At 42.3% G+C, this 134,088-nt stretch overlaps 3 protein-coding genes and 1 long non-coding RNA gene across 9 annotated transcripts; 1 reads left to right on the top strand and 3 right to left on the bottom strand.

Moving 5' to 3' along the window:
• Positions 1–20,495: 20,495 nt before the first annotated feature.
• Positions 20,496–58,900, bottom strand: LOC128446486 (protein diaphanous homolog 1). 2 transcript variants are annotated; one of them, XM_053429558.1, is made up of 18 exons: positions 58,105–58,900; positions 39,592–39,618; positions 38,271–38,435; positions 37,587–37,688; positions 36,892–37,022; positions 35,807–35,890; positions 35,648–35,711; positions 34,817–34,956; positions 34,393–34,498; positions 34,142–34,252; positions 33,779–33,897; positions 32,403–32,519; positions 29,975–30,090; positions 27,690–27,754; positions 25,631–25,810; positions 22,941–23,444; positions 20,696–20,810; positions 20,496–20,554 (listed from the first exon to the last, which is right to left on the bottom strand). In XM_053429558.1, exons 1-18 carry the CDS (start codon positions 58,201–58,203, stop codon positions 20,511–20,513), a joined length of 2,289 nt encoding a protein of 762 aa, XP_053285533.1. In that variant the 5' UTR covers positions 58,204–58,900; the 3' UTR covers positions 20,496–20,510. The 2 variants fall into 2 exon arrangements, with proteins under 2 accessions (XP_053285533.1, XP_053285534.1); XM_053429559.1 differs by lacking the exon at positions 39,592–39,618.
• Positions 54,489–57,182, top strand: LOC128446487 (uncharacterized). Its single transcript, XR_008339582.1, has 3 exons — positions 54,489–54,764; positions 56,908–56,994; positions 57,100–57,182. It is a non-coding gene; the product is annotated as an uncharacterized LOC128446487 (long non-coding RNA).
• A 3,956-nt stretch (positions 58,901–62,856) lies between the features above and the next one.
• On the bottom strand, positions 62,857–64,314 carry LOC128446485 (small integral membrane protein 32). Its single transcript, XM_053429557.1, has 2 exons — positions 63,620–64,314; positions 62,857–63,265 (listed from the first exon to the last, which is right to left on the bottom strand). Exon 2 carries the CDS (start codon positions 63,226–63,228, stop codon positions 62,890–62,892), a length of 339 nt encoding a protein of 112 aa, XP_053285532.1. The 5' UTR covers positions 63,229–63,265; positions 63,620–64,314; the 3' UTR covers positions 62,857–62,889.
• An 11,891-nt stretch (positions 64,315–76,205) lies between these two features.
• Positions 76,206–123,404, bottom strand: trpc7b (transient receptor potential cation channel, subfamily C, member 7b). 5 transcript variants are annotated; one of them, XM_053428921.1, is made up of 12 exons: positions 122,914–123,404; positions 117,697–118,459; positions 110,367–110,549; positions 106,862–107,026; positions 101,299–101,515; positions 99,164–99,397; positions 97,463–97,727; positions 84,467–84,662; positions 82,839–83,066; positions 80,921–81,001; positions 79,763–79,838; positions 76,206–79,494 (listed from the first exon to the last, which is right to left on the bottom strand). In XM_053428921.1, the coding sequence occupies exons 1-12, from the start codon at positions 123,402–123,404 to the stop codon at positions 79,355–79,357; spliced, it is 3,039 nt and encodes a 1,012-aa protein (XP_053284896.1). In that variant the 3' UTR covers positions 76,206–79,354. The 5 variants fall into 5 exon arrangements, with proteins under 5 accessions (XP_053284896.1, XP_053284895.1, XP_053284898.1 ...); XM_053428920.1 differs by having other exon boundaries at positions 82,845–83,066; XM_053428923.1 differs by lacking the exon at positions 122,914–123,404 and adding an exon at positions 81,190–81,209 and having other exon boundaries at positions 80,921–80,942; positions 82,845–83,066; positions 117,697–118,449.
• Positions 123,405–134,088: the final 10,684 nt, after the last annotated feature.

Here is a 134,088-nt window from a genome sequence, read left to right as displayed (position 1 = left end):
GTGAGTATCGGGGTACACACATTGCGACAATAGAGAGTGAGAGGGACCAAAACAGAGAGAAAGAGAGGATACAAGAGAACTCCAATCAGAAATGTGAACAGCAAAATAATAAGGCTGACTGACTGCAAATGTCAGCTGAGGGAGGGAGAGAGTTGGAGAAAGGCAGAGACTAAAAGAAAGAGAGGACGAAGGGCAGAGGGAGGAAAAGATGCAGGAGGACAAGTGGGGTTGGAGTGATGGAGACACTTCCCCATCACTGCTCCCTCCAGGAGAAAGGAATTAAATCTTTGCAGTGCTACGACGCAACACATTGCAAGGAAAGATATTCCCAATCTCCCATTGGAGGGAAACAGAAATATCAGGTCAAGCAGGTGAATCCTCATATGAGGGTCTGCACGCACGTGTGTGTGTGTGTGTGTGTGTGTGTGCTTGTACACCAACACAGTGCCAGACAATTGCTGCCCTTGAACCAACCTTGACCGCAGTTTCATTCTGGCTGAGATGTGCTTTAATTCCCAAATCAAAAGTTATCTTTTTCTCGAGCAGATGTAACTTCATCGTGACTTAATGGAAAGACAGAGGCCAAGCAGTGTCTCGTAGCTTTCCTATATAGCTGTCTAGTTATAATTCGTCAGTCTTATTCCCATAGAGACACAGAGCAGAAAACAGGAGGGAGCAGACGCGTATCGACATTAAATGGGGAGAGTAACCTTAAAATGAACCTATTTTTTCTTCAAACCGTCATAGACAGCCAAAACGTGGAGAGTAACGAAAATAACCTCAAATAAAAAATGTCCATTTCTAATATACAATTTAATAAATCTATGATTAAATTGAACTTTAGCCATCGTCTTTAAAATTTAAATACTCAACAGTGTCAAAAAGCCAAGCAGAAGTCAGTGGTGAATTCGATAATATATGCATCGTGTCAGGGTGAACATGAACAATGTGAATCTTAAAAGGAAATCAAACTTTAATGAGTTGAACAGTTCTTTCAAGTTAACCTAAGGTCAGTGGGTTGGAACCGAGGTTATTCAGAAGTATATATTACACATTCCCCTACAGTCAAATACTGCTCAACTTAAGGTTTTAGCCTAAGCAGTCTGCCTCCATCTATTGTTGTGATTCCTATAATGGAAAAATACCCATGCATTACCGGCTATCAATTCTTGCAGGAGAGCTGCACCTGTTAAATTCATTTATTACCCCTGCCCAGGAGGTTATGTTTTCATTGCAGTTTGTCTCTCTGTTGGCAGGATTATGCAAAAACTACTGAACCGATTTTACTGAAACTTAGTGGAGGGGTGGGGTATGGGCCAAGAAAGAACCCATTAACTTGTCGAGCAGATGCGATTAAGGGGGCAGATCCAGGATTTTGTTTTTGAACTTTCTTTAACATTATGCGACAGGGCATTAGTACTCAGAGTTGTTGTCAGCATGTTTATGCAAAAACGACTGAACAAAGTTCTATGAAACTCGGTGGAAGGATGGGACATGAGCCATAAAAGAACCCATTAAATTCTGGGCAGATCATCTTTAAGATTTTCTACAATTTCCCAGGTAATAATGCATGGATCTTAAGAAAAAAACAGGAATATTTAGGGGACTGACATTTGGTGCAGCATGATTGAATTTAAGGAGATCGTTGGGCCTTAGCGGAGGAATGCGCTCTGCGGAGTGCCATTCTAGGTATTAATGTGTCTGTACTCATGCTTCTTATTTCTTAGCTGGACACGTTCGAAATGACAAATGTCACATACAAATATCATCTTCTTCAGATTATTGACTCTATAATTCCATGAGGTAGCCAAAGGACAAAGTCAAAGGTTTGGCTGTTGCCTGGTTAGCATTTACCTGCAGAGTAAGATGGTGTTTGTATTATTTAGGCTGGCTCAGAGAAGATTTCTTGAAGGGACCTCACTCTGTGTTGTTTTGATATTTCAGCAGATTGTGCTCATTTTCATTTCAGACAAACAAACAGAGTGGTGAATCTTACTTTAATGAAATGAGGTGATTGCGTTAAACCTTTTCCACGCTTGTAGACAGCAGCGTTAAACATCAGGCAAGACTGAGTCAAGTGCAAAACAAGTGGCAGATAACTCCTGCAGTTAAGCATATCGATATTTTAAGCTTAACTGAGACATTAGCTGAGCAGTGTGGGAACATTTTGGTTATTGACAAATTATAGAACCTACTCCGACTAAAAATTAGGGGCTATGGATATGAGAAGCACCTAGATATCTTAATCCAAATATAATGACTGTAAAGTACTTGCTCACATTTGTATTAAAAGTGTATAGGTACTGTGAGTTTCAGCCAAGGATGGAAATCTTAACAATTACCTAAACTTCCCCTGGAATAATAGCATTCATTCAGCCCTAAGCTATATCTCTATACGAAGGTCAAAAAGAGATAGGGGTTATCAATTACTTAAAAAGCGGTCTCTGCATTTCATTTCCCATAAACCACGGTTTCACCATCGCACCTCAACCGTCTTCCTCAGTAAGGACATCTTCCCAATCACTTGTTCACCCACTCTTTCCCTCCCCTAGTCGCTTTCTCTCGCTTCACCCAGTGAGTAATGGCGGGAGCAAAGGATTGTGGCAGAGAGCTATAAAAGTGTAATTTGCTTCATTTTCCTCAGGAAACCAAATTCACTTTCTGTCCTGTGTTACAATCTGTTAACATTCAGATGGCCAGCTATTCAGACAGCGCATTACCCGCCTACACTCGCTACTAATGACCCTCACGCAGAGTGCACACACTCGGAAGCAAGGAGAGCAAGGACACACAAGCTATAAATGTATAAAGAGTGCAAAGTGTATACACATATTCTTGCAGACACACAAAGGCTCAGATTCTGGATGTAATGGATTGAGAAAAAGAAAAATACAGAGCAGGAGAAAGGAAAGAGAGAGACATTATGTAGAGAAACGGTGGATAGAATAACACTCTGTGGAAAGAAAGTTTCTCTCTGAATTAAATTAAATAACTTGTTCAATCTCACTTTTCGCTTCTTAAGAAAGAAAAGAGAGCTCTCTCTACTGGCCTACAAGCCTTTCTCTTTTTCTAATCCCTCTCCTCCTTTCCATTCCATCCAGTCTTTCTCCTGCTCTTTATAAATCTCCCAAACTCTTGTTCCCTTACTCTTTGTCACTTCTTTCATGCCCATCTCTCTCCTCGCCTAACTTGTTCACCAATTCTCTCTCACACTCTCATCACATCTTCCAGCCCTCACAGCAATCCATTCTCTCTTTCTCTATCCCTCTCCTCCATTTCCACCACTCCACTCTCAGGGTGCTAATAGTCTCCTCCTTTGTTCTTGGAGAACAGCGGGGAACAATGGCGGAGTGAGGCTTGTCGTTGTGGCAACAGGCATGAGACAAGAGAGAGGGAGGAAGACAAAGAAGAAAGGCAGAGAGAGAAAGAGCAAGCACAGAGGGGATGCTGGTTGTTAGCCGGGCGGCAGGGAAGCGAGCGCTGGCTAATTACACTCGTTTCTATGCACTCCGCAATTAAACCCTGATGCACGCACACACACACACACACACACCGCCCGCGCTCAGAATATCCATCGCCAGCCACACATACACACACTCGCTCAGCAACATCAGAGAGAAAGAGCGAGCAAGATAGAAGGTGGCAGAGAGGCAGAAAGGGGGAGGGCTGGGACAAAAAAAAAAAAAAAAAATGACAAGAAAAGACTGAGGCTATTTTAAATCAATGCCACTGTTCTCTCAAGTAGCAGAGTAAAAGTTCATTAAACTTCTAGCTCAAACACAATCAGCTTCATCAACTCCATTTAAAGACTGTATGTTGAAAATTCAAGTATTGGGTGGCTTGGTGACCTCATTACTTTCACATATTCTCCAACTTAATTAAAACTCTGACCGTATATACCAGCAAACCAATAGTTGCTGCATTGTCACCGGTTGGCATCATCACGCTTAATTCTTCTCCTCTGCTTATATCAGTTCCATCCCTCCCACTCTGCATATAACCATCAGTTCATCTCAATCCATCTAATCAGCTCATCTGGCCCCATCTCTCCACAGGATGATCTCACCCTCTCCAGAGATGAAGAGATTTAACTTCACACAAATTAACAAACTGGGAATATGGGAGCAAGCGAATCAGAGGTTGAGAAAAGAGTAAGAGAGACGACAACGGGGAGACTTGCATCCAGGTCACACCACCCTGTAGGGTAGAACTTATCCTCCATCTCATAAACACCTCTTCCCAGCTTCCTCCATCCCTCTACCAAAGCACCAACACTCTTTTCCATTAACGCACGACTCGCAGAAACATGTGTTACATGCTGTCTGCCTGTCTATTCTATTATTCATGTAGTTTAATGCTTACCCGAAGTGTGTGCATGTGTGCGGTGAGAGTGTTGCAAGTTCATGTTAAAGAGCAGGAACATGCCACTTCATGTCTGAGGGCCAGCTGATGTCGAGCTCTCAAGTCTTCATAGACGCTTAAGATTGTGCGCACATGCATACAAATATCCACACAAAAAGCAGCATGGGCAAGCGCACACACATACATGCAGGCTGCCAGTGAGGCACATGAGGAGTGAAAGGAGTCACATTAAACAGCCAAACTTGTCCTGTTTCGCTTTCATAGCCTCAGTCCATTTTCATAATGCATTAAAACCACCGCTGAGAAGAGAGGGAGACACGGAGGGATGAGGCGGGGGAAGAGAGGGAAGGAGGCACAGAGAGAGAAATGGAGGAGAGAAAAAAAAAGAAGGGAGAAGGGACAAGAAACATTCACAAAGTAATCCAAGGCTGCCGAATGCACGGGGATGCGAGGAAACAAGATAAGGATGAAGGGAGGGGAGGAGTAAGGAAAGAAAACCCATCTCAGAGTCAAGATATGGGAATAGAAAGTGTCTGATAGAGCCACAGTCAGATTAGGAAAGTGAATAAAGGAAGATGGGATGCACTGATAAAACAAGTAAGGGTGACAGCAATAGATGGGAAAGATGATTTAGTCACAAACTTTGACTGTGTTTATTATGAATGCATGAGGGTTTCTTTACGTGCGTATTTGTGTTAGTAGTCTTTGTTGTGTGTGTGTGTTTGTGTGGGTGTGAGTGTGTGTGGTTGTACAGTGGCAAGGGGCAGAAGGTTCTCTGTTTCAGCACCAGCAGGCTGATGAGAGTTTGGGGCCAAACAGCCTGAAGGCAGTGCTGGCCTTGTTACTCTCTCTTTTTCTCCCTCTCTGTCCCTCTCTCTTTCTCTCTGGATCACACAAACAGATACACATTCTCATATTTAAACCAGATAGAGCTACCACCAGTGCAACATGCCGAGCATTTTGAATACTAAACCTCAGATCACAACAATGTGGTGAACACACAAAAAAGAAATAGTATACAATAAAGTATTTAGCATAATAATCCACTTGTATTATGAGTAACAAGTAATCCACTTGTATTATCAGTAACAAGTGCTAATTAATCCATTTGGGTTAAATATATTTCAATATCATACGAGCAATTATTCTGCAGCACTCATTTCGACAAGTTTGTTGAAATGTTTTTTTTTTAAGCTAAGACACACCAAACTTACAACATCCTACAAGTTGGTGCAGCATTTCAGCTCAGTGACTTTGTTTACATGGAGAGCAATATTCCAAATTTAACCAGTTTAAGACAATAGTCTGAATAAGACAATGCAATGTGAAATACTTTTCGTTATGTAAACGTAATCAGTGTTGTGGTTTAAAAGATTAAACCCTTGGCCTATCTTATAAACCCACACAAGGCAGTTGCATGTAATCTGATCAGCACAAAATATTTGGGGCCAATGAATGAAAATGTGAGTTAACGTTTCGTCACAGAAATCTCACAAGCGTCAAAAAGCCCATGTATTTATTTTTGGAGAAAGTGGTGAAGGCAAAAGAAATGTGCGGTGAAATCCCCTTGACTCTCTGTTTGCTGAATGTGTAAATATGAAAATGTTTGAGGGCACATGAGCCATGAACATTTTACAAGCCTGACCGCTCACTGAGGTTTGGTGTTCCAAGACGGTTTTGAAAACTTTTTCTTTTTAATTCAGTACTTGCTGAGACTTGAAACTTGCTTGAGGTGTATAATCCATCATAGCTAACACTATGCCGGCCTACTTCCGGTTTTGACAAAGTTAAGTTGTTGTCATCAGTGACACTGCAGCAAAACTCGCAAGTGAGATGTGTTTATGACCTAGAGAGATGCTATCCAAGTCACATTAACGCAAATGATATTGACATTATGCTCATCCTATCGTCTGCCTCCGAGGGTTGATTTTCTGACAAAGCCTCCAATATGTCATAAAACATATTAGAAGTCAATTCTCAAACCATTTTTCCAACAACACTAATGAACAAAGGCTAAACCACTTTCTTTAAAAAGTAGATTTTCATTCCCTGAGCAGAAACATATGCCTAAAAGAAAGGAAAACCGACAGAGGGTGACCTATGAACAAATCTAATAAGCATCAACCAAATCTGAGAGACTCTAGCACAAGTGACTATCTGCTTTTTGACTGGGTAGGGAAGAGTTAAAGAGCTAGTCGAACAGCAGCTGAGGCATCCAAAAGCCTATCTCGTCCAAGTCAATGGCGTGAAGGCTATCTCACACACACCTGACAGAGACAGAGTGCTGCCAATAGTGCCAGAGGGAACAAGAAAGATGGAGGGTGGCAGACAGTGAGAACGGTAAAAAAAAAAAAGAAAAAAAAAAGGAAAGAGGGAGCGGAAGGCAGCTAAAGAAAGGAGACAAAGAAAGAGCATAAAACCAGAGACATGGAAATGAAGTTGGAAGGGTGACGGGGAACACTGTGGTGGAAGGATGACTGCTGCATGTGTTGATGTCAGCACTTGTTGTTTTGGAGAAACGGACAAAAAGAGAGGCAGCATTTTGTATTTGTGTGGTAAGTGTGCTCCAACTGAAGGAGGCACACCGCACACCGCACACTAAAACTTTAATCAGGCATTAATAAAAACAATATCATTAGAGTCTGCCTAAGGTAGAATCAACACACACCTCACCGCATCTTGCAAGCACACACACACACAAGATTACAGTTCACAAAACACTCACGCAGACATAAACAACCTCATTTTCCCTGTTTTTACTCGGTCTCCATTCCCCTCCTCTTCATCCTTCTGCTTTTTTTTATTGCCTTTCATCCGTCAGTCTATCTTTACAAAATCATTGTGCAAGGTAAGGCACAGAGTATGGGTGTACAAGTGCACACGCTTCTGAAAATGAGCAGCTAGATGGGTAGAGGAGTGAAAAAGCAGGAAGACCGAAAAGCCTCGTCTCAAGGACAAAGGTAACCCACTCAACACTTGTCTGAAAGCAGAGCCAGGCAATTGTAAGTAGTGCATTTCCCCAGCCACAGTCTTCACAACAGAAATAAAAGAAAAAAATATGAAAAATGGGAAGCCAGACACAAAATGGACATCCAGAGAGGCACACCTGAATGCCGCAGCCTTCTTTAAAGAGTAGCACGGCTGTAGAAATCTCTCACACACTCTTTCTGTCTTTGACAAAGCAGGACTGGAAGGATAAAAGCAGCGAATAAAAGCTGACACAGGACCTTAACAAGACAGGATAATGGTGCCACTGAAAGCAAGACAGGAGTTGCAGAAAACAAGGGCAAGGAGAAGACGGAAAAAAAGTAATTTTATGGATGTCCCTAGAATATACTAAGGGGAGGAAGATGAATGAAAAGAGAATGTGGGGGCGGGTGACGAGTGGAGGTGGGTAGGAAGCAACAAGGAGCTAAGTACGGCAGCCAGAGGAGGAGAGGGAGAGGGCAGATCGAGGAAACAGAATGAGAAAGTAATAAAGTCAGAAAATCATAAAAAATGACTTTACTTTTCTTTCTTAGTTTGGAATAATCCATGCCCTATATACACACTCTAACAAAGTGCGATATGTGTATGTGCACGCGTGTGAGCGGATCACGCACCGATAACATTACACTCCTTAATTCCTAATTAATCCTTCTAAACTGGATTATGGCGCAGAGCCTGACAAGTCCAGGATTTCCACCCCTCGCCCTGATGACTGTGTCTGTGTGTCTCTGTGTGTCTTCGTGTGCGTGTGTGTGTGTCTGTGTGTGCGTGTGTCACTTTGCTGTTTTTCAGCTCGAGGTCTCATAAGGCCGGCCTGTCCTTGGTTACATGATGTTGGGAAATGAAGCCGACAGTGTCTATGGTCCCCTATGACACAAACGCACGGGCGCTTGAACACACACACACTCAGTTAGATTCCCTCACACACAAACACACGCATACACTGTCGCTTGCATGCGTACACAACTGCACAAGGAGCCCCTAGACCACAGGTCTTGAAACACTTATGAATTATGGTGGTGAGTGGCAAGAACTCTTAGCATTACTTTACACATTTTAAGTGAAGACTCATGGGGGATATGTGCTTGCTCATGTAACAAACACAGGTCCCCCGACAGATACACTTGTCCTGGTTAAAAAGCTGCCACACAAACTGTCCCATGTGATGTATTCTTTATTACATTGCAGTTTGAAATAAAGCAGAGGGCTCAGCCGACACCAATAGGTAATGATTCATCGTATTTTCCATTGTATTGAGGAGATGAGCTGACAAGTGTATTCTGCTGCAAAATAGATCTGATATATAAAACACCAGAAAAATAATAATAATAAATCCACTGTTTCATTCCCAAGAGAATTTAGTGATGATGCCGAATGATGTATAAATGAAGGGTACCGGAACATGACATATATACACACACAACGTATGTGACATACTACATTCCAAACAATGTACTGATGTGCAGCATGTTAAGATGAACTACACAGAGTCGTACCATTCTGAACCTGGCAAGGGACTTTTAGGACACCGCCGTCACTCCTCTCTCTCCCCACACTCCCCCATGTTCTTCCCTTTCAACTGTCAACACTTCTGGTTTAAAAAAAAAAAATCAAACTACAGTGACATTCCACCGCTTGATGACGGAAAAGGCAGAAGGACAAGAAAACAGACACTGTGAAAATTGCTTTTCTCTCAAATAACCAAGAATAAAGTGATAACACGGGAGGAAACTTAAGGACTGCACAGCACAGAACATAATTTGGATTTTCTGACAAACTTATATCTGTTTCCCTCGAGCCTGAAACTCAACTTAAAAGTTTGGATTCATGGCAAGACATTTCATTTGATGGGAGAGATGAACAGAAACAGAAAATACACGTCTCAGGATTTTGCACTTTAATTGGCTGATGCTTATGTTTGACTCCAGAAAATCTAAAATAATAATCTTAACATCCTAGATTTGTGTTTTAAAATGTGGACAATCTGAGATAAATTTTTATTGTTTTGGGGAATGTAAGATGAGGAATAAGATAATACAAGATTTTGTCAGAGCAATAAACCTTGGCGCCCGAGTTTTTCTGATTCGGTTTTTAGGGAAAAGAACATTGCATAAGGAAGAAGATATTTCAACATGTTCGTTAGAAACAAAACATAAGACAGCATTGATATGCTCCTCCACTTGGAGCAGAATGCAAACCCAGCATGAGCATTTAGTTCATATTGACTGTTGAGTGGGTTGAAACACTGTGTGATATTGGGGATTTCTTTGTATCTGAGAAATGCTTTTATGTTCCATTTCTATCTGTTCAGTAAAAAAAAAAAAAGAAGGAGTTTCATAGCTGAATTAATTGTTCTCACATTCTAACGTTTACCAAAAGAGACCTAACATTTTTGCTCTAACATACAATAACCCATTTTAGGTGTGGTTGGATGCGTGGACGGATGGAGGGGGATTACAAAGGGGTAGATGGAGTAAGTTGGGGGGAATTAGCATGCTTTCTTGCATTCTACGCCTCAGTGGAGCACTACGGGGCTTGTTGATGCCTCTAAGTGCTATGCAGTATTAAGCAGACAATCTCTAAGGAGGCCCAGTGGCATAGTGTATGTGTGTGCGCGTGTGCATGCGGACTGACCACTAACTGTGTACAGTTAAGTACAAAGCCCTAAATAACCTGTTTGGGGAACAGAGAGAGGGAAGGGACTCGGCGAGATTCACTGGAGAGCCAAACGGTGTCAGAAGAACAAGGCATTAAATTGCTCTCCGTGATGTGTTCCACTCCTCAGAGAGAGACAGACAGGAGCAGAGCAGAATACGATTAAAAAGGCAGCAAAGGGTCTCAGTACCTCCTGTCTTTTCTGCCACACACTGTAGACCAACAGAGAAAAGGGCGGCGGGAACACACATGTTGATCACCTTTCCCTAAGAGTGGAAGTGGCGTCTCCCCTGCAGAGAACTCCACTGCAATCAACCAGCAACACATTAGACGTCACAGTGACCACCGTGATCAACTTCTCTGCCCGGCTCGCTCATTTCACCTTTCCTCACTCCCATGCTATCACATTCAACTTAACTCTCTCTCTCCTCATTTTACCTGCGCCTCAATCCCCATCACTCTCGTTGCTTCATGTCTCTTCACCTTTTGATCATTTGTCATCCCTTCATTCCCTCCCTCAGTGCTGCCTTCAATCGTACACAGATCACTCCCTGCCTCCATTCGTCCTTCTCCTAGCCTCATTCATTTTCTGCCTCTCTCCTTCACTCTGCCCTCAATAACACCATCCGTCTTCTCATCTACTGAACCAAGATTAGTCTCCATCCATCTGCGCCTTTGACAATAAGCTCCAGTGCTTTTTTTTTCTCCCTTTTCTTCAGTACATGCATTTTTCCAAAGTCACATTAACGACATCTAGAATAAACCTGAGGAGAATTCAACACATAAATGGGATCAATACATAGGTGAAATCCTTAATGCTGAACCATACCATTTGCATATGCTGAATACTGATCAGCGGGCTTCAGAATGCAGTGTGAACCTGCCGTCACTGAAGGTTTTTGTTTTTCCTGAAAAACAGTGCACTAGCCTTCATGTTTGTTTCCTTCAACTGGCTTCAATCGAGCAGCATAGTTGTTATCATCAATCCAGCGCCCCAGAAATGTGCACTTTGTGGCGGCAAGCTGTTATCTATCTTCGTCTATGCCCACCATCTCGTGAGAAGTTACTTCTTTAAAAAAGCTTAGCGCAAACCCACATTTTTCAGTCTGGAAAAAAGGGAAAGCGGCATGTTTGGAGTTGGACTGAGAAAGATTTACAGCCCTGAATATCCTTAAAACGCAAAAGCTAAACTGTTAAATGTAACTTTTTTATTAAAATGAAATTTGATAGAAAAGAAAATTATTAGTTAGTTAGTTATTAAACAAAACGGCACTTTAACGCAAAAAAGAAACCAACATAAATTTCCTGTTTCATTCTATTATTATGAGTATTTTTTTTCTTTAATGCTGTTATGGTCTATTGCTCCTGCAGTATTAAACCGCAATCTTCTTTGAGGCTAGAAACAAAGACAGCAGTGAGGGGGAGAAAAACTTCAGAGGAAAAAAAACATGAAACTTTGAAAGCACAAACTCCCCGGGTTCTTCAAAAACTTTCCAGAACAGACTTAAAAAGCCATTCTTGGAGAGATCTTTAGATATGTGATGTGGCGTGTCACCCTATTCACCCAAACAGACAGGAGTGGCTGCTGCATGCACAACAAGTCCTGAAAGGTTCGCTCTGCTCGCTGCACATCTACAGTGTAGCAGCTCCAGCAGACAATGCACTTCTGAGTACAATACACCAAAAACAAAAGGCAGAGACAGTATTTAAGCAAAACACCTGACTCGCATTAGTTATAGGTACGGTGGGGTTAGTGCACTGCAGCTTGTTATAGGTGTAATTCAATCTGAGGTGAAATGGTTCTAACATCAGGTCTATATTTCTACACTGATGATTCATATTTGTGTCCTAATGAAACTGCAACAGGAAGCTTTGGAGTCAGGCTGACGTGGTTTCTGCCTCTAAAAGTGGTCAAGGAAATGATTAAAGAATTCAGTAAGGTATTAGTCACTCCACAGGCTTTGTTCAAGCCAAGATGGAGTTTTTTCTGGGGAAGTTGGACTCCAATTTTCTGGCGCAGTCAAGCTCTTCGGCCGCTCGGAAATGGTACAACTCCAAAGCCCACTCACTCAGATCAATACATAAAGTAGTAACTCCATCCGCACAATGACAAATTACTCATCTCCTTTCTTTTCTCTTTCTTTCACTGTTAGTCCCTGACGCCCTGCAACCATCACCCTGCTTTGCCAGTCTCAGTTTCACCCTGCAGTTAATCTGCTGGGTGGAGTGATGTGCGCTTGGGGAACTGACAAGAGGGAGATGAAGGAGATGAAGGAAGAGGGGAATGAGAGGAGAGGGGAGGCGATGAGGAGATGGCCATGCATTATTGAGCATACAGAGTGGAGTTTTTAGGGGATAAATGTGAAAGCGTGTTTAGGGACAACCTTTTCCTTTCTGCCTCCCCCGCCTTCTCCCTTCCTTCATTCCTTGCCCTCCCTCCAACTTTCTTTCCCCAAGAGGACAGCCACATGTCTTATTCAGTGGGGAGGTTAAAAATTCAAAACTAGGAGGGAGGAGGTGGAGGGGAGAAGGAAAGAGAGTACCTGGAAATGGTCAAAATGAAGGAATGTCTTTAGGGAGTTTTCTCCAGTGCTAATCTGGAGAGCTCTGCGCTTTGATTAGACACGTGCGTGTGTGCGTGCGTGCGAGAGGTGGGTGTGCGGTGAGGGAAAATGAAGACGGGGGAGGTAGATGAATAGAAAGGGAAAGGAAACGGGCGCAGGAGAGGGAGTAGACACTTTCATGCAGCGCGGTGTAGTGTAGCACACAGCATGGTGAAAAATTAAGGTGCCTGCAGGGCGAAGCAGAGCCCACGTCTCACAGAACACGACACACGCAGATACTGAGTAATGGAGCCAGAGCTTCAGCATGCAAATACACACAAACAGGAACAAAGACTCAGGAGCAAACCAACTCTAATTGACCAGGTAGCATACACACACACAACAGAATTGTACTCACATAAACTATGCATACACATCTAAGTTTTTATGCCTACCCTACACATTCCTGACACACAAACACACTTTTTAGTACACACACAGTTACACGGTTACTGGTAGCAGATTAAGGTCAGAAAGTAGAGCATGGCCTGGTCCACCAAGCCCTGTAAATACCATCGGTGTCTGGTGTAAATGCCACTGGGTTATCCATATTACACACACAGCCTCACACACAGCTCGAGACCAGGGGCCTTGTTACACGAGCAGCAATAAAAGCCAGGCAGGTTCCAACACACTCACAAAGCCCCTCCACGCACACATACTGATATAAACAACATCAAGTGCACCTTGAGAAAGTTGGTGCAAGTGTGTACAAAGTTGGGCTGAAATTGATAGGTTTAATATGTGTGGTTGTGTGAGAACCCTGAAGACACGGTCTGAGCCATCAGCATAATGGGGGAGATAGTCTAATAGCACCCTAATAACTCACGAGCTAGCCAATACAGCATCCGTCGCAGCTTAAGGCTACTGTTAAAAGATGAGAATGAGATAGAAGCTTTTGACTTTAAAAGGCCAGTTTCAGATGCCTCCGTTGCAACCATCTATCTTTCCTTTTCTCATTTCCCAGCATGCTTTATCTTAACCTCTCCACCGTTCTTATGTCCTATTGCTGGTTCTATCCCTTGTTCATTGTCTCTTTTCATAAGAAGCCCTTTATCAGGGGGAGATAAGAGATGAGAGGTGAGGAAATCAGCGGAGGAGAGGAAGAGGAGAAGAAGGGAGGGGGATGGGAAGGTTAATGCTCCTATCTTGTCAACTCCGTCTTTGAAGTTGTTGCTCTTTACCGCTCCATTTTTTTATGTATGCTATCAGTGACATCAAAGTGGGCTAAGTCTCCTATGTGTGTCTATGCATCTGTGTGTCTCTTCCCTCGGGATAGGTAGCTAATATTGCAAAGAATAAACAGAGGGATTCGCTGCCTCAGGCATAACAGTCAATCTGCACTTTTAGCGGCATTACACTTCTCTCCTTATCTTTTTCTCCTAATTAACATGCTTTCTATGCAAATCATAGATATGGTCTCAGTAGAATAACCCTTCCTCCAGAACAGATCAATAATAAAACTAAAACTGAACCTATACCTTCAAGAACACTAACGCTTCAAAAATAGATCCTGCACATGGTAATACATTTGGGGGGGGGGGGGGGGGGGGGTAATGCTGATGTGACCAAGAGAAGCTAAACGGTAAGGAGGAGTGGGTGTAAGGAGTGTAGGTGTGCATAGATATATCCCTTCATCCCCTATCTCTCGTCATGTCTTTTCCCCTCATGGCCTGGGTGGTTAGAAAAAAAAAATCTCACAAACAATGGGAATACTTAGCATCTGTAACAAGCTTTTGAGCTTATCGGCCAATCCCTCAATTAAACACACACACACTCAAAGATTACAAATGTACTCACAGGCACACACGTACACACACACCCAGAGGTTCTCTCAGCCCCTGCTCAGCTGTCATATCACTGGGAACATTTTAATGGTAATGGTGTTGGGATGAGAGATTGGAAAGCAGGCTGGCTGGCTGACCGACTGGCTGGCTGGTTGGAAGAGGAGCCAATTGAGGCGAAGAAGGCCTATTCCGTTTAAAAACAGGATAATCTCCGGGAGAGAAAAGGCAGCAAGGAGATTAGGCACACACAGCGGTAATGCTCCAGCATGAGTACACAGCTCATTTGCATGTAAAACAGAGGAGAGAGAGATGTAACGAGGGCGGGATGGAGGAAGAGATGGATTGAAGAGAGTGAGACAAAAGCATCTGTGTGTGTGTGTGTGGTGCTCATATGTACTCACATAAGTGTATGCTTCTGTTTGTGCATGTGAGCTATTGCGGTTGGCAGTGAGAGCCCCACAGATGTGTTTGAACCTGATAAGGCCTGATGAATGAGCGTCGTTTTGCGGCTGTTCCTCAACCATAAAGAGACGGTGAATGAGGAAACCCTGGCTATTGCCGCACTGAGAATACCCACCGAGGCTTAGAGAGCGAGCAAAGCCAACCTAATGCACCGCTACTGTTAAGGGCTTAAGAAGGTATAGTTAGGATTTAAACTTAAGCAGTGGTACACATAAACACTTAAAATTGCACGTAAACACACAACCCCAAACACAACCTATAACCATCAAATCTGCCATTTACAGGTTACTGAAAAGCGTGTCTATATATGGGCCACAGGTGCTGTTCAGATTCACAGACACCACACACAGTACTACCACAGTCATCCAATCGTGGGGCCATTTGTTGGGGGCAAAAGGTGCGGAGAGAAAATGGGGAAGAGAGATGTTACTGCAGAAATGGCTGCATCCAGGAATGAAATGGAAAATGGAGAAAAGAAGGGAAGAATGGCGCAATATTTTTTCCAGCTCTTTCTGCGGCATTAGTGACCCTTGCATTAACCTGCTTCTCCCTCTGCAGCCGGAAAAACTGCATGATTTATTAACAAAGCTGGCCACTGTAGGCTACACAAGTACAAATATACACGCAGAGATGTACACACGCTCAAGGAGAACTCGACACATTATACACACGATTTTCAAAGCTAATACTAATTTATCACCACAGCGCGAGCATGCACAAACACTCTTATGGCTTGATAACATGTGCCCATTCCTCATTTAGCCATGTAAGTGCTTTATTAGTGCACATTTTAAACAGTCCCAGGAGATGCCAGCTCTGAGTCTACACATTCCATAAACAGTTATCTGAAACCCTCTAATTATACACAAACACACATTGGAAGCCGCAAATGTTTCTTGGCTGTGACCTAGAGGGAATGGAACTAACAGTAGGAAAATAAACATGCTCTAGATGCGAGTTGTGGAGTGATTATCACAATGGGGTAGGCGAGGAGAAGATGAAGGGGGAAGACAAGCTGAGGTAACTGAAGCTACATCCATACTCCTATGTTTGCTGTACTGATTGCTGTCCACGTGAGCGTTTTGGCTGTGAATCAGTTCAAATCCCTGTCCACCCCATCATGCCAGAAAACACATGTCACATGACCAACCATGTACACTGGGTAATACTGAACTACATTGGTAGCTGAGGCTGATGCTGTAAAGTGGTCAAGTTACAGGAGCCTGACGAAACCAGCGAAGGCTCCAACCAGAAGGAGAGGGACACAATCCGCATGCGGTTGTGTCTAACTCACTATTTCTGAACCTCTCTGTATGGGCCTGTACAGACTAAATGCAGCCCTGCAGTTGTCAAACTAAAATACGTCCAAACATCTGTTTTTGTGTTTCTAAAAATCTGCAGTAGTTTGGACGCAAGGCAAGAGCAGGACTGGGCTTGATTTAATTAATTTGCATAGAAATTCTCCTTTGAATGACAATGACCTTGAATCAGTGCACTGAAACGCAAAGTCAAGACAAACAAATGTTGTCAGCTCTGTAGAAGAGGTAATGTTAGTTTAACACAGCGCCATCATTCTCAGTGCCCCTTGGTCTTCCATTGGTAATATATTATATCTCATTGCTTTCACTGAGACAACTCGAGAGGCTCCAAGTACGTGCAGACACGCGCACACATACGCACGCACGCACACAGTAGTTAGATGAAAGTCTGCAGCACAAATACACAAACATCCACAACCACACTCACATAAATACCTACAGAGAAGGAAATTGATTTTTTTAGAACATAGGGAGATCATTATTATAATTGGTTTGTAAATGTGGCTGTGCTCACCCACCCACTCTCTGAAGAACATAAGCAGCAGACAGACAAACATGCATTTATTTGTAATTAATTTGCCTAGATTTTACAGGAATCACGTGTGTTACCAGAGGGTGATGATGCATGTGCAGGTGTGCTACAAAGCGAAGCCCTGTGGATGGTGTCACTAAATTCCTCCTCGGCATTTCGGGGGAAAAAAAGGGAAACAAGGTCATCTCACTACAACAGACCACAGACACACAGGAAAGGGGGGGGCTGAAACGGCTGGAGAATTGGGATATGAAAATTATCTTCCCATTATGAGGATTTATAATCATATATGCTCCTGGCACTTTTCTTTCTTTTCTTTCCCGAATCAAATTAATCACAGACGCTCCCCGTAGCCCAGTCTTTCCCTCTGCTCACTCTTGTTTTTTTCCACCTATACCTCCTCCTCTATCCAACTCTGGCTCTCCCTCTCATTCTTTTGCTTATTGGCCTATCTGAGGTTCCAACTTCAATAGGTACCCGCTAGTCTAAAAAGTGGGAAAAAAATAACATTGTGTGTATATTATATATACATACGTATTGGATGAAAAGGGGACAAATTCTAGCCTTGTCATTGCCGTCCTACACTTCCTAAACAACTGAGTAACTTTGAATAAAAAACATTTCTGTCCACCTATTTATATAACTATTATTATGACCAAAAGAAAGAAGAAAATATATCAAAAAGCAGAAAACAAACACACTGGAATTAAGAACCAGTGGCTTGAGAGAAAATGTGAGAATAAACTTGCCGCCTGAACTACTTTACACCAACACATACTTGCTCATGTCTCTACTCTGTCTGCAATTGCAAATAGTTATATCACGTCGCTGATCCTAAGCCCGTACATTCACAATGATGGGGGGAAAAAATAATAGCATGGTCTCTCCAGCACAAATAGTGCAGTGGAATTTGGTGTCACATTAACACATAAATTGCTGTGAAGGCGCTGGATGGAGCCTTAAATAGATTTTTTTGTAATCAAATCAAAACAGACATTCACAGATGTACAGCTTGGTATAATCTCAGACTGGGCATCATTTCAACCTCATTCAAAAACGTAGTTGTGTAATAAAAAGAAAAAAATATTATATCACATATTTTCGATTCAAAAGGCAGAGCTTTGGTAAAACTAAAACGCCCACCACCTAAAATGTACCTTCAACCTCAATATGCTTTATCAACATCACACGAATGGATACGCTGACTGGACCACAAGGAGAAAGCTAGCAGGCAGCCCCAACAGTTCCCAGAGGTGGTGCAACTACTGGAAACCTTGACAGAGAAAACCTAACTCAATTTATTGACTGGCATTAAAAAGGAATATTTCTAATTTGATATCAGAGTTTCGTATTTCAAGTGACTAAGATGTTCGGCAGCTCAGTGCAACTAACGGTGACATTGACTTCAATGGTTGTTTGCCAGGTAAGTCGAGGAGTTCCAGAGGAGGAAAGGTGAAAAGTCTTGAGGTAAAGAAGGCTCGACTGGAATAAATCAGCAAAGGTGGAGCTTTTCTCCAATAGTTGATGGTATTGCTTGGCCTGACCTCAGAACCACTGTTGAAAACACGACGCCAAGTAGGTTCAATGCCGAAACAGCTTAGTTGTATTAGTCATGAGGTGAGTGTGTGTATGTGTGCACCTGTACACATATTTGTGAGGACCATTTTGAGCATAGACCTTATGGAGGGAAAACATTTTGGCCGGTCCTCACTTTTTCCATGTCTTGTTTGAGAGTTAGAATTAGGCTAGGTAAGGCCCGAGGGGCACAGGCACACAGGGAGGACTTGGTCCCCGGTACCATTAAAGGAGCAAGGGTAAGGGTTAGGTATATAGTGATGGTTGAGGTTAAGGTGCACGAGAGCTAAAATTGTATAGCAGTATACATATTAAATTTGCTGAAGGATAGTAATATAGAATAATTATCGTGTAAATTAACATAAACCAAATGCTAATAACTGATTGTAAATGTCAGGGGACTCAGTGGATGTGGACTGTTAAATAGGATTTCACAAGCTCTGCTCTTGTTGGCGCAAAATCCATCGTAACATAAAAAATTATCACTTCAATTAATACAAGCGATAAATGTTAGGATTATAATCTCTTCCATTTGATTGGATTGTGGAGAAATTTTGCTAAGTAGCTGGAGAGTATAAGCAGCATAAAGGATAACTGGCCCGAGCTTGATAAACAGATACAGAGACTGAAAACGGAAATAACTACAGAGATAAAATGATTGAATATATGTGCAGTCTCTCAGTGTGTGTGTCAGAGTGTGTAATTGTGTCCATGAGAGCCATTTGCAGCCAGAGGGTGTGTCTCCCACCATCAGCTCTCTGCTCTTCCGCCGAGCCTCGGAGGTCAACACCCCTGACACTGCCCTGGGCTTGCCACCCCAACCCGAAAGTGTGTTTTCTGTGTGGGTGTGTGAGTGTGCGTGCAACCCCAGCAGCGCTGCTGGGCAGGCGATGCAGAGGAGGAGGAAGGGTCAGGGAGGGTCAGCGGAGACTCGGTGTGGTGTCGATCTGCTTTTGCTGGGTAACAAGGAATGGGAGGCGCAAGAGGACGAGTAGGATGAGAAAGAGTGAAGCCAGGCTCCCAGAGGTGAGGGATAAGGAGATGATAAGGAGGTCAGAAGGAATGGATTAGGCCTCGAGCAGTGTGTTTAAGCAAGAGAAGGAAGGACGGGGGGGCGAAGGGTCAATCTGCAGCTGGTAGCTTATTTGGATTATGTGTATGGGCTGCCACAGACACGCATGCATGTATACACACTATAGACACGGTGTGGCTCAAACCACACAAGTATTCACAAACACACCCGCAAAACTTAAATGCATCCACAACCGCTAAACCAAATCCCAATACTGCTTCAATGTTTTAGTCAGAACTACCAGATTTCCACACATTCAAAACACACACAGGAAATCAACCACACACACAGTGTAATAAACACTCTGCGAATCTCTCTCTCGCTTTCTCATTCAGTTCATCCACACGGGCAGACAAACAGACAGGTGTGGGGCTATGAAAAGGCCACGGTGTCTTTATAGTGAGCTCTCAGAAAAGGTTATTAGACATCAACTGCAACAGGCGGCTGTCTCGGCCAATAAAGGGAAAGCGTGGGTGAACAGGCCAAGGGGATGGGGGGTCAAATTAAGGAGTGACAAGCGGAAGTAAGGACTTGCCATACAGGTGAATGCAGATGGGGCAGCTGCCAACACTGACATTTAGGTGACATCTACAGCTAGCATCAGCCATGTGTGCCTGCGTAGGCTGTTTATGTATATGACACAAGCTGTGTGTGTATGCGCAGGGAGACTAAATCTGAAGGTCAGACGGTATTATATACACACCCACACGCACTGTCTGTCTGAGGGTTCCCGGTATCCTGGTTATGATATGAATATGGAGAAGTTAGAGCAGAAGGCTCAGTGACACCGGGACAAGGTGATAAGAGTGGACAGGTGTGCGTATGTGAGCGTATGCCCGTGTGTCAGCGCTTTGTGCCAGGACAGCAGGTGGCTAGTCAAAGGACATCGGTGACCTTCTCCTTATCCCTCTATCCATCTCTCCCTCCGTCCCCCAAGTCCCAATTTATCTCACCCGGATGGGAGCGCACTCTCGGCACAACAAGTCATGGGCACACTCGAGAAGATGAACACAAACACAGGTGTGGGTGGTTTATTCATGAACTCACGGGAGTGTCTGGTTTGACACGGCAATGCTGAATAATGTAAATATGCAGCGTGTCCTCCGAGCAGAGAGAGAGAAGGGTGAAATGGGCTGGAGAAGATGTGTGAAAAAACTAGCTAAATGGAAGCGTGTGTGTGATATTCTTACCTTTAGTGGCTGATGGAAGCAACGGCAGGAGGATTGAAATAGATGTGGAGTTTGGTTGAGATGGGGAGAGAAAGACGTTGCTTATTACTGTGAAACTAAACATGAACCAAAAAAGGTATAAAAAACAAAAACAAAAACACAAGCACTCACTTTTTGTCTGTGAGGAAAAGGTCAAGGTGAGTTTGGCAAAGAGCTCATTGCTTTCAAATTTATCCTCTTTCGCCTTGGTCCAGAAACTTTTCTCAGAGAGGTCTTCAGATCCGATCTGAGAGAGAAGACCAGTACACACAGAGAGAGGGGGAGAATGGAGAGGGTTAAAAAGGCAGATGTATTGTTTCTGCGAGGTAGCTGTATCATCAAAAGTGACACATTTTTCCAAAAAATGTTGAGCTGTGTTGCAAACAATGACATGAGCAGATGAAGAAGTTGAGAGAACAAAAGAAACAGGCTGGTATATGAGGCCAGCAGTGTGGTAGTAGAGGGAGGGGATGAGGATGGAAGGAGGGAAGGACGTATAAAAGAAAAAAAGCAGGAAACAAGAAGTCGTTTCCTCTAATCTTCTTCACAGTGTTTCTACCACAAAGCATATTGAGCGTCAGAGCTTCACACACAGAAATGCAAAGATATAGAGGGGTTTCCACTCCCTTTCCTACCCATCTCATTTCTTCCTTCACCCATTATCGGCTGCTCTCTCTGTAAACCTCTCCATGTCTTGGTGTTGCACTCGTTCTCTATTCTAGTCACAAGTCACAATTAACTTCATCTTTTTTCCCTTCTCCACTTTCTGAGTGTTCTCATCAGAGGGAAAAGACAAAGAGAGAAAGTGAAACCGAGAGAGCGAATGAGAAAGCAGTGGTAGTAAATTTACAGATATCAGGCCTTTCATTATGGACAAAGCCTCAGGGGTGGGGACGTGGGACGGAAAAGACAGAGAGCATGGAAAGGAAATGTGATATTGGGATGAGCTGAAAGAGCAAGAAAGAAAGAAAGAGACCAGGCCATAAAAAAAAAAGTTAATTTAAATTACAAAAGAACACTGTCCTTTCTAGCAGCAATTTAATTATCTTTCAGTGGTGCAGTTAAAAGAAGAAGGCTTATTAAAAAGCAATTTCTGTGACATCCTCGTCAAACACTCACCAGCAAGAGAGGGAGGGAGAGAGGGAGAGAGGGAGAGAGAGAGTAAATGCTGATGAAGTCTGCTGAAGCCATTAAACAGTAGCTTTAGGCTAAAGAAAGACAGAGGGCAGTTTTGATGTTTTAACCATCACAGATGAGAGGGAGGGGAAGAACATGAAGCACATTGTCATGAGATACACGTATGCGTGCAAGTCACTTTAGTTCACCATCTCACTGTTAAAGATCCATCTCACACAAAAGCCCACCCTGAGCTATTTCATATTGCATCTTCAAACTTTGCCACAAAAACTTTAAATTAGGCTTTAATTATTTACAATAAAATCCTTATCTGTTTCAATGCGAGAGTTCGCTCTGTGTGATAATGAGAAGCTGAAAAACACAATGATAAATCAGCTGAAAATGAGATTCATTTTCAACAATGGTGAGATTTTTGGCATTAAAACGGATTTCAGGGTTTCTGCACGTTTCAAAATGTTAAATTTATGACTTTTTTTTAGACATTTGTACAACCCTAGTTAATTAACTTTCAGACCTGTTGATAATGATAAATACAAAGGAATATCAGAGTCGCAGAATAATTTATTCTTCCCCAGATTAAGATAAGGTGTTTGTAGACTCTTGGTTTTATTTGTAGGTTTTTTTTACAACATGATAATATCTATATCAAACTATGCATGCCACCAAAAAGATTTCCCATAAAAAATAAACGTAATTTTCATGCACAACGGTAGAAGCCATAAATCATTGGTGACATAGGTAAGACCTACCTAAACAGCTTTGAGTGCATTATATTTTAATCCACTTAACCTACCCTATATATCAAATTATTTTTAAGGCCTAAAATTCATATTATTGAATTTTAGACTTTTTAAGAAACAGTTCCATGGAGGAAAAAAAAAATACTAACAACTTTTTGAAACTAACAATTTAGTAGCACTTTGTAGTTTTGCTTTATTTTGAAGAAATTGTACTTTCTTGATTTTTGTCTTCCTGGGTCTGTACCTTCGGGGTTGAATGCACTTATTGTAAGTCGCTTTGGATAAAAGCGTCAGCTAAATGAAATGTAATGTAATGTAATGTAATGTAATGGATAATTCAACAAAACATCTTGGAAGTACCCACTCAAAATGTAGAAGCTAGACACATTCCAAAGCGAAGGGTTAGTTATATCATATGACCAATGAATATATAGAAGTAATCATGAAAGACCAATACATTTTTTTACTTTTTGTTATTGGTGATCTATTCGAGCACTGACCTTGCTCCAGTTGGCTCTCTTCAGCTGAACCTCAGGCTTGTAATCCTTCTTCTGTTGGAGCCCAAAAGGCAGAGGAGGGGGAGCGGGCGCAACCCATCCTCCCATGCCAAATGGTGGTGGTGGAGGCATGCCTGGGCCCGGGGGTGGTGGAGGCATACCAGGAAACCCAGGTGGGGGCGGTGGTGGTGGTGGAGGTCCCATCCCAGGTGGGCCTGCCATGCCAGGAAGAGGCGGGGGTGGGGGAGGTCCTGACATGCCAGGCAAAGGAGGTGGTGGAGGAATATTGCCTTGACCAGGTAACGGAGGAGCCGGTGGGGGAACGGGTATGCATGCATGGCCTGGTAGAGGTGGAGGAGGGGGTGGAGGTGGAGGGGCCATACCGACATTCTGGCCAGGGAGAGGAGGGGCGGGCGGGGGAGGGGGCACACCAGGTGTTGGGACGGGAACAATCACTGTGACAACTTTAGTCTTGGCCTCTTCCAGATCCTTAGACAGCGTTTCAATCTGTGTGGAAGTAAGGACACAATTAATTATCATAAATAATGATTAACGTCAACTACTGCACTTATTACTGTATATGTTGAACATAACACAGTCATTTATCATACTAGCATGTCTTGACTGTTGGTTTCTGTTTATTTTTTGAATTGACATTAATTTTGTTTGGCAATTTCAGCCAGTGAACGGCCGTGCCAACAGAGTGATGAGGTTTGAGAGGGAAAAAAAGAACAAAGAGGTGGAAAAGAGGAAACAGTGAGAGGGATTAAAGCCTGGGCAGGACTGAGTTTGTGGAGAGAATGGAGAACAAGGCGTGGAGAGGAAAAAATAAAACATAGCAGGGGGGAATTAAGTCCACAGAGGAAGAAGAAGTTTTAAAGAGGAAGACAAATTTTTACATTAAAAGTGAGTGTGAAATAAAAAAAATATTTCAACATTGAAATACTGATTAAAGTATTTATATCAATTCTCGGGAAAACGGTCCCACTCAATTAAGTTAGTCAGCTAATATTTGGCTGTGAGAGAAGACGGAGAGTTGAGGAGGAATATTTGATATGTGATTTAAAGAGTATGTATAGAGAAGATGAAAATGTACCAATGTTCGCTGAAACGACTTTGCCCGTACTTTCTTCAATTTTACTCAGCAAACCTAAAGAAGTGACTTCACAGTGAAGTGTGCAGTGGTTTTCACTGAAGATGTTTCGATCACCAAACAGCACCTGATCACGAACACTGGTAAGTGCAGCGAGTTCTGTGGATGTATAGGGAGCTTTATTTGCTGTGTGTGTTCTTAGGTGTGTTAACGCGTTGGTGCGAGTGTATGCAGCCCAACAAACTGTGCTGCTTCCTCTAACTTTGAAAAAAGAAGACAGTAACAGGCATGAAGGGCCTCGGAGGCAGGCTTTCTTAGTGAGGCGGCAGATGAAGAGCTGGGCACAGCATCACACAGCCAAACAGTGAGGGATCTCTACATGTGAAGAAATCTTCGATGGGCAGTGCCTCAAACACACAGAGAGTGAGCCATCTTAGAATGAGAAGCTTGTTTGATGCCTGCCTCGTGATGCTGTTAATGCTTTGGACAACTGCATGTGCATATGTGTCCGTGTGTGTGTGTGTGTGTGTGTGTGTGTGTGTGTGTGTGTGTGTGTGTGTGTGTGTGTGTGTGTGTGTGTGTGTGAAAGTGTGCGAAGATGACTCTGCTGGCATTAGCCACTTTGGATGAAACTCATTTTGGAGCAGTGTAGTTCTCCTACTGACAGAAACAAATACACACATGTACACACAGAGACGGTTCTGGGTCACTTGGTCTGTTTGTGAGTTGGGGTGTCACTGTGAGGCAGAGTCCAGCTGGTGCGGCAGCAGGACACTGACAGCTAAACAATCCTCATCTTTGCCTCCCGACTGTATGTGCCCGCCCGCACACACACAAACACTTGTGTACTTCTATCTTAGTGAGGACACTCATCGGCATAATTTATTCCATAACCCTAAAACCAAGTATTAACCCTCAAACAGCCCATTGAAAAAGTAAGGAACGGTCAAAATGTCCTCACTTTCCAAAACTGTCCTTACTCTGTAGGGGCTAAAAATGGTTTTCACAAAGATAAAGTACAGCAACAAACACACACAGTATGTGTTGGCCTTAAAAACATTGTGTGTCCCTTCTCCATCCTCTCCCTTTCTTCTTCTTTCTTTCGACTCCCATTTCCCCACTTTCCATGTTTTTATTGAGTTTCTTAATCTCTGAAGGATTTGGCCTCTTCTCACAATATTTTTTTCCAGACTTTTTTCTTCTCTCCTTCTTTTCATGCCATGCTTGTATTTAAAGCCAGAAGCCTTCTGCATTTGTGTGGGTGTGTGCATAGATGTTGGACAGTTTTTGGTGTTGGTGTAACTGGTTTTGTCTCAGCATCTCATATGGTCACGCTGACTCTAATCTTTCAGAGGAGACCACTATCTACTTGAAGACTAGTAACCTTTTTATTTTGGGTGTATTACTTTCAGACTTGGGCAAAAAATTTGGCATGTCAAGATTGATTCACACATTGAGACATTCTATAAATAAGTTTTCCAATTAACCTTGACTTGAAAAAGCCAAAAATGTTAAACTCTATATGATTATGAGTTATTTGAATTAAAAAGGCATTAAGGCTCACACAGCCAGGTGGGTGGGTGTATGTGTTTGTTTGTACCTGCTGTTTCAGAGTGCCTAGCTCTTGTTGTAGTCCCTGATTCTCCTTCTCTCGCTCCTGCTTAGAAGAGGCCAGCTGTTCCTTCTCTTGGCTCAGGTCCCGCAGCTTCTGCTCGTAGTCGCCCTCCAGTTTTTTCAGCTCCACCTGCAACTCGTGGCGCGCCGTCAACTCTGTATCCAGCTAATGCACATGATACGAGTCATGGAGAGAGAAATAGACTTAGGTACAGTTCCTTAAAAAGTGCTGGGAACAGTTTCTGGTGAAAGTTCTGTGTGGAAGTCACTTCCAATTGGCATGATGTTGTAGGCAGAACACAATGTTGTTGTTTCTTTTTAGATTTCACGAATGTGCTAAAAAATAGATACTGTGCCACTTTGTTGAAAGTGGCATGTCTGGTATGTTTGTGTCCTGAATATTCAATTAATTGTGTGCAACTTTTGCTGATGCAGTTCCACCAGTGACAGCCACAGCCACATCCAACTGGTAAACAAATCTCTTCCCCTTCGTTATAAGAAACTCAGGATGGGCGACAGACAGAACTGAGTAAATAAAGCATCGTAAAGGAGTGTGGATAGAAAAAATATATATATAAATAAATGTTGTTTTGGAGTGGCTAGAAAATCTAAAATGATTTTAAGTATGAATTCAACACTGAAGAATAATAGCGTCATAAAATACAATAGCAATGTTTTAAAAAGACAATTCTCTGCTCGACATCAGCCATAATGTGAAAGAATAAAACTGACAAACACAATAAATTTGCCTACACATGATTTTCCTCAAACAAGCCTAGTTATAAAATAAAGGCTGAATAAAATGAGATACGCATGAATGTAGTGAAGCTGCAAATCAGAGGGGGCACTACCAAAATAATAAGGTTGAGCTAAGAAGTCGTTACAGGCTAAGTCGTTTCATAAACAAGTCATTTAAAGGACGATTGTGAAGTAAACCACATAACACAACGTAAATACATTAGAATCCTGAAGCTACCAGACCACTGGTTCTCTGGTGAGATATTGGAGCAAAATGTGTGTGCATGCACAAGCCTTCAGCCTCCCTTTTGAAGCTGCAGCAGTTTCCATATCTCAAAGACCTGTGGAAGCCATTTCCTGCAGTCTGGTGCTTTCAATTTCATTGTATAATTTACACTGCAAATTAGTGTCAATTATTGAGTTAGACTGCTTCAGTGCACTTGTATGAGCTCTCTTCTCACTTTCTTTTTTTAACGACTTCACATCCAAAGTGAAAAAAGGAGCAGGAGAAACATTTTCATCTCAGTGTTTCATTTTCTAACTTTCATTAAATGTTCGGGGGTTTTTTCCTTGACAAACACGCTAAGAGTATTCAAACGGATGGATACATGAACACACAGACACACATGGCTGTTTAATTTACAGACAGCAGATCCGTTACTCTCGCTGTCAGCGCCCTGACAGCCTCATCCTTAATTCCTGCCAAAGAGACTGCCTGCAATTACCCCATCATGCACAACTAGCACTATGGTGTGCGTGTGGTCAACAAAAATGAATCCAAGTGTGTTCATGCGATGTGTATTTGTGTGGATATGATCCTGTCTGAGTGTGCGTGTCTTCATGTGTGCCAGGATGAACGCTAGTTTTACCTCCCTCTAGGCAATTATCCTGTCACTCGGACAGAAACATCAGAGTAGCAGCATACCGCAATCAAGGCATTTACCCCCTTGTGTGAATGTGTGTGTGAATGTGTGTGCGTGTGTGTGTGTGTGTGTGAGTTTTGCGAGCCAGTAAAATGTGTCAGTTGGTTGGCTATCAGACATGTGTATGCTCATTCTCTCACCCCGTTTCTCCTTTTTTCTCATCCCATGTCAGCCAGACACTGGTTCCATAGAATTTCATTATGATCCTAGTCTGTCAGTGTGTATCAAGGGGAAATGTATGTTTTTTTCCCCTTTCGTGTCCATATGATTGTAATAGCTTGTGTGCTTCTGGATTGACACGTAAATAGGTCTGTGTGTATGTCATGCCGTTGTTGTGTGTGAGTGTCTATGTTATTATTTTCATTGTGAATAACTGTATTTCACCTTCTTCTCCAACTCACTGGCCTTGGCCTCACTCGTTTCCACCTTGGTCTGGTCCACCATGTTGTCTGCGTACAAAAGACAGGAGAAAGAAAAAGAGGAAAAAAAGGGATGTGGGTAAGATAAGGGTTTCAGACGCCGCAGCTGCGCACGTCTGGCTGTGAAGACATTGTACCCTTCGGTCTGGCACATGCTGTGTGCACACACACACACACATTCACAAACAGACACATACACACAGAGAAGGCATCCTATCTCTCTCTTCTTCCTTATCTCATGACTCAAAGTCAAGGACTGTGGGAGCCCTGTGGAGGCATCTCGTTACAATAGGATGCTATCTTGTGGATGCTTCTTCTTCACATCATTACCTTTAAAGACCTTTGTCTGAATATATGTATGTGGAGGAGATGAGGGAGCGAAATTCATCTGACACCACTTTTTTAAAGTCTCATATTCCCCCCCACGTTTTTCAGAAAGAAAAAACACGAACGACTCTATACAACAGTCTGCGAGTAATCCCATTATCAGAGAATCTGCCTGACAGAGGACAGGGTGATAAGGACACAGGATGACCAATGGGATGCTTTTCTAGAATAAATGTGGGGTCTACAGGTGGTTCAGAGCCAAAGGGCTTAGCGAGCATGTGCAGTAAAGGAGCTAATTAACATGAAGATGAATAGCACAAAGTCAGTGGATCAAAGACGGCTAATCATGCTGCCCAGGAGGGGGATCAAGCAGATAGATCTCAGAGACAGGAGAGCTGTGAAAAGCTAAAACCTGAAAATAAAGAAAGCGAATAAACTCATAGAAAAGTGAATCATACAGATAGTGAGATAAAGTGCGAGTCTTCAGCTGCAATTAAAATATGGCTAGTGGAAAAAAGGGAGTTGAAACTCTGCCAGGTTTTGTGCATCTAGATGAGTTTGTAAGCAAGCCAGAGCGAAAGAAGAACTCTATTTTGTGAAAGAGGAGGTTTTGCCGGATGAAAGCACCTCACAATAAAACGCCAACCCACATGCAATTTCAGAGCGTGCATTTTGTGTATGAGTAGATGGCACATGGTTATTGGACGCGTAATGGTGGGGGGGTGTTACTTCTGTCATGGTGGTTGGGCTAAATGGGACAAACTTCGAAGAGAGAGAGCACTAAGGGAGACAGAATGTGGGGAAAAACTGTGCTGAATTTCAGAGTTCAAAGAAAAACACTAAATAATGCATGCGGGGCAGAATTGGGCTGCTTTCCACCGATAATAACTCTGGCAGTCTTAAAGGAGGCCAGCCAGCCTGTGTGTGTGTGTGTGTGTGTCAGGACACATTTAGAAGCAGCGCAATTAGAGCCTCCTGCGGTGAGCAACGGAGACCTGCCATAAAGGAGTATTGAACTCCTGAGACGTGGCCTATACACCTCCAACTCTGCTCTGGTTTAGTTTTATAGTCAGCAGGTGTTTGCTAGTCAACATTTAGAGATGCCACTTATGTTCCCAAGATCTATGTGTTTTCACCGAGATATTTGATGAAAATAGGTGTTTGTATTCAACAGAGAGTGACAGGGGACGACATGGCACGCTGGTCGACATGACCTGATCAGTAAAGTAAAGTCTGCGTAACTAATGGTGTTTGAGGGCATTTTGTGTCTTCCACAAAGGAACTCAAACATAGGAGAGAGTCGCATATACACGCGCATGGGAAGCACAGCTGATTTATGTTATACAGATACAATCACCATCAGTCACTGAAAGTTACCATCTCACCAACGTAGCATTATATTTCTGTCCGGGATCAAACAATAGAAAAGGACAAAGAAATATTACCCAATGTATTGTGAAATCAGATTCTGGGATTTCTTAATCTTTTGTCCTTGTGATAGGATTTATTCTGTAAAACCTGTAGCAGAATTTAATCCACATGGAGGTGTGTTTCCTCTCTGGCACCACCCTGTGGTGAGTCTGGGTAACTGCACATGTATTATGACCAAATTTACTTAAATTAAATCACGCAGAGGCATGTTTATTGCAATTGACAGCAACACAGTAGTTGTGCCAGTGATTGGAGCGGGGTAATGAAATATGGCGTGAAAGCCACAGTACTGCTGGGTAATGTTTGATTTTTCAAGCCCATGTGTATTCTGTGTATACACACACACATATATATATATATACAAATACACATATATATATATATACACAAATACACACACTCCGACACACATACACACAGGTGATGGGCACATAGACAGAGGAAAGTAAAGATTTGATCACACATGTGTTTGTTCTGGTCACAACAACTCACCTATCAAGCCTTCAATGTTGAGGCTAAGGTTACGGCACTTAAAGTCAGGGTCAGCTCCATTCCTGTGAAGCACGATCTGAGCGATACACTCATCTATCAACTTGTAGTACTGAGGCCTGTGGGGAGGAGGGTGTGACAGAGGGATGGAGTGGGAGATGGAGAGAGAGACATGTGGAGGAAAGGAGGGAGGGAAATGGTAGAGAATGAGAACTTTTATGTGGTGTTTGGGGGAAAAAAAGCTAGTGTTACTAGTCACACAATAGCAAATATAGCATATGTAGGTATTTCACAATACCAGTATATTCTACACATTAACAAGAAACCGGGCTCATGTGTGAGTAGAGTATGGGACTGACTGAAAGAGCAAGTAGGTTCATTTGTTCAGATAAATGTGTGAACACTCATGCTCTGTCACTCCGTCTTTGTAACTGAGATTGGCTGTCTGTGCCAGCATGACAGTTTGAGTTTCTTGTCACAAAGATTGATTGTGTGCAACTGTGCTCGTGAGAGTGTGCTGGTGTGTGCCCAGCGCCCCGTCTGATCAAGCTGGCTTCACACAGACACTCAATTTTGGAGGTGTCTTATTCCCTGACCCCATTAGATGCAGCCAGAGTCACAAACTCAATACTTTATTTATTCTGTCTGCCCCCCCTCCCCTCCTCTTTTCCTCATCTCTCTTAGTCACCCTGTCTCTGTCTAACACTTATTCCAATCCTTCACTATGATTCCAGAGATTTATTGGTGGAGCAAGAGAGACATCTAGTGGCAGTGAGTCAAATTGAACTTTATTATTTGACTAAATCCTACATTTGACACTTGTGAAAAACAAATAAAATCCTGATTGATCAAATTTAGACAGTTAGATTTTTGAGAAATCCTAAACTACATATACAAAGTCCGATTTTTCTTCATCAATAAATCCTTTTATCGCAAACTGTGATAATCCATAGTCTGCACATGGCTCCAAGTTTGACCATTTAGATGATCGATTAGTTACTCCCTCTCAACTTGAGATTGAAATAGAAGAGAGCAAATATGAAAAAAGCCCCACGCAGCAGGTAGTCGATCATTCATTGTGACGCATATGCCAACTCTTCCATTCCGTGTCGGTACCTCCCTCATTCTCTCAGCATCTACCTAGCAATTTACCTCAACTCTCAATTTCTTTCTCATTATTGTCTCGCCCTCCGCCTCCCTTCTCTTTTCATCTCTGTAATTACCAAGCAGTATTTTCTGCCATTCTGCAGCTCTCCCTCCCACCCCTACTTCCTGTCTCTCTCGGCGGAGTCCATTACAGACAACCTCTATTGTGTTTCACTGGATCACCTGGATGGAAAAAGCAGGATTAGAGAAAGGGAAGGACTGAAGTGATAGAGGGGGGCGAGGGGGATACTTCAGCTGGGACCGGTTCTTTAGGCCAGCATACCTTTTCCATTCTCCCAATTTATTCCCCAAACAATGCTATAAATACACCCTTTTCCTGTCTGTGTGAAACCACCAAGACAACAGCGGACAACATTACTAACACAATCCAAATATGTGCACGTCTGCACATATTGTCATGCTGTTCGTCCCTTTTCTGTGATATTACATCAAGAAAACTATTAGTCGTTTCAATGTTATGTGTTAAAGTGGACCAACTGTGTGTAAATGTGCAAACATCATCTACTCTCATCTTGTCATTTAATAATTCTCTCTTCCTTTCCCTATATTTTTCCATAACTAAACCACCAAGGGCGGTAGAAGACACAGAGAGAGACATTAGCATTTCTCTGGTGATAAGAGGTGATTGTGCTCATTTCTATTAAAATGGAATTGGACTTCATTGCGTGTATTAATTTCACGGCTCAGAAACGGGGGTCTAGACAACAAACAGCAAATGAAGGGAAGGGGATAAGCGCAGGGAGAGGTGGATGAAGAGAGGCAACAAAAAAATGGAGAACATTTTTGCCTTCTTGCTTTTGTTATGGTTATTTGGGCTTTATTTCTACAACTGCACAACCACTATGCAGGAACAGCGTGGCTCTTTTGCATTGTGCCTTATGCAGTTGTCCTCTGTCCAGCTCTATAGTGGTTGTTATTTGTGTGATATGTGCGGTCTTCATACAGGCTGTGAAAAAAAGGATTTAGTATTTGTGGGTTTGTGAAGCTTTTCCAATAAAGCGTGAAGTAATAAGATGAACAAACACAGCCATTATTTTTTCATTTGGCTTAAGCATAAAAAATCTAACAATTATACTTGTTTATTCCGCAAAAAAGGAAAACTCCATCATAATAATGGGACAGCAATATATCCCAGATGATACAGTAGCTACCCTGTTGTCACGAAACAGAATTACATCAACTCAACTGTGTGAAGATCTGAATAATTGAGCAGAGTGAGTGTGAGAGAGTATCATCATGCGAGACTGTGTACTGTGCATGTCACCTGGCCAGATAGTCATTGCGGATCAACAGCAGATGTTGCATCACGGACAGGAAGTGGCTTTCCCCTTTGGAGTCCTTCACAGTGTTGACCAGGATCTCAAACACTTCCCTCACATCGGTGAAGCAAAACAAGTTAAGGTCCAATTATTAAACACACAATATCACTAACAGACACTTCACTGACAAAGCTGACTAGTCTTGCAACATTTTCCTGTATAAATTACTTATACTCATCACTGTCATTTGTACATTACAGGATATCAGAGACATGAAAATGGGAGTGATGTTGGACTTGTCATCTATTTGATAACCTCTTTCATTTGGTTTGTTTATGTTTTCAAAGTTAATTTAACCTGCGGTGTTACATTATCTCTTAGTTTTAATTATAGCCAGAGCCAGACAGACACAGGACTGCCTGAACACTGGGTTGTGAACGTCTGGGAGACATCTTGTGTTGGAAAATGTAACTGCACGTCAAAAGTAACAGAAAGCTTTTACTGACAACCTGTCAATCCTGGATGTCATTACAAATGAATGAGTTGAAACACTAAATGCTGTGTGATAAATATGAAAAAACATCCTTAGCATCCGTCTATTTAAATAAGACATCATCATTATTAACCTGGTTCTACTGTAATAAACTGTATAGCATGAGGCTATTGAGCCATTTTAGGTCCAGGTTTTCATAAAGTAGTCTATCAAAGTAGTATGCATGTGTTCACAATATATCAAAGTGTAGTAGCATCATCAAACCTATATACAATAGAAATCAATAATCAATACTTAGATAATTAGCTTACAATGTTGTTGTGTACATATCTGGACTGACACTTGTATGTATTTATAGTGAAAAGGACATTTAGAGATCAAACAGAGCAGTGCTGAATTTTAGTTGGGTGTTTTGCCGTCTTAACAGCGCTACAGTAGCTAATGTCTTTGAGATACTAATTGGCCAGGATGAATTTTGAATGTGAAACGTCTACAGAGGGCTACAGTGTCCCCAGGGCCTGCAAGCTTATGCTTATTAAGCATGCAAATATTACATTTTCTTCTGTCTGTGAAGAAAAGTGGTCAGGCTGATTATAGAGGGGAAGAAATTAGCAAACTTTTGTGTCTCATATTTATAGATTCTACCCACTATCTGTCTGAATCATGCATATTTGTTTTCAGTGTGAAAAACTAATTGGGTGGTGGTTATTCCTCTCACTTATCAAGCTTGCAATGTAATTTAAACAAAAAATGATGAGTCCGCAAAAATATCAAAATATGATGCACCCAAGTTATAGATTTTGTCAGGCTGATGCTTTTCACTTTCAAGAGTCAGAATGTAGACCTTGAATTTCTACAGAGGGACAATTTTTCCCAGTGGAAGGATATTCCATCTCGATGCGGATGTCATCAAGACGTGCTTTGAGGTCCTCAGAGTCATCCTCAGCCTGCTCATCAAACACCGTAAGTTGCACCCTCAGCTCTTCATTTTCTATCGTCCGCACCTCCTGCGGGGAGAGGGATGGGATGCGGGCAGAGGGATAAAAAGGCAAGAGGGAGAATAACAGGAAGAGTGTGACAATCAAACACCGAGCTTGGATAGTTCACAGAAAGTTTCTTATGGCGTACAAGTGTTGAGCCAGTCAGCAAGACACAGGCATCAGGAGTGGGGGAGGTATAAGAACAACGCTGTGCAAATGTGTGTTGTTGGAGAGTAACTTTGAGAGAAAGATCAAAGAGTGTTTTCTGTACCGTCAGCAGGTCTTTGAGTCCCAGTCTCTGCAGCTCCGAGCGAATATGGATCCTGAAGTCCAACTCCTCTCCTCGGCTGATCAAGGCATTTATTAGCTGCATGCAGCCACCCTGTCCAGCAAAATCATTAAGTCAGTTTTGCAAATCATGCTCACTGGTGAGACGATAACTGAAATAGAACAACTAGTGCTGCCACAACGGAGGATTTATAATGAATAAAGTAAGTGGGTGCATCTGTGTCTGGTATATACCTTAAGAGCAATGTTCTGAATGGTCATGCCGGCGATGAGAGGCTGAAACCTCTCAATGTCCCGTTTCTCAGCCTCTTCTGTAATGGCTTCCAAAACACGTTCATGGCTGTAAAGACAGTCATTTAAACAAAATGTAACTTCATGTAGCTACATTTAAAAAATACATTTGTAGAATATTTGTCATGGACATTTTTTTTTTTTTCCCATAATGATTTAATATGTAAAGCTCTTCATAGAACCTGACAGGTGGAAGAGAAAAGAAACTCAGTTACTAATACCAATTCTAAGTTGTTATCCAACAGTGCGGGTCAGGACTGTAAATTGAGCCAACCCTTCATATTTGATTTGTGTGGGGAGGGTTTGGGCATAATTTCTGAGGGCAACGTATTACATGGCATTGCATCAACCTGTCACTAATGCTTACATGTTCTCAGGATGTTCCAAAATGGAGATGGCAGAGAGCAGCTTGACAGCATCCACCATCATATGAGGCACCGCAGGGTTGATGGCTCTGACCAGCAGAGGAATTCCCTCCTCTGACTCCAGCATGGATTTCAAACCATGCTATGGAAGAGAGAAAGGGAAGGAGGAGGAGAGTAAGCACAATATCTGCAGGCAGGGTTTTCATGCTTCAAATTACAGTGTTTTTATCAGAAGAATGAGTCTCTGTTGGTCCGGATAAAATGTACTACAACAACAACAACTCGTAAATACATGACATGAATATATATTTACTGATATTACGTTGGTGTAATGATAAGCGCTAGCACTTTTAAAATGGTACATAAGGAGCACAGATTACATAACTATCTACAGTAAGCATTTTTACTTTAAGCTGTTAATGTGGACCATGATAAGCTGAAACCATGACAATCTGTTTTTAAATAAATTTATAAACTTATTCAAATCCAAAATATCATATATTGTTAATTTACAATTATCTGTCTAATATCCATTTATAAAAGAAAGACTGACTTCTGTCAATTCTGATTACAACCAAATTTGAAAGATAAATTATATTTTCATAATGTAATTGAAATACCTTCATAACGGTTACCTAAGGTTATTGCACTAAAGCTTTAAAGATTTTTTTTATTGCCTGGATCAGATGCATTGAGTGGACCTTCTCTCATTATATTAATGATGCCCTCTACTGGAGGAATTGTTACACTACAACAACGAGCTGATGGTTGTATTACAAGTTCTACTAAAGAAAGGATTACGTATTTTGACATATGTAAGGTAACAGTCTTACCTTGTTGTTCATATAGGCTTTCAGACATCGAATGATTTCATGTTGGCATTTCACTCCCATCATTCTAGTTGGAAGAAGAAAGCACAGACAGGTGGAAAGTTTATTACAAACAAACTGATGGAAAGTAATGTTGAGCCCTCTGTGGTGCAAGTGTCTTACGGGTACTCGTCTTTCTCTTCCTGTAGTTTTCTCAGCAGATTCAGCAGCAGGGCCAGACCCTCAGCTCCAAAGTTCTGCAACCAACTGGAGTTGAAAAGTCCACATGATTAGTACACGGTTTTTATATTCAGATTTCATGGCACACTTTTTCATTCTGTAATTTCCATTACCAACAAGAATATAACAATTGAATTTTGTTAAATTTATTTATTTTTTAAAATGCTTGTGTCTTCTGGATACACTATTTTATATACTTGTTAAAAGGTATAATACATGAAATGAATGGCTAAAATGTTCCCTGTGCTTCGAGGGTCTGTTCGGCCCAAATTACAAGTAGACTGTTTAACCTCGGTTTCCATTTTTCCTATTATGACTTACTTGTACTTCTTGACAAAACAAGAATTTGCTGATTGCGTAATCAAAATTAAAAACATGTCACTCTTCTCAAACCTGTTGGTCTTGCAAATCTGTCTTTAAATAATGATAGTTAATGTGGTATTTATATAAATGTAAAAAAAAGGAAAACAATGAATAATAAAAATTATGAACTCACTTAAATTAGTTCGAACAGTAATTGCATATTGCACTGCAAATAAAATGCTTTCGAAATTTGAGTCCCAGTGATTAATGGCAGGCCTTACCACTGGTCAACAAAGACTAATGTTAAAACTAAATAAATCTATTGAAATATATGTGAAAATATAAAACAGAAAATACACTCTAAAGCTGCCAGCATAAATCACATAATAGTGTGTTTGCATTAACATCACCTGTGTGGGTGCAACTCTCGACCTGATATGCAACACTGCATTGTTGTGTGTTAATGACAGTTTTTAGGAGGCTTCTTTAGGAGCAAGTGACGCCTTTATGAATGCATCTGAATCATCTTTATCACCTCTGTGTGTCTGAACACTGCGATGAAAGATGAGCAATTTTATGTCCTTCTCTAGCTCTCAGCTGACCTGTGATCTTGACTCTGACTTGGCTGCACCAGGAGATATTTTAAAGCACGCCTGCATTTATTAGGCTTAATGCAGCAGTTTGACATGAAGTGTGTGTATCTGTAGTAGACGTGTGTGTATTACCTGACAGGGTTGTTGCTGAGGGAGACTCGGAGAGATTCCAGGCAGCTCAGCAGTTGTGTGTCTCGGTAGTCTGACTTTAACTCCTGGATGTACACCCTGGCTGATTTAGAGCTCTCTCTCTGGTTTTGGCTCTGATGGACAAACACAAACAAACACACCAAGCACACAAACACTTAATCCCCTTTGTTGTCTTGCACTTATTTTATATTTGTTTTATTTTCGACAAGAAAGCACATCAGGAGGGCATAGAGGGCAACACTCAAGCATAATTTGAAAAGTTGATATTCTAATAGGAATATTTCACAGTTAAATGAACTGTGGGAGCAGCCACCTGTGCCTGCTCTTACGGGACCTTTGAGCTACTTGATTTCTGCATTGTTGATAATATTTTATCTGCTGCTTTTGAAAGTAAAATAAAATGGAAATACTCCAAACCTTGAAATGAACCATCAAGAAAGGGCCCTTCTGTGCACAGGTGCATGAATATTAATTCCTAGATAGTAGAATTTTACTGACTAAAAGAACAGATCGATATGTAACACTATGTATTTGTATTTAAAATAGGATTATATGAAGTGTTAAGGTCTAAATGCAATGTAACTGATTTTGGTCACAACAGAAAATAACATGCATTCAGCTTCCTGCAAAATTCCCTTCAGCACAATGTGTTGGCAAATTCTTATTTTGGTACTAACGGCTTTGGACGTGTGGAGGTACTGGGAGACCATCTCTCGCTTGATCATAATGTCTTTCGCTCTCAGAGGTTGCTGCTTCTCCCCATTCAGATTCATATCCACCTGGAGGAAGACAGGAGGAGGAAGAGAGGAAGAAAAGGAGTAGGATAAAAAGATAATCCACATACTGTGAGACAAGGATATGTTGATCAATGAAAAATCTGTAGACTGAATAAACAGCAAATATACGCATCATAAAAATGTAACCAATATCATATTGCTGTATTTGAAGAATAACATGTCAACTCAACATTCCTACATCGGACAATGAAAGTAGATTAAGCCAAAAACAGATGATAACAGATGCTCAGTTTTAAAGTTTGAGCAGAGGTGGTTTAGCTATACTTAGATAAAGCAGCATTACTAAAAAAAACTTTCAATATAATATTTCAAACCTAATACTTTGAATAAAGAGATTTTTCGTTGGTGCTGTAAAGCAGTCCTTCACATGTTTGTGTCAAAAAATGTTGAGAGTAAACACACAAAGAATTAATTCTGGTATATGGTTTTTCTACAGAAAAACCATCTCGTAAAGAAATCACACAATGTTGTCAAAATTCATTGACCAGTATCAGGATAAATCAATATGAAGGGTTATTATTAAGTGAGTTATTAAATATTTGTGACTTTTCCTGTCTTTCTCACCAACATCTTTTCAAAGAGCTCCAGGACATATTCATCAGAATGTTCGTGCATCATGGCAGCCTGAGGATTGATCTCATAGTTGGCGGCTGAAGAGTGACGCTGACCTGGCACATGGCCAGGCTTCTCCTTGTCGTTTTTTTTCCTCATGCTGGTGAAACGCTCCAACTGGATAAACAAACAACAAGACAGGTTAGAGGACAGAGGTCTGAGCAGAAGAACAACAACAAAAAAGAAACGACGTTTACATGGACAGCGATATTACAATATTAACGAGATTAAAACTGTAGCCTGAATAAGGCAGCCATGTAAACAGCATTTCATGATTACTGTAATCCGAATAAGGTAATTCATGGAATAAGCAATACTTGAATTAAGACATGTGAAGTATTCAGATCTATGTTACAAATGTTTGTTTTTTTTGCAGCATTTTGCAATACTAACATTGCTTGAAAAAGCCTATGTTCTAAAAGATTTCAACAGGAGCATGAATGGAATATTCTATTGGTAACATGTATCACACAAGCCCTATGCAATATTACTGTCCATATAAATGTAGTCACTGTAGGGACACACAAATGAGGGTGCAATCCCTGATCAAGTCGCAGTTTTAAAATGTGCCCACTGTTTTAATATCATTTTATCTTTTGTAATAATTGAGCAATAATAAAATACCAATGGGTTATTTCTGTTTCACTTCTATTTGTTTTGGGAAGTTACATGTTTAACAAAAGAAACCTTTAACCAATGTGAGACAAATATTAGGAATAACACAACAAAGGTTTCTGCCAACAAACCACCACACAAAGTCAACATGCATTTGAAACTGTGAGATATGTGACAGTTTTATCAAATGATGGGGAACTTCCTTCCCTTTGGATTGAATGACTTTGTGTGGTAATTTGCCAAAATTTGAGAGCAATGCGTTTATTATTTATTGCCAAAAAACGAACAACAAACAACATTGAAGAACATACATTTATGGGTGAAGGTGACCTTGGCACATACTGACATAATGGCCCTGTGCAACAACTGATTAAAAATTATTTGTCAATAAATAGGATCTTGGCAACTTGCTGTTGCCTGCACATAGAGGCGTCACTTGTCTATGTGCCAAGGATTTCATGCTGTCAGTGTGCATCTTGAAACCATGCACATCCAACGCGAGTACAGCACAGGACAAAACACAGATGATGGATTAGGTTTGAGACAGACGGTGACATGACATTAAATGGATATTGGTGAGATAATTTATCAGAGAACACGGTGACAGACTGACAGGTCAAGCACAGGGGGTGATGGTGGTAAGCCGTAACAAACCTACCTCGTCGGGAATCAGCCGTTTGAGTGTCTGTAGAGAAGAATATGACACGGAAGGGTTCGAAAAAAAGAAGAAGAAAAAAACGACAGGGAAAAGAAGTGAAGAGAAGGGAGACAGTTGGAGGGAGAGAAAAAAAGGGAAGAATCAATTAAACCGAAATTATTCATGACAGGTAATGGATCCAGGAAGATGTCAGAGTTCATGAGTGATTCACAGCAGGACAGAGAGAAAATTTGTGAGTAAATCACTGTTCTGCTAATCTTAACAGTTATTCAGGCACATTTCTACAGGATACATGCATCTACGTTAAACTGAAGACATTTGGGGTTAATAGGGACATTTGAAAGGCAGTAATCAATAGTTAGGTCCCAAAGTATCCTGACATTTTTTTAAGATGAACTAGCAGGCTATGACCACTAGATGTCACGCTACACCTAATAATGTTGCTGCAGGGAACTGAAGCACGAATGGCTATTACAACCTAGACCAGCATATGCCCTGCCATGATCCATGTCGGACACAGTACACCATAATATCTAACACACAAACATTTTGAGATACTACTAGAAGTACTACCACAAAGGGAAAACGTAGCATTAGAGCACGAAGGGAAAAATGGTGTTTCCATGAATCCAAGTAGGACGACCAACATTTAGTTCTCATCTGCAAATTTAGCTTATATTCAAATTCATGGGTAGTTTGTTTTTCATGTATTTTGATAGTGTTCAAGTGCTACTCTACATCAGCAACCTACAAGAGGAATTAGTTTGGACCTCACACCCTGCCCCTTGTTCTCACACCTGAGAAGAGACAACCTGAGAGGGGGTCTGAGCCACAGGGGTCTGAAGGTCAAAGGGTCACACGGTCAAATGTAGTCAATTAGACTGCGGTGAGAAGAGAGACGCTGCAGCCTCTCTGTGGTACAGCTTATAAAAACATATCGAATTGCACAACTTTAAAAATCAGATCCGAGGTAAAAGGAAAAACCAAGTGTATAAATCAACTATTGCCCTATTGTTCTTAAGAGAAGATGTACATATCGAAGACTAAAATAAAATCATACAGAATCACGTTAAAAAAAACAACATAGTAAGCTGCAGCTCAGGCGGGTTTATCATGTTATTAAGTTTGACAGTGACACTGTGACGACTGAGGTTGACACGACAGAATTATTGGACATTATTGCAGCATAGTATTCGTCTTCTGAATTGAAGTCATCTTGACAAAAACAACTAAAAAAGGCACTGATATGTAAATTAATCAAACTAAACGTCAACAGCATATAAAAATCAGTAGGCTTCTTTTCTTTACCTCATTTAGGATTCTGTGCTGGGCCTTCGATCTCATTTTAGCTGGCCTCCCATAAGGGAGGGTAACCACGGAATTGAATTGTCTCCATATAGACAATTACATTTTTGTTATAATTCAGGTTTCATATTGGAGCCACTACCTACTAGAGTTATGTGTATAATTTAAACGGATGACCTCACTAACAAAAAACCTATAGAAATGGGTAGGCCTTATTGTTGGAAGTATTTACTTTATAGAGTTTGCAACAACATTAGTTTAGTTACAGTGACTTCCTGTGTCCTTGTGTTCGCACACCCATAATAACGTAGGTCATCCCTTTACGACAACTGTCCCAGCTGGACAAGTTAATGGGACATTCTTCACTTGCAGGAGAACAAGGGGTAAAGAGAAGGGACAAAGAAAGAGGGAGACTGTAAGAAGACTCTGATTATGGGGAAAACATTCAAGATAGGGATCGTTCCGCTTACACAGCTGCTATTAAATAACAGACCCTGAATCCATGCAAACACACGCACACAACAGCCGCAGACACATGAAAACAAATGTAGTGGTGCTCTTCGGCCCACAGAACAAAAACTACGCAGCTGACTGGGGCACGGTGGCTTCTGGGTAATCAACTGAAGTGTTTGGAGTGTTTCAGGAGGAGACGGAGAACGTTCTTGAATTAAACAACCTGCACATTTCCGCCTTTTAAAACCACAAGTACAATCAAGAGTCTACGCAAACATAGATATTCTCAGCTGCAGTGTTTGAGTCAAGAAAGTCACTGAGGGCTTTTAAGTACAGTCCCTTTGTCTGAAGGGAACTATACAACACATCCACACCCAGAGATGCTTTGATAACAAGGCCTGTATTAAATGGACGAGCCAATGATGCAAGTATTAATTAGTTATTCAAATGGTCGTGAAATTGAGCCGAGTTTAATATATAATAAAGATAAGAATATAATTTAGCCAAAGCAGCGAATGCAACGTTGTGTATCAGATAACCGTTTTCTTCGTCTAATAAGCACAGCATCAAAGAACAGCTTCACTTACTTACGTTGTGTTTTAATTAATTTACAGGAATCATCTTATTGAAAGCACTGCATGAAACAACTGCATGTTATGATCATAATGATCCACTGGCAGCCACGGAGATATTGAATTATTCTACGATATTAGATATTTATGCTAATGTGAATTGAGAAATTGGAAGATAGAAATCTGAGCTACACTGATCCTCAACATAACAGTGAAGTAATCCTCTCAGCCTGTGGTGTGAAAGGCTCGACATCCACAAACGGAACAGAAGGACATAATCCGGCTGAGATTAAAGGAATGGACTGAATTTACTAACGTCTGTTTTTTTTTTTTTACAGAAGTGACCGGACCTTTTCTCAGTTTTGCCCAAACCAATCCAGCTCTGAAATGAATTGTCAATTGAGGTAACAGTTGACGAACAAAACAGTAAATCAGTGGAGAATCAGATCACTGCACAAAAACGCCAAATGTAAGCTGCAGTTGCAGTTTCTCAAATCTCTTGAATGGCTTCTAAATGGTAGCTGGACAATACAAGCAATTCCAAGACATGTTTTGGGGATCTGAGAAATTGTGATGGGTATCTTTCACACGTTTGCTACACTATATAGACCAAATTATTTATAATACTTTCATGAAAAGTGGGTCCCCTGAATGTTTACTCTGGACCCCACAGCAAACCCACAAACCTCCTTGACAATAATTCAGAGAGCTCTTCAAGCAAAGATTGCCAATTAAATTAGCTGATTCATCTGATCAGCTACAATGGAGTTGATTAAATGAAGAAGTGAATTTGACAGGTTCCCTTTTTAGATGAATGTTAAGACACAAACACTTCACCGAGGTATTGCAATGTCTACCCAGTGGCCACATCATAATATGGACACTAACCAAAGAAAAACAAGAGATGCCGAATTAAATTTACTGAAGACAAATTCAGGGATTAAAGATTTATTCAAGTCTGTTCCTTCAGGCTTGCTAGTGTGTTAAACTGTAGTGACCGAGTGAAGATTTTGCTGTCTAATGCTGTGAGACAACAATGTAAATGTACTAACTTGTTTGCTAACAATAGTCCCACCCCTACTTTGGGTTTGACTTTGTGTTCTCTTTTAATAGAGAAATATTTAACAAGACATTTGTTCAGATAATAAAAAGGAACTGGGTAACCACTTCGAGGTTGTATGCCTCCACCAACCAGTCAAGATTCAGGAAATATTGTCGTAATCACTCCATCTGGAGTTAGGATGTTGAATAAAGGCCATTGTGTTTTTGCAGATCATTGTGATGGCAGAGTGAAGTACTCCTTCGACATTTTGGAAATAAAATGTTATATTAGCCTGTGAATTTTTGAGTTATGACCAAAAACTATTTTTGCGAGGTTGCAGTCACCTTGACCTTTGATCACCAAAAAACAACCAAACAAGTCTGGTTTCGAGGCCAGAACATGTTTTGTGAGGTCACATTAACCATGACCTTTGACTTTTGAAAATAAACTGTTTAACATCAAGTCCAGATACACATTGAATGCTGGAAAATGTGTTTCATCCACCTCCAATGGGGACTGAAAAAGAATTCAATAGTATTGTTAAAATTGAAGAAAAAAATGACCATAGAAAATAAAGGTGCACGAGTTTCTGCAGGACCCCACATAACCGATTGCCTGATGGCCTGAGGCCAGGAAATATTTATGTGGGGGAAGTTGACTAACCAGTCACTGGGCCATCTAGGCAGTAACCATATACTTTTTCCTTCCCCTGTAGCTATTGTTGCTTTCTAGTTTTCAGTTCATAATGTGCCAATAGATATATTTTCAGCAAGACAACACATTTGTTTTTTAGGTGAACATAGTAAAGCAAACTTGCTTGTGCTGAGTTGCAGTGTGTGTTTGCCTATAGCACAGAGTTTTGTGATTGAGCTGTTGACTGCTCAATGACTGTACTAAGATAAAACTCTACTTTAGCCGACTGTCTACTGTTGAATGCAGTGGGTTTTTTTTTTTTGAGCAGGCCATTGTTTCCTGCACAGATTTCATAGTGTGAACTTTTATATTTTGTTATGCATTAATTCAACAGTAAAACTATGATCTACTGGCCAAGTGAGACAGTGGGTAAAAATGATCCATCGGACATTGCTCAACACACACTATAGTACAGTTACAATAAATAAATTATTAAAACCACAATTGCACAAAAATAAGTAAGATATCAAAAGATGATGCACTGAGTGTTGCTTTGCAAAGCTTTTTGCAGTGCAAATCCCCTGAAGTACCCCAAAGCAATGTCCCTTACTAAAAATCCACACAAATTCCCAGACACACATCCAGAACATTTAAGTGTTTCAAAGGGAACATAATTACACAGCCGTGATGGCAGCAGCAAAAATAAGGAGGATGGAGATTAGGCTGTGTCTGCCTCTCTCTGCCTCGAAGACCAGACAGCTGAAGAGAACTCAAATCAGCTGAAGCATTCGGCTCGTGACAGTGATATAATGAGCCGGTCACACACGGTTGCTGATGTTTCTCGGTGTGTGTGCGCGTACCTACACTTATCAGTGCATACATATTTAAGTAGCAGGCCGTGAGAGTGATGAGAGATACTATGTAAATCAGAGCTGCAATAAAAACTGTGTTTGGCCACTTTTACAGGCAAATGTGTGAAGCAACACAGTTTTGTCAGATGATCAGTGCAAATTGAGGCACACTGGGCTGTGTTATATGGAAAAAAAAATAATTTTCAGACAGATATTACAAATTTAGAAAACTGTGATGTCATTCGAATTTCACCTGTCCCTAGAGCTCACAGCATTACACTAATGGAACAAACACGACTACAAATGTATCCAGTGAATTTAACACATCAGCTATGATGCCAACTTCTTAAAATCTGCGAGGCACAAACAAGGATGATATAAACTGGATGATATCTTATATCATATCCTAACCTGCCATACTGTACTATACCTTCACAGGTTATTTCAAGTAATGGAAAGGAAACAAAACTACATTATCCATCTGAAAAGCGCAAGCACATACTTGTAGATTTCAGTCCCCAACAAGAGCTACGCATTATCCTCTGGGAGACATTTTTTCAATGTCAATAAAACATTCCTGCATCTGCATCAAAGTTGAATGGGTTCTTCCCTGAGCCACACCACATCCCTCCACCAAGCTAATGCACCCTGTTGTTTTTGTGTAATGCTGCCAACAAACAGACAAACACAGATCAAAACATGATGTCCTTGGCTGAGGTAATGACATATCTCTGTATTATTGCTGCAATCATACGTTCTGTATAGCTGCTTTTGGAAAACATTCCTGGATATTCATACTGTGTGAATAGGTCTGGGAGACAGACATGAACGTGTGGCAGTAAGGATTCAAAGTAGGCTGGAGATGGAGGGTAAAGGAAATGTGGGACAGTAAATGTTATTCCTGCCGAAAACATTTTGAACCAATGTGGGTGTAACATCTGGATATTACTGGTGAAAACCTGTGACCACTTTATACGAGGGTGGGGGAAAAGATGGTTGTTGAGATGCAGTGCATTAAGTGTGTGTGTGTGTGTGTGTGTCATCTAGTTAATAGTGCTTATGATGTTGCCCTGGCTACATACTTATGATATCATACTAGGAAGCAGCACTAAGGCAGGCACACCCAGACTCAGCTGAAGAGTTCCCTATACAGACAAAGCAGGATATTACACAGTCAAAAAAGCTGCGAGGCTAGAAGTGTAAAAAACCCTTTACTCCTTCCGCAATAACACTCAGCATTCGAGCATTATACAGAGAGAGCATTCGAGCATTATACAGTGGTCATTGTTTCAGAGTTACCCTGCCTGTTGATAGTCAGTTACACCTTCTAGGCAACATGTGACAAACACCAACACTGAAACAGGGAGGCAAAAACAACGAGTCATCAAAACAGCTGAGACCACATTTTCCCCGGTGCTGAGGTTAGAGGTCACACCTCCAAGCTGCACTGTTTAACGCTCCTGCACGCCTCACTGACCTACCGATCCAAGGTCCATTTGAGTGCACTGACTGTGTGAGATATTATGATTGTATGCCAGTCCAAGTGGGACATGTTTGCTGCATGACTGCTCCTCGTCCTTGAGCTACTGTTAATGGAGAGACAAAGCCCGATCACCCCCGCCCACCTCCACCTAAAACAAAGGAGCCCTCTGTTGCATCTCTCACTTTCAGTCTTCTGAAATTTATAGACTTCAGCTTATTCAACAGCTGACTGAAATGAGAAACATCAATTTGCATGATTCCACTGACTAATTATTTGATACTTTAAGTATTCTAATAATCAAAAGTTCCCAATACAATTTTGTTTGTCTCTGTCACGCTTCACACACAAACAGACAATAACCTTTTATTTCGTTTGTGAACCTGAATTCAGATCACTGGTGACTTTAACACCGGATTTTACCGGCACACAAACGGTTAACATAGACTGATTAGCAGGTCAGCGATCCTGGCCAATTAGGCGGAAAATCCTCCACTCACTGGTCACTGGCCGATCCATCAGTGAGAGTTGCTTTGTCTCTGTTCAGATTTATTACTTTGACCAATTGTTTTGTTAGGTTTATTGAAGACTTACGGTTGTAAAATTATATTTCACTCTCTGGTTAGTATTGGCACAGTGATATGATGTACTGTCGTGTTCAGTGTCAAGTTGTTTTGAAGCTGACATGAAGGGTGAAGCTGTACTGTTGTTCTCACTATACCCACAACCTCAAAGTATTTCAATTCACTGAGAGTAGTACCAGCACACTGCTGCTGACGCATGACCTGGTACACACTCACACGTCACTGTAAACCAAGACCAGCATAGAATTGAACTTAATACTTTAGTGATATTGTATTGCTATATTTGAGTCAGTATCTAACCAAAATCTGATATCAGTCTCTGATAAGTGCATCGCTAAGAATAAACAAATATCAGTACATCTCAATCAAATAAATAAGACAGTTGCTAGTTTAATTACACAATCCCCCGTCCCTACCAACATTTTTCCACCCTTGCTGACCCATCTATTGGCCTCCAAACTAAAAAATAGAATAGAATAGAATCTCCTTGTGCAATGTCTTGTTTAGAGAAAGTGGTACAAGTCTGTCCACCAATTAGTTGTCTGACCACATTGTCGGCAAATTACGTTCCTGTCATACAGCGCTCACTGTGAAAGACTACTTCACTAGATTCCACACATACTGTACCTCTCTATGTGTGTTTAAGATCAGTTCAAGATCCTTGTTTCCGAGCATGGACAAGAAGAACATTGGCTGTTAAAATAGTTTTTACTTTTATATATCTGTAAAATGGCCTGCATCTCTTAGTTACTAAACGGACAATGTCACAGCGACACATTCAAAACTTGAAAACCAACAAATCCTCATTGCATTTGTCCAGGAGGATGTGAGTTGAGATATTTTCTGAAAATTACCACTCATTCATTTTAATGAGATCAGTATATGCTAAAATTTAAGTTATCTGCTTTCCACCCAAAAATATGCACAAACACGTCGACAACATAAAGACAGTCACCAGTATCACACTTATGGACAGGACTTCTCCATCCCAGAGGGGCTTAAAAGAGCTGTCGCTTGTGCACGGTATTTTCATATTCATCCCAAATATGCTTATACTCAATTTAAACTTCAGCAAGATAAAATTGAGTTCTAATATTTGAAATTTATACCAGGTGGATTGTGTAAATTGGCATTTCAACGTAATTTTTGGACCAGTCTCATTACAATATCTAAATAGAACAACCAACAAGTTATTATATTCACAGTCACTCAGACATAAGTGGAATATTAGAAGAAAGTGGAAAAACTCTCAGTGTTGAAGTGAGCTAAACTCTAGGTCGGCCCAATTGCTATTTCCTGGAGCACATTTCTTTGCTGGGTGAGGGTGCGGCTTGATGATGTCATCATGTCATCATTTATTGTGATGTTTAACTGGAGATATTGTCATACGAAAAAAATGTACACCCTATGAAAAATCTTGTCCATGTTTCATACTGATGTTTTTTTTATGCACAATCCCTAGAAGTAATCCACCTGAAGATCACTTATTGTTCTGTATGCAGGAAAAAAAGGGACTTCTATCTCAAGTCCATTTTCATTTCATTTTCAAGATGGACAATCTTGAAAATGACCTCAAAAAAGTCAAGTTGAAGATATGTCAAAGGAAACAGAAATCTAGTAAATCTAGTATGGCTCAAAGATATTTTGCATAATATCCTAATAATCCTTGATTTGACTAATATGTAAGACCACTCACCCCTAAAATGAGTGCTTGAGGAAGGGCAAAAAAAACAAAAAGACAGCCAAACAAATACATGTGCACTGCATGCATGAACAAACAGAACAACAACAACTACAATTAAACGTCACACATCAACAACCACACAAAGGCTCATGTAGGAAACAATGAGGGGAGGGGAGAATTAAAAACAAGTCCAGGACTAAGCCTATAATTTGGAGAGGAGTCGCATTTTACGAATGGGTTTCAAAGCAACACACAGAGGTATTTAAAGGAGGTGCATCTGAGTCACCAACACTAATAGCACACAATTCAATTATACCCAAAGAAGCCAAGAGAACGAGGGGGCAGGGGGAGTCTATGTTCATATGTGCCAGGTAAAAAAAACAAAGTCGCACTAAAGTAATACAGTCAACAACAGCACCAGGCTAGCAGTCTGAAATGCAGATCCAAAATCATTTACTGAATAACTTCCCATTTCAAATTCACAAACCATAATCTATGGGCTATTTCCAGATTCAAAGGCAGTGATGATAGCAAGAAGCACTATTAAAGTAATGGGTTATTCATTCCCCTGAAATGTCACCACAGAATACAAAATGAAGAAGCCATCATGATTATTAGACTGGGTGCAGTGCAGGTATTCCTTAAGTATCATTATACGTGATGGAACTTTTACTTTCTTTCTTTAATGTAATTCCTGAATGGCTAATGTGCAACCGTCACCAACTGCTACCGCTGATGACTTCATCATTCTGAATCAGAGACAGAGGAAGGGTTTGTTCCTATGGGGGCTTTGAGACCTTATAGCTCATTCTTTACATATGACTCAAGGAAGATGAGGGAGTAAGGACCAATGAACAAGGAAGCTCCTGCTGGGTGTCACCGACTCGGTCCACTAGCCCCGATATGAACTCTCTCTTGGTAATTATCGGGAACATTGCAATTACATAGAAAAGCAATATCGGCACGCACATTAAGAAGAAATAAGAAGTTATATCGCATGCAATAACAGTGTTTCCCGTAGGTTTACAGCTTGGGGGGGGGGGGTAATAAAGAGCAAGCTATAGTCCTGTTTTATAGGAAAGGTAACCTTAAATGATTTATGTTGAGTCTGGCGATATATAAAAAAAAAGGGGGGGGGGGGGGCGGGTGGTGCCTAATATAATGGTAGGGGAAACACTGAATAATGTATACAAAGATAGTGAATGATATTGCATGATTCTGAGAGGACCTGTTAGTAACACCAGACCAGGAGGAGAAGGACGCCTGGTGTCTTTGCATTTTGAACCTTACATCATTGTTGACGATTGATCACTTATTATCACATGTTGTGATAAGATGTTACAACACTGCAACTATCGATACACAGATCATCTGCTTTGTCAAATATGTCAGAATATTATTATCGGACTCAAGTGAAAATATTCACTGGTCCTGCATATTAAAAGTGTGCAGTCGTGGCCATAGCTGCGAGAGAAATCACAATTTTATTTATTTGTCTATGAGTTGTTTTTTTGCAGGAAATGCTTGACCATTGTTTCACCTTTCCGGTTATTTTAAATCACACTTAACTCCACTACATTTTGATTATTGTGTTTGCCGTGGCCTCTGAAGAAATATATAAATATTAATATATAAAAAGGTCAGACAGAGTGGTGCTGATGTGTTTAGAATAAATCATGTGTTATTTGGATACTAAAACGTGTAAACCCACTACAGGACCCAAGACTTAAAGTATGAACCTGTAAATCAGCATAATGTCTCATTTCTAATAACAGACAGACACTACAACCCTCCAAGCACTCAAATGTGAGAGCGGCACGCAGGCCCGTGCTTTAACAGGCATCTTGAGACACACAGAGCAGTCTGAGATTAGCTGTAATCTGTCAGGGGGACACTAAGGACAGTCACAGAGGAGGAATGACACTGTAATCCCAACTAAGCACCCCCATTGACAACACAGATAACAGTCAAGAGTATTCATATCTGTGATGATCAGCCTACAGGTCTTTCAAGCTCTCTACTGCTTCGTGAAATGACAAGAGAGATCACTTGTGCATATGCACTGGGAAACTCCCCAAAACAATATGTGGTGATCATTCAGTCCTCAACATGCAAAAGGAGGAAAGACTGAGTGCAGAAATGTTATGATGCATGAAGTTGGGACTTCAATACATGACATAGTAACATAGTTTGGTGACCCAAAGCTTATTAAATCAACACAAGACCCTAACTCAACTTTCACAAAATACCTGCAAGTCAAAACATGAGTCTTTAAACTATATTTTGATATAATTTGAGTATAATCAAAGGCTAAATTAATTGAATATAATGATAAAATGATGAACTCAGCTGTTTACGAAAATTCTCAAAAACTTTGGAAATACTTTTCCAGCAGTTTCACAAAACAACAGAGAAAAGTCCTAATTGGATATGCTGCATTTCGAAAACAAAGTTCTTATTCTGTTGCACGCTTCACTGTTATAAAATCAAGCATTGTAATTACAATGTATCTACCAATGGCATGGAAACTTTTTGGCTAAGAAATAGGCAATTTACACAATATTTCTTCTATCAAAAATGCAAATAGTTTCCTAGCTTTAATTTCTCAAATGTAAAAATTGTTGCCTTTTGATGATAAGTTCACTTTTGACGGGCATATTTTAACTATTTCTTTTGGGCCACATCAGTCGAGGGGGCACAGGGCCCTGACTTTCTGTAGCTTTAACAAAAGAGAAGCCTCCACATTTTGCTTCATCTGCTGAGTTTTATAATGGTTTTCTCCATGAGTTTTCACAACCATTGCCACAGAGGTGATTGCAATTGAATTACTCAACATATCTTATTTGAAAACCTCAAAAGCTAAAAAAAATGATTCCCCGATAACTGAGGGTCATACAGTTTCTATCACTCTCTGGAGTATTTCCAACATGTCCATTGGGTTCTAATGATACAACTCTGCTGAGTTTTTTCATCATCCAGGCGTTGTAAGTCCTGAGAGAGGGCTGGGTGTATGTTCTTAAACATATAAACGTTCCCACTGGTACCGCCATGCACAATGGATGGAAGGGAGTGAATGAGAGAGATAAGGGTAAGCAATAATGCGGACGAAAACGGACGCATCCTGTGCTATTTTTGCACAACTTCCTGTCACAGCTCAACAGAATTAGAGAAATATTATTGCGTGGTAACACTAACATATCTGTTTGAGTGTGTGTGTGTATATGCACAGGCGAATGCACACACAGCTAGAAAGAGTAAGAAGGAAAAGTAAGATTTAACAGAAAGAAAGAAAGTGTGACCAACAGTCAGGAGGTCACAGTAGTTCGTACACACAATTCCTGATGCTTAACATTTTCTGAAGTTTCCCCTTCAGGAAAGACGAACACTGTTTAAAAGGGAAGCCATCTGTCCGACTCTTCAAATAATTCCAAAACAAGCACAGAGGTGACAGTTTGTTTGACTAAAGAACACAAGAGTGAACAGAGTAAGTGAAACACTGTATGGACTTTACACAGAGTGAGGGCTTTAAGAAATCTATAAGCAAGACAAATTGACTTTGGTAAATACTGCAATAACTCAGAGAAACATATGCTCAAAGGAATTTCTGAGTGAGGGGAAACAGAAGACGACTGACATGCAGAGGAAACACAGACTCCCAGCATTACACTTAACGACAGGCATGGCAGCATACACATCTAAGCAAACAGTCCAGGAGACGATGATTTCGAGCACGAACTGAGGGCATGACAGTTAACTCACATTTGTGTAGAGTTTGAAAACCTAGGCACATTGAAACCTGGCACTTCTATGCAATATGGACCTACATGACAGTATCTACAGCTGAAAGAGAGTTTAATAGCTTCTTTCTACATCACCACAGCCTAAATTTTGACTCGTAAAAATGTTATTACGGATGATGCCGAGTGGCTTAATGAAATGGGATCCCTTCTCCAGGCCGGAGAGTGTGAGTGTTGACAGTGGCCAATCAAAGGTGTGTAGATGCAAAAGAGATTGCTCGATTGCAAAGCACAGGGCTATAATGAGCGCTAGCCCGAGCCACCCTCCGCCAACTGCCCCCTTGTTAAGATGATTAATGCTCAGGGATTGACATCTACACACCTTTGATTGGCCACTGTCAACACTCACACTCTCCGGCCCATTTCATCAAGCCACTTGGCAACATCCGTAATAACATTTTTACGAGCCAACCTCATCATTTATATACAATTTGAAGCAAATAATTAGACAAATAGTGTAGTATTGTATTGAAATAAATGTAATCATTTTTCTTCTATGCGTTTCCAATCATTCACTACTTGCCTCAGTGCAGTGTCAAACCCAACAACTGTAGGACCTAACGTTCCTGCTGGCCCAGCAGGCTGAATATAACGCATCAGTTATCTTATGAAGTGACAGTAACATTGTGCCCGAGGCAGCAGCGAAAAAGAAATTAAAAGTGCTTTCGCCCTTCAGCGTGCAGAGTACAGTGTCACTGGGGATTTGGACGAGACGCAACAGCAACTCTGCCCTTTGTGAATTTATTCATGGTGGCACAAAATAGACAAGTTACATATTTTACTCGGCTGTATGGCTGCTCCTTTTGACAAGCTGTCAGGAGAGTAAATACCTACATAAAAATATTATAGTTACTAAAATTGACAATTATTGAATAATTTCCTGATGTCTTTTCCCCTGAATGGACTTTTTATCTTCTGAATGTCAAAATTCATAAAATTCCTATAAATTTATTCCGACATTCAGAAAGGCTATAATGAGACTCTTAAGCTGTCTGAGTACATCAAATAAAGTGGGTGTTGTGTAACAGCTTGGTAACCAAGAAATCCCCAGGTCATTTTGCTGCGGTGGAAGAACAATCTTGCTCATCTGCACTTCTTTTAAAACAACTGTCACATGCAGTGAGAATAAGTAAAGCAGAGCAAACCAAACACAGCCCTCGGCTGAGCCAACAGCTGCTCCTCTTTCGATCGGTAAAGTCCAGTAAGAGCATCTCAAACAGACGCCACTGTGCACTTTAATCAGCCAGCTCAAACATGGAGATTATTGCATCAAGTTTCATTATTACATCCAACTCCTGGTGCCTGAACAGGATATTAGTTAACTTGAGGGTGACTGACATCTTGCTGTGAGCTGAGGAGTCTTAAAAGTGCTGCCAAAAATCTACAGCCATATTTAAACGGAAATGTTTGAACAACTGGATCCATCCTGGACGAAAATCTCCAGAGACTTCAGGCAAGAGGTGGCCCAGCATGCAGAGGCCGATCGTAACATAAACCTCAGCCTTTACCACCAAAAACACTTGAATCTCATTTTGTTGATTTGATATCTGAGTCTTTTACATGTATGGCACCTCATTTTCATCCGGTTTTGAATTTATGCATCCAACATGTGTTAGAAACATCAACGCACTCACAGTGATTCCTCTGGATAATCTCCTGCTGCAGCTTATTACAAGGGGGCTGGCAGGAGAAACTGGAGATTGTCTGCAGCAACTGACTCAGACATGTGCGTTCTGACAGACAGACCGTCCATGGAATTTCAGAAAATCATCTGGTCAGTGCTGGTCTGAAACCATCTGTCATACTTGTCATGAAGTAAACAACATTAGGGGTCATTTTGACCCACAAAGGTAGAAATGCTCTGTGTGCTTTTCTCTACTATGCCATTCCACACCAGCTGTGTCACACAAGGAGTTTTGGCTTTGCTATTTTGTTCAAAACAACTCCTGCCTTCAAATCATTGACCTGGGGTGTGATCAACATGCTTCAAATTTTTAAACCATATAGTAGTGCTGCAGAGGTTTTCTGCCTTGTAGGATTCCACACCTATTTACCCGCTTACGGGTTTTTTAGAATCAACTCAGTAATTTAAGCTTTCCATGCCCATCACACCACCCGTAACTTGTTATTATCGCTGACTGCACCCCCACTCCCTGCCTTCTTTAATCACCTTATCTGCATTTCCCTTTTTTGACTTCTTTCCCACTTCTCTCTCTCCCCATACCTCCCTGTGTACCTGCTCAGTGCTCACTGGTGGCTCACTGGTGGCTCACTTTCTTCCCCCTGCTCTGAGCCAAGAGGCCCCTGTCACTAGCAGTCCATTAACCACTCCAGTTTCATGCCGATAGTCAGTCATCCTATTCGTCGGTTCACAGTATGCTTCTCTTCCTCTGAGACGTAAAGAGCCGGAAACTGTGTGTCAGTGTGTGCCTAGGTGTGTATGTGTTGGGGGAGCAGAAGAGGCACATAAATATGAAAGAAACCGGTGCAAAGGGAGTGACTGAACATCGAAACAAACTTCTTGACTTGACTCAGACTACTCGAGGCAGACTGTGTGACTAAAGAGTCGTGACCTGACTGGCTTAATTCATGGCGTTATCTTAAATGAAGCATTTGCTGAGGTGGTTCCCCCAGGAAGTAGGTGCACCGTTGCACAAAAGCATATGCAGGCCCAAGATTGCATGCTGATCGTGCCAGTGTGGCGTGGTTTTCCGCTGAAGCTGCTACACAACTGCATTACTTTTGTAAGGAGGGTTGGACAAGAGAAATAAGGTTAGTTATATATCGCAAAATATGTTCTGTATCGTGACACTTGCAAGAAAATATGATTTGGATTTCAGGTGTTAAAGTGTATGAACAAAAAATATATATACCATTTGGTTTTTGGTTTTTCAAATTCCTAATTTTAACAGTCAAAACCAATTCCTGCTGTTACAATCATCTTTTAACATGACTGCAGTGATCCCACTGGTAGGCTGGGGTTGCATGCATGAGCTAGTCAGCATATAATTCCACTCTGCAAATATTTTAAAAGACAGAAATGTTGACACTTGCTCTAGGGCACTCTGAAAAGCATCTACTAGAACAGGTCAGTCTTGTGCATCTATGCATTTTGTCCTGGAAGTAATACGAGAAGTTTGATAATTATTAAATTATTATTATTGTCCAATCATCAGAATGGGCAATATCATTTCCTCTTTCTGACATGCAATATATCAACTAACACAGCCCTAAAGGAAAGATCTGCCTCAAAATAAAAGGAGAATAATTTATCAATCAAAAAGAAATACAGGGATGTCCCCAACTAAATAAGATGTTGTAAGTTGTAAAGCTCACTCCAAATATTTGTTACTGGTCTCCTTCATAACCAACATCTGTTTTCTGGGCATGAAAAAAGTCAGCGCATTCTAAGAAGAATTCAGCAAAACCTTTCACCTAGAAAAAATCTGATAAAAGGGCCTCAAAAAGCTCTACAAGATGTCCCAGACCAAGAATCTGTGATCCACAAAAGTTCGCCCTGTATCCCAAATAACTGTCCATGCAGTGATCCCTAGATAATCCGCCCTGTGCCTGCCTGCTGGGTTCAGCAAGCATGTTTATGTCAACAGGGATCTTGGATGCAGATCCTCTCCGTCTCTGGGTCTGAGGATAGTGCTTCAGGGGGAGCACAGCAAAAACTGCTAAATACCTGAGTCATACTCAGCTGCAGATGTTTTTTAGATTAGATTAGATTTTTAGATTAGAAAACTTTATTTATCCCAAAATGGGCAATTTCGTTCACAGTTTCCAGTCTCACATAATAGATTACTTAATAAATACAATAAATAGCAGATGTACTTCTAGATGCAGTGAATCACGCCAAGCATTCCTGTTAAACATAACTATAGGTTACCTGAGTTGCGTGATGTTCCGAGTGAAAAAAGGGACCAATCACCAAATGTTTGTGTTGAACAGACAAATCTGATTTAACCGACCCTGACAGACTCATACAGACTTATATTAAACATCCCATCAATCCAGGGTAGAGCGTGAGTAAACATAACAGGGGTTGATGTTGAGGTGAGTCCAAATTAGTTTTTAAAATTATAAATGATGATTGGGCAGAATACACAGAATACACAAAATTTATCCAGCCAGATTAATCCAAAAACTGTGACCATGTCTAGGAAAATAAATTATGATTAAAACTAGATAACCCACCCACACTGCTTCAGTCAGTCCCAGACAACACAACAGAGACACTTTCACACAAGGGGGATGTTAGCTTGGAATACCACGCCGAGTTGAGATAACACACACACACAGACACACACGTCACACATTATCACATCATGTTGTCTGAACAGAGGCTAAAGCAGCGAGTGATGACGTCGTAGATAGTGGACTGATAGCAGCACACTGTAGATCGAGTACACAACCACACATAACTCTACACTGCTTTACCTCTGTCTGAACTCTGACTGTGCTGTAATACAAATTTGGCCAGAAAAGGCTCAATTTACCGAGTCGGTGTATCTCTCACAAAAAAATGCGTGTGTGCATGTGTGATCTCAGGACATTGCCCAATGACTTCCTGTCGCTGACTCATGTTTACTTACAGCCCAGCCTTAACTTGTGGGTACATTAACGGAGCTGTACTGAATCACTTCAGTATTTTCATAAATTTCTGTCTCTGGAACTGAAATTAGTTTTTAAGAGTGAAAACGCCCTAGAGCAGCATGGACAGGTTTTCACTGTACCAGGTTGTGATTGCATGCTTGTGTGAACTGACTTAATGTCTTGTCATCAAAAATATGTATCTAACTTGGACAAGCTACAAACGTATATCTCTCTGCTTGGCATAGCTGCACTTAGGCCCATGCCCAAGTGGAACTAGTTCCATGAAAAAGCCTGAACAAACTGTTTTTCTGTGCAGTCCTGTCAGCAGGAATTGCTGGTGGTTTAATCGAGGGAGCGTCTGAGTGGGACCAATAAAAAGGAGGGAAACCTCCCTCACTGAGAGGTAGTGCACATGAGTGTGTGTATGTGTGGCGGAGCAGTTTACTAGGCGACCACATGTCATTCATGAGCATCCTCTATGGTTACCGTTTGTCTGTATGTGTATCAGTTTTCACCTGTTGCTAGACATGGCCATGAGGTCCAGTTACACAACAGTTCGCTGTGGACCGACGACAGACATCTCTACGAGCGACTACTCCTCTGTGCCCCCCCCATGAGACCACGCTGAGTCACACATGATGCAGGCGCGACCAGGTTCACCAAATGATGTCATCGAGATTGTGTCAGCCTTAAGGCATTCGAGCCACGCCATTCCACAGAATGTTTGCTCATTCTTTTGAAACAACTATATTGATCATCTTTCAGTTTATATCATTAACACAGTACGCACGGTGCTCTCTGTGAAACAAATGAAATGCGAGCCTAACTTATTAAGCTGTTAATAATATTAATATCAAAAGGTTTTTAAAAATAAAATAGCCTGGGCACTAAAATTGATTACAAAACTATCGCTGTATAACTTTCATCATTAGCAATATAACAAAAGTTCATAAAGTATCCATATATTGCTTATCCACTGTGACAGCATGGTGAGGAGAAGTAAGACAGAACAGGTTTTAATGGCGTGTGTCAGGATTGTGAGATATTTTGCTGGTGATCAAGTGTCGGCCTGTGATGTTTATCCTGATAGTTATCAATATTATTTGAACATGTTTATCTTGAAGACATTCTTGGACACATTGCCAAGCCCACATATTAAATCATGAGTCATGTGTTGTGACTTGTTGCACTTTTACTGCACAACTTGCACAGTACACGTCTTCAGAGTTGGAGGCACCAGCTCCTTCCTCCTCTGGTGATACTTACAATGACCTGGAATAGCGAATTCTGCACACAGGGTGATATTTCAAGCTGTACTGATCACAGGTTGGGGGGGGGGGGGGGGTGAAAGTAATTACAGGGTTTGGTCGCAGTTTGTTGCTTCACTGGAAATGTGAGAAGAAGAAACAAGTGACCATCTGCCGAGTTAGGTGCAGAGGAGACCTTTGAGCCCTCGCAACCAAAAACAGATCGTTCGAAAAGTGCAGCGGAGTTCAACATGTGGGATACTCACAAACTTCTTCTTCCCTTCTCCATCCTCGTAGTTCTTCTTCGACTTCTTGTCCTTCTTGGGTCCAGAAGCTGAGGCGGAGCTGCCCGAGTGCGGATCCATACTGAGAGATTAATCCTCGAATCGGTTGTCAAAATAAACCCAGTGTGGTGGTGACCTCCACACACACAACACAAATACACTGTTGCCCCACACGGGAGTATCTTCACGGTTAACTCCCCCGAGACCTGTGCTTGTCCCCCCCCTGGCTAACTTACTAGCCACAATTAGCACAGCGCTGCTAAGGATTTGGTCGAGAGCCAACTACACCGAGGGAGCCCCTTCGCTGAAGCCGCCTGTCCGTCTCCCTGAAGGAGGGAAATTCAAAGCGCAGCCCCGGAGCCTCGAGACGAGAAGTACGGAAACGACCTGTTGCGTCTACACAACAAACACTGAGGGCATTCCTGCACCAGTGTCCTCGGTGTAACACAACGTGAAGCTTCGACTATGTGACTTTTAAATCCTTAAAAGTATCCGACGCTATATGGGCTAACGTTAGCTTTAGCTACGCTAGCTCGGCAGAGTAACCGTGGGCTAAGACAAAAAAAGACACAACCCTCCTCTCTTCTTCCTTCCGCGAGTTGTTTCGGCTCGTACAACACGAGGAGCGAGTCGGTGTTAATGGTAACCGGTCCCCACGGTGTCTCCCAAGTTAGTTTCCATGACTGAGACAAGTTTAGTTAACTTTTTTATCCTCTGAGTGACAGAGTGTGATCGGCGGAGTCTTCCTGTTCCTCTGTGACAGACACGGGGGGGCGGAGCCAAGAGCCCTGCCGCTTCACCTGAGAGGAGCTGCTCCGAGGCTGCGGCTCCAGGAAGCGACATCACCGCCGGAGCGTGAAGCTGCTGCTCGACGGCCACATTCCAAGATGTTCCTTTTGTAACATATTACCCGTGTGAGAAAAGGTTTTTCTGCATTTTCCAAACACAGATCAGACCTGGACCTTGAGCATTAACTCTGCAGCTTCACTTGAGAGGATTTAACAGGCTGCTCCAGGGAAGCAGGATCCCAGCCAGAGTAGTGCAACTGCTCATCGTACCAGAGGGTTAACTGTAAAACAACAACAAAAGAAGACTGTAGCCTTGAGTGAATGGTTCCAAGGATTACTGATCCAAGGAGAGTTGGGGAGTTATAGGGAGGAGAGCCCTGACAACACTCCTTTCCTTTTACTGTTTTGCATTTTGCATATCACTTTTTACTTCACTTTTTACATCTTTTATCTTTTATATATTTTTATTCAGAAATGTTTATGTCAAAATAAATGTTACTTATAGATATTGGAAAAAAGTGAGTAAATATATACTGGTTTTCTATTTTGTATTGCTTTTCCTATGTATGTTGTATTTATTGCGTTTTTATGTTATTGCGTTTTTATGTTTCTATGTTAATTGTAAGCACCAATTACCAGAGCAAATTCCTTGTAGGTGTAAACCTACTTGGCAATAAAATACTTCTGATTCTTATTCTGATTCTGATTCTGATTCTTGGCCACATCGTGCCTCAGTGAGATTCTGTCAAAACACAATGCAGATCAAAGCTGCACATTGAAATTGAGCTAAGAGTCTCACAGCTGCTGAGATCTGCAGCACAAAGCGAGTGCACACCGCTCACTGAAAAGATTATTGGACTAGAACTGTTGTTCAAGTGGAGAGAATGTTCTGGTTTTTTTCTCAGGGAATTGATACACCTTTTTGTGCAAAGAGGCTAAAAAGAAGTGATGCTGATGAGGAAATAAAAATGTGAGAATCATGCTGTAGAGTGCATCTTCCACTCCAAAGTGACTTGTTCCTTTTTTCAGTAAGATGTCATGTTTAAGTTGAAGTTAAATACAACTTTAGAAGAAGCATTATGCATATAGTCACATTTTAAATACTTCCTCTCTGGTGTGTCTTGTGTTTTCAGTGACATTTCACCATTTAAGTTGGATTAATGCATTAATTATTGTCGACAATGTTTCAAATAAAGTCTGTCAGAGTTTACAGGCAGATCGCGTCTGTGTTTTTATTGATGTTTATTTTATACATGATTGTCCAACGTCTCCGACTGGGACATTTGCGTTCTCACATGCAGCCCCTCTGGATAATTTCTAGATTATGTAGGAGGGAGTTGGGGTTTGGGAAATTGTTCTACCTGCCAAGGAGCAGCCCTGCAGAAACAAAGTTTGGGGAACCACTGACTTAGAGCATCACAGGGAAGGATGCAGTTTTAGATTGTGTCACAATCTAGAATCTAAACTCTAGAAGATGAGAAGAAGAGGAAAAAGACCTGTAAAGTAAATGTGAGTTGATCAGTGCAATGGAGAAAGCCACCAGCAGCAGGCAGCACAGGCCAGTATCAGGGATCACTAACTGGTCTCAGGTGACTGGTCTCAGGCATTTGGTTGATGATGCTATGGAATTATGCAGTTCAATGATTTCTATGTTTGAGTACAGGAGAATGTTTAAGCAGTGTCTCCCAGTTTTGTGTTTAATCAGTTCAAGGAAGAAGGCAGTAACCCATAAAGTTCTGCTTATTTAAAGTATTTCATTTGTTCAAGAAGCTCCATAAGAGAGAAGGTGTAGCCTGCAAACTGTAGTGTAATCTCATGTGTTGCCTTTGCCACTTTTCTCTGGCGGTAATATAACCAAGTTACACAAAGCCTCTCTGTGACTCAACTTTCTGTGTCCTTGACCTTTAGGATCTGATATGAGATCGACCAGAAGACCTTTACTCAGGTATTTGATGCTGCACATTCCAAGACATTACACAACTCATCTCTTATTTCCGTAAATGAATCAGACATTTGGGTGTAGGTGAGACCTCAATTGTGTCAGTGTTATAATGATTATTATAAAAAAATGTAGATCACTATTAGTAATTTCCCCCTCCTTATTTAAATATTAATACGAGTGACAGTACTTCATTTGATCTCTGTTCAGTGCAGGTGAGTTTTGGGGGGGATTTTGTAATTGTGATCTTTTAAATTGTACTTTGGACGGTGGTAATGAAGTGTGTATAGAAATAATCAGCATTCAGGCGCCCCCGAGCGGTTAAAGTATGAACGGCAGGTGCTGCAGTTTCAGCGGAGTTGAGACAGCGCGTCAACCAAAGTAAATGTACACATATTGGCGCGTGTGTGTTGTAGACTACTTTATAATGTTCCCTAAAATGACTTGTTGGCATTTATAAGTGTAAGCCCTTGACATTGGGTGGCAGTTATATCTGTACAGAGGAATATTGATCCTGCCTATAAATAGCTTTCGCAGCAATGGACTGAATGAAGAAGCCACATGGAGCTTTCTTTCTGATTGTGAGGAATAATCGATCCAGAATGTCAAAATAACCGCATTTAGTTTGTTTCAGTCCTTATGCGCAAACACCCCGGGACACCGTGTCCTTCTGTCTCCAGCCTCCAATCTGTGCAATGTTCTCAAATCCAGAAATTACGCACCACAGACATTTTATATTTCTCTCTTTATAAATTATCTCAAGAATTGTTGTGTCCATGATCCTCTGACAAGATTTACATTCTATGAAAGTCAGTTTGTCTTACCTCACAACGCGCACGACACACACACACACATACACACACACACACACACACACACACACATACACACATACACGCACAGAGACAGACACTCACACACCCACAGGATTACAGAGATAGGCTCATCTTTCTGTCCTGGCATGAGAGAATGGTTTTCCAACAACAAGATTGGGGAGGATATGAGTATCACCGGTGGCAGCAGATCGGTTTAACGCACAGGACTCGTCATATGATGTTTTTTTTCCAGCCTCGAGTCATTCTCCGGATATTAGTGCAGTCAATTGTGCGAGAGGTTAATTAAAAGCGAAAGTGCACGGTAAGGCCTGCAGCCCTGTGGCTCTCGTATAAACACCTCTGTGGACGCAGACCTATTAAATGATTACCAGTTGGCCCTTCCCACCAGCAGCTGCAGCATCACCATCCACAGAAAGACCAAAAAGACGTCAAAAGTATACATTGAAATACCTTTATGTGACGACATAGGCCTACAGTCTGTCATTTAATCCATTTAATCACCAGTGTACAATATGGGAGATTGCGGGTTGATTGCATCATTTCACAAGACAAGACAGGTAAGTTACAGTCATACAAATTGTGGTATATACAAACTACTGGAGATTCTCTCTGCGCTGACATAGCCTGCAACTCTGCTCTGGGAAATAAAAATGATTCGGTTTGCCAGGGCCAGTGGGAAATTCCGTGGATCTGCACTCAAACTGCAGGAGACAGGTCAGATGGGTAAGCCACTATACAGATGAATGAGGAGAAGCTTTTGAGTGGAAGCTACATTAGGGACTAAACTGTTTATTTCCGAAGTGCTTTGCGGGGGTTGCAGTGGATGATGGATGTTTTCACAATTCCTTCATTAATTACCAGCAAATATAAGAGTCAGAAATTTGATCAGGAGTTAAATTGTTATCTTTCCACCGGCAGCAGGCCCACGCGCACACCAGTGGTCTTCAGAGACGCCTCCTGTGGTCTGAAGAGGGCCGGGGGTCTTGAAGTGGAAACATTTGGGAAACATTTGACACAGTTGAGTCCCTCACTCCCCGTGTGGGGTCTGGTTGGGGATTCCTGTTTATTTAGAGCATCAAATGTGTCCAAGACAACTCGTAAAGGCAACTACCCGCACGCAGGCACACAAGTCAGTCCTGACCCCCCCCCCCCCCCCCCCCCAAAGGGCCACGGGTCGCAGGGGTCCATCCCAGCGGGTCCAGCCTTACTTGTAGGTGGTCCGGGCCTCTCTCAGCGACCTGTCATATGGCATGGAGGCGAAGAAGGAGTTCCGCAGCTGGCAGTTGATGAAGAACACGATGAGCAGCACCAGCAGGAAGAGCAGTAGGCACATGACCAGGTAGGTGATCAGGTCCGGTTTGTGGAGCTCGCCATCCCGCAGCCCGCCGCCTCGCCCCGCGGTGGGTCGCAGCAGGGCGGCCACGCTCACCGAGCCGCCGTGGGAGGCGTTCAGGGAAGAGGGGGCCTGCGTGGAGGACTGGGCCATGAGCACCAGGTCGAAGTCCGGGCTGTCGGTGGAGTTGAGGAGGATCTGCCTCAGCATGGTGCTCTGTGGCGGGCTCCCCGGCTGCGTCTGACGGCTGCAGGGTGACAAGACAAGGAGGAGGTTATGTGGCCAACTGAGCCTGTGTGTGTTAACTCTGTGCGTCCTGTCGCACGGATTAAAAAGCAGCAGAGGTGATAAAGGTGCGAGGATTATAGAAATGACTATTATGTAATTGCAAGAAAGAACACCTTAATGTCTCCAAGGTCACTGATAAACTCCCTCCAGTGACACAACATAATACTCTCCCCTTATCTACACCACAAAGTATTTGGCTTGAGTCACTGCAAACTACAGATTCCTCTAAAGTACTACATGTTCTTGTTACGTTATCTCAGCCACATGCGTAAAAGGCACCAGAGCGCATGGATCTGTTCAGGTAAAGACTTACTTTGGTGTTGGCTGCGAAGAGTTCCGCAGGTGAGCTGGTAAAGACTAAGTCCCGGCTCCGCATTCCTCAGTGTTCCCGGCTCTTTCCGCTCCAGCCCCGCCGATGATGCGCCGTGGAGAAGCAGCGGCTCGATGGCTTCAGATGTGCGATCCCAGACCATATGTCGCTGGGTACGTGGGTTGTTAAATCGCAAGCTCAACGCGTCACATTTAATTGAACTGGTCAAATCCACGTGTCAGGGTCCCGGCATAAGGATAGGCTACATTACCAGTTTCCACTTGTTGGCGTTTCCATTCAAAGCCGTACTGCCACGCGTGGATTTACGCGCAATCTGCGTTGTGGCTATTGTGTCGACATCCAGGGTCTGTCACGGAGGAGAGTGAAGTTCAACTGCAGCGCATGGAGCGCACACACGTCCCTACGGTGGCCGATGACAAGATCGGCGCTGCTGGTGAGCACAGGGCGCAGAGGAGGGACATGTCGGACTCCCCTGAATCCCCCAAAACCTGCACGCTTTTATCCAGTCAAGGGTCGATACGTGTTGGAGAGATGCCACCGATGGTCTGCCCTAGAGAGATTATCGATCCAGTATGACTAATCAAACCAAAGGAGGCATTAGTGGAGGACGAAACGCAGCGCACCGGGTCGTGAGCAGCCTCCCGTCTTCGCCCTGGGTTGCGTGTGTTTGAGGTAGAAACAGAGGGAGCAAGACAGAGTGAGAGGGAGGGAGACAGGGAGGGAGGGGGAGAGAAAGAAAATTGCAGATCAGGAGTGAGGGAGGAGGGTGGATGAGGCACATCACTGGCCAGGGATGTGTAACTCTAAAGATAGAGTCACAGAAGAAAGTTCTATCTATCCATCTATCTATCTATCTATCTATCTATACATTTGGACTTCTATCTATACATCCGTAAATCTATCTATACGTCTATGCATCTATTAATCTATATATCTGCATCTGTATCCATACATCTCTCTCTCTATCTATCTCTAGAGTCCATTCCTCATATTATTAACAAAGTGATGAGAGAAAGTTGAGTGAGAGCAGTTTCTGAGCCGGCGTGAGGAATGTCTCACACTGGAGGGATGAGAGCACAGAACAGGAAAGGGTGTGAGATTGGTGAGTGTGTGTAAAATTCATAGGGGTGATTACATTTTAGAGAAGATCTCCCAGGTTGTCCATTGTCCACTTCTTAGCACTGGACTCATCTGAAGCGTTGGATATCAGAGCGCTGTCCGCTCTCTGCATTTACTTTAGACTTTCCATTACAAAGTCCTGCCCTCTGCCTCTTTGCTGTGCGCCCGGATCTGTGCGTCCACCACAAAAAAATGTGTTTGCCCTCTGTGAAATAGATTTAGCATCGGTGCACGACACTAAAAAGAAGGTGTTAAAGATGGAGGTGGGGAGCCAGTATGCTCTGACATGATGTTTCGAACATGAGCACGCATACAAAGGGCCAGAGCGCATAAGCTCTGACGGTCTGTTTCATATTCATCTGCACCTGTTCTCTCACAACAGAATGGCTGGCAGGCAGAGACCAAGGACAGAGGGGCACACACACACACAGACACACAAATACAGGCACACACAAATGCGCAAGCACACACCAGAGCAAAACTACAGTAAACAATCCGTAAACTGGAAATACAAAAAAAATGATGCCGCATGCACATTTGCACAGGCAGTAAAAAGTTTGAGTCAAACTTGTCTATAATCACAGATAAACCTGGCAGCATCCTGGTGTCCCCGTCAACTTTTCATTCAGCAACAAAGAGGATTACAGTGGACCAGAGTTTGGTGGAATGTGCATCTCCCATGGGAAATCTAAATACAGCCTCAAGCCTTGTTTACATACGTGCAGGGACAGCAAGAATTGTGACGGCTAAGGAGATTACCGGTTATTATTCGTTTTTTGGGAATGTGGCACTTGCACGCCGCTTTGCTATGGGCTTGCTGCTATCCTCATCCCCATCACACACACACACATGCATGTACACACACACACACACACACACACACACACAAACGCACGTACGCAAACACACACAGTCATGTCCCCTTGACTTATGAGGACATTACACTGACTTACAACGTGCATAGACTTCCTGGAGACTTACTCTAAACTCAACAATAATTATAACTTGCCTAACCCTTAACCTTAACCTTAACCTTAACCTTAACATAAACCTTAACCTAAACCTAAACCTTAAAACCTATCTTGACCTTGAAATACAATGATCCAAGTTATGGGGACTTGCTTCTGTGCCCATAAAGAAGACAAGTCCCCAAAATGTGATTGTGTGAACAGATTTCAAACCCCACAACATAAATCACATGGACCACACACTTTCCCAAAATGTCCTGAATCCATGAGGCCTATAACGCAAACTGATCCTCATGAAGGAGAAGTAGGCAAATCAAAGATAGCTGTAAACAAACACACACACACACACACACGCACACACACACACACACACACACACACACACACACGCACACACACACACACACACACACACAAACACACAGACACACAACACACAACACACACAGGGACAATATGAGGCTTTTGGCCAAAATCTGCTTGTGTCTTTAAGAGGTGATCAGCGTCACATTAGTAAAATTCCTCAGGCGGCGTGGTTCAGTTGAAAGGAGGGAAAGAACGAGAGGAAGAGGAGGGTTGTGATATAGCATGACACATATGTTGACTGACGCCCTGCTCTCTGTGACTAATTTTAAGAGTTATCAGACGCTGCTCATTAGCTGTAACTCATTAAAGTGGAATTTTGATTAGGAGGGGTGAATTGTAATTCTCTGCCACTATTGATAATTAATTCAGGGTGTCAGCCAATCTAAGCCAAGCCCCGTCCTCTACGTGCTCGACTCTGTCAGGCCTCACCTTGTATGTGTTTGTTCACGTGCGCTGCGTGTGTCATACATGCACAGGAACACACACACAGACACCTCTGGATTTTTGCTCTTCAACGTTTCAAGTCTGGCTCTTTGAACCATATTCTTCTTCCGTACGGCTCTTTCTTAATTCCCTTTTCCATTTCTTTGTTGTGTGGTCTGTTTCGTCTCCTTCTTCCCTCCCTCCCTCCCTCTCATTTTCTCTTTCTCTACAACGGCGCTTTCCAACTCTGTTTCTAATCCTATTAATCCTTAAAAACAGGGGGAAAGACCAATCATCCATGAAGCACTGAAGAGCTCAAAATGGAGATAAAACAAGGAAACTAAAAGTTTATTTTTCAGAGTTTAATAATGTCGTTTTTACAAGATGGAGAAAAAGAGACAGAGAAGTGCTTAAAAGAAGCTTAATGTTCCTGCTGATGAGACATAACCAAACCGAACGGCGGGCTATGTGAGTCAACAGGGATTATATGTGTATGTGTGCGTGTTATGTACACACAAACACAAACACACACAAACACACACACACACACACACACAGGCTCCTCTGCACTGTCAGCGAAGTGGAGAATTGGGTCTACTCAGGGGCTAGTCATTATTTTATTACTCTTATTTTTCATTATTACCACGAGGGAGAGAACAACGTTTATGGAAAATCCTCCCTCAGAGCTATCTGCCTCTGTTTTACATCATTAGGTTTCAGTCACCTCAAATTATGCCGTGTCAAATGAGGGTGAAGTAAAGAGCCGAGACAAAAAGGCACCGGTAATCTGTGCCCACAGCACTGTCCTCCTGAGCTGTTCTCCCTATGTCCTACGAGACAAAAATTGCTCGGATCCATCGGGTTTTATTTATTTTTGCCTCATGAAAGAGTAATATTGTTTTGTTGCTTCCCTCAGCAGTAGCTGCTCTGTGCAGCGGAGCTATACTCGCCGCCCAGGCAGGAACCCAACAGCCACCCATAATCACAGAGTGTGGAGTTGATCTATTCGTGCTTTTCACTGCTTCTCTGGCAGGCGGTCGAAGAAATAGAAAAGACACTCTAACACTGTGCATTCCTTTGTCCTGTAGCCTAACCATCAACCATGCAACTCAAGGCTTAACAAATGCTAACCTGGTTCACAACCTTGTTAACGTTTTGCAAGGACCGACCAAAAAGCTTCACTCTCAAAATGTCCTCACAAGGTCTATAACTCAAACTGGTCCTCACCAAGCAACAGTAAACATCCAAGGCAAGCACACACACACACACACACACACACACATACACACACTCACACACACGCACAAACACACACACACACACACACACACACACACACACACACACACACACAAACACACAAACACACAAGCACACGCACACGCACACACATACGGCTAGAGACAACAGTGATGCGTACAGACAGACTCTCTAGACTAAAAGACAGAAAGAGACAGATTATGAGAACTGGATGGGCACACTCAAGCATGTGCATGCACACACGCACACACACACACACACACACACACACACACACTCACACACTAATAGACACATGAGAGAGAAATACGGAGAGGAGACACACAGAGCCACAAAGCACAGACAAAATGATCACTAATAGCAACACAAGCAGCCGGGGCGCCATTATCTCCGATGTCAATACAGTTACATTCTCTGACTGACTGATTTCCAACGAAAACCTTTAACAAACAAAACATGTGACACAATAATGTCGCCCTCTCTCATCTTCTATAATTGCCTCCATTTTCTCCTCGCCATCTCCTTTTTAACCTTTGTGGAAAAATCAGCTGGCAAAACAGGATTTTCTTCCTGCCAGCGCATCAAACGCCCCCATTGGCAGAAATAAGACGCTCTACAATTAGTCACTTGATTATCTCGCCAGAGCACCAAACGCTGCCTCTCATCTCAGGGAGGCATAAAGGGACAGGCATTGACTTTCTTGGAGACAAAATATAAAGATGCTTGAAATGAGCAGGAGCCGCCGCGGCCTCCAAAACACAGAAGTAACACAAACAATAACACACTTTTGTGTATGGAATGTGGTCATGAGAAAATGGATAGAAAAATAACAAATCTATCCCAAAGTCATAGACAAATTCATTTAATTGCAATATTACATAAATACATATAGAATCTTTTTTTAATTAATAATATTCTTTGTTATTATTTTCTGTTGCAGTGTGTCCTCAACAAAACTTCTATCTTGACTATGTAGCTTATATACTGGAGTGTATGGGCCCGGATGTGAGGGCGGGTCAAGTGGCCTCTCAGCTCTGTGACAAACACAGCACACTCAGCCTGTATCAGCCTCCGATGGGTTTCACAGTGTGGTCTTGAGTAAGTAAACAAACAAAGAGTGAAGAGCAGAGATGCCGAGGCTCTTTCAGCTTTACTGATTCTTTTTCCCATCTGCATCTCACATGTGAATAATTATGTGACGTTTGTGTTCAGGATCAGTGGAGCGGGTTTTGGAAGAGGGAGGGAGGGAGGGAGGGAGGGAGGGAGGGGGCACCCCAGGTGAACGGGTGCTTGTTTGAGTTTGGGGAGAGTCCCTGGTTCAGTGGCCATGCAGGGACTCACCCGAGGAGCGGGGGGGGGGGGGGGGGGGGGGAGGAAAAGGGAAACTAAACAGATCGTGTGTGTGTGTGTGTGGGTGTGTGTGTTTGTGTGTGTGTGTGGGTGTGTGTGTTTGTGTGTGATCCAGGAATTACTCATGTTGTGGGGAACAAAATCTATCATCATAGGTGTAGACATGTTTTAGGTTTTGAGGTTTTGAGGTTTTGAGGTTTAGGTGAAGTTGAACGTTAAGTCAAGGTTAGGGTTAGGGTTGGGTTAAGGGTTGGGTTAAGGGTAAGGTAAGGTAAGATAAGGTAAGGTAAGGTAAGGTAAGGTAAGGCAAGATAAGGTAAGGTAAGGTAAGGTAAGGTAAGGTAAGGTAAGGCAAGATAAGGTGAGGTAAGGTAAGGCAAGATAAGATGAGGTAAGGTAAGGTAAGGTTAGGTAAGGTAAGGTAAGGTAAGGTAAGGTAAGGTAAGGTAAGGTGAGGTAAGGCAAGGTAAGGTAAGGTAAGGTAAGGTAAGGCAAGATAAGATGAGGTAAGGTAAGGTAAGGTTAGGTAAGGTAAGGTAAGGTAAGGTAAGGTAAGGTAAGGCAACATAAGGTGAGGTAAGGTAAGGCAAGATAAGATGAGGTAAGGTAAGGTAAGGTTAGGTAAGGTAAGGTAAGGTAAGGTAAGGTAAGGTAAGGCAAGATAAGGTGAGGTAAGGTAAGGCAAGATAAGATGAGGTAAGGTAAGGTAAGGTTAGGTAAGGTAAGGTAAGGTAAGGTAAGGTAAGGTAAGGTAAGGTAAGGCAAGATAAGGTGAGGTAAGGTAAGGCAAGATAAGATGAGGTAAGGTAAGGCAAGATAAGATGAGGTAAGGTAAGGTAAGGTTAGGTAAGGTAAGGTAAGGTAAGGTAAGGTAAGGTAAGGCAAGATAAGGTGAGGTAAGGTAAGGCAAGATAAGATGAGGTAAGGTAAGGTAAGATAAGATGAGGTAAGGTAAGGTAAGGTAAGGTAAGGTAAGGTAAGGTAAGGCAAGATAAGGTGAGGTAAGGTAAGGCAAGATAATATGAGGTAAGGTAAGGTAAGGTAAGGTAAGGTAAGGTAAGGTAAGGTTAGGTTTAGGTTAGGCAAGCAGCAACTGTCTCCAGAAAATCAAAGCAAGTCAATATAATGTTGTTTAAAATCACAGAGACAGACAAATCCAGAGCCAGACAGATGAAGAGTCCAAAACATGTGGAAAAAAAACATGAAAAGAGCAACAATGCAAGAAGAGGTAAAAGAAACTCAAAGTGACAAAGAATAAAAGAGAGGCCGTGAAGCAGAATGTTATTTTAAGAGATGGAGAAACAAACGGAAAACAAAAGGATGAATTAGTGAGTGAGAGGAGGTGGAAGTAAACAAAACAAAATAAAAAACAGACCCAAAGACAGAGCAGAACAAAGGGAAAGAAAGCCAACGTGAGTCAGAAGACAGATGGAGGTACAACAGCTATGGCTAGCCCATAAAAGGGAAACTATGCTGTACGCACATAAATATACTGAGGGGAAATGTAGCTGTATATTACGAGCAGCGGTGCTTGGATTGTTATAAACATAACTTCCTCTCCATGCCTCAGTCATTCTCCTTTCATACTCACACACACGGTGAACGGGGGAATGTTCACAATCCAGGAAATGTTGGAACACTTTCTATAAGGCATTATTCACTGTTCTCAGGGATACCGAGAGAGGGACTCACAAGTGGACGACAATGGTGATGGTGGTATGATGATCATATACAGATTTAAGTTATGAACTAATATTATTGCCTTGTGGTTGTATGCCTCGATAAACCAGTGCAGTTTCAGTCTTCATAAATTCTTTAGTCTGGGTTATCTGAGGACACCATGACCTTTGACAAGGACATCTAGTCAGTTCATATTTGAGGGACAACTGGACAACATTTTAAATCATGGTTTGTTAGCCCACCGTGACTGTTAGTTTGACCACCTAAATCAAATCAGTTTATCTGTGAGTCTAAATTAACATTTGAACCAAATTTGACAGGATTTTTTCAGAAAACAAAGTAAAAAAGGATTTTATAAGGTCCAGGTGACCTTTAACCTCCGAATTGTAATATATATTTATCCTTGAGTCTAAGTGAATGTTTGTGCTAGATTTAAAGAAATTCCTTGGAGGTGTTCCTGATATATCAAATTGACAAGAACATGATAGCACTATGACCTTGACCTTTGACCTTCAACTGCAAAGATTTGATCAGTTCATCCATGAGTCCAACTGAATGCTTGTAACAAATTGGAAATTATTCCTTGGAGGTGTTCTACACATATTGAAGTCACAAGGCAACTGAACCATTGTACCAAATTTGAAGAAATTCCCTCAAGGTGTTCTTGAGATAGCGTGTCCACAAGAACGGGTCGAGTGGACAAACAGAAACCACACAGTGCTTCTGGCCACCGGATGTCACTGGTGTGGAGGCGTGGAAAAAGTTTCTCTGCCAAGATTCTCTGCACTTGCACAGATGTTCTGGACTTTGGAGGAGTTTTACAGCCCTGTTTTCTGACTCCCTGTAGTAAATCCTTGTTGTTTTTGCAAGTTTTCCACGAAACTCAGAGGTTGTTTTCCAGACACATTGTTGAATATTTGTTACAATGTTAGTAATAGTGTGAAGATGTTGCCTCATGTCTCAGCTTATGACATGAGGATCAATAGCTCTCAGTCAGAGTCGGTAAGGCTGAAAGTATAACTCTCGAAAACCTGTAACTTTTTCCTTTTGTCGTAGCGGTCGTACAGAAAGGAGTTACTGATATCGGATGATTTATTTATTGATGTGCCAGATGGAAGTTAGTGGTGTTATGTTTGGAAGAAGCTGCGAGGCATCCCACACGGCAGGAGAATTCAAAGGCAGAATAAACATTGAAGAAAACACATCCTCCTGGAGGCACATGAAAAGAGACGTCCTCTCGCGGTCAGAGCAGGAGTTGGGGCCGAATCAGGCAGGCGTACTCTCAGGGGAATTCAGATCAGTTTAATTGGATTAGGTTAAACAGCAGGTCAATGACTGCATGCCTGATCGAGCTCCCTTACCCACCAACAAACATCTGGTTTACCGTGTAATCAGGCGAGTTCTGAACCTCAAACAGGGAGAACACAAACCATCCTGCCACGTCTGCTAGGGAAGTCGTGACTGTCGGGTTGACACTGATGAGGATTTGTGGGTGTCAGATGTATCCTGTGAGACAGATGCACATCGGACACATTTATTGTGTGTGCACGTGCCGGTGTCCTCAATGAGTGCTCCGAGTGGCTGCTTCCCACTCTCTTTCCTCAGCACACACATACACACACACACACACTCTCTTCAGGGCCGGGACTGGAGGGCTCGTCGGGGGGGTCGTCACACGGGTCCCTCTATCCGTCTGGAATCAGAGCGCCGCGGCTCAGAAGAATTGATAAAACACTCAACAAGTCTTTTGTTCTGATACAGCCCCCCCGATGTCCCCCTTCCTCCACTACTCCATCAGACCTCTGACTGCTCCGGAAATGAGATATTGGCGTTTCACCGATGATGTCGATTCGTAAAAAAAAAAGTCTCAGACCTTCAGATTTCAGATTTTCCCGTCGTTGAATTAAAAAATGACTTGGAGCAGATTGTATGATATTCTTATGATGGCAATAAAGGTTTTATCTTTGGTGATAAATGGCTGTGATCGTGTGATGGTGACAGCTTTATCCTCTGCAATCGTGCTTTGGTTTGTTTTAGAGGTTTGCCTTGATGAGGTCCTCTCCGGGGGGGCTTCGTTCTAATGAGATACTGAGAGCAGAGACTCAGATGGCTTAAGGGGGGGGTGGGGTCTGCGTCTGTGAGCTGGCGTGCAAAAATAATGACTGACACGCAATCGTCTGTGAGCGAGCACACGCTGGAGTGAGAGCCACAGACAGACTTTTGAGCTTAAGCCTTTCTGGGTTTTTAATGCCTACGTGGATTTGTGAGCGTTAACACGTTTGTTTGCTTGTTTGTTTGTTTGTTTGTTTGTGTACATGAAAGTTAAATTGTGAGTAGCTACGACACAATCTGTTGTGTGAGCGGGCCTGCATATGTGTGAGTGTTGACGCCCGAGTATGTGAAGTGTGTGTCAGTGTTCGGCCAAAAAGGGAGCCCACCCACGTGTGAATTCAAGCTTCTAATAATACACAAGGAAGGGAAAGCTGCTATGTGTATATATACATATACATATGTTTATACAAGCAAGAAAGCCTTTTTTTGTGTGTGCACATGCTCATGCTGCTAAGTTCGTCTCCTCGGGGGCTTCCGGGCAGTAGGCGGGAGGAACGTCGGAGACTCTAATCTCTCCTCCAAATCCCTGGAATCTCTGTCTCTCAGAGGCAGGAGGTCACATCGCTCACTGCTGCTTCGCCCGGGAGAGACAGAAACAGAGGGAGACAGATGGAGGAGGCGAGAGGGATGGAGAGTGAACACGAGGGAGGATGGAGAGGAGGAGAAAAGAAAGGGGAAAGGGAAGGAGGGAGGGATGGAAACACTTCCTCGCCCTGGGCCTCTGGGACAAATTACACCAGAGGGGGGCAGTTTTACACACACAAGAAAACAGACACACACGCAGACTCATGCACACACACATGGTCACACATAAAAACGAGACTTCAAGGTCGTCCTTGAACGCACAAGGGGTGAATGTCAACTTACAATTCATTCACAATCGAGCATGAACAGAAGCTTCCGTAAAATTTTATCTCATGCTAAAAACAAGACGAGATGCAAATATATATGACACACACAGACACACACACACACACACAACCACACACACAGACACACACAAGCCAATATTGAATAACACCCTAAAGGCCAGAACTCATATGAAAAGTTGAGACACAGCACAGGAGGAAATCAGATAATAGAATTTCCTGTGCACTTTCAAAACCACATATCCCTTGGACTGACATTGTTGCTATGGTGATTGGCCAGCACGGGTCCCGGCCGCAGTTCATGTGTGTGTTTGCGTGTGCGAGTGTGTGCGTGCGCGCTCTCTACACAACGTTTCATTGGTCGAATTAAGTGCTCCGTTTTGAGACTTTGTTTTGGTGTTTCTGCTTTATTGGTCTGCATATACAGTGCAACGGTGAGTGAAAGGAGGGCGGGAGGGGGGGGGGGGGAGCGGAGGAAACAGAAAGAGGATGTGACTAACGGTTATAAAGCAGACTCGCAACTTGACGTGTGATAAATGCTTCCCTGTGTGTAACCAAGCCTGTGATTGTGGTTGTAGCGGAGTTTTTTACCAGCATGATTAAAGCTGCTTCAATCCAGAAACAGACACAACATCTTGGGATTAAGGATGAGATTAGTGGGATTATCCCCTCGTACCTGTTAATAAAGATGGCTGCAATGTGCCGCATCAGTGTTTAAAGCTGCCTGCTGCAGGTTAAAAGGCCTACAAATGCATAACCCTGTAGATGGCAAATGTTTTTCACAAACATATTTCTTTCTTTCTACCAGAAACAAACATCTTCTAAAGTAACTTGCCCTGAAAGCAAAGACCCCAAATGTGTGGACCCCTGGACCAGGAGCTGACCATGTAAGGTTCATTGTCATAACGTGATTCGTTGGCTTGGTGTGATGACAGACGAGACAATAAAGGAAGTCTGTCGGTGAGAGGCTGAGCAAATGCAGAGGAGCCTCAGGGAGAACTGTGAATGAATGGTGTGGTGAATACGGAGCTCTGATAAACATCTGGACGCACTGTGTGTCCAGATGTGTGGACTGTTTACTGAGCTGCTCTGGACGGGGCGGCCTCCAGGATGTCACTGACACGCCAAGTGCGGTGGTGAGGTTAACGCACGCTGGAAACAAGAGCAAGGGCATCTTCAACGAACAGTTAAATCTGGATTAGCGGAATGTAACAGAAAATAATTAGGCATTGTGGCTTTGCTGCGTTATCACATGAGCAGTGGTTGAATGTTAGAGAGTTGGGGGACGTAATATTTGTTTAAACTGCAGGAGCAGTTATTGTTTTGGGCCTACAAATCCTGCTGAGACATTAAATAAACTGGGCTAAAGCATTTTGTTATGATACCTGCTGATTGTATTCGGACAATGTGCCAAAAGTGACTTTCATACTACTATTATTAATCTCGAAGGGATTTTGATTCAGGGCAATTAAAAAAAAAAGATACGGACATGAACTGAAAAACAACCAGGAAACAGAAAGACAATTAATTCACCAAAGAAGCTGTTCAGTGTTGAGCTAAAAGTGCAATTTCCTAAAAAAAAACTATAAATTATAAATAATAAAATACTTCAGATGTCAGGTTGAACTTTCTTGAGTAATAATGTTGTTATTGTGTTGTCATGTATTGATTTATGTATTGTGAGAATTAAAAGTGTTTCGTTAATGTGACTGCATTTTGGCTGTAACTTTATGCAGTTCTTTAGAGCTGCATATTGGAGTAACACTCAGTGGAGCATGTAACTCTCCTTCAATCCATCCAAGCTGCAGCAACTCTTACTCAAAGATATCATTTCCTTCAATGAGGCAGATTTTTTTTCCCAATCTATATCCATGAAATATTCCCTGGGAAATCAGTGACAAATTGATTTTGATGTATAAATTGATTTCTCTGGGAAATCCCCCCCCCCCCAAAAGTACCCTATCTCACAATATGGAAAAAAAAAAAGTAATATTCCTTGATTTGCCCCCTGATCCGGATTCGCACAAAGGCCTAATGGGCTCTCCCCTGAGCCACACCACCTCCTTCCTCCCAGTTCCATGGTTATCTGTCGAGAATGTTTTTTGTAATTCTGCAAACTAACAGAGAAACAAACACAGATGAAAATACCGGCTCCTCAGTAAGGAGGTAAAAAAACTAAAAGGTGAACCTCTAACAGGCTTTAAATCAAACATTAGGTTATTCCTGGTAGATGATAAAATAAACATGGCACGGTGTGGATTGTTTAGATGAAAGGAAATGTGCATTAAGTGTGTGTGTGTGTACATTTTACCAGTTGCTCCCAGCTGCTCAAATGTTTGCTTCACGAGCCCTTTGTTCCGAGTGTGTACACTGAACTGCAACCATCAGCACAGACACACAAAGAACAGGAGACTCGACCAGTTTAGAGCTCAGTCTCTTTAATTCAAGGATCAAAAATATGACAATATACAGTAAAAGATTTTGCTTTTAATCAACAATTCTCGCGTACAAGTTAAAAATACAGTATTTCTTGATAATTGGTCTTCCTGGCAGTGGGAATCATTTAAAAACTGTCTCCGGGAGTCTTAGTATAGTCTGGTTGTGCGCACAGAAAAGAGATAGCTGCTCTGTCACTCTATGACACACACGGTATAAATAAATATAGACACAAGTTCAATCCATTGACAACTGATTTAAAGGAAAAACTGTACCTGAAAATGTCTCTAAAAGCTTTTTGATTATAAACATTCGCTCGGCTCTGATGGTGTAAAGAAGTCTTCATGGCTCTACTGCACAAAACCCAGGAGTGCGTTTGAGCTTTTAAACTATAAGAAGCTTTAAGAAATCACTGTAAGGGTTCGTTTGTGATATTTTCTGTTGTGGCAGGAACTCCTCTCACTCAGTCTACCGAGTTGAAGTTTATGCATAACGATGATAAGACAAACAAGATTTCATTTTGTTTCATTTCCCAACAAAACAAATGATGTGTAACAATAAGAGCCCTCGAAATGTGTTATTAGGTGCACTAGGCCCCTGCTGATCCTCTCCCGCGAGACTAATGACTTTTAATAGCATCCTCACAATAGAACAGAATAATATCATTGTGAAGTTTGAGAATGAACTTTTTTTTATTCTTTTGTTGTTTTAAAAGGGATGGGAGGGATTAATGCATGATTGCTAAGTAACTGAATTGCAGGAGAAATCTAGCAGGAACTGTGAAATCCATTAATTTAATAAATCAGAAAATGGAATTCAATGAAAAACTAAAAAATGGCTTGAGGTTTTCAAGTGACACCACATGAATACACGCAGACCGGTGTTGTGTGAACATTGTTATTAGCAAGCGTTGGAGTAAGAAAGTGTACATTTGACACTTTACCTAGAAATATGAACGTAATCTGACAGATTATCTAATTCTCAAATCTGTGAGATTCATGTTATGGTTTAAATCAATGATTAATGGTAAATTTGTTGTCAAGACCCAAACCTCCACTGTGGATACATGAAGGACAGATGCTGTGGCTGATCCCACAGGCCGCCATGATCTTCAGCAACCATGTTTTTGTGTTTATTTTTCTTATCTATATCTGCATCCTGTTTGCTGCAGATACAGTTTTCCAACTGCACAATACAAAGATCTCATTTGTGGTGGGCAGGATTAGCAGTTTGTCCAATTGCAAATTATAAGAAGTTCATTTACTCAAGTTTGCTGTTGCAGCGGTTTGTCAAATGAGTCTCAGACGTACAAAAAAAGGACCAGAACATTGCTCCACACAGCTTCTGCTGTCGAGTCCCAGTGTTTTACAGCCACATGATTGCACCACTGCTAAAAAGAAAACAAAACAAACATCGCATATCTCTGCATCGCCATGATTTTCTCATCTCACAAATGTCTGCTTGTCCTAAGGCAATCAGACTGGAGAGCTGTGCTGCCGTCCTCCTGCGTGTTACAGCTGTACACACAGCTCCTCGAGGACACGTCGCTTTGCGTTGCTATTTCGGAGAGCGAGACAAGGAGAGACACTTTGTGCTGTAAAGGCACAGTGAAGAGGACAATGTCCACATCACTTACCCGAGCCACATTAGAACACGTCTGTTGGTTTAAAGCTGATTTAAGATGCATGGGACGTAACGTTTAGACAAAGAAACAGAGATATATTGTGTTTTTAATAGCTACAAAAAACGCTGCTGTCTGGAGTAATGTTACAGTCACTTTGCTTATTTAAAACTCTACAAACATAAGGTGTCTTGCTTTCAGACGTGCACCGAACTCCAGATAATCTCCTGAAGTTACCAACAGAGGCTCAACGTGAGAACACGACTGTTTGAGTCACAGGCTCCGGACGATCGCAGGAGGATAATGTCCGACTGAGGCTGAGCCAATGTGAGAAGACAGCAGGAGACTATTGAGTTCACTGCAAGCGAGTGGGTTCACTGATGACACAAAACTGACCAAAGCCAAAGCGGTACAAATATCTCAGGATTAAAAAGAGGAGTCTTACACGAAGACTAAACCAATGAAGAGGTCGACTGGGAAAGACAACGAGATCTGAGAGATTTTGGTGATGATGGTGTCAATGTTCTGTAAACAAACTCCATGGCAGATTGTCCATGTGGCGTCCGGCCTCCTGCATTGCAGACGCCACTCTTCTCCTTAACGCTCCCGAGATTTCTCTGTTGCCGTGAATGAGTCTGACTCAATCTGAGCGGCTTATGATAAAATACAACACGCTGTGTGTAAGGTGGGCATAAACATTTCTCAGATTTACAGTAAAGCTTAAGATGATAAGCTTTTTAATGAAATATTTCTTTAACAGCTAAGGACTAAGTGTATAAATCCTACAGTGTTTTCCAGTTTGCTCCTGAATTCTCGGACCCCTGATCGCAGGTTGTGCGTTGTGGACTGAGATGCATTAATTAGATAGAGCCTGGTGCGTGAAGGGGACGCTCCGACCTGGACAGGTATCGATGCTTGTCCTGACAGAGAGAGGACGCAGAAGCAAAGCCAACCTTTCTATTGTAAATAATGGTTTCTTCTTTTTCAGATATCTATCTTCTCTGTCCCTCCTCCCCCTCCTGACCTCCCCGTCCATTATCCTCCCTTCTCCGAGCTGGCAGCCCGTGTGGGGGGGCCCATCATCGCTGCACTGCCTCAGTCTTCTGCCCCGTGGAGCCTGGTGTCTCTCACTCCTCATCCTTCGTCTCCCAGCAAGTCTGTGACCGAAAGCCTCTATCCTCCTCCCCTCTCTCACTCCCTGAAGACTCTGCCTTTAATTAGAATTCAACTGCCAACACCCCCTCCCCACACACACACACTTCACCCCTGACCCAATGACCTCATGCTCACTTGCAGTCGCAGCTATCTTCTTTTTAAATTCCTCCCTAATTGGTCATTGCATATACAAAACATTTGCTATTTGCCGCATGTCAGCAATTTCCCCTCCCTACATTCCTCCCTTCCTCATTATTTTCTCTCCCTCTTCCACTATCAAGGTCCTAAAACCACCCGTCCTCCCCCTGCTTCACATCCTCTTCCCTCTCTCCGTCTCTTCTCCTTCCCGCGAGTCCTGTCAGAGTCTCGTGGTGTTCTTGCCAAACTTGTCGCCGAGTTGCTGGATGAGCAGAGCCAGCTCTCCGGCGGCCTCCGACTTCTCCTCCAGGAGCTCGTAGCGGAGGCTGGAGATGTCCTGCTTGATCTCCTTCAACTCGCCTGCAACACAGTCGCACACGGCCAATCAGAACACGTGAGCGCCGGGAAAACGCAGACCGAGCATTTATCTACAATGACATTAATCTAAAGAAAGAGAAGATGCTACAAACAGGACATACTGTACAACACAACCCTACACAGCATGTGGCCCAGTGTTAACCCTCATGTCTGTCTCATAAAAATCTTGCACACAAATACCCTGAGCACATAATGACACAATGAGAGGGGGCCTTGTTAAGGAAGGTATTTGTATATGTGGTATGTTTACCTTCATTGACTTCGTCGCTCTCTCTGTCGACTTGAGCCTTTAGCACGTAGCGCTTAATCAGACGCTTCATGATCATCTGCGAGGAGAAGAGGGAAGACGGTTACATAGAGGGACGACAACACAGGGCGCATTCATCCAATAAACAACACCGGCCTTATTAGATTTTTTTTTTTTTTTTTAACCCTGTGCACCTTTGCTTATATGCACGTGCAGACAAGTGGTAGAAACCGGCGCCTTGTCTCTGCGATGCTGTGTGAATTGTTGGGTATTGATTTTGCGGCCAGTGGGAATGTCCTGCAGCCACTTCCATGGCTCAGGCAGTCAATCCCTGCATGTAGGCACTCTGGAACTGGGTCGATAGCTGTCACCCCACATACAGCACACATGCAATGTCTTATCAAGTGACATCTCAATGCATGCTGTGTGTGTGTGTGTGTGTGTGTGTGTATATGTGTGTGTGTGTGTGTGTGTGTGTGTGTGTGTGTGTGTGTGTGTGCGTGCGTGCTCTTGTGATGTATTTCTGTGCTGGATAAAAAACACACCCACACACTGGGAGTGTTGTGAGAAAAGTGTAGCAGACCAGTGAAGGAAATTAGATTTCCCCGAGGGTGAAGGTGAAGGGCAGACTAAAGAGTAGAGCATCTTTCTGCACCGTGCAATACTTTGAGCTCATTTACCAACTGCTGGTCTTCGATCTCATCTCAAACAGCTCATTAGAGCCATTTTCAGTCTCTCTCTCTCTCTCTCTCTCTCTTTCTCTCTCTCTCTTTTTCTCTCTTTGTTAATCCTCCTCTTCCTCATTTGCTCACTATCACTCGTTCAATCCCAGCCTCCTCTCATCCGATGCCCTTTCATAGAAACTTTCCTCTCCGTGGTTTCTGGCTTATCATCCCGCCTGTCTCCTTCTTCCTTACCTCTTTCCTACCACTCTCCCTTTATCGCTTCCACCCATCACTGTGTCTTCCTGTCAACCCCTATCACCCCTCAGCCACCACCTCTGTCCGCCTAATTTCCTCTTTCTTCTCTCCTATGCTCCTCAACCTCTGGGTTCCTCTTATATCTTCCTTCCTTTACCTTCTTCACTCCTCCATTTTCTGAGATCCTCCATCTTTACTGAGCTTCATCTTTCCTCCTCCTCTTCTCTGCTCTCTGTCTTACCTGATGTCTGGTCGGCTGTTGTCTGGACTTTCTGGGCATGAACTCTTCTCCCGGTCGGGGATACGGCCTATACTGCTCATCCTGAGGAAACAGACGACAGTTCAGTGTTAACGTCACATTTCAGGGCAAAGTGATGAGTGAGTGATGAGTGAAGAGGCCGTAAGAGAAAAGAAAGGCTCAGTGTTTGTATCTGCTACATGATTATGTCTTCAAAGAGAATTGACATCTCTCGACCAGAGTGAATCTTTTATTAACTGACTTCTTGTTGCCTCCCACTTCCATGACCTGGCTCAGGTCAAAAACAGTTTTCAATGAGAGCGGCTCCATAAAATGCCTCAGTTCTTCAACTAGCAGGCGAACTCCACTCTCTGAAAGAACGAGTTATACAATCACAGTTTTCTTTCTTTTTGTGGAACTTTTAGATGAAATACAAATAAACTGCAATGACAAATCCTTTCCTGTGGAGAGGCAAATTAACATTACCTATACACAGCTTCATTGAACTCCACAACCAGATGGCAGCTACTGTTTGAGCTTCATGAGACTGGGAGGAGCACATCTGCTTGACACCAGGACAGCGCTGTGGGCCATCTCCGAGCCCATCGGCTATCGTCTGAGATTAAACTGTGGGTAGCCACGGTGGTCTACTGCAGTGTGGGCCTGAATGATGCAGGCGGGGTGCAGAGCGGTGTCTGTGGTTCTGATCATGAAGAGCAAAGGACGGTTTGTTCTTTTTCTCTGAGAGATGTCTATTAGAGTTTGTTAATAATAACTTGGCAAATCCAACATTAGGTTTTGGAAACAGGAACGTGTCACCAGAATCTTTTGTGCAGAGGTTTTCAAAAGCCCCAAAGACAAAGCTTAAATCTCTTTGCTGTGTACTCTGTAATCTATAGTCTCTATCAATAACCTGCTTTGAAGTCTTCAGCGGCCTCCATTGCACCACAAATTCATTTTATCTGTATTTTGGCAAGAAATTAATCGTCCTTACTACAGTTAAAAAATGATAAGCTTATTCGCCAAAGGCCCTGAGCACAGAGAGCAAATATTCAACTGAGCAAACATGTGAACTGCATGTCAAAATTTCATTAAATCCAAATATGAATGTTAAATGTTAAACATGAATCACCAGATGTTCAGTTAGTTTCTCTGAAATAGACACAATCCAGTCGTTAAAACTGATATTTCACCAACCGTTGACTTGGTTTTCTTTGGGAACATTTTCTACTTCAACCTAATTAGCTTTAACTTAGAGCATCACTTGTTCTGAATGGTGGATATCCCACATAAAAAAACAAAAACATAAAGTAACTGACTCACAAAGAGCATCCCATCATTTCAGAATCTCGCTTGACATTCTCAACGCTGGGTGAATGTGAGCTAACGCATCGATCGCTGGCCGCACCTGCTCGGCTCTGCGACTCAACTGTCAGAGAACTTTACGTGCTCACAGGAGCAGCAGGGTGTAACCCATCCTGTCCCCCTCCACACAACCTGCCCGGGCATCTGAGCAGGAGCAGGCGGATCCAATGGCCCGACTAACAGCTTAGCCGAGGCGCTGAGGTAAGCTGTTTAAGCAGCGGCATCGGACAGAGCGAATGACTGTGGATAAGGCCAGCACAAAGATTGATCCTGTGTTAAATGGCCCGTGAGGTTTTCTTCACGCTTTGCATTACAGTGGTTTTAGTTAGATGGACAGTCCTTGAGAGGGAGGAAGTGGGAAAAAGAGAAAAAAGCTGAAGTTGCATTCCGGTCTTGCATTGGGAATTGCATGTAATTTGTTTCCTGGGTCCTGACCCACAATGCCCTCTGTCCAAACTGTACACATGCTGACAGTGCAGTCAGTAACTGTCATGCTTTAAACAGAGTGATGGAGAAAATACAGTTACTTGAGATTAGGGATGAGTAAATTCCGGACACTGACCCCTTCCTCTGAATTGACCTTGCCCATCTCTAGCTCGTTGTTACGACGACGTCCGTTGGCCTTGCACAGGCGAATCAGGCAGGACTTGATGCGGAGGACCAGGTAATAGAAGGACTTGGGGCTGGGAACCAGGTTGAAGGGGGCAGGCAGAGTGCGTCCTTCGTCAAAGTAGGAGAGCCACAACTTAGCTCGGGCGAACTTCCACTCCACATCGGCATCCTCCTGCAGAGACACAGACAGAGACATAGACACAGACAGATAGACAGACAGATAGAGACACATACAGAGGAAAATTATAGATATTGATATAGATATAGATACAGAGACATAGACAAAGAGACAGACAGAGACACACAGACAGAGACAGACAGACAGAGAGACAAACAGATAAAGACAGAGACACAGATACAGACAGACACACAGACACACAGATAGACAAATACAGAGAAAATTGTAGATATAGATACAGAGACACAGACACAGAGACACAGATACAAACACAGACAGACAGACAGACAGACAGAGACATAGACAGAGACACAGCCAGAGACACACAGATACAAACAGAGACAGACAGACACACAGATAGACAAATACAGAGAAAATTGTAGATATAGATACAGAGACACAGAGACAAAGACATAGATACAAACAGAGACAGACAGACAGACAGACAGGCAGAGACACAAACACAGACACAGACATAGACAGAGACACAGACAGAGACACACAGATACAAACAGAGACAGACAGACACACAGATAGACAAATACAGAGAAAATTGTAGATATAGATACAGAGACACAGAGACATAGATACAAACAGAGACAGGCAGAGACACAGACAGAGACATAGACAGAGATACAGACAGAGACAGACAGATAGACAGACAGACAGACAGAGATACGTATACAGACATTTACAGAGGTTGTGTTTGAAATAAGCAGCCGTAGTTTCGCGAGTTTAAAACAAACACAATAGGGTTACATCTTAGACTTCCTTACTTTAAGTAGTGGGTGTCAAATTATCAGTTTAACTAAGTGAAATCATAAAAAATCTACTTTGGATCAAATCAATAAAAAATGAACTGCTGGTTACCTCATTACATTACAGATTATAAATTACTGAAAGCGACTGTATATTAGGGCAAACGATTGGAGTTTTAAATAATGTGTTGTTATGAAACAGACTATGTGGAGTGAAATAAAAAAAAATCTACTTTTAACATCTCTGTAGGAGAACGAAGCAACACATCTAATCCCTGTGCCGAGTTTGCTTTCACACAGCTCCTTTAAATGAACACCTATCTGTCCTCTAGTTCTCAGCAGAGCTCCAATTTTCATCCTGTTGTGATAAAACAAGAGTAAAGAAAATCACATCCCAGTTTGGATTTTCTCCTGATAGCTCAAAAATACTTATACCGATGTTTCTATTTCGGTTTCGTGTGACAAACTTTTGCAGCTTTAACTTTGTAGTCTGTATTTTTGGTTTGTTGCCACTGTATTGATTTCTCACAGCTCAATGCTGTTTTCAGCTGAATCTCCAATTCCCCTGACGGCCCAGAGGCGATCAAAAAATAATCCCCTCTGAATGGTTGACAGAATGATATCTGATCCGCGTACCTCTATCTCCTGGTAAGAGTTGTTGATCATGGCGATGAGCATGTTGAGGAGGACGACCACCATGGTGACATTGTAGACCCCATAGAGCACGTAGCCGATGTTCTCTATGAACTTGTGGTCGTACTTGAGCACCACGGAGATCACTTCCGACAGCCCGAAGATCGACCAGAAGAGAGTCTTAAAACTCTCCTCCACGCTTTCAGGGAAAGACAGAGAGAGAGAGAGAGAGAGAGAGAGAGAGAGAGAGAGAGAGAGAGAGAGAGAGAGAGGGATGACCACATAAAGCCGCAACTAATTGCTATTTCAGTCACACACAAAAACACAAAGACACACACAAAATGCATTTTTTGATGTGGTGGAGTTTATGAGGTGGCACTGATGAAATACCTGATGAGTCATGTCAAAATTGAATACGTTATCCAATTTCTCTGTCTCACACATATAAACACACAGATACACATAGAGAAACAGAGAGAGAGAAATGCAACTAAAACCGTCTGACTTCTGCATAAATTAAAATAAATAAAAATGGACCTGCATCGAACTTTAAATAAAACAGATTATGAAAAATCACTTAATATAAAAACACAAGTTTGTTTTTCCTCCCACATAACTTCATCCGTGCTTTTTTTTGTCTAGTCATGGCTGTGTTCAAAGGAGAAATAAGTCAATTCAAGGTTCTTGTAAACACACTGAACATTTAAAAAGTCACGCTGCTCAAATTGACGTCATAAAACTTGAATATAAATTCTGAATGTAATTTTTAAGCTGTGCAGAAAAAGTGTTTTTGTGTTTGAGCAACCTGTGCCTTTGCCCTCTGCTATTTAGATATGATTTAAATTTCAATAAAAAAACGTGTTTCAGAGTCAAACATACATCCAGCCTGAGGGATTAGTCTCCGAGCAGAGTGGGTGTTTGTGTACCGGAGGGCTGAGACAGAGGAAGAGGGGACGAGATGAAACAGCTCCAAGACCTGGGAACATTGACATTCAAGTCTGTCGTTGAAAATTCCATGAGTGGCGAGCACGGGCTTGAGATGACAGAGGGGCGGCGGAGGGGCTCGGTGGGGAAGACGAAGCCACACCGGCTGGATCGCTGGAGGGGATGGAGGAGGAAGGAGGCTGTGAGGAGAGAAGATCTGTGGGCTCGGGGGTCTCGAGCTGTGGGCGACTTACAAATGAACTTATTTCAAAGGGGCGCAGTTTCATTGGTACGCAGAGAGCTAGGTGAAGACACGGAGAGGGAGGAATAAACAACACACCCTCACATTGATGAAAAGACGGAGACAGACACACACAGGCGCTTTCCTCTTCTCTCTCACAAACATGAAAACACAGACTCCCCCGAGAACAACAGGTTTAACCTTTGCAGGAAGAAAGTAAAACACACTCTTTAACCTCAAGAGTGAATCTGTGACACTGACTGTGTGTGTGTTCTGTCTCAAGGAACATCTAAACATCTTAAAAAACACTTTCCAACAAACACTTATTAACACCAGCTAGGAATGAACCAATCACACTCTGTAACTACTACTTTTCCCCTATTACTGCCTCTTTATACATTATGTTTAACATATAGAACGTCTTCGTTTTTTTCTATTTCAAACTAGAAACAGTATTCTAATGACTCTGTTTATCAGGCTGCCTATTAGTTGGGTGTTTGCAGTAATTATTTCCTGTTCATCTCTGAACTTTCACTGAACAGTATGATTAATGGCCATTACCTGTACTACTGTATATTATTTATAGCTTTAAACAGCTGAATGGATGTAACATTTGCATTGATTTTTCCATGTTTGCATGATGAGCTGCACGTACTAACAGAAACAAGCTGGTGCTTTGCATTTTTCTATTTCACAAATCACTTTTTCAGGACTCTACCCTCTCAAGGCCCGGAAATCGTATTTTTCTCAATCAGCCTCTTAGTTTGAGTGATGGCGTCAGACATGAACTCACAGTTTTCTGCCAGAGTTAGAACAAATTTGATTATTTCACATTTCTATTCCTTTTTCTCATAGGTTTGAAGTGAGCAGCACTCAGAACAGTGGCGTTACACACTTCGCTGCGACACTCGACAATACAATTTGAGCAACATCTGACTCGGATTGTATTTGGTGAAAACTATCGGTCAAATCTGAGCAGACTGCATCCATACACAATGCAGATGAGCCGCATATCAAGAGTGAAATCCTCAAAAATATAATAAAAATGTAGCGTCGCTAATCTATTCTGAACATCTAATCTATACATAAACATAATGGGTGGCACGGGGGTGCAGTGGTTAGTACAGTCGCCTTTCTGTGTGGAGTTTGCATACATTTTCTCATAGTTCTCTGGTACATGCAGATCTTAACTGACTGAGGGTGGGATTGTGAACGGTTGCTTGTCTCTGCATGTCAGCCCTGCAACATGCTGGTGACAAGTCCAGAGTTTGTACCCCCGACTCTCACCTAATGCCAGCTGGGACTGGCTCCAGCTCAAAGGACAAGCGGCACAGCTACTGGAGGGTTTTTCTGTGTAATTATAAATAGACAAATACTCCGATTTGTGGCTGCTTTGCCAAATTTACAAGTCAGGCCTTGAGACCTGCTCAGTTCTGTTGCAGGCAGAAGGATGTCATGCTGTTCATGACATGAACCTTTCACCTATGAACCAAACGGTCCCTGAATATGAACTGCTCTTGTCCTAATCCCCATCAGCCCCTGAATCAAGACATCAGCACATAAATAATGAAGTTATTGGTTCTTGTCGAGAGGAAACAACGCAGGGCAAAGCTCCCTTTGGACCACAGAACACAGATTTACTCAACCAGCCAAGTCTAAGTGTTTTTATACTGAGGCTAACAGCAACATTACTCTGCCGCCGACCGGAGGAACATGTAATCATAGAAACCTTTTTTTTAATCACATTGACATTTGAAGAGGTTGACACATCCCATTGGGTTCCGTGAGGACTACTGTGAGAGGGCAACTCAGAAGCAGAGGCGTGCACGTTACTGTCATAAGTGCCGAGACATCATAGTGACATCCGGCACTTGAGGCATGTGTGAACAAAAACACTCGTAAGCATTAATGGAAGTTCGCAAATGGTTTTTCTTCCTCGTGCGGCAGAGACGGACGGTGGAGACATCCGACAAACGATTACTGAGAGACCAGAACCAACCGGAGGCCGTTTTCGACAATATCGCCTCTCTCTCTACTCACATCACACACATCCACATGTCTATCGTGCAATCAGGAGCACAGAGGAAGGTGATTTTGGTGTTCTTGCCTCGAGAACCTGTTATTTTCGAGCCGTCTCTCTTTAAATGATGTCCTGTCACTTATCCGGAGGCTCTCGTTCAAGATAAAAACGCTTCCCTGTGGCTTTTTTGTAATATGAAACTGAGCTAAAACAGAGGGAGAGAGAGAACTCCGTTATCCGAGTGATGAATTATCTGCTCTTGATTAGGTTACATCCCAATTATCTCTGAAATGAAATTATTCCAGTTTCAGCTGCTCTTCCCTACCCTTGTGAAATGCTCACTCGTTTTGGATTTTCAGGTTCTCACAATGCGTGTTGATAATGATGAAGGGCTTTGTTCCAGGCGACATTAATGTGCCATTAAAGCAGACACACACACACAGGAATAAAGGCACACACACACACACAATTAAAATTAGTCACTCACCACAAGGCGGATTATTTATATACAGTCTTCATCCGTCCTATCAAACCTCCTCACTTCTATCCATAACACACTGATACAGATAGAATGAGGATAGACAGATACGTGAGTTAAGGGGATTCTGCCATACTGGATAATGTTGATTTATGGGCAGACAGTGCTGCTGCGCATTATCATTTGTTTTGCTCACCTTGTTTTCTGCTTATTAAATTCACTGACATCTGAGTCAGTGAATAACTCTGAGGGAGGAAGAGAACTAAACAGAACTTTTAAGACCCCCGTATTGATGAAGAGGAATTTCTTTGTTTTTTGCTCATTTCATTCAAGATACTGGTCATGTGTGTATTATGCAATACCTTGTTACTGAGATGGATGAGATGCTCAGATATTGGATTATTTTTTAGCATCCTAAGAATGAGATTATTTCATTTGTGTGTGTGTGTTTTATTACATCATTGCAGCATTGTACAACAGGCAGCGAACCAGCAGGGACAGTGAGCATCTGGAGACAGAGATGGACAGTGTGTTATTATCTGTTATTAAGAGTGGCAGCTCCCAATAGGCTGCTCGCAGTATGATGGTTGCACGCACGCACGCACGCACGCACGCACACACACACACACACACACACACTTACCCCTGCAGGACACAGACGGTAGAGAACTGACTCTGTTACTCACCCTGCCACACACTCACGCCACATACAGCCTGGTGTGTGTCTGTGTGCGTGCTGCAGACTGGTGAGTCACTTTGGCTCGGCGGGAGAGCTCCAAACCCAATCATCGAGAGGCCCAAATCAACCTCCTCCCCCCAGAGACATGCTCTCGGTCCTCGCTGCTTCATGCTTCATGCTTGTCTCCCTCCCTGTCTTCGCTATCCTCTCGGCCTCCTCTTTGTTTTCTCTCTGTCGCGCATTTTCTCATTATTTCCCCATTGCCATTGCTTTTATATCTCTCTCTGCATCACTCTCCCTTCCTCTCTCATGCCCTCGCCATCTTTCATCCCAGCAGCTTTTAGCTATTTCTGTCACTCACGCTCTTCATTTGATTTATACTTTTCTTTTTTCCCATCATTTTCCCCTCTCATATATTTTTTTCCTCATTGTTTAATCTGCAGCAGTATTCTCACATTGGCCAAATGTAAATGTAAATGCAGACTTTAAGAGCGGCGGCACTCCCAGCCCTCTGCTCTGTCTCTCTCTCTCTCTCCGTCTGCCCTCCAGACATTAACGAGAAATAAAATCTCTCGTTCTCGATCACCTCTTGTCTGTTCTTCTTTTTCCTTCTCTTCTCTCCTCTCCCCAGAGACAGACATTCTCAGGGACAGACAAGTTGGTCAAAGGGACAGAAAAACACAGACGAAACATCTTTAAATATTTAATTGAGTTAAACTTTCTATCTGTGGCGCTACAGGAGCTGTCACCATGGCAACAGCAAGGGAGGGGTCTTACCCACCTTGGCCTTTAATGAGCCAAGGGATGCCGGCCTTCCTGCCTGTGTGTCTGTGTGTGTGTGTGTGTGTGTGTGTATGTATGTGTTTGTGTAATGACTGAGATTGATTGAGATTGAGAGACAAGAAAAGTGAAAGAAAGCGAAAGGACAGATCCGAAATTGTGGTGTCTCGTTATCATGCTTGATTATGAGTGTGTGTGTGTGAGTGTGTGTGTGTTTGTCTGACAGTGGGATACAGATTGCGGCAGAAGGCAAGCAATGAAAAAACAAAAGAGACTGTTTTCCGTGTGTCTTCAGGCAAGTTGTGAGAAATCTTATTAAGTGGGGAATACAACACCATAAGATCAGCAATTGCAATTAAGAGTGTTTTGATGGTGAATCAGGCAAGACATCAATTTCACTTTAATTTGCCTGCCCCTGTGCGGTCTGGCTGTTTTTCTGTCTCTCTGTTCAACTTCATCTTTTCATAATACGCAGTGCAAAACAATGCGTTGATCGATTTTGCTACTGATATTTAAGATATTGATATCAAAGACATATAGGTTCTTCCAGAAGCACAACTAGAAAAATCTGGACATTTATCATATAGTCCATTTACAACTTTTTTTTTATTCACCATTTGCTATAACAACTGAGAATAGCTTAGCACCGTAACGAAACAAGCTCTAGATTCTCCACATGTTGAGGAACTGTGTGTGGGTCTAATATAAGACTCATACTTGTAGTGAAACAATTAGAACTGTTAGAAAAGTGTGAGAACATTATTCAATAAGCCGTTTCCTACAAAAACTCTGAAAAAAGTCAAGAAGATCGGGTCTGGATTTACCCTTCACATATAGAGAATGCACAACAGCAGGAACATGTAAGGAACATTGTTTTGTTGCCATCTTCTTGGAGCTCCTCTTTTTTCATCCTGAGATACTTGTAGGGTTTTTTTGTGGTTTGAGTCTCTTATCTGAGCCTGGGTCACGGAGGTAGTCGGTGAAGTTTTTGTTCTACCCCTGGGTCTCTTCACAGTTGGGCGTGCCTGGTAAACATCCAATGGAAGCACCCAGGAGGCATCCTCTTTAGGTGCCTGAACCCTTTCAACTGTCCCCTGAGGAGCAGCTCAACTGCCCCCGGGTGTCCAGACGCCAGGAAAACTGATAACTAGTTACCGCTGATGAAGTCTCCTAGCAACAGGAGGCTATATCTTTCAGCCACTAAAATTAGGGTTTCGCTGACTGAAGTGGAAATCCTCGCTTTGTCTTCCTCTAAATGAATCCCTGCTCTCTTACCTCGACAAAAGGAAACAATTTCAGTGCAGAGTCTAAGTGTGTAATGATGGTCTCGCTGCTATTTCAGGGGGATTACATCTCAATAAGATGGAAATTTAATTCTTGGCATCATTTGTCTGGATAATGGTAAAATTTATTGGAGAATTCAAAATATTGGCACAAGCTAAAGCTATTGGTGCGGAGGTTGCCATTTGAAAGCCTCCACAGGTCACACTGTATGAAAGCACTCTTTTTGGGTTATTCTTCGTCCCTCCTGCCTCTCCGTCTGTAGCGCCTTGATTGTAACCGTAGTGTCTCTTCCTCTCTTCATTTTAGCATTAAGACGTGCTTGACTGCTACAGACTGAACACAACACCTCTGCCTTGCCTTCAGAGAAATTCTCTCTTAAGCTCAACCCGACTCTGTGGTAACCATTTATTTTGCTCTCAGCCTCCTCTTATCCTTCTTTCACACCCCGCCTCCCTCTCTTTCTCAACAGGATTCCTGTCTCGCCATCACATTTAATCAATCACATTTTATCTGTATGGCTCATATTAAAAAATCACAATGTGTCTCACAGGGCCTAACAAGGTGTAACATCCTCTGTCCTTAACCCTCAACAAGAGTCGGGAGAAACTTGAAAAAAAAAAAACTATTAACAGGGGGAGATATGTCGAAACCTCAGAGAGAGCCACATGTGAGAGATCCCTGCCCCCCCCCCAAACATAATGGTGAAGTGTGTCAATCTATTTTACATAAAAAATGTCTGAAAGAGATGAAGGGGGCAGTAATGAGAAATGAAAGGAGGAGTTATTGTCAGTAATGGTAGACTGTGTGAGTAGGCGTAGCTGCATTCGTCCCTCTGAACTCTTCACGCATCCTCCCCCCCCCCTGACCTCAGATCTGCTTTAACTTTACCTTCCTGCCTGCATCTTCAGCTCCTCTTTTCTCAATTTCTAGGTGCCATCTTCTATCCACTCTTCTCTCTCTGCATCCCTGCCCTCTCCTCGTGTTATATTCCTTTGTCCTTGGCTTTAATCTGATATGCCTCCTCTCTTGCCCGTACCGTCTGCAGCACTCTGTGTCTTTCTATTCAAATGCATGCCTTGTTTCACCGCTATGAAAAGAAGTTCATGTAGCCAAAGCAACTTAACTCTAACTGACATAGCACAAAACTCTTCATAATGGTGTTTGAATAGCGATTACGTGAACAGGTAACAATCAGTAGTCATTTACTGCTTGATACTCTTTCTCACCTTTTTGAATTTTATAAATGTCTAAATTCTAAATCTGTACTGAACCTGCGCTTCTGTCTGCTTGACCTTCTCTCATCCTCTCTCTCATTTTCCCCTCCTTTGTCTATGCATCCTGGCTGGATTCCAGCATTTGCCTGAACAAACAGCCGAGCCCAAAAAAACACCTTCATCTGCATCTGTATCTCCCCCTGTGGCTTTCTTCTCCTCCCTCTCCCTTCGTCCTGCTGCTCTTCCCCGCGTTGCCCTACCGTCCGCTGTCCTAATCGGGCGGGACTCATTCACTTGTGTTTCCGATGATTTACTTCAGCATCAATGCAGTCATTGTTTTAATCTATTTTGAAAGGTCCTCGACACACCCGCTGTGTGCTTTTCTTTTGCTCTGCCGCCGCGTGGCTTCGACCTCTGACTATTTCAAAACATTTTCATCCACGTTCTCTGCCTTTCCCTCCCCTGTCCTCTCGCTCTCTGCCGCTCTTTGTGCACAGTTGTCATGCATGGCCGACTCGAACATAGAGGCGAGTCCACTGCTCCAGCAGCACTGTCCAAACCAGAAATCCTGATAAGCCCGTCTCTGTGTGTGAATTGATCTGTGTATAAATGTTTGTTTGCCCACCTGAGCACCTGTTATATCATAAGCAAGAACAAACAGCGCGAGAGTGAATGTCTGAACGTGCATGTATGTGCCTAGCCCTTGAGTGTGTGTCCCCCTTGCTTAAGTGTATTTGCGCTTGTGAGAACATTACTGCGTGGGCACTCAACAAAGAACATGTGCTGTGTGTGTCACTCAGATAGTCATCTGAACCTCCACGCTTCTGGGGATTGTGTGTGCTGCTGAGACTTTATTGAGCTCTATCCAGCTGTGCATTTATGTATGTGAGTTTTAGCTTGTGTGTGTGTGTGTGTGTGTGTGTGTGGTACCCTAATTCTCTGTTCCCCGGCAATACCCACCCCCCCTCTCTGTCCTCCAGCCTGAGTGGCCCCTCCTGGGATATCATTACTACCTCCACCTGGCTCACTCCTCATCTCGCTGTATCAAAGCTATCAGACCAGCCTTTACTGCTGTTCTCCATCAAACATGCCCTGTCAGATCTGTGTGCCCACACACACACAGAGGGAACTGTGCACGGATACGCACACACACTAACACACACACACACACACACACACGCTTATCACATAATATGTTCTCTGCTGTGTGACACAAAAGATGATTCTTTAGTAAATACATCATTTCTGCACAGCATAGGCAGTCCTATTGTTAACAGTCATTTCAAATATGATGCCGTCACACCGAATTGAATTAATGTGACAGAAAAACAAAAAAATGTGCAGACACAAAAGAGAGACACAGAATGCAAATCACAATCCCACAAATAAGTTGATTGGATCTACAAAAACAAAAACATTGCAAGTACAAAAAAAAACTGAGGATGAGATTTAAAGCCACACTGCCCCCTTGTGGTGAGAGTGACAACAACCACACAAACGAGGGAGTTCCTGTCATGCTGGAATTGCTGTGCAGCTCCCACCATTTGAATAAGTAAGAGGAAATGGCTCATTTAGAGGCTGAAATTAAGGGAAACAGACGAACGAGAAGAGCAGTCAGAGGTTGTTAAGACGAGCAGAAGTGGTTTCCATTTGTAAAGCAGCTGTGTAAACGCCCATTTTTGGAATGAGCCTTGATGTTGAGGAGAAGTGATAAGGAGACAATGCACTGAACTAGATCGTGCTCTCGTGATGGAAAAACCATAACGGTAATGATAAGACAGTTACAGAGCCCGAGGCTTGTTCTGTACCCTTTCTTTGCTTTTGGAGAAGTCTTCATTATGACGGTTTGCCACTACGCGCTCTCCGACTGCTCATTCCAACTCCATTAGACTCTGTATCCAACTGTCCATCTGCCTCTCTGTCAGTTAACTCCCTCTCTGTCTGTCTGCTCATGTCGTTTCCCTGGTTCTCTGGCGCCATGTGGGCAGCCAAGCAGAACTCGCAGCCAGTAGCGCTGTGCTGCAGCTCGGGACAGAAGCTGCTGTATGTGCACGGCACAAAGGTTCAAGCAAAGGTAGAGTCCAATAACACACGTTTTATCATCAGGGATTCTATGTACAGTGAATGTTTAGCAGGTCATAAATTCAGAAACCACTCCCGGGCCACTCATAGCTCAGAGTTTATTGGGATATGTGAGGTTAATGGAGTTCAGACATCTGGTGCATTTAACCAAACATCTGAGGTTGCACGAACATCGACTGATCGAAAAGATGTGTAATTGCCCCAAGACTGAAGGGTAAGGCTAGATACATACTGTATGTAACTAGAAAGTCACGAAGCAGAGCACATTCGTCTGCCAAGGCCACAAAGGCTCCTTAATGAGAGCACATTCAAATTCATATTAATTCAAATTTTCATAAATATCCATAAATTATACTATGAGGAATTGAAAAAAAAGCCCTTTCTCACAGCATTAATGAAGGTAAAGAAGAAATTCTTGGATCCACAGATCTGAATCTGCACCGACAGCTTGTGGCTTCTTCCTCCCAAACTACATCCTTTCACCAAGTTTTGTGGTAATCCATCCAGTAGTTGTTGCGTGTAGTTGACAAACAAAAAGGCCAACAGATATATGGACTTGGGTGAAAACAAAACTTCCTTGGCGGAGATGATAAAGAGAAGCGCTCTCATATCAAGTGAACATATAGACCCAAGTGCAGAAAGTTGCACAGGCAGGTGCGTAACCAGATAAGAAGAGCAGGCAGACAGATGGATGGGCCGGCAGGCTGGCACGCTGAACAGCCAGGAAAACTGAATCACAATCATAGCACGGCTTGCCAAACAACTAGCGAGAACAACATGGTGGCAATGCTCCGCCGGTCATTCTAACATTATCATGTTTAATCCTTCAGCTCTGGTTGTATTATGGATATGAATGTTGGGTGCAGGGTAATAAGCTCAGGGTAAACCGTGGTGTGTGATTCACTAAACCAGTAACAGTAAACACGCCCACAACATCAGGGTTATACTTCTGAAGGAGACAGATGCTGACATCTGGCAGCAGTTTGTCTTCATCTTTAGGGTTTAACTTTAGCTGCTATAATAAAATTCACTGAGGGCAGACATTCAAGTTCCAGTCATACACCGGACTGATGCTTTGTTTTTATGGGATTGTGTCAAATCTGAAAAACCTGGAGATAAAATTATGCAAATGAACATAAACAAGAGTGGCAGACCCCACTGTGTAGAGACTGATTTTGAACTTGTCTTTTGCTCTTAACCTGGTGAGATGACTGATTATCAAACTAGGAAAAAAAGGCAAAGCACAGCAACAACAGAGTATCCCACTGTGGTAAGGGAAAAACAAAAAGAACAGCATGGGACAATATAATTACAAAAAGACTTGCTCTGTCAGAAACAGTGGAAATGGTTCAATGTCATCTGTTTAAATCCCTAGAACGTCTTCTTCAGAGGGAATGAGTAATGATATGTGACAGGGAGGGAGACGTGAGAGAGAGTTTTCATTCTGAGATGAATGATGATAAACAGACTTGCTGAAAGATCCTGTCAGTCGCACAAGATGGGTAACTTCCCTCCACACATTAGACAATAACTTTGAGAGTTGCTCCATCACTCTGGTTGCCGTGGCTGTGTGGCAGTGATATGGATGAGCTCATATGAAGGTGGGAGGCAGATACGTTGCTGCTCAGATTGATGCCTTCAGGGACTTGTTGGAGGAGTTGATTGCTTTACAACCAGGTTGATATATAGGTCACAACGACCTGAGCCTGTTAATGATAAACAGCTAAATGAATAGACTTTATATTACATGTTCCTGATATGGAAAATGTTTTTTAAACAAGTGAAAAATGTATATTTAAGGATTGGTATGGTTGTATGATGTGTCTGCTGTTGAGTGCAAACTCTTCAGTTTAAAATGCACATTTCACTGCAAACCGTTGGCAGGGAGAGTGTTGTTATCACCCCATCTGCAATTTCAGTTTGGTCCTTTCCAATTATAAAATGCAATAAAAGCCTGCGCAACTTAATCTGTCAAAGTCATACAGGAGCCCGAACAAGGACCAGGTCTTTAACAGCGGAGTCATGCTGAGATTATGTCATGGCCTGTGTGAAGAGGACGATATGAACTAATGACAAGAGAATATTGAATTAATGTGAATCGATTCTTGAAGCCTCTGTTCTTGAGGTGCTCTATCAATTCCACACACTCGCGACCTTTAGTTATACACGGATGGCTGTCATTTGGTACAATGGCCTCCATCTCATCACTGTCAACCTTTCTTCATAAATCCTGCTTCAGATCAGAGCTGTATCCTGGCGCCTAGTCAAATGATAGGCAAGGTTTTCTACCACAGAGAAACCTCAACAAATAGTTTGGACTAAGTGATATATCAATGCATCGCCTGTTCTATACATGCCTGTTTTGAATAAGCTAGTTTCCTGGCTGGTGGTAAGGCTAGTGACAGCTTTCTTACTGCAACTGTAAAAGTGACCTGCTTCAGTAATTGACTAGTGACTACAAGCTGCCAGGCTCTGTGCGCTGATCAGTTGATCTTTGCCTAAAAACACGCTGTTATCGTGATGGAAAACCTCATGAGCGTTGATGAGTCCCATCCGCCGCTGCTACAGAGCACAACCAATCAATCAATGGGCTCAGATCTTTTTGCCTCATCAAAAAACAATTTTCTGGGCTTTTTTTATCAACATTGATACTTTCCCCCTTTCCGCTCTCACAGACACTTTCTACTTTATTTGAATTCCCCTTAAATGTAGATCAATGGCTGTGTTTATGGCAGAGATCAATCAGACTGCAGCCCTGTGCTACGACACACAACACACACGATGCAACTGCAGAAATGGACAGTTTACTACCCAGAGTTTTGTTAAAGCTGTGAGTTACACTAGTAAGTTTGTTATAGATTTGAAGGTGCGAGGAATCCCTTTAACCACTCTCCTCATTAAAATCCAAATAGGAGGATTTCCAGCAATAAGCCAGAGGAGAGATTAAAGTTTGATCCCTGCCACTAATAAAGGTCAGAGATTAAACCAGCAGCCTAATCAGGGTGGAGGTAACAGTTTATATGTCCCTAGAGGTTTCTTTGTCCTATGGCCTTGTCTGGCAATAAAACTAACAATGGACCCCCATTTAGATTCTCGTGACATTAAATCACCAGCACTGGGGATCACCGTATATCCCCCCTGTGCTCAGCTTCATGAAGACGAGTGTAAGAGTGAGTAGGGAAAAATGCATGTAGACATAAATATGTGCGTATGTTTAGATGGAACCACGGTCGGGACACACAATCACACATTCACCCAGTGCCATACAAACCAAAACACAGTGAGGCGGTTACTCACGTGGTGAAGGCAGGATTGTATTTGGCTCCCAGGTAATACGAGTACAGGTTGAACATGCCGATCATGAAGGCCACAAACACCATGATGAAGATGACCATGAACTTGAAGATGTCTTTGACCGTGCGCCCCAGAGAGATCTGCAGCGGGCCGAAGCTCTCATTGGCCGGCAGGATGTAGGCGATGCGCGAAAAACTCAGCACAACGGCGATGGCGTACAGGCCCTCGGAGATGATTTGGGGGTCGGAGGGGCGCCACTTGTTCCTGGCTGGAGGAGGAGGAAGAGAGAGATAGAGGCTGAATATGTGAATAATGCCTCTGTGGTACTGAAAGAGCAACCGCAGAGTCAAACTAGAAATTGTTGTATTGTTGATTGATTTAGAGGCAGTATGAATGTCCCAGGTTTCTTCTAGAATCTGATGATTCAAGCAGAAAAATAAAGCTCCAACATTAATGTTGAATAACTCATAGCTGCGTTTGTGGATGCAGTATTTAAATGTTTTTCTGATTGTCAAACTGAAACAAATTGGTCAAAAGTCGATTTAATATTTGGTAAAACTATTTATCCCCCATATTTACTTTAGCCAAGGAGTTTGTTTGCATCGGGATTTGTTTGTTTGTGTTTCTGTCCGTGGGGTTATTTAAAAACTAACACATTATCATGCGTCACATGTGCAGAGAAAAGGTTCAGTTACAGGGTGATCTCATGTTTGCAGGAGATATTCCTTTAGAGCATAATCTTTGATGAAGGAGAACATACTTTAAGAAGACGGATTATGTGAGGATAGAAAGATGAAAGTTGGAGGGGAAAGAAGGAGGAGTATCTGACAAGTGGACATCAGAGGGTAGAGATAAAGAGATGAAGGAGAAATAGGAACACAGAAAACAGACACACATGTAGATATATTGACAAACTAGATAAAAGGCAAATAGAAGAAATAAAAAGAAGAGCATGTTGAAGAAAGATAGCGTCTGTGAAACGATGTGTATATGGGAAAAGGAGTAGGAACATATATCAAACAAACATATACAATGTTTGTGCCGATGTGGGACGTGTGAGGATTATAACTGATTATAAACTGTATTTACTGATGTGTCATGACAGAGTCAGACCACCAGATGACAGCACTGATGAAGGTTCCCTGAAAAGGCCACTCAGAAGTGTACAGTCCAGTCGCCTGCAGGCTGTAGCAGGTTTTTTTATGGCGGGGAGGTGTGATTATATGATGATTTATTCAATATCCTGACAGTATATTTCTAAGAAAGTCAGACAAAGAAGGAAACAGTATTAATTCTGACTTGAACATCTTGCGATTAGTGAGACATTTTATCTAAATGACAAACACACTCTCATCCTCGATGCCCAAGCTCAGATTTTCAGTTAGTCATGACATTTTTACTCTAAATCTCATTTAATTAGATTTTCTTATCAGTGACTGATGCAGCATGAGACTCATGAAAGCTTTCACATTTGATCATGGGGGTGTTTTATCATGAGGGTGTAAAAAAAAGAAACTGTCTGGTAGATAAGGAGTGATGCAGTTTAAGATTTCGTGTCATAGAAATAAAAAAAGGAAAGGATGGTTAGCAGGATAGTCACCATGAACAGAGATATGTCAAAGAAGAGGATATGTCAAAGAAGAGGGCCACATACAGGAGAGTCAATTACTAACATTACTGTCATTCGTTACACTATCTGTTTACCGAAGGTGAAGTAAGCGACTTCGTCAGGCAGCGAGGCGTTGCTCAGGTCGTCGTCTGGTACATGCAGGTCCACATACTGCTGAGCTTTGGTCGCCTTCAGGAACGCCATGAAGCGTGCCGTGAAGGATGCCACGAAGATGGACAGCATGCCGAAGTCCAGCACGTTCCAAAGGTGCATCAGGTACTCCCTGGGCCCGTCGCTCCAGATCTCCTTACACTCCGACCAGATCATACCTGAGAAAGGATACACATACGCATATATTAACGTATGAATACACTGTGGAAAGACAGGCAATGCAGAAGATAAGTACAACTACACAAGGACAGAGAGACGTTCAGAGGCAGTCCTACAAACCTAAATGAACTGATAAATGCATAGACATGGAAACTCTAACGTTCACAGTAGAACCCTTCTGATTTATCAGTTGGCTGGTAAGTGTGCAGTCCCCAAAAGTCCTACCCCCCCCCCCCCTCCACACACACACACACTTGCCTTATTTTCCTCCTACGCAACCACTCATTCTCAATTTGGAGCCAAAACAAGATGAACGTCACTGAAAAGGCTTCCTGATCAGTATCATCTTTATAACAATTACTGAGCCTTCAAAGCATGCTGCAGGAATTACAATTACCCTGGTTTGTGCACTGCACACACCCGGACTCACACAAACACACAAGAGCACCTGCTGACCACAGAATGGCGTCATTATACAATATGTTGAAAAACCATATGTGAACCTAGTTTTACAAAGGCACACACGTCAGGTTATATTTGGGGGTATGAGTTTCTAGATGGAAATAACACAATCACTAGTTAAGAAGCAGCCGAGATCTGACAGACATTTCCATGGACTCTTTATCTTCCAGTTTGTCTTCGTCTTTCTAATCTTTATTTTTCATGCCTGCCTCATCGTAAGCCACACATCGATCTACTCCTCCTTTTACGTTCATCTGCCTCCCTCAACAGACCCCATTGTTCTCCCATTTCTCTTTCTCTCCATCCCTCCCTCAAACAGCTCCTCAGCGCAACCTCCAGCTGACCGTTTGGAATCAGCATGGCTACTGCTTCAACAAATCTGGCCCATGCTGATACCAAACTTCTGTTGGATCCTTGCAAGATAAAAGAGAATGCGCGGTTGTATTGCCATCCCCTTTGGCTTTCATCCACTTGGTTGATACAATGCTGAATTCATATATAATTCTGCATCACGTCAGGAGTTCACTGAACTTTCCAGGAACTTGGCTGATTTATGAGGAATTGTAGAAAAACTGCAAAGGACATGTTTGTTTCTTTTTAAGCAAGTTTAAAAACAACAAGATGGATTTCCATGAAACACGGTGAAAGGATCCGGTATATGTCAGGGAAGAACTCAGTCAATTGTGGTGCAGATCGGTTTGAGCTGGCCGATCCAGGAATTGTTTTATCATCTTCTTTAACATTTTCACAGGTTTTATAAATGGATCTTGATGGAAAACTCAGCCCCATTAAGGGAAGTGATTTCTGTGAGTGTGTTAAATTTGGTGCAGCCTTGACTCTGCTAAGTACAATTGTAGTTTGTTTATATGTTTGTTTGTTTGTCAGCAGAATTATGCAAAACGCACTACTCAGATTCCCCCCGAACTTGGTGGAAAGATGGGATATTAGAAAAGACAGTACCGATTAAATTTTGCGGCAGATCTTGAAATCTTTAACATTGTGATATAGGGCTTTTTCCCCTCATAATGGAGATTATGATCTCATAACTTGCATTGCTTTCTTGCCTTAGCTACAGGGCTTGTGGATTTATGGATACTGCTGGGCCATGGTGGATGTTTGTGCTCTACTATCCTAACATCTTGATGAAGTACATCATACTGATTGAAAAAAAAAAAAAAAAATTGATTTTAAACAGGAAATCCACCAGGAAATATTTTGCCCTGACTCTCTTACATGTCATGTCAAGGATATTTCTTATCATGATGGTGAATCTGCCTTGACCGTGACTATCTTACATCTATTGCATTTTAATTGGCTGCAACTGTGCAGAATTTCAAACGAACACACCGTGTGTGTGTGTGTGTGTGTGTGTGTAAATGTGTGTGTGTGGGCGCTTTGTGGGCACTTTGTGTAAAGTATAATAGAGAAGGCAACTCACCCAACACCCATTTCATGATCAACATCTCTGTCCAGGAGAACTGGGTGGTCTTGACCCTGAACACCTGCCGCGGGTGGTCTGTGATGGTCTCGTTGGGCAGGTTCTTGACGCCCTCAAAGCGGTCGGAGGCGTTGACGACCAGCAGACCCAGGAAGATGGTGAAAGAGACGGCGTGAGCCACAAACTTCATGAAGGGGCTTCGCAGGATCTGTCCGATCTGGGAGGGAAATAATACCATCATGAGTAGAATAGATTGAAGGAGATGCCCAAGCGGCCTTGTCACTGCAGTGGTATAAAGGATAGGATAATGAACACATTACAGTTAAATCTGTTAGGCAGTTGTGTTGATGTGTGTTTGCCAACAAACAGGAAGTCGTACTGAACAAGCATGTTTGACATGTTTTTTGAACAGTTTAAAAAAAGTGAGGAGCCGCTGCCAAACTAAACAGTTTATAGTTCCTGAGCGTTTGGTCCTCAGAGATCAAAATTTGAAAAGCACCACTACACAACCATCTTAGCTTGAGAACAGCATCTGTTCCGTGGATCTGCTTAATCACCAGTCCCTCTCACAGAAACACAGTGCCACAGTAACAGGGTGCCAAACCAGCAAGAGTTTGTGCAAATGCACCATATGTGGAGAATGTAAGGAGCGTTAAACATGCCACCACCCAGGGACCCTTTCATTATTGCACAAAAACATGGCAAGATACACACACACACACACACACACACAGAGACTCACACGCACAGACTCACAAACAGGCAGACAAGGAGACACTTCCAACCCCATACAGATATCTGAGATCCCACCATTCGCTACTCTCTAGACCTGCTGCGTTCAATATTGGCTACCCACAGGATATCTCTACTCTCTGCATGCAGAGTAACACATGAGGTTCAATAGCTGCTCCAATGCCAGTCACTACCAAACCATGTGGGAAGAGGTTGTCTGGTAAATCTCAACCCTGCACAAACCATTTCTCATCCTCCTCCTGCCACTGGGACGGCTCTCCGAGCTGCTTCACCGATAAAGCCGATCCATTTCACCTCGCAGACTAAATGAGATGGTCAACCTAGATCAGGCCTACCAAACGTGAAGACAGCTAATCCTATGGGTTTCGTTTTTGTATACGCTTCATGGTGACAAGAGCTGATCCTCTCGACTCCTTTGAAATGGTGGCCGCTGGCAGCAGGGTGCATGAAGGCTAAAGGAAAGAGGTTTGGTGTGAAATTGAAATCCCAGAAGGCAAGACTGGAGCTGCTCTGTCCTGTGTTATCCTCTAACATATTTTCACCTGGAAGAATCCAAGCTGACATACACTTAGTGGAGATGGACATATGCTCTGAATAATAAAAGTATCTGTGTGACAATGTAGAAATGAAGCTGAAATGACAACACATTATGGGGGTTGTCATTGTTCTGATGTGTTACTTCATTCTCTCTCTATATCATTTACCATTATTGATTATCTAAATGTCAGCATTCTCTTTCCCTATTTTGTAGGTGATTCAAATTTTGCGACCTTGGTGACAAAGGTTAAATTGATTGTGAGCATGTCCTGTGGGTATCGATTGCACTTTCTTGGAATTTCTCGTTGTGTCCTGGGTGTGAATGTCCCAAGAGACAAGCGGGGGAAAAAACAACAAATAACAAAGGAAAGCGATGCAAGGGAGGAGCCAAAGGACATCTTGGGTGTGAATAATGAAATAATTTAAGCCCCACAACCAGGGCTTGTGAGAGCTTGCATGCAAAGAGAGCTTAGAGCTAATTAAATGGATGACAGACTGCAGTAAAGTAATTAAAGAGAAAATCATTAGCGTAGGGAGCCGTGTGTAAAAATGCATAAATGTCAGCCTATCATTGTCAAAATGATGTGATAGCTGGTGTAATTACCATAAATAAATAGCCTCTACACAGGGGCTCCGACCTTTTGCCTGTATATGGCCCAAGACAAAGCAAAATAGAATTACAAAGAAAAGAATCACGACAGTAATTAACTTTCTTCGAGGATTAGAGAAAATGGTCAACTAATATGTCTGTCGGGTCGCAGCATGAACGAAACTCACACGTAGCTGTTACATATCATCACCGACAAGTACAGTGACTGTCAAGAAAAGAAAAGTAGAAAGGAAAAACAATAAAGAAAAGGCAGTGCGCCTGGTTTGCAGGGGGGAAAGGGCAAATCTCAAGCTTCATTACAGCTGGAAACATGCTGCTAAACTGGATGAGTTGTAAAGACAAATGCTCGGAGAGATAACACCCTTCGCTGGAGTGTGGAGCAGCTTTCACAAGACTGCTTTCTGGCAGAGACAATGCCATGCGGACAAGCTTCGTGTTGAGAGAGCTAATAGCCGAGAAGCTGAAACCACATTTTTGAAGGAAGATTTGTGAAGGAGCCTCACTGCTTCCGTGGAGCTGCTGGAACTGGTAAAACTGTCAAAAAGATTCTGTTTGTGTCAAAGAACTGTCACAGAGTGGAGCACTCATGTGACAAAAGATATTGGAAAAACCACCGAGGGGCAACCACTTTCGCTCTTTGGCTTGTTATGATACAAGAGACATAAAAATACCATCCGACCGTTTTGTCAGTGGAATTGGTGTATTTGCAAACCTTGCATGGCGTGACCAAAGAAGGCTGGGATCTGTCTAAGTAAGTTGTTTTGGTCATAAACAAATCTGAACTGCTAAAGTTGGCAATTGTCAAAAATACATGAGTCATCTCAGTCTTGATCTAAATGATATAGATATATGCTGTTTTATCTTAAAACAAGACGTTCTCTGCACACGTTCGCTAAAGCTTAAATATATTACAACAACTCAAGCTCAATGTCCCAACCAGCTTCTCAGCTCTCTGCTTTCAAACATGAAATCATCTCAAACTAAATTAAAGCTGTACCAAGTGCAACCAGAAGGGAGAAACATTAAGCATTTCGCACCTCTGCAAGAATAAAAGCCTGCTCTGACGTCTGTATATTATGCTTGTGACTTTGTAAAGCTCCTTGAGGCATTTAGCAAGAGGTTTGAGGACATGAAGGGCAAACTAAGAGAGCTGTATATATTATAATCCCTTTAATGTGGAATCTTTGAGCTGCCAAGCAATATCAAGGTCAAATGCTCGTATTACAACCTCTCTCTAATCGAGTCTTACAAAGTGTATGTACGTCCTGAGGATTTTCTTATTCTGAGGAAACCTGTATTGACGTGCATCTCTGGTTGGACCTATTTTCTGCTGTGCACATTTCTTTCAAAACTGACTTTTGCAAAGACGCACGACTGACTCGCACAAACCTGGAAGACTAAAACTGTGAGTATCAGCATCAATACCATCTGACATCAGATGCCTCCCCAATGTGCTTGATAGTTCATAAGTCATTCTTCCTCACGTCTTGCAGTTAATCTCTGTTGAGGAATGAACAGCACGTCTCCCACTCACTCAATAAAGTTACTGGTGGCCAGGGACCTTACACAGTGTCATCAAACAAAGGAAACAGATTAACAGGACTTGTATATTAAATTCAGTATTTAGTACATGAGCAATTGCCAATTATTCTGCAATATAAGGGAATGGTTTTGATTAACTACTAGTAACAAATACTGACCAACTAATTATATCATCAATAATACACTGCAACAAGTAGATTTGTCTTGGAAATCTGTTTGCTTTGCTGTGTAAATGTATTCAAATACTAAGACACTGTTCCTTAACAAAAAGCATGGTGCTCGTTCCAGGAGCAGGAGGAGAAGGGGAAACCGGACATCCACTCCCAGGCGTGTTTTCTCTTACTCCTTGTTTCATCTCCTTCCTGTCACTCATGTAAAGCTGCAGCATTCTCATAAGCATATCCCCCCCCCCCCACACACACACATAACACACCATGATTCACCCTTACCAATCAATCAGAGAGAGAAACCATCTACATCAATATTTACATCTCTCGTGGGGTTTTTCTTTTATCTTGAGAGATTTCCAAAGAAAGTATATCCACGCTCTCTCTGTCTGCCTCCAGTAACTCGCCACTTATCTTCGAGCAACAAAAATATCGACATCTTCTTCGCCTCTCCCCAGCTGATATGAAATGTAATATGCTGTGTGGTTGTGATAATGGTGTGTTGTAGTGAACGTTATGAGCTGTAAGACATGAGCATTTGATGAGATGAGCAGAACAAAATTGCCTGATTAAAACCGGGTGTATACGAGAGCACTCATCACATCAAAGCTTCCTGGCTGCAGCCTTTGTCTTGATGTATTTTTCTCTTTCGCTCCGACTTTATCTATTTCATTATCAAATCCGTTTAATATACCTTTTTGTCTCAGTTGAATTGCCATCACATCATCATCAACACTGCATAAACATTCATCTAGTTTCTCAGTTATTAATTTGCTTAAGTTGTTTTTGGTTTTCCTTTCTATCCTGTCCTTTCCTCATCTCAAATGTCTATGTTCACTTTTTACCTGGCCTTTTAAAATCATGTACTGCATAATAATGACAACAACAATGGTAATAATACACAGTTGCATGGCGCTTTCCGGGCTTTTTTATTATATCTCGACAGTGTGACCTTTTTTCCCCTGTTCTTGCAGCTGCATCAGAAATTGGCAGACTGTGACAAGCAGGCTCATCAGCTAGAGGATTCATAATCAAATGAAATCACACATGTGCATACACGTACAAACACACACACACACACGCACGCGCACACACACACACACACTCACACACTTACTCATTAACATGAACAGGTGTTTTCCTGACACGGCGAGATCTGAAGCAGCTCATGTCTCGTGATTAAATCCACATCTGGCTGGTGGAGACGTTCAGTGTCACTGCTCCACATCCTCTCACACAAAATGACTAATTCATTAATCATACCTAACACTCAAAAGCCCTCAACCTTGTTTATGAATCTTAACACACAGACACACTCACACTCATACACACTGCAGTTGATGAAAAGGTAGAGGGTTATGACGAGCAGTTTGGCATAAGCGCTTGCTCAGCTCTGCTGTATTGTGTCATTTTACAGATTATAATTTGCTTGATGGAGTATTAACTAAACCTGATAAATTGCCTAGGGGGCCCTATAATCAAATTGCGATCAAACAGGGTTCTGTGAGGTTTTTAGCTACACTTATCATTTCTGTTTCCTGTCCACTAGTGGATGGATTGCAATTTAATTTTGTCACATATTCACCAAATGGCTTTAATGATTTGTTTTTGAGAAAGAGTGTGCGGCAGCAGTCTGTGGAGCTGATACAACTGTATCACTCACAGTCAAAGTTTATTTGAACTTCAATTTGATTTGTATAGGGTCTCTGTATGGAGTCTCTACATTTGTTTCATCCATCAATCAATGTTCATGGAGTGTAATGTGCCTTTAAGCTGCCACGGTCTGCTACAGGACTATAGACTTCCAGCATTGTTGCCACAGCTGAGTATAACAAAACAAAAAGAGAAATGACAAAAACAGCATAAAACAATCCTGTGTGTACTAACTCAGAGTTGGATTAGTGGAGAGGATCGGAAAAAGAACTGGAGAGTAAAATACATTATGTGTTCATACCTTGCTGCATGGCATGATCCAGTAGGCAATGGCCAGGAAGGGCAAACCTACGGTGACCCCCAGCACTGTCCAGCACTTCACCCCCACGGACTGCTGCCTCAGACCAGGCAGGTTCTCATACCAGATAGTCATGAGCTGCTGCTGGCAGTTGGGATGGGCAACGAACTAGAGAGAGAAAGAGAGAGTTATGGACACAGAGAGAATAAAGGGAGAGGAGACAGAAGAGGAAACGTGAGAGAAAAGAACAGAAAAACAAGAGAGGAGATTCTCATTCTAACTTCATGAAACATTCAGGTGGTTCTTCTGCAGAAGCATATTACCACCACACCAGATAATGGAAACAAAATATCAGTATCACATTATTATGTGAAAGGTTTTTTATAAGATGTTTTATGTTATAATAAAATAGTATTTATCTTTATGTCTTTTATCCTTCTAACATGAAGCATTTCTTGTTCCCTATGCACCAATTGGAGGGGCAGTACAAATTTCTTTGTATCATAATACAATTACAATAAAGGCTTTCTGTTCTATTCTACGTTATATTAGATTCAATAAATTGCCATATTTGTCTAGCCTGAAACTTGTCTTTGAATAAGGAAAAATGTGCCGAGAATAGATAAATAGATTGAATATGGCTCATTTACATGATTCAATTAAGTCCTCCACCATGCTAAATCTCTCTCCACTCCACTGGCTCATGGGCATGCAGTAGATTTGGGTAGAGCGAGAAGGAACATGTCTCTAACAAGTTGTGGCTGAATTGTAACCATATTTACTCATCTTAAACAACGTTGGCATTTTAACTTCCTCTCTGTTACTGGTAATATCTATGAATGGTTATTGTGATGAAGAATGAAAATTGGTGGAGATGGTGATGAATCTGAAACAGTATTTATAGTTTAAATCTTTTCAATGTCGCAAGTGCATGGATCTTCAGGAGATGTCTGATTTGCATGGCACTGGTTCAGTGTCCATCTAATTAGGTGAAAAGGCCTCTTCAGTGAATTAAGACTTCAGGTCATTTCAGAGAAGAAGTGAAGTGGAAACAAGTGCTTAGCTTAGCTAATAATGCTCATGAATCCAAACATTGATCTCCTCTGAAATTAGATGGACAAATATTTACCATTAAATGCCTCCTCCACCCTTGCCATGAGTGGAAGTTGTTGTGATAGTTATAGTTATAACTGCAAGTTGGTCATTAAGCCAAAGCTTGTCCAGCTGAGTCAGCAGCAGCAGAATCAACTTTTTCTTTTCTCTGAGAAACTATGGTCATCCCTGCTCGTGTTGTGTATTTTGCAAATTTCTTTTGGTTCTTAGTCCTTTTTCCATTGTTCCACTCAATATGTCCCACATTCATTATGTCTACACCGACAGATTTAAGTATAACACCACTGAGCATCTATAACGTGTGCATGCTGCACTGGGCACCAATGAAATTATACTGTATACATGAAGAGAGCATGTTTTTCTCCTCTTAATGTAAATAACCAAAGTATTTCCAAGTATCTGAATGTGTTGGCTGCTTTTCTATTTGGAGCAAATCGATTGTGCACTCATCACACTCAAACTGCTTTATCCACAACATATTCACAACAGCTGCAACTTGGCTTCAGAAAGAAAGAAATGGCAGATAAATTTAACAGATAAGAGCCAATGAGTGTTCACAGATGAAGCACGTTCGCTGGAGAAGGCCTTGCCCGGTGTTCCAGCGTCTGTTGATGATATTTCTCCATGAGAGGACATGATAAATGAGAGCAGCACTGTCTCTGTGGTGAGACAGGAGAGGATGAATGTTGTTGTTCCTGCTGGAGGAAGGATGTGGACGGCAGGGTAATCAATGCTCAGCGGGGGGGGGGGGGGGTAAACTCGTGTCACAATCAAACCGTGTTTGTGTATTGTTTATCGGTCGCATCTCAGATCGGACGGACAGGTTAATTCTGGTCAGACCTGCTCCCCCTTTTTTTTTGTTAGCCTATTTGTCTCCCCCCCATCACTCTTTCACACCTTTTCAGCAATCAGCCTCAGATAGCAGTAATTTCTGAATTACACCATGTACACAGCCCTACCACACACGTAATCGAGTTTCCCACTGGTGTCCATTGAACAGTCCATCAACCCAAAGACCCATGACACACGAACCCTGCCTGCATCCAGCCCCCCCCCCCCCCCCCCCCCTTCCTCTGTAATTAGCTCCAATAGAGTATTGGTCATGCTTTTCTGTACAGGATATAAACACAGCTCAAACAGGCTGTGTACTGCCCAACATACACAGACACACATAGACACACCCAGTAACGCACGCACGGACACGCACGGACATGCACGGACACGCGCACACACACACACACACACACACAAAACATAACAGCACACTTACATATTGGATTTGAGAAAACATACAGCATATGAAGGTCAAACAGGAGTGTGTGTATGTGTGTATGTGTGTGTGTGTGTGTGTGTAGGGGGGGGGGGGGGGGGGAGTAATGGCAGGGTGAAATGGGGGAAAGGGATTTGGTTTGACATTTAGTAAGAACACCTCTGCTCAGCAGGGATTAACTCTCTGACACAGAGGCCAGTTTGTTGTTTACACAGGACCCTCTGAGGCCACACGCACACAAAGATACACATGTACTGTACATGCATATATGCACAAAATGGCTCATAGACACTCCTTCACTCACTTACACACTAACAAACACAAATTTAGAGGTAAAACACTGCAGTAAAACTGTTTTGATATTCCTCTGTGTTAATCTGTGTAAAAGAAAATATTAAATTATGGGGCATATTGTGCACCTGGTTTACATTTGAGGGGGGATTTAAATCCAGCATTTAAAAACAAACGCCCATTGCAGTTAATGATTATGAACATCTGCAACCAACCCAAATATAACAGCATCTTGATATGAATTCTTTGAAATGTGATTTGATTTGTTTAAGTTTATCTTCCTTCACAGAGATGTCAGCAAGCTGGTATGGATGAAGGATTATATTGATCAAGAGATATTATATCTCAGAAGGACCTTCCTGGATAAACGAAGGATGCATAAAATAAAAAGACTAAACGACTCTTGGCAAGGGGGTGGATATGTGGCTCCTCTGACAAATTCTCATATTCGATTTTAGTAGTCGGTGAGTGCATATTCAAAACCTATGAGCATCTGTTCATCCTGCATTATAATAGTGCTGAGCTTGGATATCTCTGGCATTTTTCAGGCAGGGAGTGTATTCCAACACATGTTATCAGCATGCATTTGTGGGAAATGTAGGACGAGAGTTATTAGAGCTTGTTAGAGACTAAATGTTACAATATCTCTGCCTGTGATTCTTCCTTATTGCTTCTTGCAATTCATAACTGTTCAGAAAACCTGTTTAATGTTGAGTTTAAGACAGATTCTTGTCATTGCCGAGGAAACTGGACTTAGACATGACACAGTTCAGATTTTAGTTCATTTTCACATAAACTTCAACTGAAATATAAACTCTTGTTTTGCCATCTTACCTTTTTGACTTCGTACTTGATGGACAGTTTGATACGACTGAGGCAGGGTCGGTTGTTGGGCCTTGGGGGGCAGTTTTCTACGTCACCGTTCAGAATGGCCTCCACTTCCTCTGTGTTCCGACAAAGGTCCAGCACACCCACCACAAAGTCCTTACATTGCATGGACAACTTACGGTAGTCATTCTGCAGGAAGAAAATAAGCTTGAGTTAAAAGACACTTTACACATCAACTTCTTGTCGGCTGATACAGACAATCCAACATCATCCCCCTCTTGTTTTGAAGGTCTTCCTAAAAGATTCAGATGGGCTCACATCAAGCTGTCTGTTCAGACCTGACTCCTGTCTGACTTGTAAAATGTCATCTGTTACCTTTTGTGTAAGAATCATTTTATCATTACGAGTAAAGGTTTGATGCTGCAGCGTTGGAGCTCACCTGTCTAAACTTGGACTTTATTGAATAACTGACACACCATTGAGATAAGGTTGGGCTATAAAACGATGAAAGTAATTATCGCGAAATAGCTTTTCCTCGATAGAATTAGATGATCGATACAACGTTTTGACGGGCAACACAAACTACTTAGAAGTGTGTGTCCATTTGACTACTTTCTAATCCCCCCCCTAAAAAAAATTGTAAGGTAATAGCTTAAGCTATGGTTTTCAAGACCCAAAATGGAGATATAAGACAAGAAAAGGTTAGTGCAATCATTTTAAAAGTTAAACTACTCTTACAGGTGATCCAGCTGCAGGCACTCAGACAGATGCAGAGAGTAACACAACAAGATGGATCAGAGGAGAAGTAACAACAGAGAGCTTTACTGACAGAGAGGACTGGGAGCACAAAGAGTAAATGCACAGGGGAGGCAGCGATAATTGGACACGGATGAGGCGCATCAGAAGGGGCAGACAATCACACAGCGGGAAAACTACACAAAGACACGAAGCAACACGAGTGATATCAAAATAAATCAAGGATTAAGAGTCCTCTCAGAGGGGTAGATCAGTCCACAATATACAGTAAGCGTTGCTCCAAAGAGACAAAGAAGTTCAAAAATCTAAAAGTTGTTTAAGAAAATTAACGAAACACAGAAAGCTTGAGCATTCATTCAATGTACATAATTTTCTTCCTATGGGAAGCAACAAAGGAACACCTTGGATTTAACAGGGAAATAGTGGGGATACTGGCAAACAATATTTGCGTAACAGTGGATGGAAAAACTGATTTGCAATTTATTCTGCAAACATTTTCAGAACTCTAAAAAGCTGGATGCTCAATTGCTCATAACACTTCTGAATTTATTTCAACTGAAAAACATGGTGGCAAACAGCCTTCTTTGGTTAAATGTAGCAACTAACATTTACACTTCGAACAAATGTCAAAATTATCAAAAATGAAATGCTGTTGTTTGTAAGTTTCTGACACATCAGGGCGAAGAGTTTGCAGCTTTCTATTTTAATTCTATTATCTTCCTGTGAGCCAGCGAGTGGATTGTTCCCTCAGTTTATTATCAACTGAAATGAAACATTATTGAAACATAAAACTTGATTGTCTTAGTGCAGTGGAGCTAATGCTGCAGCTGCACTCCACAGATTATGAAGTAAATTGGATTTTTAGAGAACTACAAATAAATACACCTCAGCCCCCGAAGTCCAAACATGTTTTACTTGTCTCTACAACATCACGACTTCTGGGCACAAGCCAGAAAAGATATTGTGTTTAAATGGGTTCTTTCTACATTATGTGTCCTATTGACCCAACGGCAAATGCAAAAATTGAATCGAGCTTTTACAACTGGATCCAATGTTGAATATAATTTTATTAACCTTACTGCAACGCACAATTCCCATCAGGCCTCTCAACCCTTTTCTCCTCCTGCTCCCATACAAAGTGTTGTGGTTTCAACCCCCAAATCCATTCATCTTCCAACCTTCTCTCCTCCCAACACCACTTCCCCTCGCTCTTCTTCCCTGATGTGTTCCTCCTCAACAGTTGGTTCGAGTGGGGAAGCAGACGGCGGCTTCTGGAAGGTTTAGTGTCCCTAAGGAATGATTCTCATAACGCATTCATCGCCGTGTTCGTACTGGGTTTAAACATACCATTACAATGTGTTGTTCACCAAAAACAACAGCCAAAACTTTATCATTTACACTCTGTGAGACTTACAGTTGTCTTGGAACATATGTTCCGCTTGACGCAGTTATGATATAGTATGTGTGTAGAGTCTGTGATGCTTCCACTGACCAGGAAAAAAATCTACTATCCTCCAGACCTTGGATAGTGACTTGAATATGAATTGGGAGCATCAGCTTTGTGATGGTGCGTCTCGGCACTGCATTTTACGTCTTAACATTTTAAAATCAGGCCCATCAGGCGTTGATTTCTAACATTAAAAAAAACTCTTGCACAAAACCGCACGTTGGATGAGTTGAGTCAAAAGGCCCATCATTATCTGAAAATTACAAAGCAAAACATGGGCATAAAACGAGGGTGGCATGCACCTAATGCCCCTTTGGGTTGATGAAGGGAAGAGGGTCATTTTTAGTGTTTTACCTTTTGGCTGCTGTTTGAAAGAAATCAATTACAATCTTGGAAACGTTGGAAGACAGGGCCTCTGGGTAGAACAGGTGCAAGAGAGCTTTCCTAATCAATGATATTTGCATATACTAACATCAGGAACACATGCAGGCAGAAACCACTCCCTTACAGCATATGGGAAAATCCAATCATAACTCAATGTATGAGGTTTTCACCTCCGGCGCTGAGATGAAGTAAAAGGGAACAATACGGTGAGAGGGAAAATGGCGACAGCGATGTGAAGCAGAGTGAGAAATGTTTCAGATGAGTGGACTGAAGGGGACACGAGCCAAGTCTTAAATAAGGCAGGGGGAGAGGGGGAGGAATGTAAGGAGGGATGAGAAGAAGAAGAAGGAGAAAGAGATAATTTATACAGCACTTCAGTGGACATCCACCACCACCCGTTCAGCTCTTTTTCACTATCTCTTCGTGCCTATACCTTAGCGATGAGTATTAGATCAACTAAATTTAATAAAATAAGCTTAAGAAGAGTGAAAAAAATTAGATTAAAAAAATGTGATTAAAGAAATTAAAGGACACCCTCCTTTGCTTTACTTTCTCTCTTTCCCAAGGGTATGTGGAGGGTGAGCACGTATGTGTCCAGAGGCTCTTAAGAGAGACTGATGGGCTGTCTTCAGTGGTAAGATGTTTTGAAATGAATGTTGGGCCGGTAGGGGCGGTTTCATGTACGTTTAGCCGTCCCCTCATAAACATCCATTATGCAGCACTAGCAGCACTCCAACATAATAATCATGTTAATCAGAATAAAGATGGGGGATCTGGACAGGCAGTCTGACAGCTCTGACGAGCCTAATCTATTCTGAACTTGTAGACAAACCCACCAGACCAAAAAATCTTCCCCAAGTCCCCAGATTAAAATGACGAATTGATATCATAATAACAGCCTCTGGAGCTCCTGCCCTTGATATTAATAAGCACTGTCATGTCATCTGTGTCAGACACCCAATCTAAAATCATCACCAAAAGGAATTCAATCTTCTGGATTTAAAACTAAACGAGTTGTCAACATCTGTCATTGATAATATATTATCTCCTACTGGTCCTGCTTTGGCACTGGAGACATTAAGACCAATAAATCTGTCTACATATATAGCTCAACCTTTACAGCATACAAAAAGGGGTGGTGTCTTTTATCTCAACTTTTATCTAAACTTGTTTGGCAAAAATCTTACAAATCATGGGTTTATACAGCCTTTATCTCCACCCCCTTATCAACTTTCACACACTGCAGTTTGGTTTTCAGTTGAGCCACAGCTGCAGTTTCAATCCCTGATGCCATTGTCTTCGCTCTTAATCGACCTCTCGAAACTGTGCGATACCAATGATGGTAAAATCGAAATCCACAAACTACATTCAATCGGTCCATATAATGGAACCATTCTTAAGTGGTTTCACCTTAGAGGGAGAATTCAGACTGTTGTTGTTGATGGTCAAGCAATCAGATATGGGTTGCCACAGAGGCCTGGGCCAGGTCTGCTGCTTTGTAAATTATATGTGAATAAAATAGTTGTCTGTTTTTGATTGATGTTCTATTTTACATGCTCCAGGCCAGGCGCTGGCTCCAGCACAACACAGCCCTTGTTGACTTTCACAATTATGGTTTTCATCACCTCCACCCGATTGGATTCTGTTGACGGGTAAAGCCACATAATGAAGAGGGGAGAAATCTATAACAATGACCACAGGTTCATCTGTGTGACTGCGTGTCTAGCATCCATTGTTGTGCTTGGAAATTTTTGAGTAGTGGCAGCTGTTTAATTCAGTAAACCAAAGCCATATGGGAACATTCGCGTCACTATTGTAATAATTAGCTTCTTGAATCTAAAAGGGTAGCGCACACATGTCAGCTACACAGTGTCTGAACCATCTTACTCAATGCTCAGACTTCTTTTAGTCATTTTATATGGGCTTAGGTTTCCTGAAATTATAAGTGGCATTAAAGAAATAGTTCAACTTTGGGGGAAGTACGCTTATTTGCTCTCTTGCACGAGCAGATCTATATCACTCTCATGTCGGGTTGTGTATATGACGCCACAGCCAGAAGCCTCCCCTGGTTACCTGGCAAGCTATGGAGTGACAACGAGAGAGGAACAGGGAGTTACTGTCACCTGCCAAGAAATAGTTGAGCATATAATCCTGCTTAAAGCCCCAAAACTGTCATTTTTAAAACCAGGTTTTTACAAAGATTATCATATTAATTTGTGAACTTTAGAAGGTAGACGTTGGCTCCTTGTTTCCCATAGCTGTTTCCAATCGAGATAAGCTCGTATGCTGCTGACTACAGCGGTAAGCTTACTGTACAGAGGTTAAAGAGGTATCAGCCCTCTAATGCTCAGAAAGTACAGGTGATAATAAGTGAATTTCCCAAAATGCTGAAGTATTATTTCCAGGAAAACAACTGTAAACTAATATTATTAGAGACCTGCAGAACTGATCAAATACTGATATGATCAAACAGACACGGGCACCCACAGTCTTTAATTAGATGGTCTAACTACATCAGGAATCTTGGCCCCAAAAATATCATGAAAACAATGGTAATAATTGTACTGAGGATTATGGGACAAGATTTGGATATCTGTGTTTGAAATGTGCACTGATACTTGTTGCATATTTAAAATATGCTCTTATTGGCGTTACTGCTGAAGACTGCATATCATTTTTATGCTTTTGAAAAGCTTCAGTGTCAGAAAGGTTTCATTAATTGCCTTGCAAGTATTGTTGGATTTGTTTAGATGCCACATACATTCTCAGTGACAGGAAGCCTCCACCCATGCCCTGACTTTCATTCCCCAGATTAGATTTTCTGACATGAAATAGAACAGTCTGAGGCTATTATAACACTGTTTTAACAATATTTGAGGTTTAAGCGTAATGAGAGGATGACGCGGAGAGGGATAGGGAGACAGAGGGGTGATAATGACACGGTAATGAGACAGATGAGCTCCAACACAACTCTGGTCCCTCAGGTGAGCCCTTCTCATTAACTTGTCTGGAGACAGGGAACGGAATGACAAGCAGAAAAGCTGAATGACGAACACAAAGGTGGCAGAAAGAGGGAGGAAAGGACAGATAGAAACAAATAGAGGATTAGGAAAAACAATGCAGCAACACGTGGGAAGACAAAGGGGGGAAATGAGCGAAGAGGCGGATATTGTAATGTTATCAGACCATTGTTTCTTACTGGTTCAATTACATGATTATACTTTCTACTGTAATGATCTGAACTATAAACAGAATAGTATGCAATGACAAAGAAACCCGCTAATTTTCTATAAATATTCATTAAAATGAAATCATTGTCCTTGTATGCAATTTACACTGATCAGTAAATGAAACATAAAAACTGTTGAGAGAAGGACAATTGTGAAAGAAAACTATAGACTATAGATGACTAATTTAACATTTTTAGACATTATTATTATTAAAATTTGTAGTCTTTCTTTTGGATATAAGAACAAGGGATGTCCATATAATCATTGCCACAAACAGAAACAAAGCAGTGGGAACAGTTAAAGACAAATGTTGTGGTGTTGACCTTTATCAAAAAATAAGGTCCATGTTCACTGTTTGAATTAATAATAATAACTTTATTTGTATAGCACTTATCTAAACATGGTTAAAAGGTGCTTCCCAAAATACATGACAAAGAAAAACTGAATGACTAAAATATTTAATTTATTTAGCACAGTAAGTCTGTGTTATCGACTTATCTTTCATAGTTCAATTGTCCCTCCCTTATCTAATATGGTTGATTATTTACTATTTTATTGTTGAGGGAATTTCAGCAAAATCGTATTGTGATATGAGTGTAGTATCCTCTATATATCCTCAATGAGGCCAACTGAGGTGGAACCCAGATTTCATTTCCGATTTTTCAACCGCAGATATGGAATTTTAGCCACAGATACAAAGATGTTGGTTTGTGTGTGTGTGTGTGTATGTGTGTGTGTGTGTGTGTGTGTGTGTGTGTGTGTGTGTGTGTGTGTGTGTGTGTGTGTGTGTGTGTGTGTGTGTGTGTGTGTTTGTTTGTGTTGGGGTTTGTAACTATTATACGTCAAAGCTGTCAAAGACCTCAGATCCAGCCACTTCCAACTAAATCAATAACTATTACACACATGAGCAACTAAAATTAATCATCACACGGAACCCACAAACACCCAATCTTGTTGTTTTTTTCACAGCCGGCATTATGATGGAAGCGGGTTTCGATTGAGCGGCTGCAGTATATGGTATGCAATCGTTTTTTCCAAAGAAGTGCACAAAAACCTCATATTTGCCATCAAGTGTCCCAATGCACAATTTTTATTTCACCCAACAACCCAAGGAAAGATTGCCTCGGTAAATGGTATTTCAGGAGAATAATAAAAAGCTGGAAGCATGCTGAGAGATCCATTCAAGACGAGAGTCTAGTGACTCAGTTAAATTATTGGCAGCAATCAGTTGGAACGTTGGCAAAGATGGATTGACATTCTCTATTTCCCTAGTCAGCATAAAACTCAGACAAAAAGCCATAAAGAATACAATGAGAGGTGATGATACCAGAATTGCAATTACATTGAAGGTGATGAAATGATTTAAATCTGCTATCGTACCAACATTTAAAACAAGTATTGTGTGCGTGAGTGTGTGTCATAAGGAAGGTTATTCCTTTTAAACAGAGAGTAGTGTAGTTTAGAGAGAAAAAGTTAAATATCTGCCAACATGTACAGAAAGACACGGAGACCCCCTCACCTTGAACTCGGTCTCGATGTTGGCCAGTCTTGCCAGTTCATTGCTGAGCTCGAGAGCAGTCAGCACAGGGTCTTCACTGCTGAGCGACAGGTAAGCTGCACTGGCGAGGCCTTTGTAAGCATTCATCCTGGAGCGCGAGTGACTGAACGAGTCCTGCTTCTGTTTATCAAAACATTCGGAGCACTTACAGAAGTAGTCATGTGGCCTTTCTATGCGGGCCCCCTTCATCAGAAGGATGTGGACGATCTCGTACTCCTGGCAGTGAGCAGCCAGGATGACGGGGGTGACATCGTGCGAAAAACGAGTCCCATCCTCGTCGTAAGCATAAAAGTCATCATCACGCATCTCCTGCTCCAGGGGGCTCAGAGCCAGCCGGAGACCTCCACCGAAAGCAGGGTGGGCGAGAATGGCTTCGACAATTCGAACATAACCCTTGGAGATGGCCAAAAGCAGGCCGTCCCCGATCCTAGCCAGCCCGTCCTTCTTTAACAGCAGCTCGGTCACTTCTAGGTGCTCGTTGCCCACTGCCAGCTGCAAAGCATTCTGGCCCATGTAGTCAACACAATTGAAGTTAAGCGTTTTGGATTCTTCCAGCATTTTGCGGACCACAGGAATGTTTCCGTATTCAGCAGCCTCTAGAAAACGCTCTTCCTCCGCGGTGAGGGGCGAGCCACGTTCATTGAACATGTAGGCCGGGCCTCGTATTGCTTGGCGACGCCCCTTCTCCCTCACCGTGGTGTGGCGGCGATGCATGGCTTCCACCCTGGTAGTGACATGAGGCAAAAGAACAAGGATTAAATTGATGGAGATGGAGCAGGCTGAGAAATGCACTTGAGAATAAATACAAGGGCAGATGAAAAAGTAAGTGATGGAGGACAGAGGGCAAGACAGTATCATTGGTTTCATGTGTGACAAGGCAAACAAATTCATCAGCGGCCCACAGGAAGCAGTGCTTAGCACAGACTTCCCCTCTGACCTCAGACACAGCTCCACCAACACATCTCTCATCTACATCTGTAAATTTTCAGATCTTTCCAGATCAATGAATCAATACGAGGGTCAAAGCTCACTGCGGGGCCATCTCATGAACCGTCACCTTTAATTGATCAGGCATGACAAACGCACACTTTTAGTCAGTGGTCATAAAAGACTCTTCTTGTCCAATGGTTAGATCTGTCTTCATCTATCATTGCATACCAGACAAAGACATGCACATGCATCTCTTACTATGTACAATATGTCATCATTTGATTTTTCTTCAAGAGTGGAGCCCTATTTTTACAGCCCATCACATCCCAGCAGGACAGAGAGGGTAAACATCTTCTGCACCAATAGGGACTTGTCAAATATAACTAGCTGCATCTTCCTCAAAGCCCCTGGCAATCACAGCTGTTACTGCAAAATACATTCATTTAGAAACACAAAGGCCCCTCTTGATGTCTGCATCTGCTGCCTGGCCTGGCTTTCTGACCCCCACAATACAAAAAAGGCTTGTTTTTTTCTCCAAAACTGGAAAAATTAAATGACAATGTGGGTGCAGAGCAAAAGTGCTGGGTTTGAGTGAGCTCTGAAAGACAAGCAGGAGTCTTGGTGTTGGTGGAAAGGGCCAGACTAGTTTAAATCCCCACAATACAATAACCAATTCAAACTGGCTGATTCAATTCATAAAATGCTATCAATCGAATCAGACTCTCGCTGAGTGGACTAAAAGGGATCAAAGCTAATTGCCAAATTGGATAACTTTAGAATAATTGCTTATTTTGTTCATACAAAAGACGGCCCAAAGGTTCTCAATGTAATTCTGCACTTTTGTGACATTTAAATTGGTGCAGTGGTCTCACACACAACAGGAGGTCCAATCTCAAAATAAAACCTGCCCTCAAAATAGAAAAACAGGTGAGGTCATTATTAATTCAGGCTATTTTTTGCATTTGTGTGTGTGTGTGTATAGAAGGCTGAACATTGGACATTGAATCGAAAAGATTAAAATGGAAACCTGTTCATAGTGACAATATTCCCTGGGGTTATTGTGGAATCGAGACGATGAAAAAACCAAGAAACTGGTAGAGTGTGAATCAGTGTGCAAGTTTGAGAGAGAGAGAGAGAGAGAGAGAGAGAGAGAGAGAGAGAGAGAGAGAGAGAGAATGTTTGTAAGTGTGCTATTAGAAGGTCTGTGGCTCTTGATTTTCAATCTACACAATCAGCTGTGTGTGCCTTTGGCTGCCAATCAATGGTAGATCTCAACTTCTCTCTCTCTCTCACACACACACACAGTTTGTGTAAGCAAAGCATTTTTGTAAGCATCTGAAGGATTTGTTATAAATGAGGGGACAGTCTGGCTGCCAGCCCATTTAGATAACCATATAGTCAGGTAATGAATTGCCATGTCCCATCTCCCTCTATCTTCCTCTTCATCCATCTCTGACTGTTTGTGATTCTGATTTGAAATGGAATTTCCCCACATCATTTCTGTGAGGAATTACAGTCACAGCGACAGGAGGAAGGAGACACAATGGAGATGGATAGATAGAGATTTGTGTGAGTGGGAGAAAGAGAGACAACGTGATGGCCGAGAAGAAATATGAATGAGAGAGGGAGTGGTTGTGTATTTGTATGTCTGCTTGTATAGTGTGAGTGATTTTCCATCACACAGGACACACAAACCTAAGGTCTCATTACATTATCATTGTTGAACCAGACTTTATTTCCCATACGGGTGTAGAAGAACACTATATGACACGCAGCAGGTAAAATAGCCACAACTACAAAATACAACTACACTAGAGTCTTTTCTCCTGTGTGTTGACTCTAAGTCCAGTATTGACCCGCATTTAGCCCTTCCTAAAAACATGACAAAATATATCTGGGCCTTTCATTTGCTATGATTGACTGACTTTGATAACCATGTGTTTACTTCTACACTGAGCAGGTAGCGTTCCAGCTTGTACCAAGGAGGTTTGGATTTACCCTGACTGGCTGGAGAATGAGTCACTTAAGCTGCGATGGATTGTAGCTCTTCTCACATTTACTTTATATATACTGTTAATTAATCATTTGAAGGATTTTACTATGATATATTAACCATTATTTAGCCCCTGAACCACACTGCTGTAGTTGTAGCTCAGTCCACAGAGCTCTCGTGCTCTTGATGGTGGATCCAAGTCAGAGGCTGCTGCAAATCAGTCAGAGAGCCTGTCTGAGGGAGGGGCTCCTTCTCCTATTAACAACAAAACTGTCAGAAAAAGGAGAGGGCATCTTGAATCACTGCTGTACTGGTGATTCACACTGCAATTTGATCTCCAACACACTGTTGCAGAATCCTCCCTTTATCCAGCCAAGGTTCATAAGCCATGGTTCTTTATCATGAGGTGCATGCATGCGTACAATGTGAAGAATAATCTTGTTGAGAGAGGCCGCTCCACTAAGAAACACAAAGGAGGTCCTACCTCAGTGCACTGAGCTAGGTCAGTTCCATTTGTGTTGAGGTGCTTTAGAGAACCACAATGTTTGACACACAATCGGCTACTTGTACAATGTACGTGTTATTAACATGAGCTATGTAAATGGAATATCAACCCTACAGGTCAATGTACTGATTCTATTGTCAATCTTCTTCGATAAGGTGAAATAGGTGCGATAATAATTTCATTCTATTCAATGATTATGACCAAATAGAAATTTGCTCATTTATGTGTTTGTGATGAACTTATTACTCCAGATGAACTGAAAATGTTATGAAAATGTCAACAAAATACTCTGAATATTCGGAATATCCCATTAAATCTGTAAGTTTACTTTTCCACTGCTGTCATTTGCAATCTGTTTAAGCACTCAAACAGATGAGGCTATTTACTGGTGAACCTGACAAAAAGAACAGTGGAAGAATCAAATTTGGAGGATAACGAGTGAAAGACATGTTTTGCCTGAGCGGGAATATTTACAGAGCAGACTAATGAGTAAGTACTTTATCAGTGTGCAGGCGAAAGCAGAATGCTTGAAAGACATACACTCTGAGCTCTCCCTCTTTATCCAGTCCACACACACATTCAGACACTGTCAAGCAGTAAATTGCCAATTTTTAAGATCAAAGCTTTAGATGCTCACCATATCTCGCTGTTAATGAGAAACAGGCACGTTCACCCTCTCTTACCCCCTCTTTCACACAGGCCCAGCATTTAGCCTGGTTAGGCTTCACTGAGAGCACATGCTGCTTTTCCATACAAAGCTCAACGCTGGTGTATCAAAGAGACAGACTAGGAAACATCAAAGCCCCAGCACTGAGGCCTGCCATTCTCAATATCTGATAGTCACTGCTGAGCGGCCATTGCTACACTTAATTTATGTCTGATTTAGTCTCTAAGGGATGTTTCCTGCAATGGGCTGCATTCACCAAATTAACAGTGAGCACTTATCTCACATAAGAGATTATGTAGGGAGAAAAATGGCTGAGAGATTCCCAGTGAGGGATTTTCTGAATGGCTGTGTGTGTGTGTGTGGGTGTGTGTGTGTGTGTGTGATGAGTCTGACATTGTGGGGATGTACTATGCAAGCTGGTTTCTCGCTAACACACAAAAACCAGATACACAATCCCTGTTGAGTCCTGCTAATGCATTCATGCACCGGAACCAATCAGAAAGCTGCCTCTCCCCACAATGAGGACATGGGGGCTGTAGTAGCAAACCCCTGAAGACAAATTAATTTATTCAGGCTGGCACACCTGACCAGAAGGACACAGGGAAAATAACCTCAGACAAACTAAACACAACATTCATGACACAAATATCACATATCATAAGTTATAATAGACATTAATGATACAAATATTGAATTTCACAAGTTACATGAGGGTTTAGTTAATTTAGTGACTCTTAATGTCAATGTGTCTAATATGAAAGCTCCAAGATGGGGTCACCAGTACAGTTGCCTCACTGGTAGAAAGGGGTATAGTCCAGTGAATGGCTCAGTAAAAACCCTGCTTGCTTTACCCTCCTCTCTCCAAAAGTGGCCTCTACTTGTTGACATCCCAGGTGGATTATTTGCTCCTGATACTCTCCTACCGCAGAGCAGTTTTTTCAATTTCCCAAGTGCAATGGCCTATTTGCACAACTGCACATTGCAGAATGAATGACACGCGCCACACAAGGCCGAGGAGCAGCCACTTTACTGGTGATGTCTCTGTGTTGGTGAGTGAAAGTTAGAATAGAAAGGAGGACTCACGTTTGCCGGCTCTCGGAGTTGAACTCGGTGTCTGTGTGCTCCACTATGTGATGGTTCCCGTGGTCCGGCGGCTCCGGCGGCTCCGGGCCCCGGTGGGGTCTCGGTCCGCGGTGCTGCAGGCGCTCAGCGGTCGCCGCGCCTCGTCCTCTCCACTTGGGAACGGGGTCATCGTGGCGGTCGTACACCGCGTCCACCGGCACATCCTGCCGCGAAGGGAAAGGTGAGCCGGAATCCCCGGTGCGCTCGCGGAACTTTGGCGGCGAAAAACGCGGGGAGTCCTCGGGGTCCCGGTCCTCTTGAGAGGGGTGAAGACACTCCGGGGAGGCGAGGTACGGCGGGTCCGTGTCGTCCAGCAGCGGGGAGGCGGAGGAGAAGAAGTCCAGGGGCCGCTGAGAGGACGGAGACCCGCGGGGGAGACACACGGACTGGGATGGAGACTCGGAGAGGTGCGCTCTCTCGCCGCCGTCGCTTTCTTCTCCCTCGTCAGACATGTCGAGAGTTCGACAACAACATACACTCGGAACTGTCCGCCGCTAAGTGGCCGACATTTAACGATGTTTGTCAAAGTTTCGGCCGCACAAGTTTCTCCCGACGAGCCGAGCCTCCACCTTCTCACCAGCGTGCCCGCGCCAATTAGAGAGCAGAGCGTGTGCGCGCCGAGGGAGCCAGCCCTCCACAAAATGGAAGGGAACGTGCAGGTGGCAGCAGCATCACAAAACAGCTCAACTTACACACTGCACAGACCTACAAGGGAATATTTGTTATATTAACCTTTAATACAGGTTAAGACGTCTAACTCTGATATTCCCGAATATTTAAAACGCTCCTGTACTTTTAAACTGGGCTTTAATGCGCAGCTCACACTTTTAAGCTCATAAGACAAGAAAGACTGAAAAATACAACTCAAAGTGACCAGCAAATAAAAACTGTGATCATAGATCCATAATAGAACAATGTAGACGAGGGGCAAGAAATCAAGAGAGAGAAAGAATGAGCTGAGTTATAGATTGGGAGGTTAGGTAGGAAGTGAGGGGGTTAACATGCCCACCAGTTGTTGGCCAATTACTGGTACAGACATAATCTTGTTATTGCTTCAGAGAACAAACATGTAATACTAACAGTAGACTACATCTAATCCCACAGGTCGGTTTATATGAGGACATAGTGTACTATGACTCTAACTTCTTATAGGTGAACACAAACCTGGAATAAAGCATCATGTGGTTTCTGTTTTATGAAGATATGAAGAGAAAGAATATCCAGGGTGTAAATGTAACTATGTTAGTGTGTGTGTCTGTGTGCGTGTTTGGTTCTGTAATTAGAGGCAGAGATCCATTAGTCACGATGGAGACTTCCTGCACCCCCATACAGACAATAACCAGTCCTGACCCAGCTCTTTGATCCTCTCCTTGTATTTATGCATCTAACAGATGCACGCACAAATGCACACACACACACACACACACACACACACACACACACACACACATATATGTAGCAGAGCGGTAAATGAAAGGTTGCCCACAACGCCACCTGAGGAGTTTCACCTCAGGAATATAACTATTGATAATGTGTGCAACAGCACAGGTTCGTTTAAATCACTCGGGGCAAGAGACGTGTTTAAATCAATAATAAACCAACTTTAATAAACACAAATACACATAATCGAAACACAAAACAAACCTTGAGTTAAAAATGAATAACTAACTGGACAGGGCTGTGACTTACCGCAGCGGCGAGAACCAAACAAAAGGGGGAAGGGGCTAATAAAACAAACCACCCGTGACACGGCACACCAAACAAAACAAGTTGTGAAGAAAACTCCCTCCACCAGGAATTGGGTCGCCGCCTCCGGGCCACAGCACCTGACCACAACAAAAATATTATTAAAACAAGTCAAGGTTTAAAACACGTTTAAACAAACAAACAACAAAATAACACATACAAACACAATAGAACTGAGTTAAATGTAACTATAAAATATGGGCGTCCCCCTGCACGTGTTCCCTCCACGTGCCGTGAAGGCGTAGCGTGGAGTATAGATCAAGGGTGTTGGTTAACAAGGACACGGAGCTGGTCAGTTCATCTAATAGTTCTTGTGATATTAAAATCAACAATATAAAACCAGAGTTTCAGTAAGTGGACCCCAAACTCCAGGGGTGCCAGAACAGCAGGTTCCAGATCTGTGTACACGGGGCTGCTGGACGCCGATGAGGGGGGCAGGACCTCACCTGCCGTGTCAGGCCAAGGCAGTGTCTCCGTAACCCGGAGGGAGGGAGTGTTTTTAGCCGCCGCCGAGTCCTGTAGCATTAGCTGTAAGGTGGAATCAGTGTCAGCTATGGCATGGTAGAAGCAAGGGCGGCAGACAACGTTACTCACCCCGCTGGCGCGCTACCGCACTCGTCTTCCCTGGTGGAGCGACTCCGCGCTGTAAGCCAGTCCGGCCATGCGACAAGGTGTCTAAGTCAAAAGGCACAACACACATCAGACATGACTCACAAGTTTACAGTGTAGTTAATGTTTGGGTTGAAAAAAGTTAAGGAAACTATCTAGAATGAAGCCTGTAGCTTGTCCTGAATAATTGGGACATTTTAATATAATAATAAAACTAAAGAATCTCTTAACAACATCAGTGCAAAAAATACATGTAAATTCTCTATATGTTACAAAAATAGAGGAAGTAGAGTCGGGTACTGAACTTATACATTAAAGAGGACCAACCATACTGACCATGGACAACATGGAAGCTTCCCACAAGTGAACCCAAATCATCTTGAGCCCCCTGGTGGCAGGCTGCAACCACACCTCATCCGTGTTAGCGGATGCAACATGAACCAAACAAAAAGGTCAAAGAACATGTCGAAAAACATTTTTCTAAAAGATGGCCCCTGTTCATTGTAGGTAGATCTAATCACCCGGATTTATATTATCCAGTTTGGTTTTAATTAGTCATTTGATGGTATAAAACAGGATGCACATGATGATTGACAACTGAGGCTGGCCTTCAATTGGTCAAGTTCATGTATTGGTGGGACTTAGAAAACCACTCCATGATCATTAATGCGCAGAGTCAGACGCTGGCTCCAAATGAGAGACACATCATCCATCTTTATATGGCAGCCTATCGACTGAGTTACGCTGGTACTACCGAGTACTGATTGCCTTCAAATTAAGGTGTGAAACAAAAGGGAACAGTTCCCAAACCTTACATGAAGACGAACCTGTAAGATCGTGTTCAACTGTTGACCTCTACCCAGAATTTGATATGCTTTAAACTAACACTACTTACTAAGCTCGCTGTAGTGGCTTGAAATTGCTCACCCAAATGACAAAGTTCCGCTCCAGGAAGGGCTAAAAAAGCTAAATCCACCTACTTTAAAGTAGATTCAGAAAATTTGCGGCCCATAAAAGGTTTTAGACGTCAGATATTTCACATATTCCCACAGTGGACTAATGAGGTTAAAAGGAAAATCTAGTAAACAAGTCCTGTGAGATTAATTACACAAATGAAAAAAGAATCTTTCAGGGATATTGTACAAGAGGTACAAGCTACGACTCGATACTGTGGCTTCAGTTTAAAAAAAGAAACAAAAAAAAAACCCTGGCTGGGTAGCAAGAGATCTATATGCTCCACACACGCTGACCTTGGATAGAACATCTAAGGGGTAATACATTATCGTTGCTTGTATTCCATCTTAATCCATCTGAAGTCCTCCCCCACAGATATTACAGAGATTAGTGAGAATTGGGAAAAACTGTGAACCATGTATCACAAAGTCCTGAGTGAATGTCAAGAGGCACTGAGAGGCTTTGTGTGTGTGTGTGTGTGTGTGTGTATGTGTGTGTGTGTGTGTGTGTGTGTGTGTGTGTGTGTGTGTGTGTGTGTGTGTGTGTGTGTGTGTGTGTGTGTGTGCGTGTTTGTGTGTGTGTGTGTTATATTTGGATGTATTTAGCCAGAAAGCGTTGCTCTTAGCGTATTTGTGTGACCATAGTATCAAAAACCTAATCAAGACCATTTTTCTATCAACAAGCAGTTATAGTAATGGTAATAGTTCTTAAGCTGCCATAGTAAAAAGCTTGAAGGGAGCTTGTGTGGTCAGTAACAACCACTTGGAGTTCAAGGCACACAATCATCCTACTTCACGCAAATGAGACATTTCAGATTTGAACAACTATAATAAATAGGTCAGACTCCTTCAGGGGATGTTATTACAGGATATTAAAAACAGTGGAGACACTTGTTCAGCTATTAATTCAGTTGTGGAGTAGATTGGCAGTCTGTAGAACAGATACCAGCTCCAAGGCAAAACAATCATACACATGATCGTCTAATTCTTATGGGAGACATATAAAAGAAAAAAGGAAGTCGTTTGAGAAGCTAGGCAGAACAAGACTGATAAATAAGCCAGTTTTTTCTCAATCAAGATCCAGGCATTAGTCTCCTAAAAAATTATAAATTGTTGAAACATAGCCAATGTTGAAGAAAATGATAAAGAAGTTCCTGGATTCACACCTTAACCCATCAGGTAGATGTTTTTGTGATATCCTGGTGAACATATAACTAACAACCACCTGGTATAGTCACATTTCAGATTTCAGGTACTCTATAAATGTTCATGCTAAGATGTTGTCTTGATAGTATGTTTAAGAAAGACACACAAAGACAGACAGTGATGAAAGTGAGGCAGGAGATGATGGATTGAATAACATCACATTGAACACCACTCCCATGTTACAGCCCAAACATGAAAAAATATCTTCTCTCACTCTAGATATGAAAACATGTGGCCCCCTTCATGACACTGCCATAAATCAGAACCTGTCACACCTGACAGCACAAACCTAGACCCAGAGGCCTGCTATTATCTCTGAGTCCCTTTCCCTTCTCCATATGGACCAGACCAAAGGGATCGTGCTTAACAGCTGAACGTACACTTGAAACATCTGCTGCCTCTTCGAGTAGACTAAGGCTGGGCTGAGGGCTCAACTGTTTCCATCATTGACCCCCCCTTGTGCCATCACAAGCTATGCACAGCATCTGGTAGAAAAACCAGCAACTCTCCGATGGACTCAGTCCCTCGAGTCTGTTGAACGAGCTGTTCAGATGCTTCACTTTAGCGATACCAACCATCACTTAGGGAGGAAACAGAGAAAGACAGCTCCCCTCATACCCCACGTGCCTGGCACTACATTTCAAGGTGCTTGCCCAAATCTGTGGTATCCAGTCAAAGCCCATCCAAAAGAAGTGGCAGTCCATGGAGCCCTGAGCTTTTTTTTTTGGCTTAAAAAGGGAAAAGCTGCAAACCCTCTGTCACAGCAGGTTCACAAAGTCCGTATTAACTTCTCCCCTTAAGGTGTGAACGGAACAGCAGGTCTCCACCACAGAGAGTCCAAGTATTCGAATGGGTCTCCAACGTGGCCCCATCCAGTTTGGCTGCCTAATCTATGGCACCTTTCTACCAGCTGCTATAAAACAGAGTTATATTGTTAGATAGCAAGGAAACAAATGAACAAAGGGGAACCCACGAGTTAAAGTGCATCACGCAAAGCTAGAAACACACACAGCTCAATCAGGTGATGGTATAATCGTACACATTCAAGCTCATAATAAATACACACCTACAGCATATAGACAGATGAAGTATTAACACGAGACACACAAATTGTTCCTAGACAAACTCATAATTTAAAATGAATCTAATCCGACATTTGCACGGAGAAATTAACATCATTTTCAAAACAAAGTGTTTTGACACGGTAGAGCAGGGTTTGCATGCTGCGCCCAACATGTTGTGAGGTGAAGGTGATTTTATGAAGTATTCAAGGCATCCAATCTTTTATTTTGAGTCAGCGCTGACATCCTCAATATTTATGCCTTTCCCTTTACATACTTTGAGTTGCTACATATCAAAACATTAATCCTGCCGGGAAAGGATAGTGTGGGGCGTACGAAATGAAATATGTTGACAGCGTCAGTTCTGCAAAGGCCCTCGGTTTTTGCTGATGTTCGATATAAACATTTCAATGTTATGTTGAACAGAAACATAATTCAGGCTCCTTTATGCTTCCCACGGAAATGATTTGTTCATGCAAATTGGATGCATGTGATGAGAGTAATAGAATTTTTTTTTCAAAGGAATCTATTTAGTCAGCTTTTCGCTTTCGGTATCTTGAGGTGTTTGAACCAGATCTCGGGCTAGTGGACACATTTCTTTGTGGAAAATGGCTTTTGCAAAAGATGGGAAGAACAGTGATTGGCACCGGTTGACCATTATCAGACCTCCCTGATCAAGATGTGTCAGTAATTGAATGAGGCTAAAAGTGGTGAAATCGCCATCCATCATGTGTTAACAAGGCCCCATAGCAACCAGTTCAGGTCCTATTGACTTCAGCAGGCCAATCAGTGTTAACGTGCCAGACAAGGACGGGCACCCAAGCTAATCCCTCACACCCTCCATCGACTTCTGATAATTTGATTGGTCACTTGATCGATGAAATGTCATGTGATCCGTTGTTGCAGCCCCCCCCCCCCCCCCCCCCCCTGAGAATTTTAGAAGTTAGTGGTGTTTCCCTACAGATTTGTGCTTTCGTTGACTTAATTTATTCTCTCTCTCTCTCTCTCTCTCTCTCTCTCTCTCTCTCTCTCTCTCTATCCGCCCAGTGAGATCCTTCACAGCTGAGACTGTAATAACGGGCAGATATTGAGTCAATACATACTCCATGCATATTTTATCGATACAGAGCAATGGGAGAGGCACTGCAGTGTTTAAAAGTTTTATTATGTCGTGCTGGGGTTTGAGGAATGACTTGTGACAGAGCATTTAATGAGGTATTCTACCAACTGGCATTTATTAAAGATATCAGACCCTTTGTGTGTGTGTCTGTGTGTGTGTAGGTGTCTGAACCACAGACCCTTATTATGTGCACACAAATGCACAAGCATAATTACAGGTGCACCTACAACATAAGCATTTACGGTAATTACATATCATCAAAACGACAGGCTATACACATCTAGCACACACACATATACATTTATTTTCAACCTAATGAGCATTACTAATATTAACCTCTTATGTAAATAACAAAGTTTAATCCATACTTTTCTCAGCTTGCCTCAGTGCATCCAAAAATGCCCACCTTGACACATGATTCAAAGTCATTATAGAAAGTGATGGCAAGTGTTCAGCGTGTTTGGCTGTGTGTGTGTGTTTGTGTGTGTGATTGTGTGGGTCAGAGCTAAACTCAGCAGATTGGAAAATTCAAAGAAAACAACAGAGAGTGAAATTGAACCCCCTCAACATAGTGTTGTTGCTGGCTGTGAATTTAAATTTGACCCACTAACTTCTGCCCCCAGAAGGCCGACAGACAATATGACAACTATTGCTCTTCCCCTGAGTAAATCAATATTTGCTCAGGAGCAGGGGTGGACTGGCCATCTGGCATACCGGGCATCGTCCCGGTGGGCCGTTGACCCAATGTGGGCCGGTCTGGTCCGCTATGTTTTTTTTTTGTTTTTTTTTCTTCCTCTCTAAATTCCCTCCAATTGGGCCGGCCAATTGGCTACAGAGGGCTAGCAGTGTGTTGCCAGCATCGATACATATTATTGGTCTATTGTTTGTCATTGTCAATCAATCATGGGCTGACAGGCTCAGAGAGCCCTGACAGTGCTGTCAATCACAACACAAACCAGGGTGGGGCGGGACCTCATGGCATTGGCGGGGGGAGTCGCGGGACGGGCTGCTGCTGAGACAGAAACTTAAAATGGATGATAAGAGTAAAAAACGTCCGGATGGCGCTGAGAAGCATCGGAAAAAAAAGCTGAAGTCTCTGTGGGTGGAGGCTGCTACATGTGCCAAACTGACGGACCTGTTTGGTGCCGGGTTCACCAGCCCAGCAGCAGCAGGTGCGCCGGGAGACGAGCGAGGAGGACTCGACAATGATGAGCGAGTGGAGGCAGACATGGTAAGTAACGTTGGCCTGGGGCTGGCTAGGCTACATTTTTGAGACATGTCCAAAACAAAGTAGAAAACGTTTTTGATTTTGACCATTGTTAGAATTTGGTAAGTTTATCATGTATTTTTTAATGTATAAATTCATACTTCATAATTATAATAATTTTCAAAAGGTTTTAAAAGAAACACACATCCGAAAAGTTCTCAACTCTAGGTTCAGGACAGAGGAAAACATTTTCTTTATTTTTCAGATATTATAATGTATCCATGTCCTTCTCAGGTTGACCACTTGACATGTGAGAGCCTGAGGAGTTGTTCCCCCTCTGTCCATGTTCGAGGACTTGCTCTCTGTCTGCCTCCACTCTCTGCCTTCAATGTACCAAAGTTTGTCTGTTGAGTCTCCTCTAGTCTGGTGAGTTTATCATTTTTTATGTTTGATGAAATCATACTTAATTTGTGATGATTAGAGACATTATAATGTATCCATGTCCTTCTCAAGTTGACCACTTGACATGTGAGAGCCTGAGGAGTTGTTTTCCAGACACAGGTAGAGCTAACAGGGGCGTCACCCTGGGCCTGCCCTTTTGGGCTGGGCTTCAGCTGCAGATCTAAAGGCTGCTTCCAGGGGCATGGGGCCCTCAGCCTTTGTTTTTCTTTGCTTCTGCACCTTACAACATACATCACACCTTATTTTCACACATCCAAACACTGTTAACACCACTGATGCGTAACATATTTTACACATCCCACTACGTAGTTAGAGCTATCTTGATTTGGAGTTAAATAAACTTACTTTTGATAGGTTTGTGTGTGGCCTCCCTTCTTGTTGCCATCTTTGAGCTAGGTGGTAACAGCAGTATGCATGAGAGAAGACGCCGCAAGATTTGTGGACTTCTATGTGGTGTCCGCTGATAATGTAGTGGGCTGGTCTGGACAGACAATGCCAGGGCTAAATTTTTGTCCCAGTCCACCCCTGCTCAGGAGTGCCCCACATTCTCTGTGCTGACATTCAGCTCTCCGACGTACGAATCTCTATGAGAATTTCAAACATGCCTCCCTGACAGAATGTGTCATGAGGAGAATGAATGGACTAGTTAAGCCACATTTCCTTTTAAGATCCCTTAACCTCTATATTTCTTCACTAAAGCCTGAAACATGCTTCTGCGTTTTCACGGGCCCGTAAGCGCAAGAGCCCTTCCGGGTCCCTTACGTGCTTATGTATCCCTTCTTACATGCTGACGGGCGTCGCCCCACTTTTCTAAAATTTACGGCAAAGCTCCGCAAGCTCACTCAGCCCGCAAGGCTGTGATTGGTCTGCTCTACATCCCTTCTGGAGCTGCATTTCCGGTTTCATGCACCATAATACAGGCAGAAACAACGGAAGATTTTAAAAAGAAGAATGGACAACCGGGAAGAACTCCTGTCGGAAGAGGTCCGAAAATATGAGCACCTTTACAACCCGTCAATGTCCGAGTACAAGGACACTGAGATGGCTTCCAATTCGCTTTTCCTGATGACTAATTATAAGAAGTTGCTCTTCAATGTCCAGCAGCTCCATCTCAATCCATTGTTGTTCGGTTGGAATCGTGAATACACTCTCTGCCATGGTTCACCGTGTGTTTGTAATGGAGAACACGACTGGTAGAAGGTAAATAAACAGTCAACAACGATTGCCACACCCACAAAGAAGGCGTCTCTCAGGTCGTCTTCGACAAAAAGCATTACTCCGCCTAGTGTTCTGCCGCGGAATTGCTTTGTAAGACGCGCAACGGTTGGGGAAGCATGAATGACAACGAGTCTTGCGCCACAGCGGCGTGAAAAGACGCAGACGCAGTCGCAGAAGCATGTTTCAGGCTTAAGGATTCACAAAGGCAGGCAAAAACAGCTGTAATGATCAAGTAGTGAGCCAAAAACAAGGGTTTTTTCCTAAGTAATTGCATTGACGTATCATTTGCTTACGGTTACTCCTGGGGTTAGAGCTGTGACAAACTCCATCTAGCTCATGAGAAAAGGGAAATGCAGTATCAATCCTGGATGCTCAGTGGATCATTGGGGAAATACCTTCCATCAATTATCCTCACAGTGGCCTGTGCTGGGAGGATCAACACTGGCTTTGGCAGTGAGGCAGCTTCTTCAACTTAACAGCTGAAAAACTAGATGTTCTCACTTTGGATCTATTGGAAAACCACTGGAGGCAAAGTTACAAGAGTGAGAGTCTCTAAGTCACCAATACCTGAATCAATCTAGTTAAAAAACACTTGATTTTGGGGTAAGACACATTGTTTTTTATCACTAAATACTCAATACAGCACCTACAATAAGACTTACAACAAAAACTGAAACCAAATAAAGGTAAACGTTACCATTTCCTTAAAATAGAAAATGTAAATGTGCATTTCACACATCCTTAAATGAAAGTAAAACCAAATAACTAAGAAGAAACACAATTAAAAGAAACATAACTAAACATGGTAACAACCCAACTGGCTGGATCTAATACGACAAAGTATCCTGTACACGAAGGCAGGATATTGAATTTCATACTGACTATTACATGATGCTGCTCATGCAGCATTTGATGTAACACTTTCATTGTTGCCAGGTAAATCATTGCTGTACTACCTTCACAAAGATTTTTTTCAATGCTGTTTGTTTGTCTGTCTGTCACCAAGATTACCCCATAACCACAGAACTGATTTTCATTAAATTCTGTGGAGGGGTCGGGCATACAACCTGTGAAGAACCAATTACATTCAGGGGGAAAGACATTTTTTCTTTTAACGAAGTTGGCATAATTTTCCTTGTTTTAATTTGAAAGCTGGGAGGCACTTAAATATTGTAGGGTGTGTGTGTTTGTGTGTGTGTGTGTTTGTGTGTGTGTGTGTGTGTGTGTGTGTGTGTGTGTGTGTGTGTGTTTGTTTGAGTCATTTTTGCTGCGTACCGGATAAATTGCTTTTGATGCCAAGGTGAAATAAACAACCAAAACAACATAGAAAACACTAATGGCCAAAATTTGGAACAAGTCAATATCAAAGAAAAGGGTGGTTACATCATGGTTGTATGTAAAATGTAATTACTAGAATAAATGCTTACAGCTCCTGCCCATCTTCCCACGTATGCCAATCGAGGGTACAGGAATAAATAGCTCAGGTAGTGGCCTTCAAATCCCACAGGGTAGCCTAGACATGTCTAAAGGCCCACACAAACACACACACACACA

The sequence above is a fragment of the Pleuronectes platessa genome, chromosome 8 (assembly GCF_947347685.1).
Source record: "Pleuronectes platessa chromosome 8, fPlePla1.1, whole genome shotgun sequence".
Taxonomy (NCBI): domain Eukaryota; kingdom Metazoa; phylum Chordata; class Actinopteri; order Pleuronectiformes; family Pleuronectidae; genus Pleuronectes; species Pleuronectes platessa.
Note: the sequence above shows the minus strand (reverse complement) of the source record. Positions and strands in the feature narration are given on the sequence as shown.

Excerpts from the sequence above, each read along its gene's own strand:
- LOC128446485 (XM_053429557.1), bottom strand. The coding sequence starts at position 63,228 with ATGCTGAGGCAGATCCTCCTCAACTCCACCGACAGCCCGGACTTCGAC.
- LOC128446486 (XM_053429558.1), bottom strand. The coding sequence starts at position 58,203 with ATGGATCCGCACTCGGGCAGCTCCGCCTCAGCTTCTGGACCCAAGAAG. Across the intron at positions 35,891-36,891 it reads CTCAGCAACAACCCTGTCAG|TTGGTTGCAGAACTTTGGAG; the intron begins GTAATACACACA and ends TTTCAACTCCAG. Across the intron at positions 35,712-35,806 it reads GAAGAGAAAGACGAGTACCC|AATGATGGGAGTGAAATGCC; the intron begins GTAAGACACTTG and ends TCTTCCAACTAG.
- trpc7b (XM_053428921.1), bottom strand. The coding sequence starts at position 123,404 with ATGTCTGACGAGGGAGAAGAAAGCGACGGCGGCGAGAGAGCGCACCTC. Across the intron at positions 107,027-110,366 it reads TCAAGTACGAAGTCAAAAAG|TTCGTTGCCCATCCCAACTG; the intron begins GTAAGATGGCAA and ends TTCTCTCTCTAG. Across the intron at positions 83,067-84,466 it reads ACTCTTACCAGGAGATAGAG|GAGGATGCCGATGTGGAGTG; the intron begins GTACGCGGATCA and ends GTGTCTCTGCAG.